Source organism: Phyllobates terribilis, unplaced genomic scaffold (genome assembly GCF_046119375.1).
Source record: "Phyllobates terribilis strain yellow unplaced genomic scaffold, ASM4611937v1 Scaffold_12__6_contigs__length_324123572, whole genome shotgun sequence".
Lineage (NCBI taxonomy): Eukaryota > Metazoa > Chordata > Amphibia > Anura > Dendrobatidae > Phyllobates > Phyllobates terribilis.
The window spans coordinates 12,079,694-12,223,872 of record NW_027362772.1 but is presented as its reverse complement, the minus strand read 5'-3'; the positions used below and the strand labels follow the sequence as shown (position 1 = coordinate 12,223,872).

The window sequence follows — 144,179 nt, the reverse complement described above, 5'->3', positions numbered from 1 at the left end:
GAGGGGGGTAGCCAACTGCACAGCTGGTTAGTAGGTGAGAGGTCTATTACACCTGGGCCTTCCTACTTTAGTCAGCAGGTTTTAGTGGGTCAGAGAGCCGCGTGAGCCTTCCCAATGTCTAGTCGCGGCTTCAGTAGGTTTATGTGGTAGATCTGGTACAGCTTCCTTCTACGCGGCTGATGGACCTTGTAGTTCACTTCACTCAGTTTTTCAACACTTTGTACGGTTCTTGCTACTTCGCCATGAACTTACGCTCGACCGTGGGTACCAACACCAACACCCGATCTCCAGGGCTGAATTGTCTCAGCCTTGCGGCCCGATTGTAGACCCTCGCCTGGGCTTCTTGTGCCTGTAGAAGGCTCTCCTTCACTATTGGCATTACCCTTTCTATCTGTTCCAGCATTTGGGCCACATGCTCGATGACATTCCGGTTGGGCGTAACCTCTGCTTCCCAGGTCTCCTTTGCGATGTCCTGAAGTCCCTGAGGGTGTCATCCATATAGCAGTTCAAATGGTGAGAACCCTGTAGAGCTATGGGTAACATCTCTAATGGAGAACAGCAGGTACGGCAGCAGGCAATCCCAGTCTCGCCCATCCTTCTCCACAACTTTCCTTAACTACGACTTTAAGGTCTTGTTGAAACGTTCTACCAGTCCGTCTGTCTGCGGGTGGTACACAGATGTTCGGAGTTGAGTAATTTGGAGGGCCTTACACAATTCTCTCATCACTTTCATCATAAACGGAATTCCTTGGTCCGTCAGGATCTCCTTAGGCAGACCTGTCCGGGAGAAAATATGTACCAGCTCTCTGGCGATACTCATGGCGGAGGAATTTCTTAATGGCACCGCTTCCGAATATCACGTTGCATAGTCCAACACAACCTGGTGGCCCCGGGTGGACTTTACCAGGGGCTCGATAAGGTCCATGGCGATCTGTCAAATGGGACCTCTATGATAGGTAGCGGGACTAGGGGGCTTCGGAAATGGGACACTGGGTCCGTTAGCTGACAGGTGGACATGACCGGCAGTAGTTCACAATCTCCCGGTGAAATCCAGTCATATAGTAAACAAGACTTGGCACTCCAAATGAGTAATTTAAATAATTTTTTTTTAATTTCAGTGCAGCACAGGTGAGAAAACAGACATTTTGGTCAGCGAGACCTTCTTCAGCATGTGCAGACTGTGTAGATAGAGGAGAGTGAATACGGACGCAGTGTCCCCAATCAAAGAGGGGAACGCCCCATGAGGAAAGTGGTGCAGGAGGCAAGGCATAGAACGCGGTGTCCACCGCTTGTCCAGGAGCTGCCATGGCATGCATGAAGTCCCGCCCTATTATCATCTGGGCCTTCCTATTACAGTCAGCTGATCTAACGGGTGAGAGAGCTTCCAGAGCCTTCCCATTACACCCTGTTGGTCTACCGGGTGAGAGAGCTACGAGAGCCTTCCCGTTACACCTTGACAACTCATTCTGACTTGCTAGAGTGTGACCTGTGGACAAGGTCCAGGCACACTGGGAGGGTATTTGCAGAAAGATGAGCTAGGTGAAGAACAAGTTGAAGCCATGGGCAACTTGTTCTGTGTGTAGTCAGGGCCCATGATGAGATCCAAAACAGCTATACAGATAGTAAAATGACTAAGAATTGGGAATGATTACTGGAAGATAGATAAAAGCAGACTTGAGCTGGCTAGGATATGGTTAGAAGTATTCAAAGCGTCTCTCAATAAGAGAACATAAATCAGGGAAAATAGACCTAGAACTGTGTATGCAATCTATGATACATGAAACTGCAGAGACCCCTGTAGTCTCTGTACTTGACATAAATCTTGCATCCTTTTTGACACTCTGCCTTATGCAGGAACTGCAGATATTGTGTACAGAATCCCCGTGGGATTAAGTGCTGTGTCATGTGGGTCCCCACGCCATGGATGCCCAAGGTGCCTCTGCCCCCATGAGGACCACGATGTCATGTACACTTTCTACCTCCTAGGATCGAAAATAACCTGCTGGTACATGATCCACCATGGGTATAGCCAAAACCATAACACATTGGCCCTGGTCCAATAGCGAGATCTTCGCTCTTGTTACCCAGCTCCCAGACCCCCTAACATTTAGAATGTGTCTCCATGATGTTGAGGAGACATATCGGGCCACATATTCAGTCTGTCATTTTACAATGACCCCTTATTATTGCTGCAGTGTTCCATTAACAGCTTTAGACCTATAGTCCGATCGCAGTAAGGACTAGTTGCTCAGAGTGGCGCAATATGCAATGGGTTGAACTGAAGGAAAAATATCCCAGGGCGCTGAAGTAGAAAGCATGTCAAAGAAAGAGTTAATTAATTAGGACCAGTGCAGCAAGAAATGGAAGAGGGAGGGGGAGACATTTCTCTGGGAAGGGACAGAGTGTTACATTCATGATAGACACTGGAGCAGCCTGTACAATATTAATGCAAGAACGCAAAACAGAAGACATACTGTCCCCCGAATGTCACTTGTGAAGGGGTAGAGGGACGAGTTACTAAATTACTAATGTCTCAGTCCTTCTGACATTGCATGATTCAGTTTCAATTGTGACCCAGGTTTTAGTTTCTCTGATGAATGTTTTAATTTGTTAGGGACAGAAGTGTTGCAAAAAAATGGTGCTTGCATAAAATTTGCTAGAAATGGCTCCAAGATGATTACCCCCTTACATGAAGGCATCCTGTGTAGTCTCTTGTCTCTGCACGTCCTATAACCCTGGACAGTACACACTCTGAACCCCATTCCCTACATACTTGGTTCAAGAACATAACTAGCCAGCTATGGACATGTTACAGACTTGATTTGGGAGAACTACCCATTCCCCGGTGACAGTAAAACTTAAACCAGGTGTCCATCCCTCTGTATAAAGCTGCATCTTTTAAGTACTGTGGAGAATGCGGTGATGTATGATAATGTGTCATCCCAGGCCTGGATGGCACAAATATTACAGGCTGTGTTTGAGAGCAGGAGGGAGGTTCCCTGGTCAGGGACCATTAGCATGCAGCACCTCCTGTCCCAGGCCAGTAGGGGGAGCAGGCTGCCCCTATAAAAGCTGGAACTGGGGCAGGGTTAGAGAGACCAGAACCCACTTCTGAAGTGTCCAGAAGGGTTCTCAGAGGAAGGGACTGGTCAGCAGCAGCTGAGGAGTCCTTGAGGCAGAGGAGAGACTGCAAGTCAGGGACAGAGGCGACGAGAGCCGGTCCTGGCTGAGAGGAGTACACAACCGGACATTGGGGTCCGAGGCTGTCAGGGTTACAAGCCCAGCAGCAGAGAACCAACCCACAAGGGATTTCAGGTCCCTTGGCCTAAGAAGCCTGGAGGCTCCGCCACACAGAGGGACCAGTACAGCAGGAGAAAGCAAAAGGTACCTAAGGCCCGAGTCGCAAGCCATACAGGCAAAGTACACGGCCAGCTCAGGGACGTGGGCTATTACACCACAAAGAGGGGGATAGTCAGAAAGAGCATAGAGAGAACGTTAGGCCTACACACTCACCCTGACCAGTGGGGCTCGCCCGAATGCTCTCAGATACCCAGGCCCATTCCTAACCGGTACTCCTGTTGGGTCAGTAATAACATCTGCAATAAAGACCCTGGACTGTTTGAAGCGGACTCTGAACTCTTACTATTGCGGCCTGTACTATCACCCCCAGCATTCACCTACACTGCCCTGAGGCTACACTCTTCCCGTGGGGAGTTATCCTACCCCTGTGCTGCACACCAACACCAGCCTCAGCAGTCTGCCTTGCAGCGGCGGTCATTCCTGACCGCAATCCACGGGTGGCGTAGTCGGTCATTCAAAACACTGATAAATAGACAGCCACAGCATTTGGTCTGACCACCCTGAGCCACGGGATCGGGTTGCCACTACTACCCCCAGCATCGCACAGAAGCCCGGTTCCGGGTGCCCCACGGCCCAGGGGGTGAGTCAGCTTTGGCGTAGTCGGCAGGATTATGACCAACCCGCCACAAACGGGTATTGCGTGCCTGAAAAGACTGTATACGTACCTTAAAAAGAGTTTCCCGCCATTCGGGGCCATGTCCCGCCAATCGGAGCCATTTCCCGCCATCAAGCACCATCTTGGGGACGCCGCGCGGGAAGAAGAGGGGCGTGGACGTCAAAAACCCGCGAGACCTGAAGCCCCGCCCTACGCTGAGACGCTGCGCAAGGTCCTGGAAGGAGATCCAGCGGACGCCGACGTCATCACCCCGCGATGCAAGGTCCTCACCCAGAGCATCGCGAGCGGAGCCGCGGCCTACAGAAGAGGATCGCCGGAAGGTAGGCTATGGTTAACTAGGGGGGAGGAAGATGTCGGATGCGGAGGGACCCTCCACCACCAGCGTAGTCGCTGCAGCTGTGATGCCGTTTTCCATGCCCTATATCCCCGGAGCCGCCTGGCTGCCACAGTATGCCGGTGAGTCGCATACCTTGGGCGACTTTAAAGAAAGGCTGCATAGCCTGTTCAAAGTTTACCCCCTGACAGAAGAACAGAAAGTAAGCATACTGATAGGGCAGTTAACTGGTGCGGCCCAGCGGGAGGTAAAGTCTTGGACAGCTGAGGAGAAAAGGACTGTAAGGGGGATTCTGACCCGTCTACGGGACACCTTTGACACCCGTACCTCAGCAGAAGTAAAAATGCGGTTCTATGGCTGTAAACAGCGAGCCCAAGATAGTATCAGAGACTATGCCCTAAATTTACAGGAAGCCTTGGGGGCAATTAAGCAAGCTGACCCTGGCAGCGTGCAGGATACCGATAAACTGTTGACTGATCAGTTCATAGAAGGTCTGCTGTCCAGCGCCCACAGAACCCAGCTGCGCCTCATGGCCCTACAGAACCCCGATTTGACTTTTGCACAGTTCAAAGATAGGGCCATCCGGGTGCTCCGAGAACCCGCACCAGGTGGCGCTGTAGTTTCCCGGTGCCCTGCCATCACTTACCACCAGGAGGCAGCGCCCTACCTCGCAGACCTTGTGGGGGCTGATGCGCAGGCCCTAAACCCATCCCTGCCTGCAAACCTGCACCATCAGGTCTAAGAACTGACAAAGAGTGTTGCTGCATTGACCAGGACCGTACAGTCGTTACAGATGGACCCGTCAGGACCAATCAAGCTGGCTTCCAGTCCGGAGGATGTCCCGTGGCGTCGATGGAGGAGGATCCCGTCGTTCAGAGGGAGGCCCGCCGATCGTTACACTGAGGATGGACAGCCAATTTGCCGCTGTTGCAGCCAGCCGGGGCACGTAGCCAGGTACTGTACTTTAAATGGGTCCGACCTGGGGCAGAGGGCCAACCCCCAGGCATAAGGTCACCAGGTCCGTCTAATTGGCGTGTTAAGTACGTAGGGGGGCGCCCGGTTTTACCCGTAGTGCTGGACGGTATCCCCATGAGTGCACTGCTGGACACCGGGTCCCAAGTGACTACCATCCCCTATGTACTTTTCAAGCAGTACTGGAGTGACACTGACATAACCCGCTATCCAGACAGTGACTTCATCGCCAGCAATGGCCAGCCCGTGCCGCAGGTGGGGTTCAGAGAGATGACCATCAAGATTGGTAAGGTTGAACTGCCGGCACAGGGAGTGATCATTGTGGACATTGACCGTCGAGAAAGTCATCCTAAAATAACCTTGGGTACTAACGTGATTGAAAATTGTCTTTCAGAAGTGATTGTAATTCTGCAGCAGGTGGTGATGAATGCGAGCTCCAGCCAACAGAGGGCCCTCCAGAAGGAGATAAGAGCCCTGATGAGACGGCAACAGGTAGAACTGTCTGGTGGTGAGATCAGTAGCGTGAGGATGAGCGACCCGTTCCCCATTGCCATGCCTCCCAAAAGTGAAATGATGATCTGGTGTCGGACTGCAATCGGGTTAAGAGGGAGAGACTACCAAGCCATGGTAGAACCCGTGTACTCAGACAGCAGGTCCACCATTTTGACAGCCCGGGGGGTGGTTGATGTCCGTCATGGAAGGGTGCCCGTCCGGATCTTAAACATCGGGGAAAGGGAAGTACACTTGCCCCGGTACGCTACACTAGCCAAATTGTTTGCCGTCGAACACAATGCTCTCAGGGTCGTGGAACCCTTGCCTCCATCTCCCCCGGTGGAAGGTAATGGCTCCCAGAAACCTAAGGAGGACTGGTGCCAGAAACTCCACGTGGGTGCTGACTCCACTCCCTTGCACCAAAAACAAGGAGTCTACCGGGTGGTTCAGGAGTACGAGAGAATCTTTAGTAAGCACTTGCTAGACTTTGGCAGGGTGAAAGGGGTAGAACACCACATACCCACGGGAAGCCACCCACCAATAAAAGAGAGATACAGACCTGTACCCCCCGCACATTATCAGAACGCAAAGGGCATGCTGAGAGAAATGAAAGAAGCCAGGGTCATTAGAGACAGCTGTAGCCCCTGGGCAGCCCCCTTGGTTCTGGTAAAAAAGAAAGACGGTACCATGAGAATGTGCGTGGACTATAGACAAATCAATCGTATCACCCATAAAGACGCGCACCCGTTACCTAGGATAGAGGAGTCTTTAGCCGCACTAAAATCGGCTAATTTCTTCTCTACTTTGGACCTTACTAGCGGGTACTGGCAGGTTCCTGTGGCAGAGGCTGACAAGGAGAAGACCGCCTTCACCACCCCGATGGGATTAAGTGAATTCAACTGTATGCCATTCGGGCTCTGCAATGCACCCGGGACCTTCCAGAGGCTGATGGAATGCTGTCTAGGGCACCGAAACTTTGAGACGGTCTTACTTTACCTGGACGACGTGATTGTCTATTCAAAGACTTACGAGGACCATCTAAAACACCTGGCAGAGGTGTTCGAAGCCCTGGCAGGCTATGGCATGAAAGTGAAACCCTCCAAGTGCCATCTGTTAAAGCCGAAGGTACAGTACCTGGGGCATGTGGTGAGTGCAGAAGGAGTAGCCCCCGACCCCGACAAGGTCACAGTAATCAAGAGCTGGAAAAGCCCCTCAAACATCAAAGAAGTGAGGCAGTTCCTTGGGTTGGTAGGCTACTACCGAAGGTTCATCCCCGGGTTCACAAAGATGGCGGCTCCAATGCAGGACCTCCTGATAGGTCAGTCTAAATCCAGAAGTCACAAGCCACCCTTCAAGTGGGACAAGCCGGAAGAGGAGTCCTTCCGCCAGTTGAAGATGGCCCTCACGGGGTATGAGATCTTGGCCTACCCCGATTATGGCCAGCCTTTTATCCTCCACACAGACGCCAGTAATGTGGGGCTAGGAGCCGTACTGTCCCAAAACCAACAGGGCAGAGAAAGGGTGATCGCGTACGCCAGCCGGAAGCTGAGGCCCACTGAAAGGAACCCGCAGAATTACAGCTCCTTCAAGCTAGAATTCTTGGCAGTGGTGTGGGCCGTCACAGAACGGTTTAAACATTACCTGGCCTCCGCAAAGTTCACTGTGTACACGGACAACAACCCATTGTCACACCTGGACAATGCAAGACTAAGTGCCCTAGAACAGCGGTGGATGGCCCGGCTATCAAATTATGACTTCACAATCAAATACTGGGCAGGCAAAACCAACGCCAACGCAGACGCCCTATCAAGAATGCCCCACCTACCCGAAGGAGAAGAAGACTCGGAAGAGCTGGAGGAAGTAGAGCTCCCTGCGTTCCACCGGTATGGGGCCACTCAGTATTCTCACCGGCTAAGAGACAAAGACCTAACCATCGTCATGTTCAACCTCTTACCCCACCACGGCTGGGCTGAAACGCAAGATAGTGACCCTGCAGTTTGCCTGGTGAAAGACCTGTTAACCCAGGCAGATGCTAGCCCTGGCCCGGATGCTCCAGAGGAAGCCAAGCAGTTATGGAAGGAGAAAAGCAGGCTATTCCTCTACGAAGGTAAGCTGTGCAGAAGACTTGTCAACCACCGGACGCACGAGCTGACCTGGCAAGTAGTGGTCTCGTGACGGGATGCAGCAATGGTCCTGGAGGCCTACCATGACAGAGCAGGACACTTCGGGTGGAAGAAACTGGAGTTCCTACTGAGAGAGCGGTTCTACTGGATCGGTATGAGAGGGGCCATCGAGAAGTGGAGCAGGGACTGCGGCCCATGTCATCTCAGAAGGAAGGACCGTACCAGCCAGAAGACACCTTTGAGGCCCATTGTCACCAGGCAGCCTCTTGAGCTGGTAGCTCTGGACCATGTAAAGTTGGCTCCAAGCCGGTCCGGCTACATCTATGCCCTCACGATTGTGGACCATTACTCCCGGTTCTTGGTGGTGGTCCCGGTTAAAGACTTGACAGCCCAAACGGCGGCCAGAGCCTTCCAACAACACTTCTGCCGTCCACACGGGTATCCGGAACAGGTCTTGACAGATCAAGGTCCAGCGTTTGAGGCGGAAGTTTTCCAGGAGTTCTGCAACCTCTACGGCTGTAGGAAGATTCGGACAACGCCTTACCACCCGCAAACCAACGGGCTGTGTGAGAAAATGAATAATATCGTCATTGATCTCCTCAAGACGTTGCCCTTGGAGGAACGCAGCCTGTGGCCGGAGAAGCTGCCAGACCTGATAGACTTGTACAACCATATCCCGGTGAATGCTACAAACTGCACCCCGGCTTACCTGATGCGAGCAAGACCAGGTAAGCTGCCTATGGACCTGGAGATGGGAGTCCTGACACCCGAGGACACCTCCCCAGATGCAGACTGGGATACGGAATGGTGGCTACAGTACAAGAAGGTACAGGAGAGTGTGGAGAGGAGTCTGGCTCAAGCGGGAGAAAAACAAGAGAGGCTCTTCAACCAACACGCCCCTGCTGGTCCCCTGGAACCTGGTGAGCAGGTCCTGAAGCGGAAGAGAAGGCTTCACAAGCTAGATGACCAGTGGGAGAGCGACCCGTACACAGTACTGCAGTCCAACCTCGACAACCCGAAGGTATGTGTAATTACCAAGGATGGAGGAGAAACCACTAGTACCGTCTCCAGAGACCACCTAAAAAGGTGCCCCGAGCAACTACAGAGTGCTGGAGAAGATCAAGATGACCTTGAACCCGCAGAGGACAAGGAAGAAATGATCAGCACAGTGCTTGGAGAGTTCCTGCGGTCCTGGACTCGGATAAACGATGCCATAGTGGTACCCGTCCTACACTTCCTTCAACTTACCCAGCAGGAGCCTACAGGAGAGCAGGAAGAACAAGAGGAACAAGCAGCCCCGGAGGCAGAAGAACACATGCCAGCAGCCCAGGAGAGTCAACCCTCTGCTGACAGTGAGCCTGCCATGCCTGCGGTAAGCCAAAGGACCCGCAGACAGCTGCCTGCCCTGCCTGTAAACCCAGCTAGTAGCTGTACCCTAAATGATAGTGGGGAAAGCCAGGTTAGACCACCACCAGACAGTGGGTTATGCAGGTCAACCCTGAGCACTAGGGGTCAAGTACCAGCTCGCTGGAAAATATAGGGTGTGTTAAGAGCCGTAAATAACCCTTGTAAATAATTGTTAAATGTTCAAACAGTAATTGCATGACCAGTAATTTTGTGTTTCAGTTTCTTTTAGTTAACCCAATGGACTAACAGGTTATGAACTTTGAGTAACCGGGACTTTTCTTGTAAAATATGTTCGGAGCTTAACCAAAGGAAGGAATAAAGACTGTCAAGGACTCGGAGCAAGGACAGACCCCCACCTGGTTAAGGCTCCCCTTGTGTTGGTGAAATGGACACCCGGTCACAGATCATACTGTGACCCTCTTCTTTTGTTGGTGATATGGACACCCGGTCACAGACCACACTGTGACCTTAAGAACTCAAATTGTGCTGGTATTTGCTGATGTTTATTGGTTGTGTGTATATACCCTGTTTGTTTTTGTCCAAAAAGGCTTAGTCCCGGAGTACTAAACTTTACTAGGGGGGAATGTGTCACCCCAGGCCTGGATGCCACAAATATTAAAGGCTGTGTTTGAGAGCAGGAGAGAGGTTCCCTGGTCATGGACCATTAGCATGCAGCACCTCCTGTCCCAGGCCAGTAGGGGGAGCAGGCAGCCCCTATAAAAGCTGGAACTGGGGCAGGGTTAGAGAGACCAGAACCCACTTCTGAAGTGTCCAGAAGGGTTCTCAGAGGAAGGGACAGGTCAGCAGCAGCTGAGGAGTCTGTGAGGCAGAGGAGAGACTGCAAGCCAGGGACAGAGGCGACGAGAGCCGGTCCTGGCTGAGAGGAGTACACAACCGGACATTGGGGTCCGGGGCTGTCTAGGGTTGCAAGCCCAGCAGCAGAGAACCAACCCGCGAGGGATTTCAGGTCCCTTGGCCTAAGAAGCCTTGAGGCTCCGCCACACAGAGGGACCAGTACAGCAGGAGAAAGCAAAAGGTACCTAAGGCCCGAGTCGCAAGCCATACAGGCAAAGTACACGGCCAGCTCAGGGACGTGGGCTATTACACCACGAAGAGGGGGATAGTCAGAAAGAGCATAGAGAGAACGGTAGGCCTACACACTCACCCTGACCAGTGGGGCTCGCCCGAATGCTCTCAGATACCCAGGCCCATTCCTAACCGGTACTCCTGTTGGGTCAGTAATAACATCTGCAATAAAGACCCTGGACTGTTTGAAGCAGACTCTGAACTCTTACTATTGCGGCCTGTACTATCACCCCCAGCATTCACCTACACTGCCCTGAGGCTACACTCTTCCCGTGGGGAGTTATCCTACCCCTGTGCTGCACATCAACACCAGCCTCAGCGGTCTGCCTTGCAGCGGCGGTCATTCCTGACCGCAATCCACGGGTGGTGTAGTCGGACATTCAAAACACTGATAAATAGACTGCCACAGCATTTGGTCTGACCACCCTGAGCCACGGGATCGGGTTGCCACTACTACCCCCAGCATCGCACAGAAGCCCGGTTCCGGGTGCCCCACGGCCCAGGGGGCAAGTCAATAACGTCCGAGAGCTCTAGAGAGGAGGTCTTATTGTCCCTATAAGCTCCCTGTTTAATATTCCCCCATACAACGATCAAACGCTGTAATGTTCTAAATCCAGCTACACTATTACCAGTAGATTTAGAAAAGGGAGGAGAATATCAGGGTGGGGAAAAGGGAGGGACTGTGAGCCAAAACCTGCCCCTGTAAACTAGCAGATGAGGAAGCTCAGTTTGACATTGACACATGAACATGACTGTCAGGCATTGATGGAGGCAGAAACATAGGGCTTGTTAGATATCACTGATGTAACCTCACTAAAACCTCTGCTGAGAATTTTGGAGATGGCTCCAGAGCTTGGTACAACGATCAAGGACGGTTCATCACTGGGTATGCAGTAGTCCACAATGGTAAGGCAGTAATACATGAACCACTCTCCTACAGCTGCTCTGTGCAGAGGCTGAGCAGAAGGCGCTCGCTGCAGTGTGCAATGTGGGAAAGTTAAAAAGATTTAGGTATTTTCGGACTCAAGATATGTTTTAAAGGATCGCACATGACTTTGGCGCCATTTGGCGGAGCCGTAATTTTCTTACCTCTGCTGGAAAACCTATGAGGTGGTAGAGAAGCTACTCACAGCACTCCCCCTTCCCCGAAGGGCAGCTATCAGTGCACACATGGGAACAAACTTGCAGTAGGGAATGCCTTGGCCAACCAGGCGGCTAAGGAAGTAGCACGACTACCTCTGACTGGAACGCTGGCCATAGGAGACACGGCCCTGCTAGGGGACTCAGTGAACGAAAGTGCGGGAAGCCCCTTTCACAGAGGAGACTGTCACAGCACCAGCTCCAGTGGCCGTTGATCGTGAACTACTGCAGGTTTTCCAGATCCAGGCCCCCCTACACGAACAGAACACATGGGCCAAAGCAGGTGCTGTACAGTCAGAGTCAGGGGTATGGCAGGTAAACACCAGGATTTGCCTCCCTTGCTTGTTCCCGATGATGGCTGCCCTGGCACATTTCCCCGGTGCACAACTCAAACAGTGTTATGTGTGCAGTGGTGCTACAAAACTGGTGAGCCCCAGGGTTTCCGAATGCGGCTACAAAGTATGTCTACTTTGTGCAGAACATAACCCCAGTAGACCTATTCGAGTCCCACAAAATACACGCCAAAACCAGATTACCCGTTTCAGAGACTGCAATAGGACTATGTACAGCTACCTAAGGTGGGTACTTATGAATACGTCCTGGTATGCATCAAACTCTTTCTTGCCTGAAGCTTGGGCCGTAACCAAAGTTAACACACAAAAAAAATAAAGTGAGGTGGTTGGCAGATATGGGGTGCCCAAACTATAGCGAGTGACAGAGGCACTCACTTCACTGGAGAACTGATGAAACAGATCATGGCCACTCTGGGGATAGAACAGGCTTTCCATGTTCCCTTTTACTCACAAAGTAGTGGGAAGGTGGAACGCCTTAATGGTACTCTGAAATTAAAAATCCAGAAGTGCATGGAGAATACACACTTGTCCTGGGTAGATTGCTTGTCCATTGCATCATATTCAGTGAGGAACTCCCCAAGGTGTAGAGAGAAGCTGTTCCCGATCAAATACTGTGCGGTAGTGTCCCTAAGACAGGGTTATACAGTGCTGGCCAAAAGTATTGGCACCCCTGCAATTCTGTCAGATAATACTCAGTTTCTTCTTGAAAATGATTGCAATCACAAATTCTTTGGTATTATTCTCTTCATTTAATTTGTCTTCAATGAAAAAAACACAAATAGAATTGTCCTAAAGCCAAATTGGATATAATTCTACACCAAACCTAAAAAAGGGGGTGGACAAAAGTATTGGCACCCTTTGAAAAATCATGTGATGCTTCTCTAATTCGTGTAATGAACAGCACCTGTAACTTACCTGTGGCACCTAACAGGTGTTGGCAATAACTAAATCACACTTGCAGCCAGTTAACATGGATTAAAGTTGACTCAACCTCTGTCCTGTGTCCTTGTGTGTACCACATTGAGCATGGAGAAAAGAAAGAAGACCAAAGAACTGTCTGAGGACTTGAGAAACCAAATTGTGAGGAAGCATGAGCAATCTCAAGGCTACAAGTCCATCTCCAAAGACCTGAATGTTCCTGTGTCTTCCGTGCGCAGTGTCATCAAGAAGTTTAAAGCCCATGGCACTGTGGCTAACCTCCCTAGATGTGGACGGAAAAGAAAAATTGACGAGAGATTTCAACGCAAGATTGTGCGGATGGTGGATAAAGAACCTTGACTAACATCCAAACAAGTTCAAGCTGCCCTGCAGTCCGAGGGTACAACAGTGTCAACCCGTACTATCCGTCGGCGTCTGAATGAAAAGGGACTGTATGGTAGGATACCCAGGAAGACCCAAGTTCTTACCCCGAGACATAAAAAAGCCAGGATGGAGTTTGCCAAAACTTACCTGAGAAAGCCTAAAACGTTTTGGAAGAATGTTCTCTGGTCAGATGAGACAAAAGTAGAGCTTTTTGGGAAAAAGCATCAACATAGAGTGTACAGGAAAAAAAAAGAGGCATTCAAAGAAAAGAACACGGTCCCTACTGTCAAACATGGCGGAGGTTCCCTGATGTTTTGGGGTTGCTTTGCTGCCTCTGGCACTGGACTGCTTGACCGTGTGCATGGCATTATGAAGTCTGAAGACTACCAACAAATTTTGCAGCATAATGTAGGGCCCAGTGTGAGAAAGCTGGTTCTCCCTCAGAGGTCATGGGTCTTCCAGCAGGACAATGACCCAAAACACACTTCCAAAAGCACTATAAAATGGTTTTAGAGAAAGCACTGGAGACTTCTAAGGTGGCCAGCAATGAGTCCAGACCTAAATCCCATAGAACACCTGTGGAGAGATCTCAAAATAGCAGTTTGGAGAAGGCACCCTTCACATATCAGGGACCTGGAGCAGTTTGCCAAAGAAGAATGGTCTACAATTCCAGAAGAGCATTGTAAGAAACTCATTGATGGTTACCGGAACCGGTTGTTCGCAGTTATTTTGGCTAAACGTTGTGCAACCAAGTATTAGGCTGAGGGTGCCAATACTTTTGTCCGGCCCTTTTTTGGAGTTTTGTGTGAAATGATCAATGATTTGATTTTTACTTCATTCTCTTTTGTGTTTTTTCCTTGCAAGCAAATTAAATGAAGATAATAATACCAAAAAATTTGTGATTGCAATCATTTTCAGGAAGAAACTGAGTATTATCTGACAGAATTGCAGGGGTGCCAATACTTTTGGCCAGCACTGTATTTCCAGCAGCAGCTGCAGCCTCCTACAGTTCCCTCACTCAATATGTCTTGGAGTTGCACAAACATTTGACTATTACCCATAACCGTGTTCTTTCCTCCATCCCAGACACCAACTGTATAAGCGGCACACACACTGGTATCAGGAGACTGGGTTGTGGTCAAGAGACATATGAGGAGACCACTGGATCCCAGATACAGTGAGCCATTTTAAGTACTACTGACCACTGCCACTTCTGTCAAGCTTCAAGGCAAAGATACTTGGATCCACGCCAGCCACTGAAAAAGGTCCTGATCCCTGGCAGCAGCAAAGATGATGACCCTGCCCCTTTGGACCATGTTGATGGCAATTGCATCCCTTGCCTTAACTCTCAATGACATACTAAAAGAGGAGGACTGGCACAACAAACTGATAAGTATCAGCAAGTCCTGCTGTGAGACTTAGTTTCTAAAGACATTCATAAAAGCTGCTAGATATGCACCCATAGCCCAATATCCTCTGATACAATGCCATATCTCGCAGTGCCCCCATCCCCATATGAGGCTTTCAACTATAGCTGTTTCCACAAAGAGACTTTTGATTTTGCCCATTATGACAGAGAAAATCTCACCAGCAGTCACTTGGTACTGGTCCAGATTGTGGGGTGGGTGGAGACTCCATGGTTACAGATAAATCATACAGGTAGCTTAAAACATTGGTATGAGCCGGACCTAGTACAAGGTAAATTTATAACACAGAGTGCTAAGAAGTTTCCAATAGGTGAAATTCCATTTAAAGAACTGAAGTTAAGCCTGCGATGCCCACTCTCCGAGGACTGGAAAAGGTGTGAGAGCAATTTCATCATTCGTGATGATAGATGTTTTCAGAAAAAACATGGATTTTTGGACAATAACGAGTTGTGGTTTACAGATTCTGCCCAAACTTGTGAACGACTTGACCAAATAATTACCCTTCTGAGTCTTAAGACATGCCGAAGGAATGAGGTTGGTTTCCAAAACAACTTAACTTGGTTATGCCAAACCTCCGATGCAAGGACTTTTGACTTATAAACACTGTGTGCAGAATTATTAGGCAAGTTGTATTTTAGAGGATTATTTTTATTATTGATCAACAACTATGTTCTCAAGCAACCCAAAAGACTCATAAATATCCAAGCTTAATATTTTGGAAGTTGGAGTGTTTTTTTTTTTAGATTTGACTATCTTAGGAGGATATCTGTTTTTGCAGGTAACTATTACTGTGCAGAATTATTAGGCAACGTAAGAAAAACCAAATATAATCCTATCTCACTTGATTATTTTCACCAGATAAACCAATATCAGTGCACAAAATTTAGAAATAAACATTTCTGACATGCAAAAACAAAAACCAAAAAAATTAGTGATGAATATAGACACCTTTCTTTATGATGACACTCAACAGCCTTCCTTCCATAGATTCTATCAGTTGCTTGATCTGTTTTCGATCAACATTGCGTGCAGCAGCCACTGTGAAGATTTCACCAATTTAAGATACACTAGGTAACTGCTCTCCTCCAAATTAAAGATGTCCGAGTGCATGCAGAGAAGCTAATTAACCAAATCTGCTAATCTGGTTGATAAACTTCACTCAGAGACTGAACCACGCAAATGGCATACTTTATTACGTAGACATGGGGTTAAATAGCATTCTCCTTCTAGGTGGGATTAGTAAAATTTATTGCTCTTTTCTGATAACTCGGCACGCTGTAATTTGTTCATCTATGTATCTCTTGTACTCAGTAACGCCTTAGGAATTCCGATGGGAGGGGTGAGTTCGTTTCTCAGCGCCATCTTTGCCAACTCGACATGAATCTCTCTGTTATCAGCCGTGCACATGCATACGTCATTCCCAGGAAATCATTTAGTTGTTCGTGTCTACAAATTAGAACAGAAGCTGTTAGTTATATATTCATTAACTATTAACATAATCCATGTGCATATACACATTTGCATACATACATGCACATAGATTATTCCATCATCGCTATATTGATTCACACTGATTAGATAATCTATTAAAAGAAGCTAATTGATTTTCTATAATATATATATTTTACCTTGACACCACCACAGCCTCCCAGACACTGTTCCGAGAGGTGTACTGTTTTCCCTCCCTGTAGATCTCACATTTTATGATGGACCACAGGTTCTCTATGGGGTTCAGATCAGGTGAACAAGGGGGCCATGTCATTATTTTTTCTTCTTTTAGACCTTTACTGGCCAGCCACGCTGTGGAGTAGTTGGATGCATGTGATGGAGCATTGTCTTGCATGAAAATCATGTTTTTCTTGAACGATACCGACTTCTTCCTGTACCACTGCTTGAAGAAGTTGTCTTCCAGAAACTGACAGTAGGTCTGGGAGTTGAGCTTCACTCCATCCTCAACCCGAAACGGTCCCACAAGTTCATCTTTGATGATACCAACCCATACCAGTACCCCACCTCCACCTTTCTTGCGTCTGAGTCGGAGTGGAGCTCTCTGCCCTTTACTTATCCAGCCTCTGGTCCATCCATCTGACCCATCAAGAATCACTATCATTTCATCAGTCCATAAAACCTTTGAAAAATCAGTCTTAAGATATTTCTTGGCCCATTCTTGACGTTTTATCTTATGTTTCTTGTTCCAAGGTGGTCGTTTTTCAGCCTTCCTTACCTTGGCCATGTCCCTGAGTATCACACACCTTGTGCTTTTTGATACTCCAGTAATGTTGCAGCTCTGAAATATGGCAAAACTGGTGGCGAATGGCATCTTGGCAGCTTCACGCTTGATTTTCCTCAATTCATGGGCAGTTATTTTGCGCCTTTTTTGGCCAACACGCTTCTTGCGACCCTGTTGGCTATTTGACATCAAAAGCTTGATTGTTCGGTGATCACGCTTCAAAAGTTTGGAATTTTCAAGACTGCTGCATCCCTCTGCAAGACATCTCACAATTTTGGACTTTTCAGAGCCCGTCAAATCTCTCTTCTGACTCATTTTGCCAAAGGAAAGGAAATTGCCTAATAATTAAGCACACCTTATATAGGGTGTTGATGTCATTAGTCAACACCCCTCCTCATTACAGAGATGCACATCACCAAATTTACTTAATTGGTGGTTGGCTCTCAAGCCTATGCAGCTTGGAGTAAGACAACATGTATAAAAAGTATCATGTGATCAAAATACTCATTTGCCTAATAATTCTGCTCACAGTGTACGTTGTCTTGGGAGACTCACTGACATCATATCCTGTATACTGCCTAAGGTTTTATATCTAGTATGTGGTCACCAGGCCTATAAATGGCTTCCCCCGGGTGCAGAAGGAACCTGTACCTTAGCACGCCTTATGCCTGCTACCTTCCTACTTCTGCATGGTGAATTAGATACAAATGCTGTCCCCAAACTTTCACTATACAAATGAGCTGCAGACAATCGCCCCAGAACGAATAGTAGACTTTATATAGCGGAAATGGGGATAGTGAATGAGAGTATATTAATTTACCCTTTCATTACATAAATGTTGGTATTACTAGTATATCTAACCGGTAGAACTGGTGTATTTGTTATGATGAAATTTGCGGACAAGCTATCTGTCAGGGATATCACAGGGCGACGACACCGGGGAGATCACGCAATATCTCGCCGTTGCCGTCACTATGTCACGGATTTCGTCCGGAATCGAGAGCACACGATCACATCCAGACTACTCACTACTTAGGTATCGGCAAGCGACCAGAGAGAGAATGGCGCTACACTTCCGGATTCCAACGCATTGTCTGTGTGGAGGATGGCTCCTTCTGAAGCCGGGCTTGCTCCAGCTGGTACTTTCGCTCCTCTCGGTCAGCTTGGGCCTGGTGCTCAGTTTGGGCCTGTCACTCAGCAGCCTCTTGGTCAGTTTGGGCCCGTTGCTCTGCTCACTCCTGGAACTTCAGGATCAGCTGCAGTCATCTGTCATGATCGTCTGCAGCGAGCTGCTCCAAGGCCATCTGCAGGTGGGGGTCCACACTACCCTGGCTGCGGGTCTGGCTAGCATTTACAAGTGGGACCCCTGCAGCAACGCCATCTGGGCCTTGGCTGGCCGCCCCATCATCAGGGCTCTGCTGTTGGACGGGTTCTGCAGCACCTTGCAACAGTTCAGCAATCAGTTGGGCCTTGGATTTGCCCATGGGGTCAATCTGTCCCAGCTCACAGAGGGCTTTAAGTACGTCCTTTGACTGCTGGTGATAGCAGGGCTCTCCACGGGTAGCCATTATTGACAAATTAAAGATAGGACAGAAAAACAAGAGAAGGGGAGGGGATGCAACTGCTACACGTACAGTAATATCCCAGATAAAAAATATTAAAACACTGAGTCTGATTTCTTAAAACTTGGCACAGAATTCTCGCAAGAACCGTGCAAGTTTTCAGTGACAGGAATAATTGCTCCATCCAGCCACTGCTGTTCTGTAATATCCCACCGCTTGCTACCAATTTGTCAGGGATATTGCAGGGCGACGACACGGGGGAAATCACGCAATATCTCGGCGTTGCCATCACTATGTCACGGATTTCGTCTGGAATCGTGAGCACACGATCCAGACCACTCACTACTTAGCTATCGGCCAGCGACCAGTGAGAGTATGGCGCTACACCTCCAGATTCCAATGCATGGAATACGTGTACCCACCCCGTAGGTCACTGTCTGCTTCACGAAAGCCCAATTATTATGATTATTTGCTGCCACCACTGTGCAAATATACAGGCCTAGGTGGACGCCTGCATTCTGGTAGCGTATGGCTTCGGGGGAGACAACGATTACAGAACAGAAGAAACAGAACTATTAAATTTTCTATTTAATCCAAAAGGGAGGCAGTGTTTAAGAAAAATATACAAGATTTTACAAAGGGGACAATACAATACATAAGCAGTAACATAAAATAAACAGGATAACAGAAGAAACTTACTATAGAGTTTGCGGGGACGAATCAGTATAGCTGGAGGAGGGGCACCCCAATCTGAGCGTTATCGAACGCGATCCGTTGCATATAGTAGCTCCCTGGCAATGAATCCTGATCCATCCTCAGTGTATTCTTTTTATGCTGAAAGCAGAGACCTGTCCACACACCCCTGGGATAACATCATGTGGGCTTGGCTCCACCCTTCATGTTTTTATTGAAAACGCTAACTTCTGCGAAAACTTATTGCTCGTTGAGCGCAGAAGTTTGAAAACGACGCCATTTTTTCCATTATGATTTTACCTTCATTTAGAGACCACACATTGCGCCGTTGCTGTCTGCTACTCTGGTGCTTTTGCGCTGCAGCTCTCTGAAGGGGTTTACGGCTATGAAAAAAATGAGCATACTGCTCGTTGGCTGGCCCTGCCACTAAAAATATGGGTCCCATTATTATCGGAATTAAGGAACTTACAATTCATATTCCGTATCGGTGCCGAAATTCCTGGAGTCTGTGTTAACCTCTTTTTTTAAGTGCTGGGAATGAAACTTCAACAGGTTTATGTAAATTTATCGCAGCCTGTGTTCCAAATTATTCTGCAAATAATATTTTCTCAGATTTTCACAAATTACCTATATGAATTGCAGTCATTGTAATTTTCCAGTCAAATAACTATTAGAGTACAATTGAAAGGTTTTTGTACAAACTGCCTATGATAACAGGATATTTTTTAAAAAATAAAAAACTCAAACTGTACTCAAAATGCATGTTCCAAATTATTATGCACAGCAGAGTTTTCAACCTTTTCATTTTAATAAAGAACAAAAAAATGGTCATTTTTGAAATTATAAGCATTAGCAGGTTATTACAAACTGAAATCAAACAGTTTTCAACTCAAAACTTTATTCTAGGTGATGTTACATTTGCACATAGGACCCCTTGTTGGAAAGGAGCTTCTGAACTCTCTCGTCCATTGAATTTGTCAGGTTTTGGATGGTTTCTGCTTTAATTGTTTTGCATGAGGACAGAATACCCTCCCAGAGCTGTTGCTTAGATGTGAACTGCCTCCCGCCATCATAGACACTCCTTTTGATGAAGCTCCAGAGGTTCTCAATGGGGTTGAGGTCAGGGGAGCATGGGGGCCACACCATAAGTTTGTCCCCTTTTATGCCCATAGCAGCCAGAGATGCAGATGTGTTATGTGCAGCATGAGACGGGGCACACTCTTGGCATTCTCTTGATGAGCTTCAAGAGGTAGTCACCGGAAATGGTTTTCACTTCGCAGGTGTGCCCTATCAGGTTTAATAAGTGGGATTTCTTGCCTTATAAATGGGGTTGGGACCATCAGTTGTGTTGTGCAGAAGTCTGGTGGATACACAGCTGATAGTTCTACTGAATAGACTGCTAGAATTTGTATTATGGGAAGAAAAAAGCAGCTAAGTAAAGAAAAACGAGTGGCCATCATTACTTTAAGAAATTAAGGTCAGTCAGTCCGAAAAATTGGGAAAACTTTGAAAGTGTCCCCAAGTGCAGTTGCAAAATCCATCAAGCGCTACAAAGAAACGCTACAAAGAGAATGCCAAGAGTGTGCAAAGCAGTCATCAAAGCAAAAGGTGGCTACTTTGAAGAACCTAGAATATAAGACATATTTTCAGTTGTTTCACACTTTTTTGTTAAGTATATAATTCCACATGTGTTAATTCATAGTTTTGATGCCTTCAGTGTGAATGTACAATTTTCATAGTCATGAAAATACAGAAAAATCTTTAAATGAGGTGTGTCCAAACTTTTGGTCTGTACTGTATATATATTTGATAATTTAATATTAGCTCTATAAGTGTTATTCATAAAAGCGACAATACAGCATTGTATGTTATATACAGCTGTCTTTCTGTTACACACACTTTCCTCTGTTTTTGTAAAGTATAGTTAATTAGACAGACCTATCTTTCAAGGACGACTGCTATTTCCAATTAAAATACTTTCTCTGTTAGGTAATGTTAGCCACCCCCGTTCTTCTGGGGGTGTAATAAAATACTTGTTGCTTGGGATCTGAGGGCAGACAAGAATTGTACAGTCAGACACAGGCTGTGTGTTATTTTCTTTCTCTGATGCATCGTATTTATTTATCTAATCAGAACCAGAAATGGCCGATTTGGAGATAATTATCTCAATCCAAATTAGCTCTTCTTGGAAGGGCTACCACGACACGCTGATATTTTGAAAAAAGTGCGCCAGAGAACCACATGTCATGTCAAAGTTCAGATGAAATACATACAAAGCTTCATACAAAACATCATTATGCAGATTCAACTTATATAACTAACAAATGTATTCAATAATTTATTATTCAGGTAATGGATTTTAAAATAAAAAAATAAATTGGATGAATTGCAGTAATGTTGCTGAAATAAACTTATGCCGATGGAATCGAACACACTCTGATCCCACATCAAACTCACTTATTAGTGCCCTATATCAGAGAGCCATCGTGCTTAGTGGAAAGGATCTCGGGTAACCTAGAACTGTGAGGTGGAAAGTGGAAGACAATTTTTATCTTTATTAGTTTATATATTTATATGCTGTATTGAAATCACCTGGACATAGAGGATAAGAGAACTTCCACTAGTGTCATCCACCTTCCAAGATGACATATTAATTTATATTATTATGTCCTATAGTGTGACAATTACCCATAGAGAATTATGAATAATTATACTGATGATATCAGCTCTCAAGATAACGTATATATACTTTTAGGCTATGTGCCCACGATGCAGAAATGCTCAGGATTTTTTCCTGAGCGTTTCTGCATCTCCCTGGCAGAAAAAACGCATGCGGATTGTACATGTGGATTGTACATGCGTTTTCCTGCCAGGGACATGCGGATATGGAGCGGTTACCCACTGACATTTCCACATGTGGATTGACAAGCGCTTACCAAGCAATTAGCATCACTTGGAAAGTGCTTGTGACAACTAGGTCACACAATATAAATCCATGCAAACAGCATGGATTTATATAGTGTGACCCGAGAGAGTGGTAAAAATAAAAAAATAAATGTATACTTACCCTCCGATGGCCCCCGGTGTCCCGCTCACTCCGTTCTCCCTTGCCGGCAACAGTGAATTGAAAGACCTGCCGACGTCAGCGTCGCGTGACCCGTCACATGACTCTGACGTCAGCGCAGGTCCTTCAATTCACTGCAAAGTGCCGGGAAGCAAGTAGGAGCGCAGCGCGGGCCGACAGAAGGTAAGTATACATTTTTTTTTTATTTTATTCTTTTTTTACATATTTTTTAATGGTACCTGGGTGTGGAGGAGACTCTTCTCTCATCTACACCCGGGTACAATCCGCACATTAGAACGCTTGGATTACGCATCTACATATACAGTGATGCGTAATCCATGTGGTCTAATGCAAGTCAATGGCGGCGAAGACGCAGCACTTCCACAAAATAATTGGTAGTGCTGCGTTTTTTTCCGCAATGATAATCCGCAGCGGAAATTTCCGCAGCATGTGCACAGCACATGCGGATTATCATTGGGGAACATTGCTGCCCTTCTACCATGCGTTTTTAATGTGTTTTTAATGCGTTTCCGCAGCTGCAAAAACGCTGCGAAAACGCATTAAAAACGCATCGTGGGCACACAGCCTTTCAGTATTTATTATTAAAACACAATTGTGTAGAACAATCACAGAGATTTTTTTATATTCAACTCCTGGTTATTTAGGGGAGTGGGTAAGGAAAGCAATGGATGCACAAATCAGTGCTGGGGCGTTGGATGTGCCGTGCATTTCCCTCTTACGGAGTCATGTAGGGAATTCTGCAATAACTAATAGATACCAAGGCGCTGAGACACGTCAGCTAACACAAGCCGCACAGTCACCCGCCAGGATTGGGCCGGAAAAAAAAACACCAGCCCTTTCGTGGATAGAAGCCGGAATGAAGGTAAATATCCTTACTATTCTGAGTGAACAGTGTGTGAACCTGAAATGATAATTAACAATCTCTGATAAGGTATTATTAGGGTTATTTTAGCATTAAGTCACAATCGATAACAAGAATTCTAATATATCTAGAGACTTATAATGATTATTTGGTAATGAAGGGGTGTCATGGATATCAAGAAATCAAAGGGAATTTCAATATTAATTTCATTCAGAGAAAACCATCCGTGACTTCATTGAGCCCATTAAGAATAAGAAAGTTCAATTTATAGATCCAGCATATTTCCTTTCTATTGAGCTCGGCTGCACGATCTGGTGTACCTTGTGGAATGTGTCCAATTGGAAAAATACGGAATTGTTTAAGTTCTCCACTATGCTTGATGGCGCAGTGTGCTGATAATCCCATCTCATTCCACTAACTCTTTGGTCTAGTACCCGCGGTTTGCAGCAGCTGTTACACGTGTTTTCATTGTTGCAATTGCAACAGAACAAGGTGAACAAACACACCCCGTTTGTTTATATCTCATCACGGGTAAAACCCTATTTGCTCCCCAGTTTCTTCGCTAAATTCATATAATGGGTGCAATTGCTTTATTCTGACCCAAAGGCCAAAATAAGAGTGAATGGCTCTATGTCTAATCAATTTTTTGGTGCCCCCTGTCTCCCTTATTGTTTGAAATAGCAATTGAACCTCTTTCAGCAGGAATTAGTAAAATGTCTGAGATAAATGGATTTAAATATGGGACCAAGGAAAAGAAGGTGGCATTGTATGCCGATGATTTACTCTTATTCCTATGGGGTGCTTGGGGGCCTCTGGAGAGCACGATGGTGACTATCTCTAGCTGACCTATTCCTTCTAAAGACCATGCTAAGGACTAGTGGGCACTCATTACGGGTGGAAGAATGGCCATTCGGCAAACAGGAAAGGGTTCTTTACATTCAGGGCAGTGAGACTGTGAAATGCCCAACCACAAGAGGTAGTAATGGCAGATACTATAACAACTTTTAAAAAAGGGCTGGATGATTTCCTCACCACATAACATTGTGGGTTATAGATAACTTATTGACAAAAAATATATAATTGGTAGAGAATGGGTGAACTTGATGGAACTAGGCCTTTTTTCAAAGTATGTAACATCCCCCATGTTTCTGTATGGCGATCTCTACCCCAGGACATTCAGAACTTATCTTAGAAAATTCACCAAAATGGGAATGAAAACCATAATTACAAAAAAGGGCAAGGTTCCACTGGACTGATTGATCTGATTATTAAAGGCAAACTCAGCAAGAGGTAAGAATGAGGACTAGTCCTTCTGCTGAACTGCAGTAAAACACCATAAAACTTGTTCCAAAGATTTGTTCATTCTTTCTGACAGTTGGGTTCAGGGTGGTAGGCACGGGAAAATGACAAGTCAATCCCCAGTTTTTTACAAAAAGCTTTCCAGAATTTGGAGACAAATTGCACTCCCCTATCAGACATAATGTTATCAGGAATTCCATGCAGTATCACAACATGACACATAAACAACTTGGAGAGTGTCGCACCATCAGGTAACCCTGACAAAGGAACAAAATGAACCTGTTTACTGAATCGGTCAACTACCACCCAAATAACAGTCTTCCCACCAGACAGAGGCAAATCCGTGATGAAATCTATGGACAGATGAGTCAGCTGTCTTTCTGGAATTGGCAATGGAGTCAATTCCCCGACCGGCCGGTTATGACAGACTTAAGTGAATGCACAAACTTCACAAGCGGATTGTCACGCTGTCTCAGTATACTGGAGGTAGGGGGCCTAAGCTGACCCTAAGCTGGGGCCCTGACTAATCCCTCAACCTGGAGGTACTGTTAAAGGTACAGAGGTCCAGGCCGCCAGCGTAACCCCTACCTCCTGCAGATCCCTGCACCTAAGTAATCTAGTCCTGAGAAGGACCCCGATCACAACCAAAGGGAACAAGAAATAATATGCCCAAACACAGTACTTAGACGAACGAGACAATACAAGGGAAAAACCAAAACCACCTTGCATACAACAACTACTCAACTACAACAGAGGGAAAACCAACGGGAAAGGAGATAAATGATAAAGCGAGGAAAGGGAAAAAACACTTCCAAATACACTTATCTCAGCAACTCCAAACACCACGATCCGCTCTGTCAGTCTGAATGAAATGCTTTCACCGACACCTCCCAAACAGACCAGCAGGTATATGAAGGAGCCTCACTACAGAAGTATTGATTGCAGCTGGGCGAGGCTGGACCTAATCTAGCCCAGAGAGAGAGAGAGAATTAACTCCCTCACTGCCGAGAAACACAAAGCACCAACAAGTCAGCTGCGAGAAGTCAGGCTGTGTACTCGTGACGATCTTCGTGGCAACACACCCGTGACAGTACCCCCCCTTCTACGAGGGGCCTCCGGACCCTCAGGGCCAGGTTTATCCGGGTGAGTTGTGTGGAAGGCCCGAACTAATCGGTCTGCGTTAATATCCGACGCAGGAACCCACATCCTCTCCTCAGGACCATACCCCTTCCAATGAACCAGGTACTGAAGGGACCGGCGATTAAAGCGTGAATCAATGACCCTCGATACCTGGAACTCCAAGTTACCATTGACAACCACTGGAGGGGGAGGTAAAGGTGACGGTACCACCGGCGCCACATACCTCTTAAGCAATGATCTGTGAAACACGTTGTGAATTTTAAACGTAGGGGGGAGGTCAAGACGGAATGCCACCGGATTAATAATAGAACTGATTCTGTACGGCCCGATGAACCTGGGACCCAGTTTCCAGGAGGGAACCTTAAGTTTAATATTCCTGGTAGACAACCATACCCGATCGTTCACACTTAGGTCCGGACCAGACACTCTCCTCCTATCAGCCATACGTTTGTATCGGTTCCCCATAGTATTCAGATTCTTCAGCACCCCTCTCCATACTGAAGCGAGTGATGAGGAAAATCGTTCCTCCTCAGGAACCCCCGAAGAGCCCCCCCTACTGAAAGTACAAAACTGGGGGTGAAAACCATATGCCCCAAAAAACGGGGACTTACCAGTGGACTCGCTCCGCCTATTATTCAGAGCAAACTCTGCCAGAGGTAAGAAAGAAGCCCAGTCCTCCTGGTTCTCTGACACAAAACACCGGAGATATGTCTCCAAGCTCTGGTTCATGCGTTCCGTCTGACCATTGGTCTGAGGATGAAAAGCCGATGAGAATGACAACTGCATCCCCCGCCGTGCACAAAACGCCTTCCAGAACTTAGACACAAACTGAGATCCCCGATCAGACACCACCTCGGAGGGTACCCCGTGAAGCCTCACAATCTCCCCAATGAACACCTGCGCAAGAGTTTTAGCATTAGGGAGAGCCGGAAGAGCGATAAAATGTGCCATCTTGCTGAACCTGTCCACTACAACGAGTATGACCGTTTTTCCCGAAGACGGAGGGAGGTCTGTAATAAAGTCCATAGACAGATGAGTCCAAGGACGCTCCGGGATCTTCAAAGGTAAAAGGGCCCCAGACGGACGGGTATGTGAGGTCTTAGAGCGCGCACAAACCCCACAGGACGCGACAAAAGTTACCACCTCCTTATGTAAGTTAGGCCACCAAAACCGACGCGAGAGGAGATCCACAGTTGCTTTACTCCCCGGGTGTCCTGCAAAAACTGAGTTATGGTGTGCCTCGATCACCTTTTGTCGCAACTGATCTGGAACAAACAGCCTCCCCGGAGGTCCAACAGGGGCGTCCCCCTGGGCCTCCAATACCTCCTCCTCAAGCTCAGAGCATACTGCCGAAACCACCACCCCCTCCTGAAGGATAGGAATCGGGTCGTCCGTATTTCCGGCCCCCGGGAAACTACGAGATAAGGCATCCGCCTTTACATTTTTTGACCCAGGACGATATGTAACGACAAAATTAAACCTGGTAAAAAACAATGACCACCTAGCTTGTCTGGGATTCAGACGTTTCGCGGACTCCAGATATAGCAGGTTCTTGTGATCGGTGATGACGGTGACCGGATGAACTGCCCCCTCCAAAAAATGGCGCCACTCCTCAAAAGCTAACTTAATGGCCAAGAGTTCCCTATTGCCGACATCGTAATTCCTCTCAGCGGACGACAATTTTTTAGAGAAAAAGGCGCACGGATGCCACTTACCAGGGGACGAACCCTGTGACAATACTGCTCCCACCCCTACCTCGGAAGCGTCTACCTCTACAATGAATGGCTGAGACGCATCAGGTTGAATGAGTATGGGTGCCGAGGCAAAACATTTTTTCAAAGAGGAGAATGCTTGACAAGCCTTGTCAGACCACCTAGAAAAATCCGTCCCCTTTTTAGTCATGTCAGTGAGAGGCTTAACCAAGGACGAGAAATTACGAATGAACTTCCGGTAATAATTAGCAAACCCCAGGAAACGTTGTAGTGCCTTAAGATTCTCTGGCCGATCCCACTCAAGAACTGCCCGCACTTTCCCAGGGTCCATACGAAAACCGGACGCTGAAACCAGAAAGCCTAAAAACTGGAGTTCCTGTACGGCGAACACACACTTCTCCCACTTGGCATACAGTTTATTATCCCGCAAGATCTGTAACACCTGCCTAACGTGCTCCTGATGAGACACCAGATCCGGCGAGTAAATTAAGATATCATCCAGATATATGACAACAAACTGTCCCACCAGGCGGCGAAAAATGTCATTAACAAAGTGTTGAAACACCGCCGGGGCATTAGTCAGACCGAATGGCATGACAAGGTTCTCATAATGCCCCTCCGGAGTGTTAAAAGCCGTCTTCCACTCATCCCCCTCCTTCATCCTAATCAGATTGTACGCCCCCCTGAGATCCAACTTAGAGAACCATTTGGCGCCCGCGATCTGATTAAAGAGATCGGGAATAAGTGGGAGCGGATACGGATCTCGGACCGTAATCCGATTAAGTTCACGGAAATCCAGGCAAGGGCGTAGGCCTCCATCTTTCTTCTTAACAAAGAAGAACCCCGCAGCCACCGGTGAAGATGAAGGTCTAATATGCCCCTTAGCCAGACTTTCTGAAATATAATCCTTCATGGCCTGCCTCTCAGGACCAGAAAGGTTATACAACCTAGCTTTAGGTAACTTGGCCTCAGGGAGCAGTTTTACAGAACAGTCATACACGCGATGAGGAGGTAGTTCCTGACACCCTTTCTCCGAGAATACATCCTCAAAGTCCGCCAGAAATGGAGGTAAGACCCAAGGAGTAACCGCACCAATGACCGTGTTCATGCAGTTTTTATTACAGAATTTACTCCATTGGCTTATCTCCCTGGTTTGCCAATTAATAACCGGGTTATGCTTAGCTAACCAAGGAAGGCCCAACACAATAGGAGTGGGAAGACCCTCCAACACGTAGCAAGACAACAGTTCTTTATGTATTGCCCCCACTTGAAGTTTTACGTCATGCACAGCTTGCAAAAAACTTCCCTGACCGAGAGGCCTGGCATCGATCGAGAATATGGGGATGGGTTTAGCCAACTCACTCAACCGCATACCTTGAACCCGGGCAAACCGAGCATCAACCAGATTAGCCCCGGCCCCACTATCCAGAAGAACAGATATCCTCTCAGTTCTCGTACCCACCACCACCTCCGCCGGTACGAGAAACTGAGACGAACCTAGGGACGAAATACCTACTCCCAGATTGCCGTCCACCACACAACCTGGGATCAACAGTTTTCCGACGACTCTTCACTCTGCAAGGGACGGGATGGACACCCCCCAATAAAATGTCCCTTTCTCCCGCAGAAGAAACACCTTCCTGCCTTATGGCGCACCACCGGTCCCCTCCCCCGAAATGATGTTCCTCCTAATTGCATAGGCTCCTCTGGACTGACCAGGGGAACCACCATATGAGGGGACCTTGTAGGAGGTGGAGTCATCACAGGGGGTAGAGTTATCCCGCACCTCTCCCGAAGCCGTCTGTCTACGCGAATAGCAAGGGCCATAGCGGCTTCCAGTGACACGGGAGAGTCATACTGAGCCAACACATCCTGTAATTTGTCGGATAAACCATGACAAAACTGGCTCCTAAGAGCCGGGTCATTCCACTGGGTGTCCGTGGCCCACCTACGGAACTCCGAACAGAATTCCTCCGCCGGACGATCTCCCTGCTGGATCCTACGTAACTTAGACTCAGCAAGGGAGATCCGATCTGGGTCATCATATACGAGTCCCAGAGCAGTGAAAAACCTATCCACTGACTGGAGAGCCGGGGAACCCGGGGGAAGAGAGAACGCCCAAGATTGTGGGTCCCCTTGTAGGAGCGAGATGACAATTCCCACCCTTTGTTCTTCACTCCCCGATGACCGAGGCCGCAGCCGAAAGTACAATTTGCATGCCTCCCGGAAAACAAAAAACTTGTCCCGCCCCCCAGTGAACCTGTCAGGGAGAGCTACTTTAGGTTCTGGTCCGGCTTGCTCCTGAGGATGCCAAACCTTGGACCTAACGTCCGCCAGCTCCATGGACAAACTCTGCAATTGCCGAGCTAGACCGGCTACTGGATCCATGGTAGCTGGAGAAAAACTAAGTTGGTCGGTGAAAATGTCACGCTGTCTCAGTATACTGGAGGTAGGGGGCCTAAGCTGACCCTAAGCTGGGGCCCTGACTAATCCCTCAACCTGGAGGTACTGTTAAAGGTACAGAGGTCCAGGCCGCCAGCGTAACCCCTACCTCCTGCAGATCCCTGCACCTAAGTAATCTAGTCCTGAGAAGGACCCCGATCACAACCAAAGGGAACAAGAAATAATATGCCCAAACACAGTACTTAGACGAACGAGACAATACAAGGGAAAAACCAAAACCACCTTGCATACAACAACTACTCAACTACAACAGAGGGAAAACCAACGGGAAAGGAGATAAATGATAAAGCGAGGAAAGGGAAAAAACACTTCCAAATACACTTATCTCAGCAACTCCAAACACCACGATCCGCTCTGTCAGTCTGAATGAAATGCTTTCACCGACACCTCCCAAACAGACCAGCAGGTATATGAAGGAGCCTCACTACAGAAGTATTGATTGCAGCTGGGCGAGGCTGGACCTAATCTAGCCCAGAGAGAGAGAGAGAATTAACTCCCTCACTGCCGAGAAACACAAAGCACCAACAAGTCAGCTGCGAGAAGTCAGGCTGTGTACTCGTGACGATCTTCGTGGCAACACACCCGTGACACGGATACGAAATCTTTAATATCATTATTCATAGACGGCCAACAAAAGAGCCTAGTAATAGCTTTCCTCCTAGCTGTAATCCCAGGATGACCACTCAAGATGGAATCATGAAACTCCTGCAACAGACGCAATCTTAGGTACACAGCTACAAGTAATTTGGACCCAGGAGTGGTGGAAGGAGCCAAAGACTGAACTTCGTGTATCTCAAATTCCAATTCTGAGGATATCACAGAAACCACAATGCCCTTAGGTAGAATGGAGGATGGAGGTTCTGGAGGAAAAACTGAACTTAAACTGCGTGATAGTGCGATAGCTTTCACATTCTTGGACCCGGCCTGAAAGTGATAGAGAAATTGAAACTAGAGAAAAATAAGGACCCTCTGGCTTATCTAGGAGTTAGCCAATTAGCTGAATAATATATGCTAAATTCTTATGGTCGGTGACCACAGTGACTTGATGAACTGCCCCCTCCAGAAAAGGTCTCCATTCCCAACAGCATAATTTCTTTCAGCAGATGAAAATTTTCTCTAGAAAAAAGTACATGGCCACAAATAGGTCAAAGTTTTGGAACCCTGAGATAAAACGGCCCCTACCCCGACCTCCACAATGAATGGTTCTTGTACAGTACAGACCAAAAGTTTGGACACACCTTCTCATTTAAAGATTTTTCTGTATTTTCATGACTATGAAAATTGTACATTCACACTGAAGGCATCAAAACTATGAATTAACACATGTGGAATTATATACTTAAAAAAGTGTGAAACAACTGAAAATATGTCTTATATTCTAGGTTCTTCAAAGTAGCCACCTTTTGCTTGAGAAAGAACTGGGTGTGCGAAACGCGCGTTGGGATGTTATTTCTTGGCACGGGACTGCACGTAGCGATATTCCTGATGAGTAAGTTCAATGACCTGGGTCGGTCCTGCCCTTAGGGAAAACATCACTCCACTTTTGTCTCCATATAGATCTCCTTTCTCTTGTGCCATATTCTTATATTTAATCTTAGGACCTTTATTACCATGGCTAATGATCTATGATTGTATTTATACGACTAAACTATGGAGAACATCACTAGCTGATATGGGAGATGTCAGCCATCATTACTTTACCTAGGCCCCTTTTTTTCTATAAATATCTACCCATAGGAATTAGAGTCCACTGGGAAACTTACTACTGTCCATATGTGCTTAATGATTTCTTTGTTTCATCCTTTTTCCTCTAACAATCTCTTTTAAATTTTGTGATCATCTAATAATGATTTTTTAACTATTATCTTTCAATAAATAATGTTATTATATATTTGCAAGTGTTTTTTGGATTTATTCCAAGTTTAGGTGTTATGATTGGGGACCCACTGCATAGTTTTGTCTATGTTGATTAAATGGGGAGATATGATATATTTATCTCTAGCTAATATGTACTATATATGCTTTTGGAGTAGTGTTTTGTACAGAGTTCTAGCAGCAGACACATCTCTACAACAACTGTTAAGAGGAGACTTTGTGCAGCAGGCCTTCATGGTAAAATAGCTGCTAGGAAACCACTGCTAAGGACAGGCAACAAGCAGAAGAGACTTGTTTGGGCTAAAGAACACAAGGAATGGACATTAGACCAGTGGAAATCTGTGCTTTGGTCTGATGAGTCCAAATTTGAGATCTTTGGTTCCAACCACCGTGTCTTTGTGCGACGCAGAAAAGGTGAACGGATGGACTCTACATGCCTGTTTCCCACCATGAAGCATGGAGGAGGAGGTGTGATGGTGTGGGGGTGCTTTGCTGGTGACACTGTTGGGGATTTATTCAAAATTGAAGGCATACTGAACCAGCATGGCTACCACAGCATCTTGCAGCGGCATGCTATTCCATCCGGTTTGCGTTTAGTTGGACCATCATTTATTTTTTAACAGGACAATGACCCCAAACACACCTCCAGGCTGTGTAAGGACTATTTGACCAAGAAGGAGAGTGATGATGTCCTACGCCAGATGACCTGGCCTCCACAGTCACCAGACCTGAACCCAATCGAGATGGTTTGGGGTGAGCTGGAGCGCAGAGTGAAGGCAAAAGGGCCAACAAGTGCTAAGCATCTCTGGGAACTCCTTCAAGATTGTTGGAAGACCATTTCCGGTGACTACCTCTTGAAAGTCATCTAGAGAATGCCAAGAGTGTGCAAAGCAGTCATCAAAGCAAAAGGTGGCTACTTTGAAGAACCTAGAATATAAGACATATTTTCAGTTGTTTCACACTTTTTTGTTAAGTATATAATTCCACATGTGTTAATTCATAGTTTTGATGCCTTCAGTGTGAATGTACAATTTTCATAGTCATGAAAATACAGAAAAATCTTTAAATGAGAAGGTGTGTCCAAACTTTTGGTCTGTACTGTAGATCGGGTTGGATTAGAACAGGAGCAGACATAAAACACTTCTATTTTTCAAAAGCCCCAATAGCATCTGGTGACCAAACCTTGAGATCTGCCCCCTTACGTGTGAGGTCAGTAATCTGAGAAAAACCCCTAATTAATTTCCTATAATAGTTGTTGATGATTTCAGGTCACTAGGTTGGACCCAATCTATTATGGCTTTCACCTTCCCAGGATCCATCGTAAACCATCAGCCGATAAAATTAACCCCGGGAATGAAACTTCCTGAACAGAAAAAAAAAGCATTTCTCAATTTTAGCAAACAATATTTTTTTCCTTCAATCTTTGAGATACTACACGGACATGTTCCTGGTGAGAATCCAAATCAGGAGAGAAAATTCTATATCATCAAGATAAATCACAAGAAATCTCCCGATGTAATCAGAGAAATATCATTCAGAAAGTCGTGAAATTCTGTTGGTGCATTGGAGAATCCAAAGGGCAGGAGAAGATTATCGAATAAAACCTCAGACGATAAAGACGCCGTTTTCTACTCATCACCCTTCACGATGGGAATCAAATTGTAATAAGGTCTAAGGTCAAGGTTAGAAAACTATTTAGCCTCTAGTCACTGCTCCGCTCCGTACACCTCGTACACATGCAGCTCCGCTCCGTACACCTCGTACACACACGGCTCCGCTCCGTACACTTCGTACCCACGCGGCTCCGTTCCGTACACCTCGTACATGCGCGGCTCTGCTCCGTACACCTCGTACACGCGCGGCTCTGCTCCGTACACCTCGTACACACGCGGCTCCGCTCCGTACACCTCGTACACACGCGGCTCCGCTTCGTACACCTCGTACACGCGCGGCTCTGCTCCGTACACCTCGTACACGCGCGGCTCTGCTCCATACACCTCGTACACATGCGTCTCCACTCCGTATGCCTCGTACATGCGCGGCTCCGCTCCGTACACCTCGCACACACGCGGCTCCGCTACAAACACCTCGTACACGCGTGGCTCTGCTCCGTACACGCGCGGCTCTGCTCCGTACGCCTCGTACATGCGCGGCTCCGCTCCGTACACCTCGTACACACGCGGCTCCGCTACGTACACCTCGTACACATGCGGCTCCGCTCCGTACGCCTCGTACACGCAGCTCCGCTCCATACGCCTCGTACACGCGTGGCTCCGCTCCGTACGCCTCATACACGCGCGGCTCCGCTCCGTACGCCTCATACACGCGCGGCTCCGTATGCCTCATACACACGGCTCCGCTCCGTACTCCTCGTACACACACAGCTCCGCTACGTACACCACGTACACATGCGGCTCCGCTCCGTACGCCTCGTATACGCGCGGCTCCGCTCCGTACGCCTCGTACACGCGTGGCTCCGCTCCGTACGCATAGTACACATGCGGCTCCGCTCTACTCATCACCCTTCACGATGGGAATCAAATTGTAATAAGGTCTAAGGTCAAGGTTAGAAAACTATTTAGCCTCTAGTCACTGCTCCGCTCCGTACACCTCGTACACATGCAGCTCCGCTCCGTACACCTCGTACACACACGGCTCCGCTCCGTACACTTCGTACCCACGCGGCTCCGTTCCGTACACCTCGTACACGCGCGGCTCTGCTCCGTACACCTCGTACACGCGCGGCTCTGCTCCGTACACCTCGTACACACGCGGCTCCGCTCCGTACACCTCGTACACACGCGGCTCCGCTTCGTACACCTCGTACACGCGCGGCTCTGCTCCGTACACCTCGTACACGCGCGGCTCTGCTCCATACACCTCGTACACATGCGTCTCCACTCCGTATGCCTCGTACATGCGCGGCTCCGCTCCGTACACCTCGCACACACGCGGCTCCGCTACAAACACCTCGTACACGCGTGGCTCTGCTCCGTACACGCGCGGCTCTGCTCCGTACGCCTCGTACATGCGCGGCTCCGCTCCGTACACCTCGTACACACGCGGCTCCGCTACGTACACCTCGTACACATGCGGCTCCGCTCCGTACGCCTCGTACACGCAGCTCCGCTCCATACGCCTCGTACACGCGTGGCTCCGCTCCGTACGCCTCATACACGCGCGGCTCCGCTCCGTACGCCTCATACACGCGCGGCTCCGTATGCCTCATACACACGGCTCCGCTCCGTACTCCTCGTACACACACAGCTCCGCTACGTACACCACGTACACATGCGGCTCCGCTCCGTACGCCTCGTATACGCGCGGCTCCGCTCCGTACGCCTCGTACACGCGTGGCTCCGCTCCGTACGCATAGTACACATGCGGCTCCGCTCCATACTCCTCATACACGCGCGGCTCCGCTCCGCACGCCTCATAGACGCGCGGCTCCGTACGCCTCATACACACGGCTCCGCTCCGTACACACACACCTCCGCTCCGTACACCTCGTACACGCGCGGCTCTGCTCCGTACACCTCGTACACGCGCGGCTCTGCTCCGTACACCTCGTACACACGGCTCCGCTCTGTACGCCACGTACACGCGCGGCTCCGCTCCGTACACACACGGCTCTGCTCCGTACACCTCGTACACACGCGGCTCTGCTCCATACGCCTCGTACACACGGCTCCGCTCCGTACGCCTCGTACACACGCGGCTCCGCTCCGTACACCTCGTACACGCGGCTCCGCTCCGTACGCCTCGTACACGCGCGGCTCCGCTCCGTAAGTCTCGTACACGCGCGGCTCCGCTCCGTACGCCTCGTACACGCGCGGCTCCGCTCCGCACGCCTCGTACACGCGCGGCTCCGTATGCCTCATACACACGGCTCCGCTCCGTACACACACAGCTCCGCTACGTACACCTCGTACACATGCGGCTCCGCTCCGTACGCCTCATACACGCGCGGCTCCGCTCCGTACGCCTCGTACACGCGTGGCTCGGCTCCGTACGCCTAGTACACGTGCGGCTCCGCTCCGTACTCCTCATACACGCGCGGCTCCGCTCCGTACGCCTCATAGACGTGCGGCTCCGTACGCCTCATACACACGGCTCCGCTCCGTACACCTCGTACACACACAGCTCCGCTCCGTACACCTCGTACACACACAGCTCCGCTCCGTACACCTCGTACACGCGCGGCTCCGCTCCGTACACCTCGTACACGCGCGGCTCCGCTCCGTACGCCTCGTACACGCGCGGCTCCGCTCCGTACACCTCGTACACGCGCGGCTCCGCTCCGTACGCCTCGTACACGCGCGGCTCCGCTCCGTACGCCTCGTACACGCGCGGCACCGCTCCGTACGCCTCGTACACGCGCGGCTCCGCTCCGTACGCCTCGTACACGCGCGGCTCCGCTCCGTATGCCTCGTACACGCGCGGCTCCACTCCGTACACACACGGCTCCGCTCCGTACACCTAGTACACGCGCGGCTCTGCTCCGTACACCTCGTACATGCGCGGCTCCGCTCCGTACACACACGGCTCTGCTCCGTACACCTTGTACACGCGCGGCTCTGCTCCGTACGCCTCGTACACACGGCTCCGTACACCTCGTACACACGCGGCTCCGCTCCGTACACCTCGCACACACACGGCTCCGCTTCGTACACCTCTTACACACGCGGCTCCGCTTCGTACACCTCGTACACACACGGCTCTGCTCCGTACACCTCGTACACGCGCGGCTCTGCTCCGTACACCTCGTACACACACGGCTCCGCTCCGTACACCTCGTACACGCGCGGCTCCGCTTCGTACACCTCTTACACACGCGGCTGCGCTCCGTATATCTCGTACACGCGCGGCTCCGCTCCGTACGCCTCGTACACGCGCGGCTCCGCTCCATACACCTCGTACACGCGCGGCTCCGCTCCGTACGCCTCATACACGCGCGCGTTCCGCTCTGTACACACACGGCTCCGCTCCGTACACCTCGTACACGCGTGGCTCCGCTCCGTACGCCTCGTACACACGCGGCTCTGCTCCGTACATCTCGTACACGTGCAGCTCCGCTCCGTACACCTCGTACACACGCGGCTACGCTCCGTACACCTCGTACATACGCGGCTCCGCTCCGTACACCTCGTACACGCATGGCTCCGCTTCGTACACCTCTTACACACGCGGCTCCGCTCCGTACGCCTCGTTCACGAGCGGCTCCGCTCCGTACGCCTCGTACACGCGCGGCTCCGCTCCGTACGCCTCGTACACGCGCGGCTCCGCTCCGTACGCCTCGTACACGCGCGGCTCCGCTCCGTACACCTCGTACACGCGCGGCTCCGCTCCGTACACCTCGTACACACGCGGCTCCGCTCCGTACACCTCATACACACGCGGCTCCGCTCCGTACACCTAATACACACGCGGCTCCGCTCCGTACACCTCGTACACGCGCGGCTCTGCTCCGTACACCTCGTACACGCGAGGCTCCGCTCCGTACACCTCGTACACGCGCGGCTCCGCTCCGTACACCTCGTACACACGCGGCTCTGCTCCGTACACCTCGTACACTCGCGGCTCCGCTCCGTACACCTCGTACACGCGCGGCTCTGCTCCGTACACCTCGTACACACGCGGCTCTGCTCCGTACACCTCGTACACTCGCGGCTCCGCTCCGTACACCTCGTACACGCGCGGCTCTGCTCCGTACACCTCGTACACACACGGCTCCTCTCCGTACACCTCGTACACACGCGTCTCCGCTCCGTACACCTCGTACACGCGCGGCTCAGCTCCGTACACCTCGTACACGCGCGGCTCCGCTCCGTACACCTCGTACACACGCGGCTCCGCTCCGTACACCTCGTACACGCGCGGCTCCGCTCCGTACACCTCGTACACGCGCGGCTACGCTCCGTACACCTCGTACACGCGCGGCTCTGCTCCGTACACCTCGTACACGCGCGGCTCTGCTCCGTACACCTCGTACACACACGGCTCTGCTCCGTACACCTCGTACACACGCGGCTCTGCTACATCCACACTGTAAACCCCTCCTGACCCCACACATAAACTTCAGCTCATCCAGCACCATGACAACCAGCACAGCAGAGTCCTGCATCCACTGAGGCCCCTGATCATGTGACCCCTGACTCCTCCCCTCCTGTGACCTCATCACAGCTCCTGTGCGCACACAACAGCCATATATGTGGTGGCGGCTCTGCAGGTGGAGGTATGTGGAGACCCCCGTTACTGGGGCAGGGGGCATTAACCCCTTCAGCACGGAGGCTCTTTTGGGGTCTTGTGTTGCCCCTTTATAAGAATCATAAGGTTTCTGTTCTGTTTCCTGTAATAGATACATACGACCCAACTATGGAGACAGGAAGGGAGGAAACGTATTGTTCTCAGAGTACAGGACCCCCACAGTGTAATGTCCCCATTATGCCCCTTATACAGGATGTATGATGCCCCCACACAGTGTAATGCCCCCATTATGCCCCCATTATGCAGGATGTATGATGCCCCCACAGTGTAATGCCCCCATTATGCCCCTTATGCAGGATGTATGATGACCCCACACAGTGTAATGCCCCCATTATGCCCCTTATGCAGGATGTATGATGCCCCCACACAGTGTAATGCCCCCATTATGCAGGATGTATGATGCCCCCACAGTGTAATGCCCCCATTATGTCCCTTATGCAGGATGTATGATGCCCCCACACAGTGTAATGCCCCCTTTATGCCCCTTATGCAGGATGTATGATGCCCCCCACACAGTGTAATGCCTCCATTATGCCCCTTATGCAGTATGTATGATGCCCGACACAGTGTAATGCCCCCATTATGCCCCTTACACAGTATGTATGATGCACCCACACAGTGTAATGCCCCCATTATGCCCCTTATACAGTATGTATGATGCCCCCACACAGTGTAATGCCCCCATTATGCCCCTTATACAGTATGTATGATGCCCCCACACATTGTAATGCCCCCATTGTGCCCCTTATACAGTATGTATGATGCCCCCACACAGTGTAATGCCCCCATTGTGCCCCTTATACAGTATGTATGATGCCCCCACACAGTGTAATGCCCCCATTGTGCCCCTTATACAGTATGTATGATGCCCCCACACAGTGTAATGCCCCCATTGTGCCCCTTATACAGTATGTGTGATGCCTGCACACAGTGTAATGCCCCCATTATGCCCCCATTATGCAGGATGTATGATGCCCCCATTATGCCCCTTATGCAGTATGTATGATGCCCCCACACAGTGTAATGCCCCCATTATGCCCCTTATGCAGTATGTATGATGCCCCCACACAGTGTAATGCCCCTTATGCAGGATGTATGATGCCCCCACACAGTGTATTGCCCCTTATGCAGGATGTATGATGCCCCCACACTGTGTAATGCCCCTTATGCAGGATGTTTGATGCCCCCACACTGTGTAATGCCCCTTATGCAGGATGTATGATGCCCCCACACAGTGTAATGCCCCTCATGCAGGATGTATGATGCCCCCACACAGTGTAATGCCCCTTATGCAGGATGTATGATGCCCCCACACAGTGTAATGCCCCCATTATGCCCCTTATGCAGGATGTATGATGCCCCCACACAGTGTAATGCCCCTTATGCAGGATGTATGATGCCCCCACACAGTGTAATTCCCCTTATGCAGGATGTATGATGCCCCCACACTGTGTAATGCCCCTTATGCAGGATGTATGATGCCCCACACAGTGTAATGCCCCCATTATTCCCCTTATGCAGGATGTATGATTCCCCCACACAGTGTAATGCCCCCATTATGCCCTTTATGCAGTATGTTTGATGCCCCCCACACAGTGTAATGCCCCCATTGTGCAGTATGTATGATGCCCCCCACACAGTGTAAAGACCCCATTATGCCCCAATGCAGTATGTATGATGCCCCCACACAGCTGGCCACATCCCAAACCACGCCCATTTACCATTTCTCCCCTGGCAGGAGGAGTAGTCAGAGGAGCGCTGGTAATGAGGGGCATTCAGCAGACGCCCGAGACTGCAGGGTGCAGACCCAAATCCAGGACTGTCCTATGTATCCGGGACAGTTGGGACTAGAGATGAGCTGATAGATTCCCGAGTCTCTGGTCCTGCATCCAGGTTGGTGGCGGCTGGACAGGAGGTCGTGAATGTTCCCATGTCCCCGGCGGCTTTTGATCACCCATGACAGCGCGACATCATCTGTGCGTCCTGCTCATCTCTAGTTTGGGACCTGAGGATTATTTTTTGTTCCTTCATTCACAGACGGAGGCGCCAGAACTTTCTCATCTTTATGTAGCTTCACTATATGACATTTTGCTTTTTTGTTTAAGGCCGTGTTCACATGTCCCAATCGTGGTATGCATGGCCCCCTCGTCCCCAATCGTGGTATGCATGACCCCCTCATCCCCAATCGTGGTATGCATGGCCCCCTCGTCCGCAATCGTGGTGTGCATGGCCCCCTCATCCCCAATCGTGGTATGCATGGCCCCCCATCACTGCACACATGAAAAAAATAAGCACTTCTTCTTACCTTCCTTTCCTCTGCTCCAGCGCTGCGTCCAATTCTGCCAGCAGCTGCTCACCTCAGCAGCTGAGCAGCGCATGACATCACTGCCATGCTCCATCCGATGCTGAGATGACCTGTGGCGATATTCACTCTCCACACTGGGTCTATAGGCGTGGAGAGGAGTGAACAGTCAATCTCCTTAATAACACGCACTGTCAGCATGGCAGCAGCTACTGCTGCGGCTCAGCGATCCTTTGTGCCTGCCACTAAAGAGAATGAATATTCACTCTTCTCCAAACCCATGGGAGTGGAGAAGAGTGAATATTCATTCTTTCTAATAGCGGGCACACAGGATCGCCTAGCCATGGCAGGAAGCCGGAGGATGATAATGACATTGTGTGCTATTCAGGAGAATTACTATTCACTTCTCTCCATTCCCATGGGCGTGGAGAAGAGTGCTCCACCGCCACAACTCCCCCTCCCCCAACACCCTCCACAGCCAGAATGTATAGAAGCTGGGAGAACAGCTGAGCCGTGACGGGATGCATGACTGAGCCCTCAAAGCGGGACAGTCTCGTGGAAAACGGGACCTTTGGGAGCTATGCCTTTGCCTGCTCCCCTACATGTATACTCTCGAGCATGTGTGTGTATATATATATATATATATATATATATATATATATATATATATATATATTGCTGTGCTCGAAAAATGTGTTTGCATCGCCATGGCTGCATGTCTCGCAGCTGTTAGACATCCGTAACACATGCAGGGATTGCCTGTTTGTTAGGCAATCCCTGCAAGTGTTGCAAATATCTAACAGCCGCGAGACATGCAGCTTCAGCGACGCAAACTTATTTTTTCAGCACACAGAAGATACTATGTTAGCACCCGAGCATGCTCGGATAACCCCTTATCCGAGCATGTTCACACATCACTAACAATTATTAGAAAATGGATGAAACACAAGATGACTGTCAATCTTCCTTGGTCTGGGACTGCATGCAGCTACTTGCATCGTGCGATAAGGATGATTCAGAGAAAGGTCAGGAATCAGCCCAGAACTACAAGGGAGGACCTAGTCAATGACCTGAAGAGAGCTGGGACCACAGTCTCAAACATTACCGTTGGTAACTAGTTATGAGCGAGCACTAAAATGTACTCGTTGTTTGAGTTGAGCAAATTGGAATGCTCGAGTGCTCGGTCCGTGTATCTAGCCCAATGTAAGTCTATGGAAAACTCAAGCATTTTTCCGGCGGCCTGCAGAGGGCCTACAAATTGCCCAGATCAATGGGAACAGTGCTCAAATGGCATGGGAAGACCCCTGGAAGCATCTCTGACTCCCAGGTCACTGCTGTCAACAATGTTGTCAGAGGTATTTTGCCACTTTTACGGACTCGCAATAAAACATACAAAAACAAAACCAAAATGGATTTTCCCTGAAAATATGTTAAGGAACATCCTTTCCAGGGTAATGACTTGTATATGAGGCAAAATAAATAACCAAAAACAAAAATACTCCTCCACACCTTGGGCTATGTTCACACGTAGCGTTTTTGATGCGTTTTTGAACTTTTTCATTGCTTTCAGCCAAGACAAATGCATTCACTAGTTCCAACGCGTAGGGACATCGCAGATCAGTCGGTGAGCTGGAAGCTGCAAACGCTGCTGAAGCATGGCAAGGGCGGCGGAAGCTGTAGCTGACTTTCTAAAATGGACACACAGGCGGCGTACTGTCACAAGCAGATCCGACAGATCCGGTTAGGTTTTGAGAAACCGCTGAACCACGAGCTTAAGCACATGGGCCAGGCATGGTACGTGTGTGAGCTTGCCTCGCCTCAGAGCCGCCATCAGGTTCTGGACATTGTCATACACGACCATGCCTGCCTGTAGGGTTAGCAGTTTCAGCTACAGATCTGCCTGCTCTTTCAGAGCTGTCCACAACTCTTCAGCGCTGTGCCGTTTGTCATCTAAGCATATTAGCTTCAGCATAGTCTGTTGCTGCTTGGCGGAGGCAGTGCTGCAGTGATTCCAGCTTGCGACTGATGTGGTCATTTCGGAGATGGAGGCTGACGAGGAGGAGGAAGAGGTGCAGGAGCTGTAGAATGTGGGGGCAACTCTGATTGACCCAGGGCCCGCAATCCTCAGCGTCGGGAGGACGTGTTCCGTCCTAAGGTCCGACTGGGTCCCGGCTTCCACTATATTAACCCAGTGTGCCATCAGCGAGATGTACCATCCCTGCCCACAAGCACTTGTCCACGTGTTCGTGGTTAGGTGGACTTTCTCAGTAACTGCGTTGTTGAGGGCACGGCTAATGTTGTGGGACACGTGCTTGTGTAATGTGGGTATGGCACACCGGGAGAAATAGTGGCAGCTGGGGGCCGAGTACCGAGGGACGGCCGCCGCCATCAGGTTGCGGAAAGATTCCGTCTCCACGAGCCTAAAAGGCAACATTTTGAGCACAAGCATTTACTAAATGTGTGAATTTAGTAGTGTGGCCTGTTGGGCATTGGCTGCGTATTTGTGCTTACGTTCCAAGGACTGGGGTAGGGACAACTGAACGCTGCGCTGGGACAAGGATGTTGACCTGCTTGCTGATGGTGCTACTTGAGAGTCTGCATTGACAAGTGCAGGGCGGGAGGCATCTTGGCATGCGCCATGGACAGGGGATTGGCGTGCATGCAGAACAACGGAAGAAGCAGTGGTGTCACCCGCAAACACTGTTGCTGGACCCTGGGGTTCGGCCCACTTAGTCGGGTGCTTTGTGGTGGTGGTCAGGCTGCTAGTTTTGCTGGCCTGGCAGATGGTGCAAATGGCCTTTTTGGGGTTACCTGCAGAGTCTTCAAAAAATAACCAGACTCGGGAAGACCTAACAGTTGTACTGGCAACTTCCGTCGTGTTGGCGTTACGAGGAACGCTTTCCCGCCTTGTGTCTGCGGCCACCACAATGCTTCTTCCTGCCTGTTGTGGTGCTGTCCTCGCTCTGTATGTCCACCTGCCAGGTTGGGTCAGTTACTATAAAATCCACCACCTCATCTTCAACTTCCGCACCCTGGTCCTCCTGACTTTCTGGCATTTGTGTCTCCGCATCATCATTATCCACCTCTTGCGACAGTATTTGCACTTTCCCACCATCGCCTTCGAGTGACAGTGGCTGCTCCAGTATTTGGGCATCGCTACACGCGTTCTCCTCTTGACTCACTTGAAGCTGGCCGGGCGAGAGGCCTGAATCTACAAATGGAAAAGTGAACAGCTGTTCTGAGTGTCCAAGTGTGGGATCAGTTGTCTCCGGGCACTCGGCATGGTGGGAGGAAGGGGGATCAGGGTGAGGAATATGCGGTCCAGACTCACGGCTACTGAGACTTGACCGTGTGGAAGACAGGGTGGTGGTGGTGGTGGCAAAGTGACTGGAAGCATTATCTGCTATCCAACCAACAAACTTTTGACATTGCTCTGGGTTCAATAGTGGGGTTCTGCGTCACCTAGTAATTGGGACAGGAAGGTCGAGCGACAAGGGGTGGGTGTTTGTTGTGGCACAATTTCAGCTTGCCCACAGCCACCTCCTCGGCCTCTGCATGCACCATGCATGCACCATCACATCCTCTTCACCGTCCCTTGCCACGCAACTTGCCCATTTTAAATGGAAGACAATATTTTCCATGTTCACGAGAAATGGCTGATTTTGGAAAGCAGTTATATGTGATACGTCTGACAGAGAACCATGATTTTAAATAGCAGGCCTGTAATTTTCTAATATTATTCTACACTGAGACCTAGTGTGAATAGCTTGACCAACACACTGCAACAGAATGAAAATGGAAGAAGTGGCTGATTTTGGAACACTCTTATAGGTGTTATGTCTGACAGAGAACCACGGTTTTAAATAGCAGGCCTGTAATTTACTAATGCTATTTTTCACAGACACCTAGTGTGAATAGCTTGACCGACACACAGCAACAGAATGGAAAAAGAGGCCAATATTTCCACGTTCAGTTCAAATTTCTGTATTTTTATCGCTCAAATATGGAAGAGATCTGGCTTTATTCTGCAGTGCTAACAAGCTAATGGAGCAGAAAAATGTTGTACTCTGGATTGCTTTTTAAGTAAATAACCAGGATTAAGATAAAAGATATCTGGGGCTATGTCTACAAATATCTGTAATTATTACAGCAGCAGCAGACAGGACGTTCAATGGACCCTCTTGTGCTGTATCATACACTGCAGTCTGCCACACACACTGCCTGCCTGCCTAGCACTGATTATATACAGCTGCATTAGTCCTCAGAAGGACTGTTAGTTCAGATGGAGATATATAATATACAGTACAGTACACACCTTCTCATTTAAAGATGTTTCTGTATTTTCATGACTATGAAAATTGTACATTCACACTGAAGGCATCAAAACTATGAATTAACACATGTGGAATTATATACTTAATAAAAAAAGTGTGAAACGACTGAAAATATGTCTTATATTCTAGGTTCTTCAAAGTAGCCACCTTTTTGCTTTGATGACTGCTTTGCACACCCTTGGCATTCTCTTGATGAACTTCAAGAGGTAGTCCACGGAAATGGTTTTCACTTCACAGGTGTGCCCTGTCAGGTTTAATAAGTGGGATTTCTTGCCTTATAAATGGGGTTGGGACCATCAGTTGCGTTGTGCAGAAGTCTGGTGGATACAAAGCTGATAGTCCTTCTGAATAGACTGTTAGAAATTGTATTATGGCAAGAAAAAAGCAGCTAAGTAAAGAAAAACGAGTGGCCATCGTTACTTTAAGAAATGAAGGTCAGTCAGTGTGAAAAATTGGGCAAACTTTAAAAGTGTCCCCAAGTGCAGTTGCAAAAACCATCACGCGCTACAAACAAACTGGCTCACATGAGGACCGCCCCAGGAAAGGAAGACCAAGAGTCACCTCTGCTTCTGAGGATAAGTTTATCCGAGTCACCAGCCTCAGAAATCGCAGGTTAACAGCAGCTCAGATTAGAGACCAGGTCAATGCTACATAGAGATCTAGCAGCAGACACATTTCTTCAACAACTTTTAAGAGGAGACTTTGTGCAGCAGGCCTTCATGGTAAAATAGCTGCTAGGAAACCACTGCTAAGGACAGGCAACAAGCAGAAGAGACTTGTTTAGGCTAAAGAACACAAGGAATGGACATTAGACCAGTGGAAATCTGTGCTTTGATCTGATGAGTCCAAATTTGAGATCTTTGGTTCCAAGCACCGTGTCTTTGTGCAACGCAGAAAAGGTGAACGGATGGACTCTACATGCCTGGTTCCCACCGTGAAGTATGGAGAAGGAGGTGTGATGGTGTGGGGGTGATTTGCTGGTGACACTGTTGGGGATTTAGTCAAAATTGAAGGCATACTGATCCAGCATGGCTACCACAGCATCTTGCAGCGGCATGCTATTCCATCCGGTTTGCGTTTAGTTGGACCATCATTTATTTTTCAACAGCACAAAGACCGCAAACACACCTCCAGGCTGTGTAAGGGCTATTGGACCAAGAAGGAGAGTGATGGGGTGCTACGCCAGATGACCTAGCCTCCACAGTCACCAGACCTGAACCCAATCGAGATGGTTTGGGGTGAGCTGGACCGCAGAGTGAAGGCAAAAGGGCCAACAAGTGCTAAGCGTCTCTGGGAACTCCTTCAAGATTGTTGGAAGACCATTTCCGGTGACTACCTTTTGAAGCTCATCAAGAGAATGCCAAGAGTGTGCAAAGCAGTCATCAAAGCAAAAGTTGGCTACTTTGAAGAATCTAGAATATAAGACATATTTTCAGTTGTTTCACACTTTTTTGTTAACTACATAATTCCACATGTGTTAACTCATATTTTGATGCCTTCAGTGTGAATGTACAGTTTTCATAGTTACGAAAATACAGAAAAATCTTTAAATGAGAATGTGTGTCCAAACTTTTGGTCTGTACTGTACATACGCACACACACACGCGCGCACACACACACTGGGTACGGAAAGTATTCAGACGCCTTTAAATTGTTCACTCTTTGTTTCATTGCAGCCATTGGGTAAATTCTAAAAAGTTCATTTTTTTTTCTCATTAAAGTACACTCTGCACCCCATCTTGACTGAAAAAAAAACAGAAATGTAGAAATTTTTGCAAATTTATTAAAAAAAGAAAAACTGAAATATCACATGATCATAAGTATTCAGACCCTTTGCTCAGTATTGAGTAGAAGCACCCTTTGGAGCTAGTACAGCCATGAATCTTCTTGGGAATGATGCAACAAGTTGTTCACACCTGGATTTGGGGATCCTCTGCCATTCTTCCTTGCAGATCCTCTCCAGTTCCATCAGGTTGGATGGTGAACGTTGGTGTGCAGCCATTTTCAGGTCTCTCCAGGGATGCTCAATTGGGTTTAGGTCAGGACTCTGGCTGGGCCAGTCAAGAATGGTCACAGAGTTGTTCTGAAGCCACTCCTTTGTTATTTTAGCTGTGTGCCTAGGGTCATTGTCTTGTTTGAAGGTGAACCTTCGGCCAAGTCTGAGGTCCAGAGCACTCTGGAAGAGGTTTTCATCCAGGATCTTTCTGTACTTGGCTGCACTCATGTTTCCTTCAATTACAACTAGTTGTCCTGCCCCTGCAGCTGAAAAACACCCCCATAGCATGATGCTGCCACCACCATGTTTCACTGTTGGGATTGTATTGGGCAGGCGATGAGTAGTGCTTGGTTTTCTCCACACATACTGCTTAGAATTATCACCAAAAAGTTCTATCTTCATCTCATCAGACCAGAGAATCTTATTTCTCATAGTCTGGGAGTCCTTCATGTGTTTTTGAGCAAACTCTATGCGGGGTTTCATATGTCTTGCACTGAGGAGAGGCTTCAGTTGGGCCACTCTGCTATAAAGGCTAGACTGGTGGAGGGCTGTAGTGATAGGTGACTTTGTGGAACTTTCTCCCATCTCCCTACAGCATCTCAGACAATTCTGTCTCTGGGCTCCTTGGGCAGTTCCTTTGAGCTCATGATTCTCATTTGGTCTGACATGCACTGTGAGCTGTGAGGTCTTATATAGACAGGTGTGTGCCTTTCCAAATCAAGTCCTATCCATTTAATTAAACACAGCTGGACTCCAATGAAGGAGTAGAACCATCTCAAGGAGGATCACAAGGAAATGGGCAGCATGTGACTTAAATATGAGTGTCTGAGCAAAGGGTCTGAATACTTATGATCATGTGATATTTTAGTTTTTCTTTTTTAATAAATTTGCAAAATTTTCTACATTTCTAATTTTTTTTTTAGTCAAGATGGGGTGCAGAGTGTACTTTAGTGAGAAAAAAAAGTGAACTTTTTAGAATTTACCAAATGGCTGCAATGAAACAGAGTGAAAAATGTAAACGGGTCTGAATACTTTTCGTACCCACTGTATGTTGTGGAATACCTATATATATAAAGAAGCAAATCTCTCCCTGACTCAGCAGTACCTCTCCCTACTCTGCCTGTCTGCCTGTTTCCAGGGAAGACTGTGACGAGCATAGCGGCGTCAGGTCTTATATAGACCTGATGACGCTGTGCGGCCAGCCAATCACTGTAATGCCCACAACCAACATGACTACGGCATTACAGTGCATGGCAGGCAATCCCTGCATGTTCATGGGCTCTCTAAAGAGCGCCAAACATGCAGGGAGGGGACCCGAGTTCTCGCCCGAGCAGTGGTGAGCACGTTCGCTCATCACTATTAGTAACACATTATGTTGCCATGTATTAAAATACTGCAGAAGCACACAAGGCCCCCTGCTCATGCCAGCACATGTCAGGGCCCTTTTGAAGTTTGCCAATGATCATCTGGATGATCCAGATGAGACATGGGAGATGGTCATGTGATCTGATGAGACCAAAATAGAACTTTTGGTATTAACTGCACTCACCGTGTTTGGAAGAAGAAGCATGAGTACAACCTCAAGAACAGGTCTTCCAGCATGACAATGATCCAAAACACACAGCCAGGACAACTAAGGAGTGGCTCCATAGGAAGCCTAGCCAGTCTCCAGACCTGACCTGAACCCAAGAGAAAATCTTTGGAGGGATGTAGCCCAGCGACAGCCCCGAAACCCGAAAGATCTGGAGAAGATCTGTATGGAGGAGGGGGCCAAAATCACTGCTGCAGTGTGTGAAAACTTGGTCAAGAACTGCAAAAAATGTCTGACCTCTGTAATTGCAAACAAAGGTTTCTGAACCGAATATTAAGTTCTGTTTTTCTATTGTATCAAATACTTTATTTCATACAATAAAATGCAAACTACTTATGTAAAACTACTACAATGTGATTTTCTAGATTTTTTTCAAGATTCCGCCTCCCACAGTTCTTTGTAGGTGGGAAAACTTGCAAAATTGGAAGAGTAAATAATACTTATTTTCCCTACTGTGTGTATGTGTATGTGTGTGTGTGTGTGTGTGTGTGTGTATTCACTGCTCAGAAAAATAAAGGGAACACTTGAACAACAGAATATAACTCCAAGTAAATCAAACTTCTTTGAAATCAAACTGTCCACTTAGGAAGCAACACTGATTGAAAATCAATTTCACATGCTGTTGTGCAAATGGAATAGGCGATAGATGGAAATTATTGGCAATTATCAAGACACACTCAATAAAGGAGTGGTTCTGCAGGTGGGGACCACAGACCACATCTCAGTACCAATGGCTGATGTTTTGGTCACTTTTGAATGTTGGTTGTGCTTTCACACTCGTGGTAGCATGAGACGGACTCTACAACCCACAGAAGTTGCTCAGGTAGTGCAGCTCCTCCAGGATGGCACATCAATGCGAGCTGTGGCAAGAAGGTTTGCTGTGTCGGTCAGCGTAGTGTCCAGAGCCTGGAGGCGCTACCAAGAGACAGGCCAGTACACCAGGAGACGTGGAGGGGACCGTAGGAGGGCAACAACCCAGCAGCAGGACCGCTACCTCCGCCTTTGTGCAAGGAGGAACAGGAAGAGTACTGCCAGAGCCCTGACTCCATGAGGGTTGTATGAGGGCCCGACATCCACAGTTGGGGGTTGTGCTCACAGCCCAACTCTGTGCAGGACTCTTGGCATTTGCCGCAGAACATCAGGATTGGCAAAGTCGCCACTGGCGCCCTGTGCTCTTCACAGATGAAAGCAGGTTCAAACTGAGCACATGTGACAAACATGACAGAGTCTGGAGACGCTGTGGAGAGCGATCTGCTGCCCACAACATCCTTCAGCATGACCGGTTTGGCAGTGGGTCAGTAATGGTGTGGGGTGGCTTTGCTTTGGAGGGCCACACAGCTCTCCATGTGCTCACCAGAGGTAGCCTGACTGCCATTAGGTACCGAGATGAGATCCTCAGACCTCTTGTGAGACCATATGCTGGTGTGGTTGGCTCTGGGTTCCTACTAATGCAGGACAATGCCAGACCTCATGTGGCTGAAGTGTGTCAGCAGTTCCTGCAAGATGAAGGCATTGAAGCTATGGACTGGCCCGTCCGTTCCCCAGACCTGAATCCGATTGAGCACATCTGGGACATCATGTCTCGCTTCATCCACCAACGTCACGTTGCACCACAGACTGTCCAGGAGTTGGCGGATGCTTTAGTCCAGGTCTGGGAGGAGATCCCACAGGAGACCATCTGCAACCTCATCAGGAGCATGCCCAGGCGTAGGGAGGTCATACAGGCACGTGGTGGCCACACACAATACTCAGCCTCATTGTGACTTGTTTTAAGGACATTACATCAAAGTTGGATCAGCCTGCATTGTGTTTTTCCACTTTAATGTTGGGGGTGACTCCAAATCCAGGCCTCCATTGGTTAATAAATGTGATTTCCATTGATGATTTTTGTGTGATTTTGTTGTCAGCACATTCAACTTTGTACAGAGCAAAGTATTCAATGAGAATATTTCATTCATTCAGATCTAGGATGTGTTATTTGAGTGTTCCCTTTATTTATTTGAGCAGTGTGTGTGTATATATCTGTATACAATGAAAGAAATAAGTATTTGATCCCTTGCTGTTTTTGTATGTTTGCCCACTGACAAAGATATGAACTATCTATAATTTTAAAGGTAGATTAATTTTAACATTGAGAGATAGAATATCCCCAAAAAAATCAAGAAAATCACAGTACCCCTGACTACGCATCAACAAAACGGTGTTGGGGTGGTGTGAGGGGCCGGGGTATGTTCTGAATAAGTTTTCTATTTTGATCCCTCTGGCTGTAGCCATTATGGGAAGGTGTCACAGCTTTTAATTGAGTATTTTCTCTTTATATATGAAATGAATATTTGTTATCAATTTAATACATGCATATTTAAAAAAAATTCTTTCCAAATCAGACAATGTGATTTTCAGGATTTGTTTTCTCATTTTGTCTCTCATAGTCAAGGTCGACCTATGATGTCAATTACAGGCCTCGCTCATCTCTGTAAGTGGGAGAACTTGCACAATTGGTGGATGACTAAATACTTTTTTTCCCCACTGTATACATATAATATAATATATAGCACGGTGGCGCAGTGGTTAGCACTGCAGCCTTGCAGCGCTGGGGTCCTGGGTTCAAATCACACCAAGGACAACGTCTGCAAGGAGTTTGTATGTTCTCCCCGTGTTTGCGTGGGTTTCCTCCGGGTTCTCCGGTTTCCTCCCACACTCCAAAGACATACTGATAGGGAATCTAGATTGTGAGCCCCGATGGGGACAGCGACGATAATGTATGTAAAGCGCTGCAGAATATGTTTGCGCTATATAAAAATAAAGATTATTATTATTATATACATATATTACCCCCACATGAATATTGCTCCACTCATGTAATTCATCACGTGTGTGTATGTGTGTATATATAGATATATAATATAATGTATGTGTGCATATAAGACAGTGTGCTTTGCTTGAGGGGGAAGGACTTTTCTCTGAACAACTGAACAAAAGCTCAGTCTGGGCAAATCAGAAGCAGATTTACAACAGTTGTGTAAAGGTGGTGTATACAACTCGTAAAACCAGTTCCCTTCTGTCCTATCAGCTGAGGTTACCAGGGTTCATCATAGCTCTTAGTCAGTGATGGGGGAAAATGGGAGAATACAATAGGCTGGTGATATCAGCCCCCCACATCGGGGGCTGGAGATGCCCCTCTTGGACTGGATGTAAAATCACAAGACACATGTGATGTCTCTCTCTTACTCCATGGACACAATGACGACCATATCTGGCTGAGTATGTACTGATCCTCTGTGACCCCTTACTTACTAGGCCCTGCTTACCCTGTGCTCCTGCATTAACCCTTTCTATATATACAATACAGACCAAAAGTTTGGACACACCTTCTCATTTAAAGATTTTTCTGTATTTTCATGACTATGAAAATTGTACATTCACACTGAAGGCATCAAAACTATGAATTAACACATGTGGAATTATAGACTTAACAAAAAAGTGTGAAACAACTGAAAATATGTCTTATATTCTAGGTTCTTCAAAGTAGCCACCTTTTGCTTTGATGATTGCTTTGCACACTCTTGGCATTCTCTTGATGAGCTTCAAGAGGTAGTCACCGGAAATGGTCTTCCAACAATCTTGAAGGAGTTCCCAGAGATGCTTAGCACTTGTTGGCCCTTTTGCCTTCACTCTGCGCTCCAGCTCATCCCAAACCATCTCGATTGGGTTCAGGTCTGGTGACTGTGGAGGCCAGGTCATCTGGTGTAGCACCCAATCACTCTCCTTCTTGGTCAAATAGCCCTTACACAGCCTGGAGGTGTGTTTGGGGTCATTGTCCTGTTGAAAAATAAATGATGGTCCAACTAAACGCAAACCGGATGCAATAGCATGCCGCTGCAAGATGCTGTGGTAGCCATGCTGGTTCAGTATGCCTTCAATTTTGAATAAATCCCCAACAGTGTCACCAGCAACTCACCATCACACCTCCTCCTCCATGCTTCACGGTGGGAACCAGGCATGTAGAGTCCATCCATTCACCTTTTCTGCGTCGCACAAAGACACAGTGGTTGGAGCCAAAGATCTCAAATTTGGACTCATCAGATCAAAGCACAGATTTCCACTGGTCTAATGTCCATTCCTTGTGTTCTTTAGCCCAAACCAGTCTCTTCTGTTTGTAACCTGTCCTTAGCAGTGGTTTCCTAGCAGCTATTTTACCATGCAGGCCTGCTGCACAAAGTCTCCTCTTAACAGTTGTTGAAGAGATGTGTCTGCTGCTAGAACTCTGTCTGGCATTGACCTGGTCTCTAATCTGAGCTGCTGTTAACTTGCAATTTCTGAGGCTGGTGACTCGGATAAACTTATCCTCAGAAGCAGAGGTGACTCTTGGTCTTCCTTTCCTGGGGCGTTCCTCATGTGAGCCAGTTTCTTTGTAGCACTTGATGGTTTTTGCAACACTTTCAAAGTTTTCCCAATTTTTCGCAATGACTGACCTTCATTTCTTAAAGCAATGATGGCCACTCGTTTTTCTTTACTTAGCTGCTTTTTTCTTGCCATAATACAAATTCTAACAGTCTATTCAGTAGGACTGTCAGCTGTGTATCCACCAGACTTCTGCACAACACAACTGATGGTCCCAACCCCATTTATAAGGCAAGAAATCCCACTTATTAAACCTGACAGGGCACATCTGTGAAGTGAAAACCATTTCCGGTGACTACCTCTTGAAGATCATCAAGAGAATGCCAAGAGTGTGCAAAGCAGTCATCAAAGCAAAAGGTGGCTACTTTGAAGAACCTAGAATATAAGACATATTTTCAGTGGTTTCACACTTTTTTGTTAAGTATATAATTCCACATGTGTTAATTCATAGTTTTGATGCCTTCAGTGTGAATGTACAATTTTCATAGTCATGAAAATACAGAAAAATCTTTAAATGAGAAGGTGTGTCCAAACTTTTGGTCTGTACTGTATATACATATAGTACAGACCAAAAGTTTGGCCACACCTTCTCATTTAAAGATTTTTTTTGTATTTTCATGACTATGAAAATTATACATTCACACTGAAGGCATCAAAACTCTGAATTAACACATGTGGAATTATATACTTAACAAAAAAGCGTGAAACAACTGAAAATATGTCTTATATTCTAGGTTCTTCAAAGTAGCCACCTTTTGCTTTGATGACTGCTTTGCACACTCTTGGCATTCTCTGTATTATCATGTAACTGTGAGTTTGAGTTATTGTTATACTCATATTGTTTTCCTATTACTGTATTAATGTTGTAGTATCACTATATGTATATATATATATATATATATTTATAGTCCCCAGCTTTGGTATAAATATATATGTATGTAATAGACTGTAGACTTGTGTGTACTGAATATTCTTTATTGATGTTACGGATCCGGATGGTGGAACCACTGTGCCGTGGTACAAGGAGGGACCAGAGGGACATGACTAGGGACCAACCGGACAGACCCTGGCTACACGGCAGCTCAGTTGACTCCATGAACCAAGGAGGGACCAAGAGGGTGGACCAGGTGCCACTCTGGGACCGACCTCGTGTGAGAGCAGGGGACTCCCACGGGACTGGCGACAGGTGTAGACTGGCACGGCAGATAGGCTCGGTAGTAAGCAGACAGACAAGCACGGCAGGTAGACAGGCTGGCGGGCACAGCTAATAGGCAGGCGGGCACGGCTGGTCGACAGGCAGACGAGCACGGCTGTTAGATGGGCTGGCGGGTACGGCTGTTAGATGGGCTGGCGGGCATGGCTGGTAGACGGGCTTGCGGGCAGCATGGGGACCTAAGAACTGACAGAAAGGTTAGGAGACCAAACTAACACGTTGCACAGGCACCTCCATGTTGGGGGAGGTGCCTTATATATTACCTGTCCTCTTAGGACGGCGCACGCGGACCCTTTAAGAGACAAGGAGCACGCGCGCTCCCTAAGCACAGTGCCCGGGGTTGTGCACTGTGCACGCAGCCAGCGTGTGAGACGAGGCGCAGGAGACACCTGGCCGGGGCTGCAGCGGTAAGGATGTCGGCGTCTCCGCCGGGCAGGAGGCAGAGATGCTAGAGCTACAATTGATACAGGGTTTGTCTCCGTATATAGCATAAGGAACAGATAACGTTAAGCATCACTAATATTTGTATATTAATTAATAGTCAAGTTTGACGTTAATAATTAATATCGTACCCCAATAGAGGTGGAGAAAGTCCCCCTGTAATAACTATAGTTTAGAGGAAACTTTCTGCACTATTTCAAATAGTAAAATAAACTAATAAGACAAAACCAGCGTATACATAAAGAACAGTAAAGGCCTGATAGAGACGCTGCTGCCCCTGGATGTACTGAGTTATATCAAGGCCTCACTAGGGGGCAGTTTTACCCTTTTCTCCCTGGTTGTAATCGGCCATTTTGACCCTTCTCTACATGGTGGGACACATGGAACTGAGAGAAAATGCTATTCTGTCTGTGTAAATGCCTTTTCTCTATCACAATATTGCTGGACTCCTCACAATAACAATTCCTTGCAATATGTCCAAAGTGACCACATTTATAACATTTACCAGAGCAATATTTCCTCTCTTTTTGTACCTGACAATTTGCAATACCTGCAATATGACCGGAGTCAGCCGTGCTGGATTACAGGCCCCTAACAGAACATACTTCATTCTGTCTGGATCTGTTATACTGTTCCATTACTAGGGAGGCAATTTTAACCGCTTCCCAACCGCCCACTGTATATAAATATCGGTTCTTGCTGGGCTCTGTGCAGCGCTGACGTTTATAAACGGACGGTGGTCCGGCAGCGCTCAGGACCCCCAGGGTCCTGCAAGCGCTGCGGGTGCGGTGCAGAGCAGTAGCTCTGACAGGGAACATCATCGGGACCTGATTGGATCAGGTGCCAATGATGTTAACCCTTTGCTATCTTCTAGATGCCGCGATCCATAGCGATATTGGCATGTAGAAGATAGTGAGAGGAGAGGGGGTCGTCCACTTACCTTTCTGACGGCCCCCGTGATGTCTGAGAGGACCTGGCGTTTTCATGCAGCCGGAGGTCACATGACCACCTCCGGGTCTGCCATGTACGGTGTCCTGCTAGGCTCAGCCAGCAGCTGAGTCCAGCAGGAGACAGACAGTGTGAAACTGTCAGCAGAGCTCTCATGCAATGCAATACATGTCTATTGCATTGCATGAGAACAGTGATTAGAAAAATAAAAATTGATGTCCTATAAAGGGACAATGTAAAAAAAAAAAAGTCCAAAAAATGTTTTCAAATTGTTAAAAAAAAAATCACAAAATAAATAAATTAAATAAATGAAATATTAAACCAATAAATCCATATATTCATGCAAAAACAAAAAAAGTACACATATTTGGTATCGCCGCGTCCGGAACAACCCTATCTATCAAACTGTCACACTAATTAACCCCTTCTGTGCACACCGTAAAAAAAAAAACAAAACAAAAAAAAAACGGAGCAAAAAACGATGTTTTTTCATCATATCGCCAAACAAAAAGTGGAATAAAATGCGATCAAAAAGCCAAATGGAAATAAAAATGGTACCGCTGAAAACGTTATCTTGTCCCGCAAAAAAAAAACCGCCATACAGCTCCATCAGCCTAAAAATAAAAAAGTTCCATAAAGCGAATCAAAAATTTTTTTTCTATAAAATAGTTTTATTGTGTAAAAGCACCAAAAATCAAAAAAACTATATAAGTGTAGTATCGCTGTACCACACGCAGAATGGCATAAAAAACCCGTCAAAAAACAATTCCTGAATTGTTGGTTTTTGTTCATTTTACCTCCCAAAAAACGGAATAGAAAGCGATCAAAAAATGTCACGTACCCAAAAATGGTACCAATAAAAATGTCAACTCGTCCCGCAAAAAACAAGCCATCACATGACTGTCAGCCGAAATATGGAAAAATTATAGCTCTCAAAATGTGGCGATGCAAAAACTAGATTTTATAAAAGTGTCTTTTCGTGTGTGACAGCTGTCAATCATAAAAACCCGATATGAATCTTGTATCGCTGTAATTGCACCGACCCGAAGAATAAAGTCGTATAATCACTTATACCGCATGAGGAATGGCGTTAAAAATAAATAAAACCAATTCTTCACCTGCTACTGATTTGTTTATTCTGCCTCCCAAAGATGGTAGTAAGGCTCTGCTCACATTTATCCTGCTCTCTACGCTGAGCACTTACAGCAGAGTTTCCGTGTAAATCTCTGAAATACGTGATTCAGACGGAACCCCTGATGGAAGATTCCCTGTAATGAAGCAGATATAGGCCACTGTGGATGCCATCTGGCCTGTGATCCCACGGTGTCAGTTTTTTTAGGCGTGCATAAGAGTGCGGTTGGCCACAGTTTTGTGTACTTCTGAAAAAAAAGGACACCACTAAACAGAGGCCAGACGGAGTCCAGAGTAACTCTGCTGCCTTATTATAGTGAATGGATCCCGCGGGGGTTTCATCTGAATTACATCACTTGGAGATTTAGATGGAAACCCCGATGTAAGTGCTCAGCCTAGAGCGGCGGATAAATGTTATGTAAAATGTTCCCAATAAAAGCTTCAACTCAGTCCTCAAAAAAAGCTAGTCCCCACTCAGGTCTGTCATCTGTTAAAAATATAAGGGACTTCCAAGTTACTGGTAGCAGAAAGGCTCTGGAAAAGCGAAATGGCCCTTGGTCCCCAAAAGAAATTCAGAAAATTTTGTGCTCCCAAATTCAAATGCCTCCCTCCCTTCTGAGCCCCACAATGTGCCTAAACTACATTTAGGGTCCACATGTTTGGCATTCCTGTAGCGATGAGAGCTTGCCTAATTTACAGGTGCATGTCTCCAGAAGCACGAGCTGGGCACCACATACTGGTCACTACAGCGTACTGATCACTTCAGCTGCAGTTTTAAATTTTCACTCAGCAACATCCATTGCTGCCTTGTTTCTGGAAAAGACCCATGGAGTCAAAATCGTCACTACACCTGTAGGTAAATTCCCAAAGGGGTATAATTTCCAAAATGGGGTCGCTTGAGGGGAGATTCTGCTCTTCTAGCACTTGGGGGCTGTGTATATGGAGTCCGTAAACTATTCTACAATAATTTGTTCTCTAAGAGTCAAATAGCGCTCCTTCCCTCCCGGATCTCGCCGTATGGCTAAGCGGTACTTTACAGCCACATATGGGGTATTGCCACGTTTAGAAGAAATTGTGTGACACATTTCAGGACCATTTTTACCCATTGCCCTGTGTGAAAATGTAAAATCTGAGGCTAAAACATTTTTTTTGTGGTAAAAATATAATTATGTTTTCTTCACTGCCCAATGGTATAAATTTAAAAATGAAAAAATTCTCACTACGTCCCTAGATGAATTCCTTGAGAGGTGTAGTTTACAGAATGGGGTCACTTGTGTGGGTTTCTGATGTTTCGTCATGTCATTGACTCTTCAAATGTGACATGGTGTCTGCAACCTATCCCAGCCAACATATCTCTCCATTCTCTTCCGAACCCTGCCGTACGCGAAAGCAGTGGTTTTCCCCCACATATGGGGCATCGGCGTACTCAGGAGAAATTGCACAACAAATTTCATGGTGCAATTTCTCTTGTTACCCGTATGATAATGCAAAATTAGGGGACGAAAAACATTTTTGTGGGAAAAATGTGAAAATTTTATTTTTATGGCTCAATATTATAAATTTCTGTGAAGCACCTGGGGGTTCAAGGTGCTCACCACACATCTAGATAAGTTCCCTAAGGGGTCTAGTTTCCAAAATGGTGTCATTTGTGGGGGGTTTCCACTGTTTAGGCACAATAGGGGCTCCCCAAATGCCACATGGTGTCTGCTAATTATTCAAACAAATGTTACATTCAAAAAGTCAAATGGCGCTCCTTCCCTTCTGAACCCTGCCGTGCGCCTACAAATTGTGTAGTCCATTTTATCCTGTTACCCTTGTGAAAATAAAAAAATTGGGTCTAAAGTAACATTTTTGTGAAAAAAAGTTAAATGTTCATTTTTTTCTTCCACATTCCAAAAATTCTTGTGAAGCACCTAAAGGGTTAATAAAATTCTTGAATGTGGTTTTGAGCACCTTGAGGGGTTTTTAGAATGGTATCACTTTTGGATATTTTCTGTCATAAAGGCCCCTCAAAGTCACTTCAAATATGATGTGGTCCCTAAAAAAAAATGCTTTTGTAAATTTTGTTGGAAAAATGAGAAATCGCTGGTCAACTTTTAACCCTTAGAACTTCCTAACAAAAAAAAATGTTGGTTCCAAAATTGTTCTGATGTAAAGTGGACATGTGGGAAATGTTATTTATTAACTATTTTGTGTGACATATCTCTCTGATTTAAGGGCATGAATATTCAAAGTTTGAAAATTGCTACATTTTTGCCAAATTTCCAATTTTTTTCACAAATAAATGCAAGTGATATCAAAGAAATTTTACCACTATCATGAATTACAAGATGTCACAAAAAACAGTCTCAGAATCAGGGGGATCCGTTGAAGCATTCCAGAGCTATTACCTCATAAAGTGACAGTGGTCAGAATTGAAAAAATTGGCCTGGTCACGAAGGTGAAAACAGGCTCTGGCACAAAAGGGGTTAACAATCTAACTTTAGCATTTTCTTATAAGTGTAGACAGCAAATGCTTATCTTTACATTTATTGATTGGATCAAAATATGAAATATATGATCCCACACTTACTCTAGATGAAACGTTCTGCCCTTTTTTAGCTATCATCCCATAACTTCATTCAATACGTCCTATGACAATTCACACACATATATATATATATATATAATATAGAGAGAGAGAGAGAGAGAGATATAATATAATATTACAGTTGTGCGCAAAAGTTTACATACCCCTGCAGAATTTTTCCTTTCTTGGCCTTGTTTCAGAGAATATGAATGATAACAAAAAAACTTTTTCTTCACTCGTGGTTATTGGTTGGGTTAAGCCATTTATTGTCAAACTACTGTGTTTTCTCTTTTTAAATCTTAATAACAAGCAAAAACATCCAAATGACCCTGATCAAAAGTTCACATACCCTGGTGATTTTGGCCTGATAACATGCACAGAATTTGACACAAATGGGTTTGAATGGCTACTAAAGGTAACATCCTCACCTGTGACCTGTTTGCTTGTAATCAGTGTGTGTGCATAAAAGCTGAGTGAGTTTCAGGGATCCAGACAGACTCTTGCATCTTTCATCCAGCCATTGACGTTTCTGGATTGAGAGTCATGAGGAAAGCAAAAGAATTGTCAACGGATTTACGGGAAAAGGAAGTTGAACCGTATAACACAGGAAAGGGATACAAAAAAATATCCAAGGAATTCATAACGCCAGTCAGCAGCGTTCAAACTGTGATTAACAAATGGAAAATCAGGGGCTCTTTAAAAACCAAACCACGGTAAGGTAGACCAACAAAAGTTTCGGCCACAACTGCCAGGAAAATTGTTCGAGATGCAAAGAAAAACCCACAAATAACATGAGTGGAGAAAAAGTCTTTTAGTTATCATTCATATTCTCTGAAGCAAGGCAAAGAAAGCAATAATTCTGCCGGGGTATGTAAACTTTTGAGCATAACTGTATATACTGTATATATCAGGGTTAACTAGCGCTTCTGGGGGACATTCCTTGGGGTGCCAACCTCTGTGACTAGACAGTAGCAGCTTTGTTTAGGTACAGGATAGGGTAAGGTAGTGACTATCAATTATTCAGCAGTGCCATTGTTTATATACATCCACAACAAGCCATTCAGCTTGTAATTTTGCTAGTTTTAAGTACATGTATGTCTTTAGTCCGGTTTTTAATTCATACATTTACTAAAGGTTTAATATTTTATTTTAGGGGATTTTCCCACAGTACTCCCCCATACACACACAATATGGTATCATCCATCCCACTGACTACTCCACAGGTAATGAATAAATACTCACTTAGCCCCATTCTTGGTTCAGGTACTAATGAATCCAGGACCTATGAGATATTTACCACACAATAGTTGGATAGACAGGGGCTTATCATTCATAGTGGCAGCCCACACAACTGCTATGGTCCCCATGAATTGATGGTGATACCATTGAATAGAATAGTGGATTAGGGAGTCGAAAGCTCCCCGATCCACCATTCAGCCTTCGCCTGTGAGCCTGAGACTCCGTGCACTGCAGGCACAATGGCGTCACTACATCCCACCTGTAGTATGGAGCCTCAGTACTATAGGCTCCCTACTACAGTTGGTTGAGTAGTTTGTGTTTTTTTTTAAATGTCAGGAATTGTGGGGGCATCATATTAAGAGAAGGGCTGTGGGGGACATCATATTAAGTGAAGGGCTGTGGGAGCCTTCATACAGTGTGGGGGCCACTATACTGTGTGGGAGCCCTCTTTCTGAGCTACATGGCCACACAGGAGAACAATTTCCTGATACTGAGGTAGATAGGGATAAGTGAGTGAGAAATACAGACCTTTGGTCTATCTTGTTGCAGACTTGAATTGATATTGTGGTGTGTGTCAGGAAGGAGACATTAGAACGTACGCTCTGAAGCAAATTAAAGATATAATGGCAGTGGGAATCTGGATTCCAGGCAGGGAGCATAGCGGACAAAAAGAGCAGGATGAGGTCCTTAGCTCTGGTCAGTAGGCCTACTTAAACTGTACAGAAATTTGCCCAGGGGGAGCAGGAGGCCTAATTGAAGGGATAAAACTTTGCTAAGGTGAGCAGCAGGATGAGGTCCTTAGCTCAGTCCAGGAGGTCAGCTTAAATGGTACAGAACATTGCCCTAGGTTGGCAGAAGGCCTAATTAAATTAGGATTAAGTTAAAGAAGGATTCCTAATCTTAGACGAACAGGATTTAAGCAAACAATTGTCTATACTAGAGAGGAAGCTACAGCGTCGCCTAACTGGGACACGAGTTCTCCTACAGAGAGCTGAAGATGCAGTGCCATAGCAAGAAGTGTGTGGCCCTCAAATGGACTTTGAGAGCACTAATAAGGAGTTGTACCCATGCACCTCAGCCAGTGAGGTTCTCAAAAATCAACTGTGAGCTGACACTAACTGTGAGAGGCCGTAGCAACACATCTTCACCTGTATACTCCCCACAGGGGATGATGGGCCTTCCAATGATGGTTTGCTGGACTGTGGTAGCTTGTAACAAAATTATACTGAGAAAAAAACACAAGATATGCAACAAACGGGCATCCCAAGTACTTAATAAATTTTTATAAATACCAAGACATAATAAGATCAGGTAACATTTACTGACATATAACCACGACATACAAAGATCATAAAAACATTTAAAACCGCCCAAGGGCCTGAAAAAACAGTCCCGGACCATAAATAAACAGCCGGGATAATACCAAACCCCTAGGACACAGGTGCTTACATGAAAACTAATGTACAGTAATGCACAATCATATGAAGGATGTATACAAGTCTGTAGATGCTTACACACACAAATAAGCTGTAATTTGCATGAAGGCCATCAACCTGTAAGAGGCCACCTGGAGAAATGGAAAAACGCCACAAGCTGTAAGCAAAACATGGGTGGGAAAAAAAACCTACAACAGATAACAAACGTAACAACAACCAGTAGAGATGTATACGTAAGACAACAAGGAATGAGACGATGAAGTGTAAGCTATGATCAAGGTGCTATCAATAAGACCACCTGCAAAGTGGCTAAGTGTAAAACCTCATAGACATATGTTTGTTACCCTAATTAGAGGATCCCTGTAAGGATGAAATCACCTGCATAGGTAACCTGGGGAGGTAAAAGCTGCCCCATGCGTATCGCTACATAAGCATGTAGCTACCTCAGGGACAACGATACGCCTGGGGCAGCTTTTACCTCATTTGGCAGACGACTTATCTCTCCCAACTCCCCCATACACACAAATATTCCTGCTTTTCTGTGGTCAGTATGAGAAAGTCGCCTCCAGACTCCTCTAGATAAGGATTATCTACAGGAAGAACAATCGGATTAGCCTCTGAAATTTTGGATGACAGATCCTTCTCTGCCCTGACATCATCTGTCGGGAGGCCCCCAAATACATTATATAGTCAACCAAACCCCCCCAAAATCAATGCTTTCATGCAACTTTAGTCTAATGTGTATGAGGGTGTTAAAAGGTAACTTATTGGATGCTGCCTCTGGCCTGGTCTAATAGACTTGTGTACATTGCAGGCCCTGACACCATTATTAGGCATTTAAGTATGGTAGTAACTAGGCAGCCCCATACTATCGAGTACTTGGGGGAGGAAGGCATTCAGCCGAACTCTGTCAAGCCTTCTTAGATGCCATGTTTGCTTTTCACAGCAGCAAGTGATTAAACTGCCAGGGTTGGTGTAGCAGCCGTACCTGTGCCATCCCTGCGGTGTATATTTAAGTTCTGGTGCCCAAAAGAGTTAATTTCTCTTTAAAAAAACAAATGTTTAACGTGTTAAAAAATAAAATATGTCTTATGCCTTTTGCATGTTTTTTTTTTTAACAAGAATTGTTAGTGCTAATCTTTTGAAACATTTTAATATCTGTTTTTTTCTGGTGTATTTCTCGTAATATAGGAGAGCCCAAGGCCAAAAATAAAGCCCATAAAACATTGTACATGGAGACTTTGGTATCAAATTATTTCTGTCTGCAGTGTTTGTGCAAACAAAAAAGCTTTTATAAAACCTCAAACTTCTGTGTGAATCAGACATGAGATCTAACGTGATAAAAGATTACAGTCCGGGGAAGACGGGAAACATTCATACAGACGGCCAGTGGTGATGTAGTCAGTGATGGACTCTGGCCAAATATGTTTTTAGAGGCGTAGTAGAAGATGAAGATGTCCTTATCATGAAGAAGTTATTTAATAATAACAATTTTTATATATAGCGTCAACATATTCCGCAGCACTTTTATTTCTCATGTCATGTGTAATGAATATCTCCTGCAGTATTGCTAATGCTGATTCCAGTATTTGTAAATGAGAGGAGAATTAGCGTTATGGACGATAAGTCTATGAGAAACATATTCCGCTGCCGACTCCGAGGAAGAAACTGCTTGTTGTCTGTGGCCTAAAATAATATAGGTTTTATTACTAGATGTAAAGAAGAAAACTAAATACTGTAAAATAATAAATCTCCTGATATGTTTCCCTTATTATCTCCAGTAATTGTATTATTACACAAGTTTTTTATGATGTTATATTGGCTCATCTTCTCGTTCAGGTCTCTACAATATCAGATTCTCTCAGTGAAGATCTTCTATGTAAGAGAATTTTCCTGATTTATCCATCAAAGATGGATATGGACAGAAACAAGATGGCGGAGAAGATATTATACCTCACCGTAGAGATCCTATTCCGGCTTACTGGAGAGGTGAGAGATTCTGATGACATCACATTACATCATTATCTATGGGAATAACAGATGGACAGAACTGGAGAGGTGAGGACTCTGGAAATGTCTGTAGTGAGATTTATTAATGTGTCTCTCCATAACCAGGATTACACAGTAGTGAAGAAGACTTCTAGTGAGCGATGTCAGGACCCTGTGTCTGAGGGCTGGGAAAGACCCCTGAGCCCAATCACGGGGCTTCCACTTCACCCCCTAATACATGAAGACATCAATGACCAGAAGATCCTAGAACTCACCTACAAGATGATTGTGCTGCTGACTGGAGAGGTGACACTGCTGGGAATGCTGGGACATTATACAGTAACGCTATGAAGGGTTCAGGGTGGATGACGGTATCATTGTATGTGTCAGGTTCCTATAAGGTGTCAGGATGTCGCTGTCTATTTCTCCATGGAGGAGTGGGAGTATTTAGAAGGACACAAAGATGTGTACAAGGACGCCATGATGGATGTTCCCCAGCCCCTCACATCACCAGGTAATAGACAGGACTAAATACACACGGCCTATAATTATCTGTATGTAAAGAATGAATTCAGTCCTATATGTGTTTCCTCCAGATCTATCCAGTAAGAGGACAACACCAGAGAGATGTCCTCATCCTCTTCTTTCACAGGACTGTAAAAAAGAAGATCCCAATGTTCCTCAGGATCATCAGGTAGATGGAGAGAAGGTGTCATGAGATCTCCCCTATGATGTGTAGATGGCCGTGAAGGTCTTGTGTTCAGTCTTGTTTTATCCACCAGTATTATATGTTTTATACTTGTGTAATGAGAACGGTGGAGATGGCAGGATTAGAGCTGATAATAGATGTGACTTCTCCATCTGTCTGTCACTTTTACAATAATTGTTTCAGGGTGAACATCTGACCCATATTAATACTACAGAGACATACGTGAGGGGTGATGAGCGGTGTAAAGAGGAGATTCCGACATATGACTACCCAGGTGAGTAGTAGCCACTAGATGCAGAGAAGTCACAGATTCTTCTCAGTCACCAGCTGTGGCTGCTTTATTGGTGGTGTAGTCTGGACGTATCACAATCTTCCGATCACCATTTTGCCTCTTGACCATAACTTTCTCCTCCACCCAAAATCGTTCAAATTACTTTGGGCATTGAAAGCCCTTTTCTTTTTTTTAAATTAGATACATTTTTATTCATTTAGAAAAAAATAATGAAATACAACTTCAGTACAACAATTTTCCATTTTCTTATTAGCAAAAAGAACCCCACCCTCAACCACCTCCTCTTTAACAGACAGCAATAATCCCTCATCGTTATATAAGATATGATCCAATATCACACAAAACATCCTATAACCATTTCAATGCATTTCGTAGTGTATTCACCTTAATCTTCCCTTCAATAGCATTAATCACACCTTCCATGGTGCCCATAGGTTGTCACTTAGTTTGGCATTTTTCCTTTTAAAATAAATTTTCTCCTCCATTCGTACCACATAGTCCACCTGCCTTATATACACTTGTCTAGAGGGAGGTTCCATTCGCACCCAATACCTTGCTATTACCTTTCTAGCTGCATATAATAGTCTGGCAATTGCCAATTTTGCGATATCATTCCCAAGTTCCTCCACATATCCCAGCAGGCAAACCATTGGATTTCTAGGAATTATACAGTGATAACGCCCTTCAATTAGGGCAGCTACTTCAGACCAATAGCTTGCAAGTTTTGGGCAACTCCACATAACATGTAGTATATCAGCCGCTTCTGACCCACATCTCGAGCAATCCGAGGTCTCCCGTACTCCTATTCTGAACAAAAAATCAGGCGACCTATACGCTCTGTGAATAAGAAGTAGTTGGGACATTCTGGCAGGTTCACTTAGAGACAGCTTGGGGATATATTCTAATATGGATTCCCATTTGTCATCCTCAATGGTACCAACATCTGCTTCCCACTTTCCCTTAGCCAAAACAGGAAAATTCAGTAGAAAGGTGTGAAGCAGATCCGCATACACCGTAAATATGACACCTGTTGTACATCCCCCCCCCCCCCAATACAAATATAATCAATAACGATATCCCTTTGAACAGATAGGTTCCTAATTTTCCCTTGTTTAATAAATGCATGTTTAACCTGTGTATACTAATAGCTGTGTCTGTCCGATAAGTGAAATTCCTCTTTCAGCGTCTCTAGGGTTTTGATTATCCATCAGTTGGTAGATATATTGTATACCCGTTGCCACCCAGCCTCTCAGCTCTCTTATTTTGTAAAATTCACATAGGTTTTCATTATCCCAAATAGGAGTATACATTGTCAGCCCCACTATGTCTCTAATCTTCTTCACCCTTGTCCACAATTTATGGACTAGGCCACAGGTCGGGTATGACTTGCCCATCCTCCCAAAAAGTCCCGTTTCTAGACCCATTACCAATGGACTTTTTTTAAGATGAAGTTCCAGAACCGCCTGAATAGTCCCCTTCACTGCCCTCTGCACCCACCCTCTAATATGCTGGGACTGTGCTGCCAAAAAATATACCCATGGGTTTGGTAGAGCGAGACCCCCCCTCATCCTTCGGCCTCTGGAGAGTCTCCAGCTTAATCCTAGGCTGCCCTCCACCCCAGACCAGATCTCTAAATATTGCATTAATGCGCTGGAACACTGGCTGAGGAATCCACACAGGGGAGTTATGTAAAACGTACAACAATTTTGGCATCAGCACCATTTTAAGAAGATTGGTGCGTCCCACCACCGAGAGGCGCATTTTCCTCCATGTTTTATCCTTTAATTTCCCCAGTATCGGGTATACATTCAACTGAAGGTACTCCTTTACTGGTAGTGTTATTGTCATTCCAAGATACTTAAATTCTCGTACCAACTTGAGTTGTGTACGCTCCACCTGTTCAACATCTAAACTATTCAGGGAGTCTATTTCCATAATATGAGATTTATCCCAGTTAATTTGTAACCCAGATAATAAACCAAATCTATTGATAATAGCTATTGCTCCATGTAATGACATCTGAGGGTCCTGTAAAAATAATAAAATATCATCTGCGTACAACGCTATCTTCTCCTCCGCCACTCCATACCGGAATCCCCTTATCACGTCTGACTGTCTCAGTACAGCAGCCAGCGGCTCTATGGCCAGGGCAAATAACAACGGGGAGAGGGGACAGCCCTGTCTAGTTCCTCTAGTCAAATCAAATTTATCTGACCGCTCCCCATTTACTCTCAATCTGGCCACCGCGCGTGTATATAATAATTTTATCCATGCCCAAAAAAACGGACCAGTTCCCATCAATTGGAGAACACGCCAGAGATAACTCCACTCCACACTATCAAAGGCTTTCCGTGTGTCTAATGAGACCACCACTCTATGCCCAGCATTATCAGCGGCCAATTGCATATTAAGGAATAGCCGCCTCAAGTTAATGGCCGTCGATCTATCCGGCATAAATCCTGATTGATCCGGGTGTACAACACCAGAAACCACCCGGCTCAATCGGTTAGACATTACTTTAGCTAAAATTTTAATATCAGCCAGTAGTAAGGATATGGGTCTATACGAATCTGGCTGTGTCCGGTCCTTATCTGCCTTGGGCAGAACCACCACCGTAGCCTCCCGCATTGACTCCAGTAATTCTCCCACCTCCAGAGCCGCCAAAAACACATCTTTTAATTTTGGCAATAGTACATCTCTAAGATGTTTATAGAATTCTGTTGGTACACCATCTGCACCTGGGGCTTTATTATTTGCCATTGAAGCCAAAGCTTCCTCCATTTCCTCTACCATCAGGGGGCCCTCCAAGCTATCCCTAGCCTCCTCACTAAGCCTAGATATCTGAGTACCCCTCAAAAATTGGTCTATATCATCTCCCGTGTTCCTTAATTTAGAGTTATATAGATCACTATAGAAGTCCCTAAACACCCTCAAGATATCTCGCGTTTCAGTGACTATGGTGCCAGTTGGATCCAAGAGACCATACACAAATCCCGGTTCCCTCTGCGCTGCCGCTATAGCAGACAACAGGTGACCAACTTTTTCACCCTCTTCATAAAAGGCAATTTTTTGGAATTCCCTCTTCTTTTCCCCATTGACCAGAAATATTTTATCCACCTTTTTTTGAGCTTCCTTCATGTTCTGTTGCGCCTCTACGGTGGGATTAACCACCAACTCCTCCTCTGCCCCCCTAAGCTCAGCCAATGCCTCTCTTTCCTCCAATCTGTTCTGACTTTTACATCTGGATATATCTCGAATCAATAAACCCCTAGCTTAGGCCTTTATTGTGTCCCACACAGTTCCTATGGCTGTACTTCCCATATTGTTCTGGAAGAATTCCTCCACCTCTCCTGCTATTTTTTGAATATCTACCGTTTCCAGCCATACCGGATGAACCTTCCACTCTTTCCGTCCACCATTCCCACACATACCGAACCTCAGCTCCACCAGCAAGGGACTATGATCAGAGAGTATCTTAGGCAAATAATCAATATGAGCGATGTTTTGGTTAACTAACCCATTTCCCAAGGCTAAGTCTATTCTAGACCTAGAACCGTGCGTCGAGGAGTAACATGAATATGTCTTCACTCCCATATGTCTCACTCTCCACAAATCTATCAGGCCCACCTCTGACACATATTTAGCAAAGGGTGTCTCCCCCTCTCCGTCAGTTCCTCCCGGTTGCCTACTAGTTTTGTCCCAAATTTTATTCATTATATTGTTAACATCTCCAATCAGCAACACAGGGGTCCCTGTCCAATACCTCGTAAGTTCTATAATCTCTTGCAGTTTTGTCCCAGTAAATAGCGGTGGGAAATAAACTTCCACCACACAATATAATTTGCCATAAAGTCTGCAGACTAGAAAAACGTACTGTCCATCTTTATCTATTTTAACCTCAACCTCCTCAAATGTAGTCCCCACGTGCACCAAGATGGAAACCCCTCTCGCATATGCAGGATAAGTAAAGTGGAATGCTTTTTGAGCCCATTTCCTCGCCAGGAGCCCAGTTTTGTCCCTCATCAGGTGTGTTTCTATGAGGCAGATAATGGAAGGCCCGTGGGCCATAATATTTTGGAGAACAGTAGCCCGTCTCTTACCGTCTGCCAAACCACGTATGTTCCAGCTTAACACCTTAACCATACCCGCCATTGTTTATCAGATTCAACTTCTGTGTATATGACCACATCATAAGATGTCCCCCATGCCGTCCGTCCCCGCCCCCTCCCCCCCCCGCATCCAACACCCCCTCCCATACCCCAAACCAAAACTCCTCTGACCGCCCCTATCTCCCCCAATCCACCTCCAAATTTTTCGTTCCGTTCTCTCTATCCGAGAGTGGGTGAATGAAATCGGCCTATTCCACCAACTATCTTCCCAAAGGTCTCTCCCGCCTTATGGAAAACATATTATATAAAACGTATATAAACTGTATGCACCACCAGTACGCCGCTCCAGTCCATGAGCAGACTTGTATCCTGTAACAAATAGTTAAATGCAACCGAAAAAGGATAGCAAAGGATAATTATAAATCACATTCACAAAAACACAATCTGCCTCTCTTCAACTGTCCTTGTGCTCTCGCACTCGTCTAGAATTCTTTTCAATCCAGTCCAATGCTTCTTCTGGAGATTGCAGAAAGTGTACTCTACCCAGTGCAACCAGTCTCAGCTTAGCCGGATACATCACAGAATACGCAAGTCCCATGTCTCTCAATTTTTTCTTTACATCTCTATAATTCATGCGCATTCTTTGCACCGTGGGTGAATAGTCTGAGTAGAACGAGATGTCTTGTCCATCAATTGTTAAATCCTTGATCTTCCTTGCCGTACGTAAGATAGTGTCTATGTCCCAACATGGCCCGGGGAGCTGCTCCTGGAGGCTGGGGTCTCAGTGGGACTCTGAGCTCGTTCTACAACAAAGACCTTTGACAGTTTATCAACTCCAGATTTTTCCAGCAGCCAGTTCTCAATAAACTCTGTAGGGTTTGATCCCTCTGCTTTTTCTGGGACCCCCACTATCCTGACATTGTTGCGTCGCGACCTGTTTTCCAAGTCATCATTTTTAGCAATGACATCTGTTAATTGCTTGTCCAGCTTTTTCTGGGCAACTTGTAAAGATATTATAGTCTCCTCAGCCGTGCTCACTCTTTCCTCTACCTCTCCTGTGCGGATGTCAGCTTTCTGCATGGCAGCTTTAATGTTAGTAATTTCTGCTTGTACACCCGTAATCTGCTTTGACAACTTTGTAAGCGCCTGTTTGCAATACGACACCACAGTGAACGCATCTTTCAGAGTGGGTTCCTCCACAGCAGGATCAGCAGCAGACTCCACATTTTTGTCCTGCAACACATCTCCAGAGCCATCAGCCTCAGTCTCCTCCACCCACAGTATTCTCCTGATCTTCCATACCATCTTCTGCCCCAGCCTCCCTTTCTGAAAGTCCAGCACTGTGTTCACCCACTTCCACCCTTGCAAACCTCTCAAGGCGTGCAGCAGCCGACATCCTCCTGGAGCACACCGCATTTTCTCTGGCCGCTTCCTCCTGAGTCTCAACGCCATCTAGGCCCCTGCCCCCTCTACCAGGGCCGGGATCTCGCTGCCTGGGGCGGGTCATCACTTCTTTCCTGCTCGTCAGAAACGCTCCCCAGGGCGGCAGGAGAGCCTCTCACAGGATCCGGCAGTGTCCGAAGGGCTCAGCGGTACATCGGGTCGGCGCACACAGCGACGGTCGGCGGGAGAGCACCGAAACACGTCTGCCTACATCCCTGGCTAGGCCCACTCCCCCACCGAAAGTCCTTTTCTATAGAACTTACAACCTTCCTAGAACCCTGATATCGTATTGGGTGAATCTACTTTATCTAACTTCTGTGCTGCTGAATGAACACATATAGTCCCAACAAGACCAGGTCCATTCTTTCTGGACAAACTTCACTTTTTTGATCGACCACATTAAATGAGCAGTGAGGGCGAAGTGTGAATTTCTGTATAATAACAACATAGTTTCCCTTATCCTAGTTTCATGGATTCACTCCACGTCATAAATTACATTATGTTTTCGATCCTAAGGAATTCGGATTACTGCACCATCTCTCCTGAAATGGGGAGCACTAATACTTTCTCTACTCTTCTGGTCAGGGCTCATCGTAGCTCCAATGGTCCACCATAAATGAGTCCATATCCGGTTTAGTATTGGAGTTCTCCCCTCATGCATACTTTGCTGTTGGGGATGTAACATGTTTTTTTTTATTCTATGTCTATTTGTTTACAGTTTTTCATTTTATTTGATAGTTTGATTGTGGTGGGATCGGCCGGCCTCACTTATGTGACTCTGTAATTCCCTGGAAGTCTTTAAAAAAAAGATCTCCATTGCTTCTTCCAAATGCCTGAGATATAAATTTAAGACACCTCAGCTCTGCGCTATTATAAAAAGTTCCCTTTGAATGTTAATTATTTCTTCTTGAAACTGATCTGACAGAAAATATTGGCCCTTACGATAGTTTAGATTGCCAAGAACCACCGAGCCTCATGCTCAATTACTCCAGAGAAGTTTCACCACTTGTTAATTATTTTTTACTGATGAAGACTGTTGAGTTTGATCATTTCAGTAGATGTGTTATTGTCTATAGTTGCAGCTTTTGACTACAGTAGTTACTGCTCAAAATACTCTGATTTAACCACTTCTTGCAGCCAGTTTTGTGTTCCTAATCAGGGTCCAGTTTTCAAATCTGATGTGTGTCACTCAAAGGATAATAGGAAACAAATGGACCTTACAAATTATTTTAAAACTTCTCTTGAATCCGACAATACCCTATATACGGTTGTACACTACTGTCTGGGCACATGGCAGGTTAAGAAGGGAAGGAGACGCATTTAGCTATTTCAATGCCGATCTTGCTGGAAAAGTTTGCAGACACAATGTATTGGGGGCACTGTTCGTGGTCACTTGGCAGCTCAAAAGATGGCTACCATGAACAGGCTTGTCACTATCTACTCCGATTTCCAGATCCCAGGGATTGCCTTGCTCATCACCCTTTAACCTCTCTACATGGGTCTGGATTTACACAGTAGAAATCCCAATAAAGTGACTTCATTTCTGAAATTATAACCCTCAATGAATTAATCTATAATAGCAGTAAATATTCCTTGAAATTAGTACGTACTGGATGTTGGAGAGTGAAAATTGCAAATATGCCATTTTATTACCAGACACATAGTGCCCAGATTTTTATCTAGTACACACACACACACCGTAAATTAACTGGGTTCTTCTCACTATAGCAATGCCAAATACATGGATGATAAATGTGGTTTGGGTACACTGCAAGGCTCAAAAGCGAGGGGGAGATTTGACTTTGGGAGAGCGGATATTGCCGGACTGGTTAATGGAAGCCATGTTGCTTTTCATGAACAATTGAGCAAAAATAATGTGGAAACCTCTGTTTTTCCCCTGACAGATGATGGAGCTAAGTGGGGACTTGTTTTGTGTGAGATGAGAAGTTTTTATTGGTGTTATTTTCGCCTACATAATATTATTTGGTGACATTTTATTCCATATTTGGGAGGCAGAATGAACAAACAGTTCAACACGCTTCACTGGTTCATGCTATGAGGTTTCCTATTAGACTGTGAACTGTCATTGTCCTGGTGATTAATTCAATATTTTTACATAACTTGCCATTTTTACGGACAGTTTAAGTAGAAATGTTCAAAAATATTCATTTCAAGAATATTTTTTTCAAAATAATAATTGGTTTATTCTTGGCAGATGACTGTACCAGAAGATCAGGGGGACAGATGACATCTTCAATTTTTAAATCAGATGAGCTTGAGATCGCACAGGATACAATTGAAGTGAATGCCATTATTCCAGATATGCCATCATCCCTTCACAGCAAAGATCTGTCTTCTGATCCATTACCGACTTCTAAGGAAAATCAAAGTCACAAAACAAGAATAAAAAAACAAATTGCTCCTAAAGAAAAAAAGCCGTTTTCACATTCAGAATATGGAAATAGTTTTCCCCTCGAAAAGTCTTTTCTTAAACATCAAAACATTCACACAGCTGAGAATAGATTTTCTTGTTCCAAGTGTGGTAAATATTTTAACCAGAAATCAGATCTTGTTTGTCACCAGAGAACTCACACAGGGGAGAGGCCATTTTCATGTTCAGAATGTGGGAAATGTTTTCCAAAGAAATCAAATTTTATCAAACATCAGAGAACTCACACAGGGGAGAAGCCATTTTTATGTTCAGAATGTGGGAAATGTTTTACAGAAAAATCTAATTTTGTTAGTCACCAGAGAATTCACACTGGGGAGAAGCCTTTTTCATGTTCAGAATGTGGGAAATGTTTTACAATGAAATCAAATTTTGTTAATCACCAGAGAATTCACACTGGGGAGAAGCCTTTTTCATGTTCAGAATGTGGGAAATGTTTTAACCGGAAATCAGATGTTGTTAAGCACCAGAGAATTCACACTGGGGAGAATCCATTTTCATGTTCAGAATGTGGAAAATTTTTTAACCAGAAATCAGATTTTGTTAGTCACCAGAGAATTCACACTGGGGAGAAGCCTTTTTCATGTTCAGAATGTGGTAAATGTTTTACACAGAAATCACATTTTGTTAGTCACCAGAAAATTCACACAGGGGAGAAGCCTTTTTCATGTTTAGAATGTGGAAAATGTTTTACAGAGAAATCATCTCTTGTTACACATCAGAGAACTCACACAGGAGAGAAGCCATTTTCATGTTCAGAATGTGGGAAATGTTTTAACCAGAAATCAAATTTTGTTACACATCAGAGAACTCACACAGGGGAGAAGCCTTTTTCATGTTTAGAATGTGGGAAATGTTTTACAGAGAAATCGGGTCTTATCAAACATCAGAGAACTCACACAGGGGAGAAGCCATTTTCATGTTTAGAATGTGGAAAACGTTTTAGACAGAAATCACCTCTTGTTACACATCAGAGAACTCATACAGGGGAGAAGCCATTTTAATGTAAAATGGTTTGTGAAGAAATCATCTCTTCTTAGTCACTAGCGCAGTCACAAAGGGGAGAAGTCTTTTTTTATGTTCTTAATGTGGGAAATGTTTTACTTGGAAAGACACACTTTTAGCAAGAAAAAAATCTTGATAATAATTGAGTGCGTCTCTTACAATGTAGGCAGCTTCCTGTGACAGAGGAGAACAATGAGACAGTGTACTTCCTGATCACTGAGAGAACTGCTATCGCTCCTCCAGTCCCACACTTTTCTAAGTGATTGGTGAGAGCAGGAGAGGAATGTACCGGGACCTGCACAGAGGCTGCATGTCCTGAGTGAGCAGCTGAAGAACCTTCCACTTGACTAACTCAAGCAACTTTCAGATCATTTAACACTGTTCTACATATTTTCAATAGTTGTCAGATTTAGTTATGAAATGAGCCATATCTTAATGATTTTGACCTCCTGAATTCAAATCTGACAAATTTTTTTAGTTGTCTTTTGTTTCTATCATATCAAAGAGTTTTCCTTTCACTAATGCATATAATTAATGCATAAAATTTTCAGTACTTTGAAACTTTATTATTTTTGCAAATGTAAAGATGCAGAATATTTTGTTATGCCAATTTTCTGATATGTATTTAGAGGAAACTTAGCAACAATTCAAAGAACTAAAACATGTTTACACACTATTGTGTATTATAAACAGTTACAGAAATTGCAATTCTAAATTTTCTCCTCATTCTGTGACAAGTCTTTTTGCTTGTCTCTTGTACTCCTGCATCGGATCATCTCTTACAATTGTCCAACAGTAATCTGCAAGCATTAATGGATTACATTTTCCTTGATATCTTTTCTCCATAGCTGCGATATCTTGGTGAAATCTCTCACCATATCTAAAATGTAAGAAGTTAATCTTTTAGGACATCTTACAGCCAAGATTCCTTTATGTTTTGAGAAGAATTAACACCAACTCTTCATAGTTACTGTATCTTCTCTTGAGTTCCCCCCAAAATTATTACCACTAATGCTAACCATGCAGCCTTTTCCTTGCCATGCAACAAACAAAGGCGTCTTTTCACCTTGAAGAAACTTACGAATTTGAGATCCAAGAAAGACTCATTCCTTTATCTTTGCTTCACTTAACCTTGGAAATTTACAAATCAGATGCATGAATGGTTTTACATTTTTATCGATTGCTTTTACAAAGTTCTTCATTAGGCCCAACTTAACAAGATTTTTTTTACCACCATTGCCTAGGTTGGTCAAAAACTTCTGGTTCAGTTTTACTCCCTTGCTGAAGTGAATGTCGGAGAGGACAGTCTGTTTTTTTGTAGAGATATTCTTTTGCACAACTATTTCACTCACACAGAAAGCAGCATTACTTTGTGGATCCACCCCGGAGGCAAGTAAAAGGACAACCACCTTAACGGCATGTGAGACTTAGGAGTTCCTGCCGAGTATCTAGCTATTTATCCGATATAGGACTTGAAGATCGCCATACATCTACCGGATAACTTTCGGAATATGGAGGCACTTTGCTTCAGGGGAAAAAAATGACCAGGAAAAGTCACAGAAAGATGGTGGAAGAAGCAGGCTCTCAGCTCCAAGATGACCCCACGGTCATCACGCTGGAGACAGATTGAATAGGGGAGAAGGCAGAGTCAGTGCCATTGAGGATCAGATAGCCGATGAGAACAGGCTTGCAGAACAGCTAATCTCAACACTGCTGAAGAAAAGAGATGACCTTGAAAAGAGATAAAGGCTCAGTAATATATGACTTATTGGTGTGCCTGAATAAAATAGTAGGCTCTTCTCCTACTGAATTCTTTAAATATTTGCTGAAATTAATAATCGGGCTAGACCTTAACCTCCCTATAGGCTCTAGAACGAGTTTATAGGGTGCCGACTTGCCCTTTTCCTCCTGGGCTTCCACCAAGACTTGTGCTGGATAAAATATTACACTACCGGGACAGAGATATTATCTTGCAGCATGCAAGGGATCAACCAGATCTAATAATTAACCCCTTCAGCCCCCAAGCCTGTTTTCACCTTCATGACAAGGCCACATTTTACAATTCTGACCACTGTCACTTTATGAGGTAATAACTCTGGAACACTTCAACAGATCCCTCTTATTCTGAGATTTTTTTTTTGTGACATACTTCATGATAGTGGTAAAATTTGTTCGATATGACTTGCATTTATTTATGAAAAAAAAACTGAAATTTGGAGAAAATTTAGAACATTTTCACATTTTTCATTTTTATGCCCTTAAATCAGAGCTATGCAACTGTCACACAATGTGTGGGAAAGTGCAACACTAAGGGAAGAGGGGGTAGAAGTCCAAAAACTAGAGAAAGGGGAAGTGGAGACCTCTAGGCAGATCTAATATCACACTGCCTACCTTATCATCCCTATATAGGTTCCACACCTATCACAGAGCAGGAACCTAAGCCCTGAATGTCCCTGGAGCTTGGCTGCTCTAGATAGGGAGGTGACATGATAAGCACTAATCAATGAGGCCCCACTGCAAATTACAGACAACAAGGTAGACAAAGGGGGTACACATTTAAACTGACAACTATCACAGGTGACTCTGGAGAAACTGAGACTATTTAACTACCAAGCAAGGGTTTGTCCATCAGCAGCAGAAGGTGGAGGTCGCTCCTGGGTCCTAAAGGAAGAAGGATAAGACTATACTACAGAGAAAAGGAAATCAAGAAGGCATCTGTAATGCCAAGCGCAGTGACCAGCTACAGCCTACTCCAGAGTGACTGTCTGTCACACCTGACACCCGTGACAGTAAAACAAAATAGTTAATAAATAACATTTATATCAGCACAATTTTGAAAACATTGAGGTTTTTTTGTTAGGAAGTTATAAAGGTTAAAAGTTGACCAGCGATTTCTCATTTTTACAACAAAATTTAGAAAACCATTTTTTAGGGACCATATCACATTTATTGTGACTTTGAGGGGTCTATATGACAGAAAATACCCAAACGTGACACCATTCTAAAAATTGTACCCCTCAAGGTGCTCAAAATCACATTCATGAAGATTATTAACCCTTTAGGTTCTTCATGGGAATTAATGGGATGTGGAAGGAATAAAATAAACTTTTTTTCACAAAAATGTTACTTTAGACACAATTTTTTTTCTTTCAGAAGGGTAACAGGAGAAAATGGACCCCAAAATTTGTTGTGCAATTTCTCCTGACCATGCCTATACTCCATATGTGGGAGAAAACCACTGTTTGGGTGCATGGCAGGACTTGGAAGAGAAAGAGTGCGATTTGACTTTTTGAATGCAGAATTTGCTGGAATAATAAGCAGACACCATGCTGCGTTTGCAGAACCTCTGATGTGCCTAAACAATGAAAACTCCCTACAAGTGACACCATTTTGGAAATTAGATCCCTCAGGTAACTTATCTAGATGCTTAGTGAGCACCTTGAACCCCCAGGTGTTTCACAGAAGGTTATACCATTGAGCCTTCAAAATAGAAAAAAAATCACATTTTTCCCACTAAAAAGTTTTTAGCCTCAATTTTTTTATTTTTACAAGAGTAATAGCAGAAAATGGACCCCAAAATTTGTTGTGCAATTTCTCCTGAGTACATATAATCCCCATATGTATGGGAAACTACTGTTTGCGCGCATGGCAGGGCTCAGAAAGGAAGGAGTGACGTTTTGGAATGCAGACTTTGATGGAATGATCTGCGGGTTTCATGTCGAGTTTGGAGAGCCCCTGTTGTTCCTAAACAGTGGAAAACCCCCACAAGTGACCCCATTTTGGAAACTACACCCCTCAGGGAATTTATGTAGATGCGTGGAAAGCACCTTGAACCTACAGGTGCTTCACATAATTTTACGTTGATCTGTGAAAATGAAAAAAATATTTTTCCCACAAAAATGATGTTTTAGCTTAAAATATTTTCATTTTCATGAAGATTACAGGAGAAAGTGGACCCCAAAATTTGTTGTGCAATTCCTCCTGAGTACTCCAATACCCTATATGTGATCCAAAACTACTTTTGAGGCACAGTGCAAAGCTCAGCAGAGAAGGAGCGCCATATTGGGAGTTCAGATTTTCCTGGACTGGTTTGAGGGTGACATGTGACATTGGCAGAGCCCCTGAGGTGCCATAATAGCAGAACCTCCCATAAGATACCCCAATTTACAAACTACACCTCTAAATTAATTCATATATGGGTTCAGTGATCATATTGACACCACAGGTGGGTCACAGAATTTTATACCATTGGGCAGAGAAGAAAAAAATAATTACATTTTTACCATCAAAAAATTTTTTAGCCCCAGATTTTGCTTTTTCACACTGGGAAATTGATAAAAATTGCACCAAAATTTATCCCACAATTTCTGCTGAATGTACCAATACCCCATATATAGCTGTAAAGTGCTGCTTAGCTACACAGCGAGACTCGGGAGGGACGGAACGCTATTTTTCCTGCTGGAGCACAGCTTTTCCTAAAATAGTATGCAAACTCCATATACAGAGCCCCTAAGTGCTAGAAGAGCAGAGTCCCCCCTCAAGTGACCCAATTTTGGAAATTATACCCCTTTGGGAATTTATCTACAGGTGTAGAGACGATTTTAACTCCATGAGTGTTTTCCAGAAACAAGCGGCAGTGGATGTTGCGAAGTGAAAATTGAAAACTGCCACTATATTGCCCACTATGTTGTAGTGAACAATATGTTGTGCCCAGTTCATGCTTCTGGATACACGCACCCATAAATTAGGCGACAATTGGATTTGAAAGCACAGAATTTGCTGGATTTCTTTTGGGGAACAAGGAGCTATTTTGCTTTTCCAGAACCTTTGTATTTCCAGTAACGTGGAAGCCCCTATATTTCCATTAGAATGAAGAAATCCCGGCACTCACATGTATTCGATCAGTTCATTTATTCCACATATAGAAAAACTACAACAAGACGTGACGTTTCAGCCCCTCACAGGCTTTTTTCAATTGAAAAAAGCCTGTGAGGGGCTGAAACGTCACGTCTTGTTGTAGTTTTTCTATATGTGGAATAAATGAACTGATCGAATACACGTGAGTGCCGGGATTTCTTCATTCTATTTGTAATCTCTCCATGTGCACCACTACTACTAACGAGGACTACTTAGTGCCGACTATTTCTTTGTACCTATATTTCCATTGACAGATGACGGACCTGAGTGGGGACCTGTTTTTTTTGCAGATTGAGTTGAAACTTTTGTTTGGAACATTTTACATAACATTTTGGATCACATTTATCCTCCGCTCTACACTGAGCATTTATATCCGGGTTTCGATTGAAATCTCCGAGTGATGTGATTCAGATGAAATCCCCGAGGGATTCATTTACTATAATGAGGGAGTAGAGTTACTCTGGACTCCGTCTGGCCTCTGTTCAGCGGTGTCTTTTTTTAGGAGAGGTGCACAAAACTGTGGCCAACTGCGCTTTTATGCACGCCTAAACAGACGAACACCGCCGAATTACAGGTCAGACAGCGTTCACAGTGCATCCATCTGCCTCATTATAGGGAATCTTCCGCTAGGGGTTCCGCATGAATCACGTATTTCAGAGATTTACACGGAAACTCCGATGTAAGCGCTCAGCGCAGACCACAGGATAAATGTGATCCGAGTTTTACTGTGATCTTTGGGAGGCAGTATCATGCTTGGTATGTAGAGAACCCAGCACATAACGACGGGAAAAGGGGAGGGAGCCCTACAACTAGGGAAGGGAGAGTGGAGACCCCTATACAGATCTAAACAACATCCTGACTTCCCTTTAGACCCTAAATAGGTTCTGCACCTATCAAGGAGCAGGAAACCTGGCCTAGCTGAACCTAAGGTTAGGCCCTAGGTAGAGAGCGGGAGGGGTGAGCACTGAGTCAGCCCCACTACCAACTAAAGTACAGACAAACAGGGGAATACACTTAGCTCCAAGATGACACAGGAGAAAGCACAGTAACAAACCACGAAGAAACTCCAAGGTAATTCTAGCCGACTACTAGAATCCCAAGCCTGAATAGGTATAACATGCTATCACCAGCAACTCTGAGCAATCTGAGTGTATTTAAGAACATAGCAAGGAAGTGCTGATTAACAGCAGAAAGGTGAGGATACCTCAGGGTCCTAAAGGAAAAGGTATAAACCCCAAGCAAGGTGAGAATCACCACTGGGCCCTAAAGCGAGAGGAATCATAAAATGATCAGGGAGATGTTTGTAAGGCCAAACACAGCGAACTTCTAGAGCACCACACCGTATGACTGTCTGTCAACCCTGACACACCCGTGACAGTACTCCCCTTCTATGAGTGGTCTCCAGACGCTCAGGACCAGGTTTATCTGAATGAGAGGCATGGAATGAATGAACCAACCTAGGGACATTCACCTCTAATGCAGAAACTCACATCCTTTCCTCTGGACCGAAACCCCTCCAGTGCACCAAGTACTAAAGGGACCAACGGTGAAGACGAGAATCCACAATCTTCGATATTTGGAACTCTAAATTGCCATCAACCATGATTGGGGGAGGCGTCAAAGGGGAGGACTCGAGAGGTTTGACATACTTCTTGAGCAGAGACCTGTGAAACACATTGTGGTTGCTAAGAGCCTGAGGTAACCCCAGACGAAACGCTGCTGGGTGTAGCATCGGCGTCTCTGCCTCCTGCTAGGCAGAGACGCCGTCCCTCTCACCTTCCTGTTCAGCGCGCGGCGTCCTCCTGCACTCCTTCCCTCGCTGCTGCCGACGCGCGCTCCTTCCCTGGCACTGTGCTTAGGGCGTGCGCGCGCTCCCACTCTCTTAACCCCTTCAGGACCCAGCCTATTTTGACCCTAAAGACCTTGGCATTTTTGTAAATTCTGACCAGTGTCCCTTTACGAAGTAAAAACTCTGGAACACTTCAACGGATCCTAGCGATTCTGAGATTGTTTTTTCGTGACATATTGGGCTTCATGTTAGTATTAAATTTAGGTCGATAATATTTGCGTTTATTTGTGAAAAAATCAAAAATATGGGAAAAAATTTGAAAATTTTGCAATTTTCAAATTTTGAATTTTTTTTCTACTAAACCAGAGAGTGATGTGACATAAAATAGTTAATAAATAACATTTCCCACATGTCTACTTTACATCAGCACAATTTTTGAAAAAAAAAAAAATGTTGGTAGGAAGTTTGAAGGGTTCAAAGTTCATCAGCAATTTATCTTTTTTCCAGCAAAATTTACAAAACCATTTTTTTAGTGACCACATCACATTTGAAGTCCCTTTGAGGGGTCTTTATGACAGAAAACACCCAAAAGTGACACCATTCCAAAAACTGCACCCCTCAAGCTACTCAAAACTACATTCAAGAAGATTATTAACCCTTCAGGTGCATCACAGGAACTAAAGCCACATGGAAGAAAAAAATGAACATTTTTATTTTTCTAACAAAAATTTTCTTTTAGCCTAATTTTTTTAATTTTCACATGGGTAACAGGATAAAATGCATCCTAAAATCTGTTGGTCAATTTCTCCTTAGTACACTGATACCTCATATGTGGTCATAAACCACTGTTTGGGCACACGGCAGGGCTCAGAAGGGAAGGAGCGCCATTTTACTTTTTGAATGGAAAATTAGCTCCAAAAGTCAAATTGCGCTCCTTCTCTTCTGAGCCCTGCCATGTGCCCAAACAGTGGTTTATGAGGTATCAGTGTACTCAGGAGAAATTGACCAATACATTTTAGGATGCATTTTATCCTGTTACCCATGTGAAAATATAAAAAATTTAGGCTAAAAGAAAATTTTTGTGAAAAAAAAAGTACTTTTTTGTTTTCACAGATCATTTTGTGAAGCACCTGGGGGTTCCAAGTGCTCACTATGCATCTAGATAGGTGCCTTGGGGTGTCTAGTTTCCAAAATGGGGTCACTTGTGGGGGAGCTCCAATGTTTGGCCACACAGCGGCTCTCCAAAAGCAACATGGTGTCCGCTAACAAATTGTCGGCTCAAATTGTTAGAAGACACCATGTTGCGTTTGGAGAGCCGCTGTGTGGCCAAACATTGGAGCTCCCCCACAAGTGACCCCATTTTGGAAACTAGACCCCCCAAGGCACCTATCTAGATGCATAGTGAGCACTTGGAACCCCCAGGTCCTTCACAAATTAATCCGTAAAAATAAAAAAGTGTTTTTTTTTCCACTTTTTCATTTTTATGAATCAATTTGTGAAGCACCTGGGGGTTTCAAGTGCTCACTATGCATCTAGATAGGTGCCTTGGGGGGTCTAGTTTCCAAAATGGGGTCACTTGTTGGGGAGCTCCAATGTTTGGGCACACAGGGACTCTCCAAACGCAACATGGTTCCAATTTGTTAGTGGACACCATTGTGTAGTGTATGTCAGGTTGGTGTGCGGTGTGGTATATTGTAGTGTATACACCACACACACACTACAACACACACACCAACCTGACATAGCCTCCTAAGCTGAGTACGCCCTAGACTGGGATGAGTGGGACGGGCGGGACATTTTGTGTGCTGTGTGCGTGTGTAAAAAAAAAAAAATCGAAACTTTATTATAGTGTGAGTGTACGTGTGTGTGTGTGCTTGGTGTAACCTTCTGCAGTCACGTGTGGGGGCTGTCAGGCGTACGGGGCTGTCAGGCGTAGGGGGCTGTCAGGCGTAGGGGGGGGCTGAAGAGATGGAGGAGCCAGCAGCTGCAGCAAGGGGGGTGATCACTGGGGCAGGAGCCGGCAGCAGCAAGGGGGGTGATCACTGGGGCAGGAGCCGGCAGCAGCAAGGGGGGTGATCACTGGGGCAGAAAGGGGAGCAGGAGCCAGCAGCAGGGGGGTGATCACTGGGTTTGCGGGGGGGGGGATGATCACTGGGATGGGGGGGTGCACACTGAGGATGGGGAGTGAACACTGGAGACAGGTGGGGGTGAACATTGGGGACAGGGGGGGTGAACACTGGGGACAGGGGGGGGTGAACACTGGGGACAGGGGGGGTGAACACTGGGGACAGGGGGGGTGATTATTGGGAGGTGGGGGGTGATATCACTGGGACTGGGGGATGGTGGGTTTGATCACAGGAGCAGGGCATTTACACTGAGCCTGCTGCTGCTGTGATCACAGTCCACCGGCTGTCAGAAGGAGAGCAGCAGCCGGTGGATGAAGACGTGGGAGAGGGAGCGGAGGTCGGGGTGCAGGTATGAAAGTGGAGGGGGGGTCGGGGGTGGAGCGGGGGGCAGGGTGGAGTGGAGGGGGGGGTCGGGGGCAATACTACCTGATGTAGATCAGCGGCGGCAGCAGGCGATCAGCGGCGGCAGAAGCGATCCACGAGGGGGCAGCTGCAGAGGGTCCACGGGGGGGGCAGCAGCAGAGGGTCCACAGGAGGCAGCAGCAGAGGGTCCACAACGGCCGGCACCCGATCCATGGACGGGCAGTTGCGGCCATCATTAAAAACTCCCTCCACATCTGATTGGGGCTAGTATCCATGTGACGCTAGCCCCCCAATCAGATCTGGGGGGATGGGGGGGGACAGAGGTGACACTCCCCCCAGCCAATGGCTGATGCTGTAAGCATCAGGCCATGCCCAGATTTAAATATTACACCAATTTTCATTGGTGAAATATTTAATTCATACCGATTGGCAGTTTCATTAAAAGTGAAAATGAAACAGCCAATCGGAGGGGTCCCAGGCACGGGGGGGTTAATCCACCCCCCGGGGGGTCGACTTCAGGATGTCCAGTTGCAGTAGCAACTGTGACACCTGAGCGACCCCGCTCGCAGGCGCTGCAGGGGTTCTTTCCCTCCATGTCACAGACGCTGTGACATGGGTCGGGAACGAACTGTTTTCCATGTCACAAACGGTGTGACACGGGTCGGGAAGGGGTTAAAGGGGCCGCGCGCGTTATCCTAAGGGGTCCCCGGCCAATTGCCGGAGGACTTCCCATATATAAGGCACCTCCTCCAAAATGGAGGTGCCCGAGCAAAGTTGTTTGCACTGTGTCTCACCTGTGCTTCAGCCCTCAGGTTCCGCTGCTAGCCTGACTCCTCGTCCTGCCTGCCAGCCTGTTACTTGCCTTGTCTGTTTGACCGCTCACCTGGGAGCGTCCACCAGATACCTGTTATCTGCCTCGTCTGTCAGATCGCTCACCTGGGAGCGTCCACCAGTTACCTGCCTGTTACCTGCCGCGTCTGTCTGACCGCTCACCTGGGAGCGTCCACCAGTGTCCTGACTGTTACCTGCCTCGTCTGTCAGACCGCTCACCTGGGAGCGTCCACCAGTTACCTGTCTGTTACCTGCCTCGTCTGTCAGACCGCTCACCTGGGAGCGTCCACCAGTTACCTGCCTGTTACCTGCCTCGTCTGTCAGACCGCTCACCTGGGAGCGTCCACCAGTTACCTGCCTGTTACCTGCCTGGTCTGTCTGCCCGCTCACCTGGGAGTGTCCACCAGTTACCTGCCTGTTACCTGCCTGGTCTGTCTGCCCGCTCACCTGGGAGCACCTGCCTGTTTCCTGCCAGCCTGCCTGGAGACCCTGCCGTCACTTGTTGTGACCATCTTCCTGGTAAAACCTATAGACTGCTACCTGCCCTGCTTTCTCGAACTGTGTCCACCTGCCAGCTACCAGAGACTTCCGCCTGCTTGCCGTGTCCATCCGCCATACCGGTCAGTCCCAGCCATCTGACCCGTGGGAGCCACCTGCTCTCTTACAAGGTCGTCCCCAGAGTAGCACCTGGTCCCTCAGCCCGGATCCTCCCTGGTCACGGTGTCGTTAGCTGCCGTACGACTAGGGTCGGTTCGGGTGGATACTTAGTCACGCCCCTCTGGGTCCCTCCTTGCACCTCGGCACAGAGGTTCAACCACCCGGCCCCGTAACACTGGGTTAATGACGGCGGTTATTTTATAGGGACCAATAAATTTAGGTCCCAGCTTTCAGGAAGTAACCTTCAACTTGACATTCCTGATAGACAACCATACAAAGTCATTCACACTTAGGTCCGGACCTGATGAGCGCTTCCTGTCAGCCATACATTTGCATCGGTCTCCCATGAGTTTCAAATTATTCTGAACCCTGCCACACAGAAGAGAGCGATGAAGCAAAACGCTCCTCCTCAGGAACTCCCGAAGCCCCTCAACCACTAATGGTAACAAACTGCGGATGAAAACCCGTATGCACCAAAGAAATGTGACCTGCTAGTAGACTCTTGGTGAGGATTGTTTATAGTGAACTCGGCCTATGGTAAGTAAGATGCCCAATCCTTCTGGTTCTCGGAGACAAAACACCTGAGGTAAGTCTCCAAATTTTGATTTATGCGTTTAGTCGGTCCATTCAACTTGGGATGGAAGGCAGAAGAAAAAGATAATTGGACCTCCAGTCGAGCACAAAAAGCTTTCCAGAATTTAGAAACTAACTGAGTCCCCCGATCTGACACCACATTGGAAGGAACCCCGTGAAGCTTCACGATCTCATTAATGAATACCTAAGCCAGAGTCTTGGCATTCGGAAGTGCCGGTTATGCGATGAAATGTACCATCTTACTGAACCTATCCACAACCACCAAAACCACAGTCTTGATTGCTGATATTGGTAGGTCAGTAATAAATTTCATGGACAAGTGTGTCCATGGCCTGCTAGGAATAGGCAGATGGGCATACGATACTTTAGATCGCAAGCAAATACTGCAAGCAGACACATATTCAACCACATCCTGATACAACCCCGGCCACCAAAAACGACGGGAAAGGATGTCCGCAGTTGCTTTACCACCTGGACGACCAGCAAGCATAGAGTCCTGATGTTCCTTAATTACTTTCCGGCGCAGATTAGATGGTCCAAATACCCTCCCCGAAGGGCAGGAGGCAGGGGCGTCCCCTGAGCCTCCCACACATTTCTCACTCCAGGTCAGGGTACAAAGCCGAACTGACTACCACCTTCTGCAAAATTGGGGTAGGGTTCTCTTGGTCACCACCACCAGGGAAGCTATGGGACAAATCATGTTGATGTTTTTAACCCCTGGATGGAAAGTGACAACAAAATTGGACCTAGTAAAAAAACAGAAACCATCTAACCTGCCTAGAGTTGAGACGTTTAGCAGACTGAGGATATGACATGTTCTTATGGTCCATGATAACATTAATAGGATGGACTGCTCCCTCCAGCCAATGTCGCCATTCTTCGAACGCCAATTTAATCGCCAAAAGCTCCCTATTACCCATGTTATAATTTCCCTCAGCAGAAGATAATTTTTTGGAAAAGACAACGCATGGATGCCATTTACCATGTGACGGACCTTGAGACAACACAGCGCCAACCCCCACCTCAGACGCATCAACTGCTACGATAAAAGATTGAAATTCATCGGGTTGACGGAGTATAAGTGCTGTGGCAAAACATCTCTTTAACGAGGAAAAAGCCTGTTGGGTGGCAATCGACATTTTAGAAAGATCAGAGATCTTTCTTGTCATATCAGTGAGTGGTTTCACAATTACCGAACAATTTTGGATAAATTTCCGGTAAAAATTAGTGAAGCTCAGAAAGCACTGTAATGCCTTCAGGTTCTCGGGACATTCCCAATCAAGTACAGCACCGATCTTCTCTGGATCCATTCGAAAAGCTGATGATGACAACAGGTATCCCAAAAACTGCACCTCCTGGACGGCGAAAACACATTTCTCTAGTTTGGCATATAGTATTTTTATCCCTTAGTATCTGTAGTTCCTGTTTAACATGCCCCTGATGCATCTCAAAATCAGATGAGTAAAACAAAATATCATCAGATAGATCACCACAAACCTCCCCACCAAGACGGAAAATATACACTGCTCAAAAAAATAAAGGGAACACTCAAATAACACATCCTAGATCTTAATGAATGAAATATTCTCATTGAATACTTTGTTCTGTACAAAGTTGAATGTGCTGACAACAAAATCACACAAAAATCATCAATGGAAATCAAATTTATTAATCAATGGAGGCCTGGATTTGAAGTCACTCCCAAAATTAAAGTGGAAAAACATACTACAGGCTGTTTCAACTTTGATGTCTTAAAACAAGTCAAAATGAGGCTCAGTATTGTGTGTGGCCTCCACGTACCGGTATGACCTCCCTACAACGCCTGGGCATGCTCCTGATAAGGTTGCGGATGGTCTCCTGTGGGATCTCCTCCCAGACCTGGACTAAAGCATCCGCCAACTCCTGGACAGTCTGTGGTGCAACGTGACATTGGTGGATGGAGCGAGACATGATGTCCCAGATGTGTTCAATTGGATTCAGGTCTGGGAAATGGGCGGGCCAGTCCATAGCTTCAATGCTTTCATCTTGCAGTAACTGCTGACACACTCCAGTCACATGAGGTCTGGCATTGTCCTGCATTAAGAGGAACCCAGGGCCAACTGCACCAGCATATGGTCTCACAAGGGGTCTGAGGATCTCATCTCGGTACCTAATGGTAGTCAGGCTACCTCTGGCGAGCACATGGAGGGCTGTGTGGCCCTCCAAAGAAATGCCACCCCACACCATTACTGACCCACTGCCAAACCGGTCATGCTGAAGGATGTTGCAGGCAGCAGATCACTGTCCACGGCGTCTCCAGACTCTGTTACGTCTGTCACATGTGCTCAGTGTGAACCTGCTTTCATCTGTGAAGAGCACAGGGAGCCAGTGGCGACTTTGCCAATCCTGGTGTTCTGTGGCAAATGCCAAGCGTCCTGCACGGTGTTGGGCTGTGAGCCAACCCACATCTGTAGACGTCGGGCCCTCATACCACCCTCATGGAGTCGGTTTCTAACCGTTTGTGCTGACACATGCACATTTGTGGCCTGCTGGAGGTCACTTTGCAGGGCTCTGGCAGTATTCCTCCTGTTCCTCCTTGCACAAAGGCGGAGGTAGCGGCCCTGCTGCTGGGTTGTTGCCCTCCTACGGCCCCCTCCGTCTCTTGGTGTACTCGCCTGTCTACTGGTAGCACCTCCAGCCTCTGGACATTACACTGACAGACACAGCAAACCTTCTTCCCACAGCTCGCATTGATGTGCCATCCTGGATGAGCTGCATTATCTGAGCAACTTCTGTGGGTTGTAGAGTCCGTCTCATGCTACCACGAGTGTAGTGTCAGAAAGCATTGGTACTGAGATGTGGTCTGTGGTCCCCACCTGCAGAACCCCTCCTTTATTGAGTGTGTCTTGATAATTGCCAATAATTTCCATCTATTGTCTATTCCATTCGCACAACAGCATGTGAAATTGATGGTCAATCAGTGTTGCTTCCTAAGTGGACAATTTGATTTCACAGAAGTTTGATTTTCTTGGAGTTATATTTTGTTGTTTAAGTGGTCCCTTTATTTTTTTGAGCAGTGTAGTTTATGAAATGCTGGAACACCGCAGGTGCATTGGTCAGACCAAAAGGCATAACCAAACTCTTGAAAAGCCCCTCAGGGGTATTGAACGCCGCTTTCTATTCATCCCCCTCTCTGATTGAAACCAGATTGTAGGCTCCCCTTAAATCCAACTTGGAGAATACCTAAGCTCCCACAACCTGGTTGAATAAATCTGGAAGAGGATCTAAACAGGGACAGAGACCGCCATCTTTCTTCTTCACGAAGAAGAACCCTGCCGCCACGGGTGAAGATGAGGGTCTAATATGTCCCTTCTCCAGACTCTCAGCAATGAAATCCTTCATGGCTTGTCTCTCAGAAAGATTATAGTCTGGACTTGGGTAGTTTAGCTCTGGGAGTCAGGTTATCAGGACAGTCATATGCACGATGAGAAGGCAAATCCTGACACTCCCTCTCCGAAAAGACATCCTCAAAACCAGACAAAAACGCAGGTAAGGTCTCTGTAGAGACTGCATAAAAGGAAATGTTTAAGCAGTTCTCATGACAGTAGTCTCCCCATTCAACAATCTCTCTGGATTGCCAATCGACAATCGGATTATGTTTCACAAGGGAAGACCAAGTACAATCGGTGTGGGAAGGCCTTCCAGGAAATAACAAGGAATTACCTCATAATGAAAGGACCCCACCTTCAGTCTTATGTACAATCTGAGTCAGAGATCTCTGTGCAAGTGGCGCTGAGTCAATGGCATAAATGGGGATGGGCTTCGTTAACATACAGCAAGTAAGCCCATAAATTCTCACAAAACCAGCATCAACCATGCTGACTCCAGCTCCACTGTCCACAAACACAGAAATTTTCTCAGTCCTGCTCTCTAGTACCACCTTTGCCACCAGGACTAACCTAAAACTGCATGTTGAAGATAAACACAACCCCGAATTATCCAACTCCACCTTACCAAGGGTTAATCGAGTTTCTTTTTGCTTAAAAATCGAGGTACAGGCCCCAATAAAATGTCCCTTTTTACCACAAAAAACAAATGCCCTTTTTCTTGCGAATCTCAGGGAAAACATACCTACGCAGAAGCACCCCCTAACTGCATGGATTCTTTCACCTCCCCCAGTACTGGTTCACCTCCAGACCGCTCCCCCTGAAAAGGGGCATTACCCTGAAAACAGTGCTCAGGAGAAGGTGGCCTCACCCACCTTTCCCGAAGGTGTCTATCCACGCATATCGCCAATGACATGGCAGCCTTCAAGGACCCCGGAGTTTTGTAAACTGCTAAGGCATTGTTTCTGTATGGCCCTGACAAAATTGGCTCTAAGAGCCGGGTCATTCCGTTTGGTATTGGTTGCCCATCTACGGAATTCGGAATTATAAGTCTCTCACTGACCGATTCCCCTGCTCAAAGCGAAGCAGTCTGGATTCAGCCAAGGAGATTCAGTCAGAATCATCATAGATGAGGGCCAGAGCCCCGAAAAACCCTGACAAGAGACAAACAGAACCTTGTGACAAACATAAAGCCCGGGATTGAGAATCTCATTGCAACAATGATATTACAATCCCCACCCGCTGCTCCTTATCTCCAGAGGAGTAAGGTCGAAGTTTAAAATACAATTTACAAGCTTCTTTAAATACAAAAAACTTGTCTCTACCTCCTGAAAACCTGTCCTGGAGGGTAATTTTGGTTTCAAGCTGGACCGGCCTATCCGCAGAGTCCCCAACATTAGTCTGCAGCCACGGACATTGCTGCTGAACCTCAGATCGAAAGTCAGTCACCTCCAGTGACAACCTCCAAAGCTGTTCTGCCAGCACTGAAGGATCCATGAATGAGAACCATGAACCTGGGGAGAAAAAAAACACACCCAAAAAACAAACGTGTCAGTTTTTTTTTTAAACGGCCGGTGATAATGTCATGATAGGTAAGGGAAGGACCAAGTGTATGATGATGGGAAAATGGGGGAAGCAAAACAACTAGGGAAAATGAGAGTGGAGACCCCTAGGCAGATCTTACAACACCCTGACTCCCCTATCGTCCCTAATCACCAAGAATCTCCAAGAAGAAACTAGCCGACTGCTGGAAGTCCAGGCCGGAACAGAGGAAAATTAGTTCACCGGTGACTCTCTAGAGACACTGTGGGTGTTTAAATATCAAGCAAGGGTGTGTCAATTAGCAGCAGAAAGAGGAGATCACTGCTGGGTCCTAGCGAGAGAAGGATAGCACTACACTACAGGGATGAAAGAATCAAAAAGGTTTTCTGCAAAGCCAAGCACAGCGACCTTCTACAGCTGGATCCAGAACAACTGAGAATAAAAGAAAAAGGGAGTTTCACCAGCTCACCTGAGCAAGACCATCCAGAGTCTTTGTCAAGACTCTTGACAAAGAAAGCAAGTCCCGCGTTCGAAAAGCGTTGACTTGGCTATAAATATGACTATGAAATCTGATTTTAAGAATTTTTTTCTACAATAAAAGAATTTTGGACTATTTATGAAGCTGGAATCCTCCCCTCTTTTGCCATCCAGAACAACTGTCTGTCAAACCTGATACACCCGTGACTCCCTCCCAGAATGTTAGACATTAATTATTCCAGCAGCCTTTACCCCCATTGTGGGGGCGAAATAATAACAAATGTGGTATTAGAGGCTTAAAATACATAGGGGCGTGATGGATTCTAAGTCTTTGTATGAAATAGAATAAAAATGATAATAAAGATGGACGGGCACATTGGGAGATGAGAGGAAATAGGATGGGGTTCATTGATAATTACTATTTCACCCTAATTACTACTAACACTGAATGACTGCGGAGGTTGGCACCCTAAGAAGTCCATAGTCTAAAGAAAAGACTTAGAATTCATCTTGTCCCTTTGAATTCTAAACCTCTAATACCAGAGGAATATCGTTTCCTAAGTGGGGTCACTGTAGTGGGAGAGGGGGTCTGCTGTTTTGGCAGCTGCACAATATTCCAGACAAATCAGCAATCCAGAAACCATATATAGTGGATACGGAAAGTATTCAGACCCCTTTAAATTTTTCACTCTTTGTTTCATTGCAGCCATTTGGTAAATTCTAAAAAGTTCATTTTTTTCTCATTAAAGTACACTCTGCACCCCATCTTGACTGAAAAAAAACAGAAATGTAGAAATGTTTGCAAATTTATTAAAAAAGAAAAACTGAAATATCACATGGTCATAAGTATTCAGACCCTTTGCTCAGACACTCATATTTAAGTCACATGCTGTCCATTTCCTTGTGATGCTCCTTGAGATGGTTTTACTCCTTCATTGGAGTCCAGCTGTGTTTAATTAAACTGATAGGACTTGATTTGGAAAGGCACACACCTGTCTATATAAGACCTCACAGTGCATGTCAGACCAAATGAGAATCATGAGCTCAAAGGAACTGCCCAAGGAGCTCAGAGACAGAATTGTGGCAAGGCACAGATCTGGCCAAGGTTACAAAAGAATTTCTGCATTACTCAAGGTTCCTAAGAGCACAGTGGCCTCTATAATCCTTAAATGGAAGAAGTTTGAGACCACCAGAAGTCTTGAGACTTTGAGACCTGGTCGTCCAGCCAAACTGAGCGATTGTGGGAGAAGAGCCTTGGTGAGAGGTAAAGAAGAACCCCAAGATCACTGTGGCTGAGCTTCAGAGATGCAGTAGGGAGATGGGAGAAAGTTCCACAAAGTCAACTATCACTGCAGCCCTCCACCAGTCGGGCCTTTATGGCAGAGTGGCCCGATGGAAGCCTCTCCTCAGTGCAAGACACATGAAAGCCCGCATAGAGTTTGCTCAAAAACACATGAAGGACTCCCAGACTACGAGAAATAAGATTCTCTGGTCTGATGAGACGAAGATAGAACTTTTTGGTGATAATTCTAAGTGGTATGTGTGGAGAAAACCAGGCACTGCTCATCACCGGCCCAATACAATCCCAACAGTGAAACATGGTGGTGGCAGCATCATGCAGGACGACTGGTTGCAATTGAAGGAAGCATGAATGCGGCCAAGTACAGAGATATCCTGGATGAAAAGCTCTTCCAGAGTGCTCTGGACCTCAGACTTGGCCGAAGGTTCACCTTCAAACAAGACAATGACCCTAAGCACACAGCTAAAATAACAAAGGAGTGGCTTCAGAACAACTCTGTGACCATTCTTGACTGGCCCAGCCAGACCCCTGACATAAACACAATTGAGCATCTCTGGAGAGACCTGAAAATGTCTGCCCACCAACGTTCACCATCCAACCTGATGGAACTGAAGAGGATCTGCAGGGAAGAATGGCAGAGGATCCCCAAATCCAGGTATGAAAAACTTGTTGCATCATTTCCAAGAAGACTCATGGCTGTACTAGCTCAAAAGGGGGCTTCTACTCAATACTGAGCAAAGGGTCTGAATACTTATGACCATGTGATATTTCAGTTTTTCTTTTTTAATAAATTTGCAAAAATTTCTACGTTTCTGTTTTTTTTCAGTCAAGATGGGGTACAGAGTGTACTTTAATGAGGAAAAATGAACTTTTTAGAATTTACCAAATGGCTGCAATGAAACAAAGAGTGAAAAACTTAAAGGGGTCTGAATGCTTTCCGACCCACTGTAGTGATTCTTCACTTCCGAGCCGTGGAAGCGAGATCTTCTGACACATTGTGGTGTCGCCTTATTGTTAAGAAACTGCTTTAAAAATTGTGTAGCACCCTATAAGCTATTCCTGCCCACAGTGCCCCCATCCAGCGAGTGTTTGAGAAAGGTTATTACACTGAAACGTCCCGATATTCACAACCAAGGATCACAATCTCATTTATCATTGCTGCGCGCTGTTTACTGCATCAATGGAGGGAACAGCTGAGATTCTCTATTACTGGGATCCAACTCCACTCGCTCCTCACACTCAGCAAATGTCTGCACTCCAGACTATATACCTGAAGTATCGTACACACGGCATCGTACACTAACTACTTCTGTTATATACGTTCTGCTCCGTACACACACGGCTCCTCTCCGTACAACTCGTACACACGGCTCCGCTCTGTACACCTCGTACACAGGCTGCTCCGCTCCGTACTCCTCGTACACCCGGGGCTCCGCTCCGTACATCTCGTACACACGCGGCTCCGCTCCGTACACCTCGTACACACGCTGCTCCGCTCCGTACTCCTCGTACACCCGGGGCTCCGCTCTGTACATCTCGTACACGCGCGGCTCCGTACGCCTCGTAGACGCGCGGCTCCGCTCCGTACGCCTCGTACATGGGCGGCTCCGCTCCGTACGCCTCGTACACGCGCGGCTCCGCTCCGTACGCCTCGTACATGCGCGGCTCCGCTCCGTACGCCTCGTACACGCGCGGCTCCGCTCCGTACGCCTCGTACACGCGCGGCTCCGCTCCGTACGCCTCGTGGCTCCACTCCGTACGCCTCGTACACGCGGGGCTGCGCTCCGTACGCCTCGTACACGCGCGGCTCCGCTCCGTACGCCTCGTACACGCGCGGCTCCGCTCCGTACACCTCTTACACGCGCGGCTCCGCTCCGTGCACCTCGTACACGCGCGGCTCCGCTCCGTACACCTCGTACACGCGCGGCTCCGTTCACCTCGTACACGCGCGGCTCCGCTCCGTACACCTCGTACACGCGCGGCTCCGCTCCGTTCACCTCGTACACGCGCGGCTCCGCTCCATACACCTCGTACACGCGCGGCTCCGCTCCGTACACCTCGTACACTCGCGGCTCCGCTCCGCACACCTCGTACACACGCGGCTCCGCTCCGTACACCTCGTACACGCGCGGCTCCGCTCCGTACACCTCGTACACGCGCAGCTCTGCTCCGTACACCTCGTACACGCGCGGCTCTGCTACATCCACACTGTAAACCCCTCCTGACCCCACACATAAACTTCAGCTCATCCAGCACCATGACAACCAGCACAGCAGAGTCCTGCATCCACTGAGGCCCCTGATCATGTGACCCCTGACTCCTCCCTCCTGTGACCTCATCACAGGTCCTGTGCGCACACAACAGCCATATATGTGGTGGCGGCTCTGCAGGTGGAGGTATGTGGAGACCCCATTACTGGGCGCAGGGGGCATTAACCCCTTCAGCACGGAGGCTCTTTGGGGGTATCTGTGTGGTGTGAACAGTGAGGTAACAGCTGAGGACAGAATGCGGCTTCGCTGGTTCCCGTCCACATTAGATCCCTTCAGACGACTGCAGGATGAAGGACAGAAGCGCAGAGAAGTCCTCACACAATGGCCGTTAATTATTTAGGGGCCAATGTGACAGAAAATACCCAGAAGTGACTCCATTCTGACACCTCCTCATTACCTCATTCAAGAAGTGTATTAACCCTTCACAGGAATTAAAGCAATGTGGAAAGAAAAGATGAAAAATTTACTTTTTCCCACAAAACTGTCACTTTAGCCCCAAAGTTTGGTTTTTCATAAAGGTAACAGGAGAAAATCTCAGCCCGAATTTGTTCTTCAGTTTCTCCTGAGTTCGCCGATGTCCCATAAGTGGTCGAAAACTGCTGTTTGTGCTTCACAGCTCGGAGGGGAAGGGACGCCATTTTGGCTATAATAATTTATGGACACCATGTCACATTTGAAGAGCCCCTGACATGGCAAAACAGCAGATACCGTCACAAGTGACCCCATTTTGGAAACCACCTCTTGAGAAATTCATCTAGGGGAGTAGTGAGTATTTTTAACCCTCAGGCGATTCACAGAATTGTATAACATTGAGCTGAGTAAATGAAATATTACCATTTTTTCCACTAAAATGTTACTTTGACCCCAAGTTTGTAATTTTCAAAAGGGATAATAGGAAAAAACAAACAGTACAATTTGTTATTTAATTTCTCCTGAATACGCCGATACCCCATAAGTGGTGGAAAACTACTTTTAAGGCCCAGTACAAGGCGCAGAAGGGAAGGAGCGCCACATTACGGTGCAGATTTTGCTGTTATGGTTTGCTGGTGCCAAGTCACATTGGCACAGGCCCTGAGGTCCCAGAACAGCAGAACCCCCCCCCCCCCCCGCTATAAGTGACCCCATTTTACAAACAACACCTCTAAATTAGTTCATCTAGGAGTGTCACAGAATTTTATACCACTGGGCAGTGAAGAAAAAATAATTACAATTTTATCACAAAAAATAGTTTTGGCCCCAATTTTACATTTTTACAAGGGGAAATGAGTAAAAGTGGCATCAAAATTTCTCACACAATTTCAGATGAATGTGACAATACCCCATCCGTGGCTGTACAGTACTGCGTACACAGCAAGACTCGGGAGGGAAGGAGCGATATTTAACTCTTTTTTTTGTAGTAAAGTTTGTGGACTCCATATAAAGAGCCCTTAAGTGCCAAAAGAGCAGAGTCCCCCCTTAAGTGATCCAATTTTGGAAATTGCACCCCTATGGGAATTTATCTACAGGTGTAGTGACGATTTTGACTCCATGTGTGTTTTCCAGAAGCAAGCAATAATGGATGTTGCTTAGTGAAAATCTGCCATTGTAGTGCCCAGTACGTTGCAATGCCCATACATTGTAGTGCCTGCACATTATGCCCAGTGCTTGCGTCTGGAGACATGCACCCGTAAATTAAGCGGGCTCTCATCGCTACAGAAATGCCAAACGTGTGGATGCTCAGCCTCTTCTCATTCATTGGGAAAGCACGCGGTGGATGCTGGGTGTGACGCGCGGGGTAACCCTGCCCACAGCCCGGCATCCTCCGCGGAGACCACGTCACTGATGTCACACCTCACTTGACGTGACATCAGCGAGGGTTCATGTGATGCCTGTGAGCAGCCGGCGGTAGCGCCGCTCACAGGCAAGAAGGACAGCAGGAGGTAATTAGAAAAACACTTATGGGCACAAGGTCAATCGATTGGGGCAATCATAAAAAGTAGTGGCCAACTCCTTTAAGCTTTGTTTATAAGATACAGTTTCCCCTCATTAATAGTGAGATCTTAGTATTATGTATTCATCCATGTACTACAGATTTGAATTACTGCAAATTATGTACTTTTCCTTGGCAAAAAATACTCTTCAAAGGTGCTAAGAGGAGTATTCTTACCCCTCTGTAAAATATGTAGCGTGACCTCTGTCAGAGCCTGTCCTATTGAACAGTATAATCAGTTATACCCTCAGTGATAAGCAACTTGTGTCACTTTACAAAAAAAAATGTAAAAAATGTTTGGTCCTATGTGATTTCTACAACTATTCAGGCTGTTTGGGCCACATGGAAGGCGAAGTAGCCAAGGAAGGCTCAAATACACAGAGAAACACTGCTGGAATCTAACACCTTGGTTGCATAAGCGAATATCATGTATTTTTTTGTTGTTTTTAAAAGATGCTGTTGAAGACAGAAAAATTGCCAGCAGAGATCTGAACGATTTGGTGCGGGTCTATTGATGAGGACTTTGCTGCACATTGTGATCTGTTGGGGAAACAATGTGTGAATGCACCCTGATACAGATCCAACTGGCAGTTACTGTTCATTAATGTCACACCAATGATAGCAATAGGGAACCCAGGACCGTGGGACGTTCCCGAGCAGCCCCAATGGGTAGAAAAGCAACAGCCAACCATGTGACCTGCCAAACCGACAACAGCCTGCAATACCTTGCATCATAAGAAGGCATCAACATAAGCCATAGAGTGGATTTTATAGACTATGAACAGAGGTCCAGATGGCAGCCTTAGAGACCAGAGCAGCAGAGATGTAATGTTTGACTGCCCTTGTGGAATAAGCCATTTCCAAAATGGGTGGAGATTTGTCCTTGGCCTTTCTGGCTTGCACAATAGCCAACTTAATCCATTTGGTAATGGTTGTTTTGGAGGCTGAAAGGCCCTTGTGTAGTCCATCAAGGATCAAGAGAAGAATATCAGAATCCTGGAAGGCTTCAACTAACAAAGATAGGCCTAGAGGCCCTGGTCAAATCAAGACGGGTGAAGAGTATGCTCCTATAGATGAACTGTAGATGGACAAGATGAGGGGGGGACAATGTCCTTTATGATGCAGAAAGTCAAGACCACTTCTGGAAAAAACGATGGCATGAGTGGCAAGACCACCTTATGGTTTTGAGCACCAGAAATGCTAGCTACTATAAAGCTAGAAGATAAAATACGAGCACTCCATAGTGAAGTCCTGGTGATAAGAAACAAGGAAAAGTAGATGGAATCTGGTCACCTGGTGGAGTTTTGCAGGGCAAGCACAACTTTGATGAGAGTAGCAGTGAAGTGGTATTACTCGTATAGACTGCTGCTCCACCTGTTAAATCCGGCAGAGTGGCTCATCAAAAGAATTACGAAGCAAAAAATGAGAAAAAAAACAAAGAGTGGAGGGCACTGTCACAATGCAGAAAAGGATGAGAGGGTGTATCAAAATAACAAACACTTATTAAAAGACAGCAACTTGTTTCAAAATTGATTTAATTTTTTTCCTCAGGCCATCATGTAATAATAATAATTTTTATTTTTATAGCGCCAACATATTCCGCAGCACTTTACAATTTTAGGGATGTGATAAATAAATGTTCATTATTTTTCTACACCTTCTCATCTTGGTTTTTATCGTGACAGCACCCGTCACATTGTTTTATTTTCTAATTTTTTTCCCTCTCAACAGCATCTATAGAAGGAACTTTGAGGAGAAGCTGCTTAAGAAGCTCTAAGGAAGACTCTTGGAAAGCAGACAGAAAAAGGCCTCAAGGTTCCACCGGTTAAATGTAAGGAGGGCGCAATGAGCCTCCTCCTGAAGGAAGGTCTTAACCTGATTGTGAAAAGCCAGAGTATAATGAATGAGAATAGAAAGGGCAGAAACCTGTCCCCTCAAATAGGAAAAGTTTAGGGTAACATAAGACCTTCATACGGTGGAGGATCTGGAAGTGGAGGGTGGCCTTAAAACGGGTGTGTAAGGAAGGTCTAGGCTTGAATGAGAGCTACCTGTAGTTAGAGAGTTGAGAGGATTTGTCACACACCCACATACATTATAATGTTCCCACAGTATTGTCATTCTCCCACACACAGTATAATATTCCCACAGTACCTCCATCCCACCACACATCATAATGTTTCCACAGGATTGCCATCCCACACACAGTATAATGTTCCTACAGTATTGTCATTCCCCCACACACAGTATAATGTTCCTACAGCATTGTCATTCCCCCACACACAGTATAATTTTCCCACAGTACCTCCATCCCCCCACGCACATCATTATATTTGCACAGGATTGCTACCCCCCACACATAGTATAATGTTCCTACAGTACCGCCATCCCCCCCACACAGTATAATGTTCCAACAGTACCGCTATCTTCCCCCCTTCTAATGTTCTCACAGTACTGCCCCCTACACACACACAACATGGTACCATCCACCCCACCGACTAACCCACAGCTAATGAATAAATACTTATCGCCATTCTTGGTGCAGATGCTAATGGACCTAGGACCTATGAGATATTTACCACAAGATAGCAGCATTGGCAGGGGCATATAATCGATAGCAGTAGCCCATGTGGCCGCTATGGTGCCTGTGAAATGAGAGGGCTCGCTGCGGCTCAGCACTGGGCACCCTCTCCTTTCACATCATCACAATTTCAGTGATATCCACATTCCCATGATGGTGATACCATTGATTTAGAATAGTGAATCCGGGAGTCGAGAGCTCCCCGATCCACCCTACAGCCTTCGCCTGTGAGTCTGAGACTCCGCACACCGCAGGCACAATGGCGTCACTACATCCCACCTGTAGTACGGAGCCTCAGTACTCACACTGCACAGACCGGAGCAGCGCTCATCAGAACTCGGTTGGGTGAGTAGTGTGTGTTTTTTTTTTTTTTTTTTTTAAATATTAGGAATTGTGAGTGCATCATATTAAGTGAAGTGCTGTGGAGGCTCTCATACTGAATGGGTGACTGGTGGGAGCCATTATACAGAGTGAGGGTCCTCATTTTCTGTAGCAGGCTGTGGTGGCCATAATTATATACAATTTTCAAGAACCATACACATAAGTAGGTGCCATCGTCCATGAGGCCAATTCCCAAATTAATGGAGACCAAAATAAAGAAAAAGGGAATCTAACAGCCCTAATTAGAATACCAAATAATGAGTATAACACTTAATTATTATAAAAGATATACCGTACATTTTATTAATACATATTTGTAAAAGTTTTTATACATCAAAAAGTGACGTACAACACAGAATACCAGGCAATTAATATAGACACGAAATGTGGCAGAACAAACCGGTCAGCAAAAAGCCATAGGAACATACAGCGGGTACGGAAAGTATTCAGACCCCTTTAAATTTTTCACTCTTTGTTTCATTGCAGCCATTTGGTAAATTCTAAAAAGTTCATTTTTTTCTCATTAAAGTACACTCTGTACCCCATCTTGAGTGGAAAAAAACAAATGTAGAAATTTTTGCAAATTTATTAACCCCTTTAATGCCCATGACGTACTAATACGCGTCTGTGCCCTGGGCTTTAAGAGCCTGACCCGTATTAGTACGTCATCGCGATCACGCATGCACACAGGCTGTGCGGGCGCGATCGCCGCCGGTTGTCAGCTGATTGTCACAGCTGACACCCGATACTATGTGCAGGGAGCGTTCCCGCACCGCTCCCGGCACATTAACCCCCGAAGTCGAACCCCCAGGTGCTTCACAAATTGATTCGTAAAAATGAAAAAGTGTTTTTTTTTTTTTACTTTTTCATTTTTACGAATCAATTTGTGAAGCACCTCGGGGTTCCAAGTGCTCACTATGCATCTAGATAGGTGCTTTGGGGGGTCTAGTTTCCAAAATGGGGTCACTTGTGGGGGAGCTCCAATGTTTAGGCACACAGGGGCTCTCCAAACGCAACATGGTGTCCGCTAATTATTCAAACAAATTTTACAATCAAAAAGTCAAATGGCGCTCCTTCCCTTCCGAGCCATGCCGTGCGCCCAAACAGTGTTTTTTCCCCACATATGGGGTATCTGCGTGCCCAGGAGAAATTGCACAACAAATTTTGGGGTCCATTTTTTCTTGTTACCCCTGCGAAAATAAAAAAAATTGGGTCTAAAGTAACATTTTTGTGAAAAAAGTTAAATGTTCATTTTTTTCTTCCACATTCCAAAAATTCCTGTGAAGCACCTGAAGGGTTAATAAAGTTCTTGAATGTGGTTTTGAGCACCTTGAGGGGTGCAGTTTTTAGAATGGTGTCACTTTTGGGTATTTTCTGTCATAAAGACCTGTCAAAGTGACTTCAAATGTGATGTGGTCCCTAAAAAATGGTTTTGTAAATTTTGTTGGAAAAATGAGAAATCGCTGGTCAACTTTTAACCCTTATAGCTCCCTAACAAAAAAAAATTTTGGTTCCAAAATTGTGCTGATGTAAAGTAGACATGTGGGAAATGTTATTTATTAAGTATTTTGTGTGACATATCTCTCTGATTTAAGGGCATAAAAATTCAAATTTTGAAAATTGCTAAATTTTCAAAATTTTTGCCAAATTTCCATTTTTTTCACAAATAAACGCAAGTGATATCGAAAAAATGTTACCACAATCATGAAGTACAATATGTCACGAAAAAACATTCTCAGAATCAGGGGGATCCGTTGAAGCGTTCCAGAGTAATTACCTCATAAAGTGACAGTGGTCAGAATTGTTAAAATTGGCCTGGTCATTAACGTGCAAACCACCCTCGGGGGTAAAGGGGTTAAAAAAGAAAAACCGAAATATGACATGTCAAAATGGTATTTAGTGGCGCTAATGGGTCTCCCTGATGTTTCCTGCTGCAAGTAAGGACACCTACCACGGGTAGTCAAGTGAATATAAAATTAATAAAATAATTTTGGATTTTAAAATAATTTTTCAAGCTGTTGTTGTAAAGTATTCTAATTTACTGAGATAATGACTTTTGTGTTTTCATTGGTTGTAAGCCATAATCATCAACATTAACAGAAATAAACACGTGAAATAGATCACTCTGTGTGTAATGACTCTATATAATATAGGAGTTTCATTTTTTATATTGAAGAACTGAAATTAACTTTTTGATGATATTCTAATTTAGTGAGATGCACCTGTATGTCCAGTAATTGTATTATTACACAGGATTTTTATGATGTTACAACTCAACTCATCTTCTTTTCATTCAGGTCTCTACAATATCAGATCCTCTCAGTGAAGATCTTCTATATAAGAGAATTTTCCTGATTTACCCATCAAAGATGGATATGGACAGAGACAAGATGGCAGAGAGGATCTTACACCTCACCCTAGAGATCCTCTTCCGGCTTACTGGAGAGGTGAGAGATTCTGATGACATCACATTACATCATTCTTATCTATAGGAATAACAGATGGACAGAACTGGAGAGGTGAGGACTCTGGAAATGTCTGTAGTGAGATTTATTAATGTGTCTCTCCATAACCAGGATTACACAGTAGTGAAGAAGACCTCTAGTGAGCGCTGTCAGGACCCTGTGTCTGACGGATGGGGAAGATCCCGAAGCCCAATTACGGTGCCTCCCCCTCAACCCCTGATACATGAGGACATCAATGACCAGAAAATCCTAGAACTCACCAACAAGATGATTGAGCTGCTGACTGGAGAGGTGACTCTGCTGGGAATACTGGGACATTATACAGTAATGCTATGAAGGGATTGGGGGAATGACGGTATCATTGTATGTGTCAGGTTCCTATAAGGTGTCAGGATGTCGCCGTCTATTTCTCCATGGAGGAGTGGGAGTATTTAGAAGAACACAAAGATCTGTACAAGGACTTCATGATGGAGGTTCCCCAGCCCCTCACATCACCAGGTAATAGACAGGACTAAATACACACGGCCTATAATTATCTGTATGGAAAGAATGAATTCAGTCCCTGTATGTGTTTCCTCCAGCTCTATCCAGTAAGAAGACAACACCAGAGAGATGTCCCCGTCCTCTTCTTCCACAGGACTGTAAACAAGAAGATCCCAATGATCATCAGGATCTTCAGGTAGATGGAAAGAAGGTGTCATGAGTAGTGATGAGCGAATATGTTCGAAAACCGATCGCAAATGTTAAATTCAGCATCAATATGGCACAATCGAATTCGTGATCGGAAACACGAGCATTTTTTCTTAAAATCGTCAAAAATCGGTAACATTCGGTGAAAATGTGCGGTAAAATTATTGCTTTGCAACTAAAGTGTTTTTAACACTTTGGCTAGAATAGTGGTGGTGTATAATGAGCGGTGGGGCGTGTTTGATGAAGGAAGGGGCTGGGAGAGCTGAGTGGAGCGCCGTGCTTGTAATCCCCCTCCTAACTTTGTGCGCAAATTGCGGCTAGCCAATGAAGGTGCAGGAAGCATCCACTCTGTCCAGACACAAGGGCTTGTGCTTTGGTTGCTGAAATCACATGTCCTTTCTATATAAAGAGCGGACATGTTGTGTCAGCGCCATTTTCTATAACAAGTCACTAATGCTGCTACTGGACGCTGCTCCTGCATACTGAGAGATTTTAGCAAGATATATGGGCAGTTGCTTGTAAGTCAGATAGTTTAGATAACTAGTGTCCTGTGTGTCTTAAGTCGACCTTCCAGCAGAGTTTTTTTTTCTTGTGCCATTACTGAGGTCCAGACAAAGACAGCAGGGCCCATGTCATAGAACTCTGCTGTGCTCTTCTATTGTGCGCCATGCATGAGTATCCCCTAAAAAATCTATTTTTTTTTTCACTTGCTAATGTGATACAGCAAGCCCTATTAGCCCACCTTGTCATTTTGTGGGGTTGAAATTCAGCTATATGCTGAGCTTCTGAGTGCAGAGTACAAAAATCTATTTTTTTAAATTTGCTAATGTGATACAGCAAGCTATAGTAGCCCACCTTGTTATTTTGTGGCGATGAAATTCAGCTGTATGCACAGTAAAAAAATCTATTTTTTCTGTTGCTAACAATAGTAAAAAAAAAAAATTTCTGTGACTAACGTGATATAGCAAGCTAGATATGAGTTCGAAATATCTTGGGGCATATATTCAATGTTATACAGGCTTCATCCACAGTAAAATAATACTTTTCTTTTGTTACGAACGTTATACAGCAGGGGATATCTCAGTTTGAAATAGATTTGAGCATATCTGCTATGTTATACTGGTGTCATCCACACTAAAAAAAATACTTTCTTCTGTTACTAACGTGATACAGTAGGTGACATCTCAGGTGCCAAGGGAGGGTGGATTACTGCGATTGAGGGGGGTTGGTGATACCAGATAAACTGTTAGTGAAGGTGCAAGAGGCGAGGAACAAATGGAGGAGGAAGAGGTGATGGGCGAGCAACAGTCAGAAGATGAAGAGGATAATCATCCCCTCTCTGTTGTTTCTGTTTGGCGGGAGGGGACAGAGGAAACAAGCATCAGAGTTACCCAGCCACCAACACAACATGGGCTTGGACCTCATGGAAGAGCCCGACATATGAGTGCCTTCTTGCTGCACTATCTGCAACATGATCCCCGTATAGTTATGATTCAAAATAGTGCTGACTACTGGGTTGCCACTCTGTTAGATCCATGTTATAAAAGTAAATTTTGCCAGATGCTTCCCGCCCTGTAAGGGACCCACGAATGCTGTAGTATCGAATCACGCTTTTATACAACCTTAAGAGAGGTTTTTCCCAAGACAGTAGTGAAGCACACAGTGTCCATCACAGCTCTACACTTCGAACCTCCAGCACGTCAATTCGTCATCGCCAAAATATTAGCAGCAGCAGTAGTGTAACTGGCAGAAGCAATTTGAGAGTCCTTTCACACATTTGTTAGACCAGCTCGTGCACCAGCACAACAGAGTACAAGTCTGACATGTGGTGAACGACTGGAGAGGATGGTGCAGGAGTATCTAGAACTCACTATTAATACCATCAGGGAGGGTTTGGACTTTTTGACATTTTGGTCTTCAAAAATGGATGAGTGGCCTGAGCTCGCTTGTCACACCTTGGAGATTTTATCATGCCTGGCAGCCAGCGTTCTCTCAGAATGTGTCTTCAGCGCTGCTGGTGGTGTCCTGACAGATAAGCGCAGCCGGCTGTCCCATGAAAGTGTAGACCGCCTACATTTCAACAAGATGAACAAGTCATGAATCTCCAAGGACTTTTGCACCCCAATCGCAGACTGTACAGACTAGGTGATGTTGTAGTTTTTAGTGTGCTGCACTGATCTTGCTTTATTGCAGTCTGTGATATCTTTAGCGTGGCTTCTGTGATTGCTGTTGCTGCAGGAGTTAACACAACTTTTTGGAAATGTGAACACTCCTGATTGTGTCTCCAGCTGCTGGGTTGGCTGTAGTGGAAGAGGTCTTGGTTCCCATTATACTACTTCTACTCTAGTGAAATTGATGCCATTTCGGTGGTGTCAGGCCCTAATGTAGGGAAATGTGACCTCTCCTGGTTGGGTCTCCATCTGCATGGTTGGCTGTAGTGGAAGAGGTGTCAGTACCCATTTTAATCATTATACTCTATTGAAATTAATTCTTTGCTACTGATATTGTTCTCCATACAGGGGTACACATTAGTGATGAGCGAACACTAAATGTGCTCAACTTAGTGGTTCAGTGTTTTCTCAAAACCTACCCAGAGCTGCTTGTGAAAGTACGCCGCGTGTGCCCATTTCAGAAAGCTACAGCTTCCGCCACCCTGGCAGTGCTTCAGCAGTGTTTGCAGCTTGCAGCTCACTGACTGGTGTTCGATGTGACCACATGTTGGAATTCAACTTTGCAGATATTGGGAAGGATTTGTTAGCAGCAGAGGGCAGTTGTTGAGTACCAGCTTCAACATGCCCGTTGGAATTCAGGTCAACCTCCGCACATAACCGCTGATGAGTGGGCATGGATGTCTGACATCTGTGGCATCCTCCAAAACTTTGAGGTTTCCACCAAGATGGTGAGATCCGATGACACCATAATTAGCGTCACCATCCCGCTTCTCTGTCTACTGAAACGCTCGCTGCTCTCAATTAAAGAGGAGGCATTGCAGGCAGAGCAAAGCCCAGCCTTGTCTCATCTCAACGTGGATTGGGTAATAATGAGGAGGAGAACATGGACTGTCGTCCTCTTGGTGAGGACAGGGAAGTCTTGGCTGTCTTGGAAGTCTTGATACCCCCCTTTCAGTCTGTGGGAAAGCTGTATGAGTTTCCCTTAATGATGACCTTCAGTAGCCTAAACCATGGCTTTGCTTATGCACGTTATTTCTCAAAACACATTGCAGATCAGGCCATTGCCCAACTCTGTAGTCATGAAATTCAAGGCATAAAGAAAGATCTTTGTGTGTGACTAAGCACCACTGAGAAGTGTGAGCTGATGTTGGACGGGCTGCCATTACTTATGGAAAAACTGCATTAGAGGACTTCCTGGGAGAAATGACAGCTGGAGTAGATACGCTTTCCCTCTTTGCCAGTCCTTTCACTGAGCTAAAGAATATGGCTGTGGTGAAATACGACTGTCACCGAGAAGCAGTGTCAGACTGAAGAACATTGGGCCCATCAGAGGATTTGATTCTGAGGGCCCACCTTTCTCCCTCACTCAAGAGCCCCGTAGAAGCTGAAAGGTTTGCGCTATGAACCCTCCTGAAGGAGAAGCCAGGGCCCACCGGAGGATTCTCCTGTTTTCTAGTGGGCCTATCCAACCCTGCCAAGAAGCAGCCCTGGCTAACAAAAGTCTGTGTGAAGGTTCCCGGACACTCTATGGCTGCTTTTCTACTGTGGACTGGCTCCAGCAATCTATCAGATTGCAGTCTATAAGATCCCTTCACTGGCTCCCAATTGCCCAGCGTATCCAGTTCAAACTACTAACACTGACCTACAAAGCCATCCGTAACCTTTCTCCTCCGTACATCTCTGAACTAATCTCCCGATGTATTCTTTTACGCAATTTCCGGTCCTCCTAAGACCTCCTTCTCTCCTCCACACTTATTTGTTCCTCATCCAATCGCCTCCAAGACTTCTCCCGAATGTTCCCCATCCTCTGGAATTCTGTGCCTCAACACATCCGATTAGCCACCACATTCGGATCCTTCAGACAGAACCTGAAAACCCATCACTTCAAGACAGCCTACAACCTGACATTAGCTCGCTGCCACCTCAACACCAGCGGAGCTACTGCACCCCCCAACCTACTGTCTCCTTCCCCGCCATTTTGTAGAATGTAAGCCCACAAGGGCAGGGTCTATAAGACTTAAGATAAAATCTGGCACCTTAGCAAAGCCAAATTCTGTTCTCCCTCTGATATCTAACAATAACAAACAGGTCATGCTGGAGAAACTTGCACCTGCTGCCACTCAGTGTCTTCAGCTCCTTTGTGAGAAACTAATGTTTGGGCAGCCACTCAGTCTACCAAATAAACTCCTGAGAAGGAGATTGTGGATGGCTTCAGTTCTGGTACTGGATGCACTGCTAATACCATGGCATGCTATAATTCACTGGAAATATTCCAGGCTGGTTGGAGACAAGCTCATTCCCACAGAAAAGTACCAGCAGCAAGCTAAGGAGATGGTAGCTTCTACCATCATGAAGGCTTTAGCTTGTCTAGTAGTCTGGTTTTTATACTAAAGATCCTGCTCATCTTTATAGATTTAAGTGAGCACACAGAGACTGTGGTTTCTGCAGCAGCGCCTCCAGGCTGGAATAGTGGCGGAGAAATTGCTGTACTATCAGGTTAAGGATGAGAGCCATGCAAGCCACGTGTGTGAGATTGCCCCGGCGTAGAGTTTCACCATTATCGCACACTGATTTCCCTTGCTCCAGGTTCAGTGAAGTCAGCCATTGCTCAAACTCGGCTTGGGGAGCTGTCCACAACTCTTCTGCTGTATGACTACGATCTACAAGGCATATTAATTTTAACACTGTCTGATTGTGGTGAGCTCTGGCTACAGAGTACGGAGGTGGGGGGGGGGATTCTGTCTGCACTGTTGGAACGTGTGTCTCATTAAGGCAGAAGTTGAGGGCACAGGTGGAGGAGACAGGAGCGCTGGAGGAAGTATTAGATACACAGTTTTGTCCCCCAGGCCTTGGGGATTCCACACCTTGCTGTCTAGTGACACCTTGGTGTCTAGTGGTCCTGTAGAATGTAAGCCCGCAAGGGCAGGGTCCTCTTCCCTCCTTACCAATCTATCATTGTTAGTTTGTTTACTGTAAGTGGTATCTGTATTTGGTATGTAACCCCTCCTTATGTACAGCACCATGGAATCAATGGTACTATATAAATAAATAATAATAATAATAGTGGTTTAGTGCTCCATCCCCTGGTGTGTAGTAGTTTAGTTTTCCAACTCGAGCTGTTTAGTAGTTTAGTTTTCCAACCCCTGTTGTATTAGTTTAGTTCTCCATGTTCTGGTGTGTATTTGTTTCGTTCTCCAACCCATCCATGCCCACCTCCAGGGGTTAACGTCTGGTGACGAGGGTTTGGATTCTGCATGGACCATACTTCTTCCGGCCCCGGATCAACTGAAATAAAATTTGGGCGTTGCTACACATGCTTTCCACCTCTTAGGTCTGTGAAGCTTTGTATCAGACATCTCATGCCTCGTAATAGAATGTGTGAACAGCTGTGCAGACTCGCCCATCTGTGGTTCCCCACAGTCAGTTGGGCAGTTGGAAAGTTGTGACGATGGGGAAAACAAGGGTAATTGGGGTGCCACCTCTGAGGATTGTACTGTATGTGATGTTAAGGTGGAGAAAGAGGAGCAGAAGCCATTTGATGCAGCGCTTGTCATCTACTAGAGCACATGTTCTTTCTGGCCCTCATCTACAAAGTGTACAGTTTTCTTGGCATCACCGACTTGGCCCTATCTTGGATCTTTTCATACCTAACTGACTGGACATTCAGTGTCTCCTACTCACACACCACCTCCTCATCTCGCAACCTATGTGTCGGTGTCCCCCAAGATTCAGTTCTAGGACCCCTGCTCTTCTCCATCTACACCTTCGACCTGGGACAGCTCGTAGAGTCTCACAGTTTTCAGTATCGCCTCTATGCTGATGACACACAGATCGACCTCTCTGGAACTGATATCACCTCACTAACCAGATTCCCACAATGTGTGTCCACTATTTCATCTTTCTTCTCTGCTAGATTTGCAAATTTTAACATAGATAAAACCGAATTCATCATCTTTCCACCATGTCATTCACCCCCCCCCCCAACTAACACATCCATCAAAGTCAATGGCTGCTCACTCTGATTTGTCCTTTAAACGTCAGATCCAAGCCCTTTTCACTTGCTTCCGACTCCAAAATATCTCTGGTATCCTCTGTTCTGGAGACCCTCTTTGTTTTAAGGAGAACTTTGGAATAGAAAGCAAAGGGTCTTCACATAGCCTAATTTGAATCTTATTGGCAATGTGCCCACGATGCAGAAATGCTCCGGATTTTTCCTGAGCGTTTCTGCATCTCCCCTGGCAGAAAAAACGCATGCGGATTGTACATGCGGATTGTACATGCGTTTTCCTGCCCGGCACATGCGGATGTGAAGCGTTCTTCACATGTATTTCCGCATGCGGGTTGATGAGCGCTTTCCAAACGATTTTAGCATCACATGGAAAGTGCTTGTCAATTTGGTCACACTGTATAAATCCATGCAAAAGGCATGAATTTATATACTGTGACCCCAAAGAATGGTTAAAAATAAAAAAATAGATATATACTTACCTTCCGATGGCCCCCGGAGTCTTGCTTCACCGTCCCGGCTGCCGGCAGATCGCGGTACACTGAAGGACCTGCCGACGTCAGCGTCACGTGACCCGTCACATGACTATGACGTCAGCGCAGGTCCTCTAGTCCATCGCGATCTGCCGCCAAGGGAGGAGGAGTGCACCGCGGGCCGCCAGAAGGTAAGTATATATTTATTTTTTATTTTATTCTTTTTTTTTTTTTTTACAGTTTCTATGGTACCCGGGTCCGGAGGAGAGTCTCTTCTCTTCTAGACCTGGGTACCATCCGCATATTGAACGCATGTATTCCACATGTGCTTATCTAGTGAACCAGAATACATGCGTTCTAATACAAGTCAATGGCGGCGAAAATGCAGCGCTTCCGCAAAATAATTGGTAGTCCTGCGTTTTTTTCCGTAATGATAATCCGCAGCGGAAATTTCCGCAGCATGTGCACAGCACATGCGGATTATCATTGGAGAACATGGCAGGCCTTCTACCATGCGTTTTTTAAGCGTTTCTGCAGCATTTTTGCCGCTGCGGAAATGCTTAAAAAACGCATCGTGGGCACACAGCCTTAAGATACTTCATCTATGAAGGGAGAGAGAATACATGCGACATGCATTGTCAGCAGGTAGAGTCTTCTGGTGTGGCAACAAAGACTCAGCACATTTATTAGCTAGACAAAAGGGAAATAAAATTGTTACATACAACTGAATAGGAAAACGAAATTAGACTATCAGTAATAAACACACTTCCCTTGGCCCAACGTAAAACCTTCTCAGGGAATTCACAGGAAACCAGTATCTTAGTCAGACATTCCACAATGTAAGTCTTAAACACTTAAGCAGACTTCAGACATAGCAAAAATATAATTGTTTTTCTAAATTAATAATGAATCTAGATATAAAAATTAACCATAACAACTCCTCCCTTTTTATTATTTTACAAAACAATTTATTCATCAGCTACTTCCCTATGCTAGAAAAGCCTGGAGGGGACGAATCCCGTTCACCGACAAATATCTTGCTTGTAAATCTCATCATATATGTTTATAGGAGAAGTGGTATTATATTTCGCAGGCCTTTGATGCTTACGTGTTTTCTTGCATAGTCTCTTAATAGCAAATATACTAATCCTGGCAACTATATACACTAGTAATATCAAAATTCCTATTTGGAGAATACCTTGTAGGATACCCATTAGCCATCCACCTATACCCTTGAACCAATTGACAGGATTAAGAAATGAGAAAGTGTCGCTCCACCAAGAATCTTTGTTGACATGATGTTCTTGGAGCCACGCATCCCTCATTTCTCTAACGATCTCTATCTTAGTCTTTACCTGGAAATTTCCAGCAGGTTCTATGTAGTGGCAACAGGTAGGACCTATTATCTAACACATCCCGTCCTCTCTAGCAGTCAAGTAATCTAGCACTATGGTGTGTTGGTTAGTAACTGCAATCAGTTGTTTCTGTACAATATTAGATGTATTGAGAACGTCAAGAATCTGGAAGATCTGGTCATCTAGATCAGGGGTCCTCAAACTACGGCCCGTGGGCCACACGCGGCCCGCGGAGGATTTTTATCCGGCCCGCCGAGCTGTGGGCAGAGGAGAGCGGTGCCAGCGCCCGCCCTTCCCCCCGCTTGCTCAGGGCCCCGGCAGCCGGATAATTACCTCTCCCGTGCCTCCGCAGATCCGCTGTCTTCCTGGTGCGCGCTCCCTGTGACGTGTCAGGTCAGAGGGTGCGGTGACGTCTTTACACCGCGCCCTCCCCTGAGCCATCACAGGGAGCGCAGAGCGGGATGAGGCTGGCGACGCTGGAGTCCTGAATTGAGCAGCTGCAGCAGGTGAGGAGGAGGGAGGTGAGTATTGCATTTTTTTTTTTTAATGTATGGAGGCATGGGACATAATATTAGGGGTGACATTCTGCATGGGGCATTATATGGGGGGGTGACATGCTGCATGGGCATTATATGGGGGGGTGACATCCTGCATGGGGCATTATATGGGGGAGTGACATGCTGCATGGGGTGTTATATGGGGGGGTGACAGCCTGAAAGGGGCATTATAACGACAGGGGAGTGATATCCTGCGTGGCGCATTATATGGGGGGGTGACATCCTGAATGGGGCATTATAACGACAGGGGAGTGACATCCTGCATGGGGCATTATATGGGGGGGGGGGGGTGACATCCTGCATGGGGCATTATAAAGACAGGGGAGTGATATCTTGCATGGGGCATTATATGGTGGGAGAAAGGGACATCCTGCATGGGGCATTATATGGGGAGTGACATCCTGCATGGGGCATTATAAGGGGGGGAACAGCCTGCATGGGGCATTATAAGGGGGAAATAGCCTGCCTATTGAGGACCTATGCTGCCTATTGGGGACATTTACCTACCCACTGAGGACCTATGCTGCCTATTGGGGACATTTACCTCCCCATTGAGGACCTATGCTGCCTATTGGGGACATTTACCTGCCTATTGGGGATATTTACCTGCCTATTGGGGACATTTACCTGCCTATTGGGGACCTATGCTGCCTATTGGGGATATTTACCTGCCTATTGGGGACATTTACCTGCCTATTGAAATACCGGTTTATCTAACTTTACTTGTTCTTCATTTTAAATATTGTATTTGTTCCTGTATTGTTTTTTTACGTCAAAATAAGATATGTGCAGTGTGCATAGGAATTTGTTCATAGTTTTTTTAAAAAAACTATATTCCGGCCCTCCAATGGTCTGAGGGATAGTGAACTGGCCCCGTATTTAAAAAGTTTGAGGACCCCTGATCTAGATAATCAGTCGCCTCTACCAACTTATCCGACATTTGCATTATGAATGGGTAAATGAATAAGACACTAAACAAATTGTTAGCTACCCCCATTTCTACAAGATGTGGTTTACCATTTGGTCTGGGCTTGTCGTCTGCACCTCATCTGTACAGTGTGTGTTGCGGGATTGCTTTAATATCTACTCTTGTGTGTGGTACTATAAAAGTAGAAGGTGTCAGAAAGGCCAGTGTGCAAACTCCTGTGAAATTGTTGGGTAACCACTTGTAAGCCTGATGTCCACATCTACAGTGGTGGCCAAAAGTATTGGCACCCCTACAATTCTGTCAGATAATACTCAGTTTCTTCCTGAAAATGATTGCAATCACAAATTCTTGGGTATTATTATCTTCATTTAATTTGTCTTCAATGAAAAAACACAAAAGAGAATGAAGCAAAAATCAAATCATTGATCATTTCACACAAAACTCCAAAAATGGGCCAGACAACAGTATTGGCACCCTCAGCCTAATACTTGGTTGCACAACCTTTAGACAAAATAACTGCGAACAACCGCTTCCGATAACCATCAATGAGTTTCTTACAATGCTCTGCTAGAATTGTAGACCATTCTTCTTTGGCAAACTGCTCCAGGTCCCTGATATTTGAAGGGTGCCTTCTCCAAACTGCCATTTTGAGATCTCTCCACAGGTGTTCTATGGAATTTAGGTCTGGACTCATTGCTGGCCACCTTGGAAGTCTTCAGTGCTTTCTCTAAAACCATTTTATAGTGCTTTTGGAGGTGTGTTTTGGGTCATAGTTCTGCTGGAAGACCCATGACCTTTGAGGGAGACCCAGCTTTCTCACACTGGGCCCGACATTATGCTGCAAAATTTGTTGGTAGTCTTCAGACTTCATAATGCCATGCACATGGTCAAGCAGTCCAGTGCCAGAGGCAGCAAAGCAGCCCCAAAACATCAGGGAACCTCCACCATGTTTGACTGTAGGGACCGTGTTCTTTTTTTTGAATGCCTCTTTTTTTTCCTGTACACTCTATGTTGATGCGTTTTCCCAAAAAGCTCGACTTTTGTCTCATCTGACCAGAGAACATTTTTCCAAAACGTTTTAGGCTTTCTCAGGTAAGTTTTGGCAAATTCCAGCCTGGCTTTTTTATGTCTCGGGGTAAGAAGTGGGGTCTTCCTGGGTATCCTACCATCCAGTCCCTTTTCATTCAGACGCCGACGGATATTACGGGTTGACACTGTTGTACCCTCGGACTGCAGGGCAGCTTGAACTTGTTTGGATATTAGTCGAGGTTCTTTATCCACCATTCGCACAATTTTGCGTTGAAATCTCTTGTCAATTTTTCTTTTCCATCCACATCTAGGGAGGTTAGCCACAGTGCCATGGGCTTTAAACTTCTTGATGACACTGCGCACGGAAGACACAGGAACATTCAGGTCTTTGGAGATGGACTTGTAGCCTTGAGATTGCTGATGCTTCCTCACAATTTGGTTTCTCAAGTCCTCAGACTGTTCTTTGGTCTTCTTTCTTTTCTCCATGCTCAATGTGGTACACACAAGGACACAGGACAGAGGTTGAGTCAACTTTAATCCATGTTAGCTGGCTGCAAGTGTGATTTAGTTATTGCCAACACCTGTTAGGTGCCACAGGTAAGTTACAGGTTCTGTTAATTACATGAATTAGGGAAGCATCACATGATTTTTCAAACAGTGCCAATACTTTTGTCCACCCCCTTTTTTAGGTTTGGTGTGGAATTATATCCAATTTGGCTTTAGGACAATTCTTTTTGTGTTTTTTCATTGAAGACAAATTAAATGAAGATAACAATGCCAAAGAATTTGTGATTGCAATCATTTTCAGGAAGAAACTGAGTATTATCTGACAGAATTGCAGGGGTGGCAATACTTTTGGCCACCACTGTATATATATAATCGTCTTATCCCGTCTGTCTGTCCTGGAAATCCCGCGTCGCTAATTGGTCCGGCAGCGGCCAATCAGCGCCGCGGGATTTCTGAAAAAAGATGGCGGCCGTTAGCGGCTCATCTGCGGGACGGAGATGCAGCCGGGAGATGACCGGCGTGAGGCGCTCATCTCCCGGCCGGTAGCAGCTGAAGGACCTCGACCGCTGGCCTCCATGCGGAAGGGAGGATCGGGGAGCGGCCCTGCGGGTCGGGATACTTCTGCTGCAAGCAGTCGCTCATCTCCCGGCTTCTCGCAGCGGAAGTAGCCGCCCCAATCACCGATTTGGCGCCACATTTAAATAGCGGCCGTGAACAATCACCGATCTTGGCGCCACATTTAAACACTGCTGTGCTGATTGGTCGCGGACGCTGCCCGCGACCAATCAGCGATTTTGGCGCCACATTTAAACTCTGCTGTGCTGATTGGTCGCGGACGCTGCCCGCGACCAATCAGCGATCTTGCCGACACATTTAAACACTGCTGTGCTGATTGGGCGCGGACGACCAATCAGCGATTTTGGCGCAAAATTTAAACAACGCTCTGGTGATTGGTCGCAGACGCCATTTGGCGGCTATATCGCAGATTGGTCATGGCCGGCGGTCGCAACTAATCAGCAGAGCGGGGTTTAAATTTGGCGCCAATAATGGTGATTGGTCACGGCCGCGACCAATCAGCAGAGCAGTGTTTAAATTTGGCGCCAATAATGCTGATTATTTGCGACCGGTAACCGCGACCAATCAGCAGAGCGTTGTTTACATTTGGCGCCATTCTCGCTGATTGGTCGCGGTCGGCTGGCGGCCGCAACCAATCAGCAGAGCGTTGTTTAAATTTGGCGCCAATCTCGCTGAATGGTCGCGGCTGGCGTCGGCGACCAATCAGCAGAGCGTTGTTTAAATTTGGCGCCAATCTCGCTGATTGGTCGCGGCTGGCGTTTGCGACCAATCAGCAGAGCGTTGTTTAAATTTGGCGCCAATCTCGCTGATTGGTCGCAGACGCCAGCCGCGACCTATCAGCGAGATTGGCGCCAAATTTAAACAACGCTCTGCTGATTGGTCGCAAACGCCAGCCGCGACCAATCAGCGAGATTGGCGCCAAATTTAAACAACGCTCTGCTGATTGGTTGCGGCCGCCAGCCGACCGCGACCAATCAGCGAGAATGGCGCCAAATGTAAACAACGCTCTGCTGATTGGTTGCGGTTACCGGTCGCAAATAATCAGCATTATTGGCGCCAAATTTAAACACTGCTCTGCTGATTGGTCGCGGCCGTGACCAATCACCATTATTGGCGCCAAATTTAAATAACGCTCTGCTGATTGGTTGCGGCCGGCGGTCGCGACCAATCAGCATTATTGGCGCCAAATTTAAACCCCGCTCTGCTGATTAGTTGCGACCGCCGGCCATGACCAATCTGCGATATAGCCGCCAAATTTTAACACCTCTTTGGTGATTGGTCACGGTTGCCGGCCTTGACCAATCAGCGATTTTGGCGCCAAATTTAAACACCGCTCTGCTGATTGCGCCCTGTCGGCCGCATACATATTCTAGAATACCCGATGCATTAGAATCGGGCCACCATCTAGTATATATATAAACTCTCTGGTGCTCCAACAACAGTGTTGTTGAACAAACTAGCAATCCATTTAGATAACAAGATGGTGCTTAATCAGTTTGTTATCCCAATTCTCTTTAAGTACTTCATGGAGAGTTAGGGCAAGGAGTACGGTTGCTATCACCATAGTCCAAACTAACAGGTTCATCATCTTTGCTGCTGCTGTGGTTCAAAATCTTTTTACAATGGCTGGCGTGGATCCAAGTGTCCTTGCCTTGAAGCTTGACCGAAGTGGCAGTGGTTAACAGCACTTGGAATGGTTCACTGTATCTGGGCTCCAGTGGTCTCCTCATAAGTCTCTTTACTACTCAGTCTCCTGGTACCAAAGTGTGAGTGCCGCTGAGGCAATTTGGGTCTGGGATAGAGGAAAGAACACGATTATGAGTAACAGTCAAATGTTTTTTGCAACTCCAGAACATATTCAGTGAGAGAACCACAGAAGGCCTGCTGCTGCTGCTGTGGGAAATACAACCCTGTCTTAAGGACACTACCAAACAGTATTTCATATGGGGACAGGTTCTCCTTCCCCCTTGGGGCGGTCCTCACTGAATACAATGCTATGGGCAAACAATCTACCCCGGACAAGTGTGTTTCTTCCACAAATCCACTTTTGGATTTTTAGTTTCAAGGTACCATTGAGGCGTTCCACTTTCCCACTACTTTGTGGATGATAGGGAACATGGAAAGCCTGTTCTATCCCAAGAGTGACCATGATTTGTTTCATTAGTTCCCCAGTAAAGTGGGTTCCTCTGTCACTTTCTATAGTTTCGGGCACCCCATATCTACAAACCACCTCACTGATCAATTTTTTAGCAGTAGTTTTTGTGTTTTCTTTAGTCACCGCCCAAGCTTCTGGCCACCCAGAGAAAAGGTTAATGCATACCAGTGTGTATTCATAATTACCCACCTTAGGTATCTGTATGTAGTCCACCTGCAGTCTCTGAAATGGGTAATCTGGTTTAGGTGTGCATTTTCGTGGAACTCGAATAGGCCTATCAGGGTTATGTTTTACACAAACTAGACATTCTTGAACATACTTTGCAGCCGTATTCGGGAACCCTGGGGCACACCAGTTTTGTAGCACCACTGCACACATAACACCCTTTCAGTTATGCACCGGAGAATGTGCAAGGGCAACCATCATGGGGAACAGGCAGTGTGGAAGGCAAATACGTTTATCTGCCATACCCCTGACACTGACTGTACGGCGCCCACTTTGACCCATGCATTATGCTCGTGGGAGAGAGCCTGGGTCTGGAAGACTTTCAGTAGTTCGAGGTCCACGGCCACTGGGACGGATGCAGGGGATGTCTCCTTATTTGAAAGGGGGCTTCATGTACTCCCTGACTCTGAGTCTCCTGGGGTTCCCGCACTTGCTATAGCCAGTATCTCTGTCAGAGGTAATCGTGCTGCTTCCTTAGCCGCTTGGTCGGCCAAGGCATTCCCTACTGAAAGGGGAGTTTGTTCCCGAGTGTGTGCTGACACTTAGACTATGGCTGCCCTTCAGGGAAGGGTGAGTGCTGTGAGTAGCTGCTCTACCGCTTGCGCATTCCTTATAGGTTTGCCAGCAGAGGTCAAGAAATTACGGCTTCGCCAAATGGCGCCAAAGTCATGTGCAACACCATAAGCATATTGCGAGTCAGAAAATACATTCATTTCTTTACCTTTTCCCAGATTACATGCTGCAGCGAGTGCTTTAAGCTCTGCCTCTTGCGCCGAGCAGCTGGAGGGGAGTGGTTCTTGTATCACTGCCTTACCATTGTGGACTACTGCATACCCGGTGATGAATCATCCTTGATCACTGTCCCAAGCTCTGGAATCATCTACAAAATACTCAGCAGAGGGGTTAGGGAGTGGTACATCAGTAATATTTGCCAAGCCCTTTATTTCAGCTTCCATCAATGCCTGACAATCATGTTCATGTGCCATATCAAACTGAGCTTCCTCATCTGCTAATTTGAAAAACAGGGGCAGGTCTTGGCTCATGGTCTCTCCCTCTTCCCCATCCTGATACTTTCCTCCCTTTTCTAAATCCACTGGAAGTAGTGTAGCTGGATTTAGAACATTACAGCGTTTGATAGTTATATGGGGAGGTGTAAGGAGTGAGACTTCATATTTTGTCAACCTTGATGCTGAGAGGTGACGGGTCTGAGCCTGTTGAAGTATTTCAGATACAGCATGAGGAACTTGAAGTGTGAGGGTGCTCCCTAACACTATGTCCTCTGTCTTTTTAACAAGTTCTGAAGCAGCTGCCACAGTTCTAACACAAGTAGGAGAACCCATAATGACTGGATCTAGGGTTACAGAGTAATACCCTAGAGGGCGCTGCCTACCACCATGTTCTTGGGTAAGGACACCAGACGCATGTCCAGCCTGTTCATGGCAGTACAAAGTAAAAAACTTGTCATAATTCAGGGGTCACTGCCTTTCTGCAGAATGACAGAAACTAGATCATCCCATGTGGCCTGATATGCCTCCTGAACACCCTGGAGGCGCATTCTAAATGTTAAGGTTTTTTTTTCGGGGATCTGGAAGCTGTGTAGCGAGGGCAATAAGTTCACTGGGGGACCAAGGCCGATATGTTTCTATTGGCCATACTTGGGGGGGATCTCGAACCTGAACATTGTCAACCACCCTAGGAGGTTGAAACTGTACATGACTAGTGGTCCTCATAGGGAACAGAGGCACCCTGGATGTTGTCCCTGGGTGTGAAGACCCACAGGACCTGCAACAATTAACCCCAGGGGGATTCTGATGACCCCAATGTCTGCAAGTCCATCCCATTGACCCAGCATAAGGCGGGGGTGCTGAATGGGGTGCAGAATTTACATCAGGTACAGATACTACCTGACTACCTGAGATTACATAGACAGTTCCATGCCTGGTTTCCTCTGATTTATGTTCACTCATTGAGAGATGTTTTGCTACTTCTAACCACATCCTAGCCTTCTCTAGTTTGTTTTTATCTTTCAACAATCCTTCCCAATTGCAGATATATTTCTCCCATTCCTTCTCTTCCAGATTTCCCCACTTTCCCATACCAGATTTCCTCAATATTATTTCACATCCCTCTACTCCTTCTTTCCTTTTCAGTCTCACCACTATCTCACATGCTGGAACTGGGGCCTCGCCCTTTAGGTTAGTCAATTCCTTACTCTTGCCAGTCCCCATAACTGCAACCACTGTGCCAGAGTTACCGCAGAACTCTCTTCAGCACACCTAGAGCCTCTCAGACTCTAAATTTGATCCCGTCTCAGTCTCCTCTGATCCTCGAAAGACGGATCTGATCCTGTCCCAGTCTCCTCTAAGCCTCGGAAGACAGATCTTTAAGGAAGTACTAACACCGATTTTCCAGCCCTGTGAGCTAGGGAGATTCTTACACCCAACCAAACAAATAACAATACCAAGTCTACTGCTCCACCTACTATTGCAATTATTTCTGCATGATCATATAATATTTCCCAGTTCAAAGGTTTTCCTTCTACACCTTGTAAAAGCACTGCGTGACAATTATGTCTACAATAAGTGTTACTTTTTATACTATATGTTTCCCAGTCTGGGTATACAGGCTAAGCAAGAGCTTCAGCTACTATGATTTTCCCTCTCTTGAGCTTACAAAATAACAGAACACAGACACTGAGGACAACGATTCTGATTCATCAAAAACGACTTAACAATACGTCAATCATTCAATGCACACTGCACAATCGCTGATATTAATCCCCCTGCTGTATTTGGGCTAAAAACTGCATTCAGTTACCCCTTTCTTGAGGGTGCCCTTATCAATTTACAGGGGAATTCAATACCCTCAGAGTACTACCTTACCGTGAATGATTCCTCTGTTATAGGCAATCACACTTCCCTGATCCTCTTACGGACCAATTTTCCTCTCCACCACATGTGAAGGAACACACCTAACGGGATCCCTTATCAAGCAGAGACCGTAGTCCCTTATTGGTCAATCAAAAATCATTCAGTCCCACTTTCAATGATCCTCATAGTTTACAATATCATACCAGACATTTATGACATAGACAAAACAAACAACATAGAAGAATCCTCCGACTCCTGAAATATACAGAAGAACTGCGGAGGTGCCTAATCCCGACACGCTGGGCAAGGTTGGTTACTCGTCACTTCATTCAATTATCATTCAACCGTCATTCAATCGTCAATTATACATCTAAAAACCACATTGAAACATATAAGACAACAAATTCAATCACTGGCAAGGGTTCAAAAAAATGATTGTCTTGTTAGGACCACCAATTACCTGTCCTGGAGCCCTCTAGGTAGCCCTGAATTATTAGTAATACAAGGGATTACATACCGCGGATGATATTCAGTAATTCCCAGAGAGATCCTTGTTGACGGGTCCAGTGGAGGTCCGGTTATGACACTCCCGGGTTTTGGCACCATGTACTGTTATGGAGACTCTCTTTGTTTTAAGGAGAACTTTGGAATAGACAGCAAAGGGTCTTCACATTGCCAGTGAGATTCAAATTAAGATACTTCATCGATGAAGGGAGAGAGACAGAATACATGCGACATGCACTGTCAGCAGGCAGAGTCTTCTGGTGTGGCAACAAAGACTCACCACATTTATTAGCTAGACAAAAAGGAAATACAATTGTTACATACAACTGAACAGGAAACCGAAATTAGACTATCAGTAATAAACACACTTCCCTTGGTCCAACGTAAAACCTTCTCAGGGAATTCACAGGAAACCAGTATCTTATGTTACGGGTCCGGGTGGTGGAACCTCTGTGCCGAGGTGCAATGAGGGACCCAGAGGGGCGTGACTAAGTATCCACCCGAACCGACCCTGGTCGTACGGCAGCTAACGACACCGTGACCAGGGAGGATCCGGGCTGAGGGACCAGGTGCTACTCTGGGGACGACCTTGTAAGAGAGCAGGTGGCTCCCATGGGTCAGATGGCTGGGACTGACCAGTATGGCGGATAGACACGGCAAGCAGGCGGAAGTCACTGGTAGCAGACAGGTGGTCACAGTTCGAGAAAGCAGGGCAAGTAGCAGTCTTTAGGTTTACCAGGAAGGTGGTCACAGCAAGTGATGGCAGGGTCTCCAGGCAGGCTGGCAGGAAACAGGCAGGTGCTCCCAGGTGAGTGGGCAGACAGACGAGGCGGGTAACTGGCAGGTAACTGGTGGGCGCTCCCAGGTGAGTGGACAGACAGACGAGGCAGGTAACAGGCGGGTGCTCCCAGGTGAGCGGGCAGACAGACGAGGCTGGTAACTGGCAGGTAACTGGTGGGCGCTCCCAGGTGAGCGGTCTGACAGACAAGGCAGGCGGATGCTCCCAGGTGAGCGGACAGATAGCCAAGGCAGTTAACAGGCTGGTAACAGGTGAGCGCTCCTGGTGAGCAGGCTGGCAGGCTCGGCAGGTAACGGGCAGATAACAGGCTGGCAGGCAGGACAAGAAGTCAGGCTAGCAGCGGGACCTGAGGGCTGAAGCACAGATCAGACACAGTGCAAAAAACTTTGCTCGGCACCTCCATTTTGGAGGAGGTGCCTTATATATGGGAAGTCCTCCGGCAATTGGCCGGGGACTCCTTAGGACGACGCGCGCGGCCCCTTTAAGAGAGGGGGAGCGCGCGCGCGCCCTAAGCACAGTGCCCGGGAAGGAGCGCGCGCCGGCAGCAGCGAGGGAAGGAGCGCTGGAGGACGCCGCGCGCTGAACAGGAAGGTGAGAGGGACGGCGTCTCTGCCTAGCAGGAGGCAGAGACGCCGATGCAACATCTTAGTTAGACATTCCACAATGTAAGTCTTAAACACTTAAGCAGACTTCAGACATAGCAAAAAAATAATTGTTTTTCTAAATTAATAATGAATCTAGATATAAAAATTAACCATAACACCTCACATTCCTCAACCATGAATCTACCTAAACACCAGTGCATTCCCTCATCATCTCCTGCCTGAAATACTGCAAACTCCTGCTCTGTGGCCTCCCTTCTACCACTTTCGCACCCCTCCAAACTATCCTAAACTGTGCTGGTCGACTAATCCACCTGTCACCCTGCTATTCCCCGGCTTCTCCCCTCTGGCAATTCTTGCACTGGCTCCCCGTTGACCAGAGACTCTAGTTGAAAAGCCAAACTTTGGCATACCAAGCCATCCAAAATGTGTCTCCTCCATGCATTTGTGACCTAGTCTCCCTGTACTTATCTGCACGCAACCTCCCATCCTTCCAAGATCTCCTTCTCTACTTCCCTCTTATCTCTTCTTGCCACAATCGCATACAAGATTTGTCTTGTGCATCTCCCCTGCTGTGTAACTCTGTACCCCAACACATCAGACTCTCGCCTACCGTGGAAACCTTGAAAAGGAAGATTGTGAGAAGCTGCCCACTTACTAAAGACTATGATACTTTTCCAGCACGGACCACCATTTTCGTCAATATTATTATTGTGTTTTATTAGCGATTTACTTGTTATGTTTTATATAGTTCTGCTTACTTGTCAGTATGTAAGATTCACTTGTAAAATGTCCAGCATTCCACTAATCTCATATTTATCTCAGTAGTCCATTGTTTCAGCAGCCAATAATCTCATTATGTGAGTGTAGATTGTAGACACAGTGGAGCCTTACAGGCAGGCTCAGATGAAGGCTTCTAGAATATTCTTCATTGTTTTAGCTAACAGTAAATGCTTAAGGGGAAGGGTGTCATCACTTCTGAGCTGGGAGGGGACTGTGACTAGTGAAGGAGAGGAGAGACATGCTTTAGTGAATAGATTGTGGAAGGACATTGAAGCAAGAGGATGGAGATTCAGGACTTGGAAGGATGGATGGATAAACATGTTACCATTGTGGGATCTGTCGTTTGGATTAACTTTCTTAAAGGATTGTTGCTTCGGGATACCTGTGTTTCCATCGTTTTATTTGCAGTATGGAGGATCGTGGACTGGGACTACATACTCTACTGGCTGGAGATACGAAATCTGTGGGCCAACCAAAACTTGGGAGACAGTGAGAGTGGCCTGATACAAAGTTAGTGGAACTACTGATTCCGGGTGGAAACTTAAGGACTGACAGAACTGTATTTTGGCCATTTACATGGAATTGCTTTATTACCATGGCTGTGATTAATAAAATATTGTTGCATCGTTAACCTGCCTAGGTGATTACTTACAACCCAGAACCTCAGATCTTTACAAAGCTGAAGACGCATTTCTTCTGGCAAGCGTACAATCTGCGGTAACCCTCGCTCCACCATACCGCTGCACGACCAGCTGTACCCTGACCTACTGTATCCTCACCCATCCCTTGTAGATTGTGCGCCCTCGCTGGCAGGGTCCTCTCTCCTCTTGTACTAGTCGGTGACTGCTTTTCACATGTAAAGCGCCACGGAATAAATGTCGCTATAATAATAAATAATAATAATTATTATACTACTTGTACTCCTTGATAGCACTTTCCTGGTGTCGACCCCTAGCTTGATGTGTTTTGGCAGCTTTTGGGCCCGTTTGAAGATGTTGTTTATGTGTTTGTTTCCCCCCCCCCATTGAATCCAATGACGTTCGGTAATGTTCGGCGAATGTCAGACGAATAAATCAGCGAATATTGCAAATTCGACAATTGTAATCCAAACCAAATATTGAAACATTCACTCATCTCTAGTCATGAGATCTCACCTATGATGTGTAGATGGCTGTGAAGGTCTTGTTTTATCCACCAGTAGTAACGCCTTTCCACTTGGCATTATATGCCCATGTTCCCTAGCGCTGCTTACTCCTGGTGTCCTGCTTCACTAGCAATCCGTCTGATGAAGGTCATGGTTTAACGACCGAAACGTTACATTTATGTGGATTGCTCTGCTTATATTCCTGTTGCACTATTAACTATACAATTAAAATTACACTTTCTGCAATTTTGAGTGCCGGATTCTATCTTTGTGTGTGTTTGTTTTATCCACCAGTATTATATGTTTTATACTTGTGTAATGAGAACGGTGGAAATGGCAGAATTAGAGCTGATCATAGATGTGACTTCTCCATCTGTCTGTGACTTTTACAATATTCTTTTCAGGGTGAAGATCTGACCCATAATCATAGTACAGAGACATATGTGAGGGGTGATGAGCGGTGTAAGGAGGAGATTCCTACATATGACTACCCAGGTGAGTAGTAACCACTAAATGCAGAGAAGTCACAGATTCTTCTCAGTCACCAGCGGTGGCTGCCTTATCGGTGGTGTAGTTCGGCCATATCACAATTGTGTGATCACCATTTTGCCTCTAGACCACAACGTTATCCTCCACCCAAAACTGTTCAAATGACTTTGGGTATTTAAAGTCCTTTTCTAGAGAACTTACAACCTGGAGGATCCACCTACCCCCTGGGATTAGATGATGCTGACCCTAACCTGCCCAAGTCTGTAAACTACAAAGCCAAATGACAGCGTACGTAGAAAGTGCTGACAAGTTAGAAAATCACTTGAAGAAAAATTTTATGATGAGCCTGTAAGAGAAAGCGGAGGGTAATGATGCTGTTGGCTTCCTAGATCCCTGATATCTTATTAGATGAATCTACCTTCTCTCTGTTCTGTGCTGCTGAATGTGCTCATATGGTCCCTACAAGACCCGGTCCAGTCTTTATGACCAAACCTCGCTTTTATGATCAATAACATTAAATGTGCAGTGAGGACCAAGCGTGAATTTCTGTACAATAACAACAGAGGTTCCCTTTATCCTGACTTTTGAATTTCTTTAAAAACCGACTAACTTCAAACAGGATAGTGATAAACTACATAAAAAACATTACACCTGTGCAGTGATATATCTCAAAGCTGTTTGTGGCTGATGGCTGTAATATACACTACTCAAAAAAATAAATGGAACACTTAAACAACAGAATATAACTCCAAATAAATCAAACTTCCGTGAAATCAAGCTGTCCACTTAGGAAGCAACACTGATTGACAATCAATTTCACATGCTGTTGTGCAAATGGAATAGACAATAGATGGAAATTATTGGCAATTATCAAGACACACTCAATAAAGGAGTGGTTCTGCAGGTGGGGACCACAGACCACATCTCAGTACCAATGCTTTCTCGCTGATGTTTTGGTCACTTTTGAATGTTGGTTGTGCTTTCACACTCGTGGTAGCATGAGACGGACTCTACAACCCATAGAAGTTGCTCAGGTAGTGCAGCTCATCCAGGATGGCACATCAATGCGAGCTGTGGCAAGAAGGTTTGCTGTGTTGGTCAGCGTAGCGTCCAGAGGCTGGAGGCGCTACCAGGAAACAGGCCAGTACACCAGGAGACGTGGAGGAGGCCGTAGGAGGGCAACAACCCAGCAGCAGGACCGCTACCTCCGCCTTTGTGCAAGGAGGAACAGGAGGAGCACTGCCAGAGCCCTGCAAAATGACCTCCAGCAGGCCACAAATGTGCATGTGTTTACACAAACAGTTAGAAACCGACTCCATGAGGGTGGTATGAGGGCCCGACGTCCACAGATGGGGGTTGTGCTCCGTGCAGGATGCTTGGCATTTGTCACAGAACACTAGGATTGGCAAAGTCGCCACTGGCGCCCTGTGCTCTTCACAGATGAAAGCAGGTTCACACTGAGCACATGTGACAGACATGACAGAGTCTGGAGACGCCGTGGAGAGCTATCTGCTGCCTGCACCATCCTTCAGCATGACCGGGTGGGCAGTGGGTCAGTAATGGTGTGGGGTGGCATTTCTTTGGAGGGCCGCACAGCCCTCCATGTGCTCGCCAGAGGTCGCCTGACTGCCATTAGGTACCAAGATGAGATCCTCAGACCCCTTGTGAGACCATATGCTGGTGTGGTTGGCCCTGGGTTCCTCCTAATGCAGGACAATGCCAGACCTCATGTGGCTGGAGTGTGTCAGCAGTTCCTGCAAGATGAAGGCATTGAAGCTATGGACTGGCCCGTCCGTTCCCCAGACCTGAATCCGATTGAGCACATCTGGGACATCATGTCTCGCTTCATCCACCAACGTCACGTTGCACCACAGACTGTCCAGGAGTTGGCGGATGCTTTAGTCCAGGTCTGGGGGAGATCCCACAGGAGACCATCTGCAACCTCATCAGGAGCATGCCCAGGCACTGTAGGGAGGTCATACAGGCACGTGGGGGCCACACACAATACTCAGCCTCATCAGGAGCATGCCCAGGCGTTGTAGGGAGGTCATACAGGCACGTGGAGGCCACACACAATACTGAGCCTCATTTTGACTTGTTTTAAGAACATCAAAGTTGGATCAGCCTGTAGTGTGTTTTTCCACTTTAATTTTGGGGTTGACTCCAAATCCAGGCCTCCATTGGTTAAGAAATTAGATTTCCATTGATGATTTTTGTGTGATTTTTGTTGTCAGCACATTCAACTTTGTACAGAACAAAGTATTCAATGAGAATATTTCATTCATTCAGATCTAGGATGTGTTATTTGAGTGTTCCCTTTCTTTTTTGAGCAGTGTACATATACAGTACAGACCAATAGTTTGGACACACCTTCTCATTTAAAGATTTTTCTGTATTTTCATGACTATGAAAATTGTACATTCACACTGAAGGCATCAAAACTATGAATTAACACATGTGGAATTATATACTTAATAAAAAAGTGTGAAACAACTGAAAATATGTCTTATATTCTAGGTTCTTCAAAGTAGCCACCTTTTGCTTTGATGACTGCTTTGCACACTCTTGGCATTCTCTTGATGAGCTTCAAGAGGTAGTCACCGGAAGTGATCTTCCAACAATCTTGAAGGAGTTCCCAGAGATGCTTAGCACTTGTTGGCCCTTTTGCCTTCACTCTGCGGTCCAGCTCTCCCCAAACCATCTCGATTGGGTTCAGGTCTGGTGACTGTGGAGGCCAGGTCATCTGGCGTAGCACCCCATCACTCTTCTTCTTCGTCAAATAGCCCTTACACAGCCTGGAGGTGTGTTTGGGGTCATTGTCCTGTTGAAAAATAAATGATGGTCCAACTAAACGCAAACCGGATGGAATAGCATGCCGCTGCAAGATGCTGTGGTAGCCATGCTGGTTCAGTATGCCTTCAATTTTGAATAAATCCCCAACAGTGTCACCAGCAAAGCACCCCCACACCATCACACCTCCTCCTCCATGCTTCACGGTGGGAACCAGGCATGTAGAGTCCATCCGTTCACCTTTTCTGCGTTGCACAAAGACACAGTGGTTGGAACCAAAGATCTCAAATTTGGACTCATCAGACCAAAGCACAGATTTCCACTGGTCTAATGTCCATTCTTTGTGTTTTTTAGCCCAAACAAGTCTCTTCTGCTTGTTGCCTGCCCTTAGCAGTGGTTTCCTAGCAGCTATTTTACCATGAAGGCCTGCTGCACAAAGTCTCCTCTTAACAGTTGTTGAAGAGATGTGTCTGCTGCTAGAACTCTGTGTGGCATTGACCTGGTCTCTAATCTGAGCTGCTGTTAACCTGCGATTTCTGAGGCTGGTGACTCGGATAAACTTATCCTCAGAAGCAGAGGTGACTCTTGGTCTTCCTTTCCTGGTGTGGTCCTCATGTGAGCCAGTTTCTTTGTAGCGCTTGATGGTTTTTGCAACTGCACTTGGGGACACTTTCAAAGTTTTCCCAATTTTTCGCACTGACTGACCTTAATTTCTTAAAGTAATGATGGCCACTCGTTTTTCTTTACTCAGCTGCTTTTTTCTTGCCATAATACAAATTCTAACAGCCTATTCAGTAGGACTATCAGCTGGGTATCCACCTGACTTCTGCACAACACAACTGATGGTCCCAACCCCATTTACAGTTATATGAAAAAGTTTGGGCACCCCTATTAATCCTAAGCTTAATGTTTTATAAAAATTGGTGTTTTTGCAACAGCTATTTCAGTTTGATATATGTAATAACTGTTGGACACAGTAATGTTTCTGCCTTTAAATGAGGTTTATTGCACTAACAGAAAATGTGCAATCTGCATTCAAACAAAATTTGACCGGTGCATAAGTATGGGCACCTCACCAGAAAAGTGACATTAATATTTAGTAGATCCTCCTTTTGCAAAAATAACAGCCTCTAGTCGCTTCCTGTAGCTTTTAATGAGTTCCTGGATCCTGGATGAAGGTATTTTTGACCATTCCTCTTTACAAAACAATTCCAGTTCAGTTAAGTTTGATGGTCGCCGAGCATGGACAGCCCTCTTCAAATGATCCCACAGATGTTCAATGATATTCAGGTCTGGGGACTGGGATGGCCATTCCAGAACATTGTAATTGGTCCTCTGCATGAATGCCTGAGTAGATTTGGAGCGGTGTTTTGGATCATTGTCTTGCTGAAAGATCCATCCCCTGCGTAACTTCAACTTTGTCACTGATTCTTGAACATTATTGTCAAGAATCTGCTGATACTGAGTGGAATCCATGCGTCCCTCAACTTTAACATGATTCCCGGTGCCAGCATTGGCCACACAGCCCCAAAGCATGATGGAACCTCCACCAAATTTTACTGTGGGTAGCAAGTGTTTTTCTTGGAATGCTGTGTTTTTTTGCCGCCATGCATAACGCCTTTTTATATGACCAAACAACTCATCCTTGGTTTCATCAGTCCACAGGACTTTCTTCCAAACAGAAATTGGCTTCTCCAAATGTGCTTTTGCATACCTCAGCCGACTCTGTTTGTGGCGTGCTTGCAGAAAAGGCTTCTTTCGCATCACTCTCCCATACAGCTTCTCCTTGTGCAAAGTGCGTTGTATAGTTGACCGATGAATAGTGACACCATCTGCAGCAAGTTGATGCTGTAGCTCTCTGGAGGTGGTCTGAGGATTGTCCTTGACTGATCTCACCATTCTTCTTCTCTGCCTTTCTGATGTTTTTCTTGGCCTGCCACTTCTGGCCTTAACAAGAACTGTCCCTGTGTTCTTCCATTTCCTTACTATGTTCCTCACAGTGGAAACTGACAGGTTAAATCTCTGAGACAGCTTTTTGTATCCTTCCCCTGAACAACTATGTTGAATAATCTTTGTTTTCAGATCATTTGACAGTTGTTTTGAGGAGCCCATGATGCCACTCTTCAGAGGAGATTCAAACAGAAGAACAACTTGCAAGTGGCCACTTTAAGTAGCTTTTCTCATGATTGCATACACCTGGCTATGAAGTTCAAAGCTCAATGAGGTTACAAAACCAAAAAAAGGACTTTAGTAAGTCAGTAAAAAGTAGGTAGGAGTATTTAAAACAAGAAAATGATAAGGGTGCCCATACTTATGCACCTGTCAAATTTTGTTTGAATGCAGATTGCACATTTTCTGTTAGTACAATAAACCTCATTTCAAGGCAGAAACATTACTGTGTCCAACAGTTATTACATATATCAAACTGAAATAGCTGTTGCAAAAACACCAATTTTTATAAAACATTAAGCTTAAGATTAATAGGGGTGCCCAAACTTTTTCATATAACTGTATAAGGCAAGAAATCCCACTTATTAAACCTGACAGGGCACACCTGTGAAGTGAAAACCATTTCTGGTGACTACCTCTTGAAGCTCATCAAGAGAATGCCAAGAGTGTGCAAAGCAGTCATCAAAGCAAAAGGTGGCTACTTTGAAGAAACTAGAATATGAGACATATTTTCAGTTGTTTCACACTTTTTTGTTAAGTATATAATTCCACATGTGTTATTTCATAGTTTTGTTACCTTCAGTGTGAATGTACAATTTCCATAGTCATGAAAATACAGAAAAATCTTTAAATGAGAAGGTGTGTCCAAACTTTTGGTCTGTACTGTACATCACGCCTGCAGGAGATGTGTTGGCATGGCTCGAGCCCTGGTTTCATGGATTCATTCCATGTTATAAGTTCCATTGTTTTCAATCTTAAATAATTCAGATTACTGAATAATCTCTCCTGAAATGGGGGCACTAATACTTTCTCTACTCTTCCGGTCAGGACTCATAGTAGCTCCAATTGTCCACCATAAATGAGTGCAACTCCAGTTAAGTGTTGGGGCTCTCCCCTCATACATATGTTGTTGTTGTTGAGTCTGTATCATTGAATAAAAAAAAATTATTTTTTGTTACAGGTCTATTCTGTTTGATAGTTTGATTGTAGTGAGATCGGCCGGCCTCAATTATGTGAGTCTGTGAGTCTCCCTGGTAGTCTTTAAAAAAAAAAAAAAAAGTTCTCCATTGCCTCTTCCAAATGCCCGAGATCTAAATTTAAGACACCTCAGCTCTGCAGTATGGTAAAAAACTTCACTTTAAATGTCTAATATTTCTTCTTGACACTCATGTGACAGAAAATATTGTCCCTTACGATAGTTTAGATGATGAAGAGCCACCGAGCCCCAGACTCTAATTACCCCAGAGAGGTTTCTCCACTAGTTACTCATTTTTTGCTGATGAAGACTGATGAGTTTGATAATTTCAGTAGATGTGTTATTGTCTATACTCACATTGGGACTACAGTAGTTAGTACCCAAAATACTCTGATTTAACCTCTTCCCGCAGACAGTTTTTTGTTCCTAATCAGGGTCCAGTTTTCAAATCTGACGTGTGTCACTTTATATGGTGATAACTTTTTAATTCTTCTCAAATGATAATAGTAAACAAATGGACCTTACAAATCATTTTAAAACTTTTCTTGAGTCTGACAATCCCCTATATACGGTTGTACACTACTGTCTGGGCACATGGCAGGTTAAGAAGGGAAGGATCGCTACTTAGCTCTTTGAATGCAGATTTTCCTGGAATAGTTTGCAGACACAATGTATTGGGGGCACTGTTCGTGGTCACCTGGCAGCTCAAAAGATGGCTACCGCAAACAGGCTTTGTACTAACTACTCCATTTACAGATTTCACAAATTACTTTGCTCATTACCCTTTAACCCCTCTACATGAATCTGGACTTACACAGAGACCCCTAGGCTTGGGCCACGGTGTTACCTGCTTTTCTGTGGAGTGAGATGGGAAGAAGAATAGTCAGGTAGCCGGATCAGAACCAGGAGGGCAGATAAAATACAAAATCAGAAGACACAAGAGTAGTCCGTAAACGGGCCGAGGACACAACCGGAAACAAATACACAAGCCGGGAGCTGATCACAGAGGACTGAACCAGAGGAGAACAAGGCTGGATCTGGCAGCTTCCGGCAATATACTTCCAGCTTTAGTAGGGTGCGGTGCTTTCCAATTGGCTGAAGCAGGGAGCAGATTACTTCAGTTGGACAGAACACACAACCATACCGCCAGACTGGATGGTACTACTGGTCCCAGTCACCCTAATCTTAGTGGCTGGACAGAGCCTGCACCACCCAGAGCTTCTGGTTCGGATGTCTCTTCTATCACTAGCGCCGCCTGCTGAATGAATAAGGTGGTGCCTGGTGACAAAAGCAGATGTCACAGGAGTCGAAGCAGGAGGAGAAGCAGACATCCCAGAGGAGATGGGACACACCTGTGCCCGCAGTGGATGTTGGAGAGTGAAAATTGCAAGTATGACATTTTATTGCTCAACACATAGTGCCCAGATTGTGCTCCAGGAGACAAACACAGCGTAAATTAAGTGGGTTCTTCTCATTATAGTAATGCCAAATACATGGATGCTAAATGTGGTTTGGGTGCACTTCAAGGCTCAGAAGCGAGGGGAGATCTGACTTTTGGAGAGCAGATATTGCTGGATTGGTTTATAGAAGCCATGTTGCTTTTCAAGAACCTTTGAGCCACTAATAATGTTTTTATTAGCCTCTGTTTTTCTGCTGACAGATGATGGACCTGAGTGGGGTTTTGTTTTTTTTGTGAAATGAGAGAAACAGAATGAACAAACAGTTGAACACCACGCTCTACTGGTTCATCCTATGAGGTTTTCTGTTAGACTGTAAACGGTCATTGTCCTGGTGAATAATTAAATTTTTTATATAACTTGCCTTTTTTACGGACAGTTTAAGTAGAATTGTTTAAAAATATAAAATTCAAGGATTTTTTATTAAAAAAAATAATAATTGGTTTTATTTTTGGCAGATGACTGTACCAGGAGTTCAGAGGGACTGCTGACATCTTCAATTTCTAAATCGGATGATCTTGAAATCCCACAGGATACAATTGAAGTGAATGCCATTACTCCAGATTTACCATCATCCCTTCACAGCAAAGATCTGTCAACTGATCCTTTGAAACAGGTCCTGTCTTCTGATTCATTACGGACTACTAAGGAAAATCAAAGTCACAAAATAAGCATTAACAAACAAATTGCTCCTAAAGCAAAGACTCCATTTTCAGGTTCAGAATATAGAATTAGTTTTCCTCTCAAAAAGTATTTTCTTAAACATCAAAAAATTCACACAGCGAAGAATAGATTTTCTTGTTCAAAGTGTGGGAAATGTATTAATCAGAAATCAGATCTTGTTAGGCATGAGAGAATTCACACCGGGGAGAAGCCATTTTCATGTTCAGAATGTGGGAAATGTTTTACAGAGAAATCAAATCTTAACAAACATCAGAGAACTCACACAGGGGAGAAGCCATTTTCATGTTCAGAATGTGGGAAATGTTTTGCAACAAAATTAAATCTTGACAAACATCAGAGAACTCACAGAGGGGAGAAGCCTTTTCCATGTTCAGAATATGGAAAATGTTTTAACCAGAAATCTGAATTTCTTAAGCACCAGAGAACCCACACAGAGGAGAAGCCTTTTTCATGTTCAGATTGTGGGAAATATTTTACAGAGAAATCAACTCTTATCGTACATCAGAGAACTCACACAGGGGAGAAGCCATTTTCATGTTCAGAATGTGGGAAATGTTTTGCAAACAAATCAAATCTTATCACACATCAGAGAACTCACACAGGAGAGAAGCCTTTTTCATGCTCTGAATGTGGGAAATGTTTTGCAAACAAATCAAATCTTATCGCACATCAGAGAACTCACACTGGAGAGAAGCCATTTTCCTGTTCAGAATGTGGGAAATATTTTGCATCAAAATCAAATCTTAACAAACATCAAAGAACTCACACAGGGGAGAAGCCTTTTCCATGTTCAGAATGTGGAAAATGTTTTAACCAGAAATCGGATTTTGATAAGCACCAGAGAACTCACACAGGGGAGAAGCCTTTTTCATGTTCAAAATGTGGGAAACGTTTTAACCGGAAAGCGCATTTTGATAGCCACCGGAGAACCCACACAGGGGAGAATGCCGCAACTACACCCAACTAGTCTCTTTACAGACTAAAAAGGCCCTAGCTGCACAACTAAAAACGCCACCACGGACCTAACTCTCTTATAAGCCGATGAGGAGTTCTCTCAACAGGTGTACAATGGGATTTAGATCCAGATTCATTGCTGGTCAGAACTCTCCAGCACTTTGTTTCCATCCATTTCTCTGTGCTTCTTGAAGTATGTGTGGGGTCAGTGTCATGCTGGAAGACCCATGACCTAGGACGCAAACCCAGCTTTCTCACACTAGGTACTACATTGTGGCCCAAAATCCTTTGCTAATCTTCAGATTTCATGATGCCTTGCACACAGTCAAGGCACCTAGTGCCAGAGGCAGCAAAACAACCCTAAAACATCTTTGAACCTCCACCATATTTGACTGTATTGGTTGTAAATTTATTGATTATGTTGCGCACCATGGACAAAGGAACATCCGGATCTTTGAAGATTGACTTATAGCCTTGAAATTATTGATATTTTTCAACAATTTTGGTTCTCAAGTCCTCAGACAGTTCTCTTCTCCTTTTTCTGTTTTCTCCATGCCTAGTGTGGCACACATACTGTATGCACACAATGCAAAGATTGAATCAACGTCTCCCTTTTTTATCTGGTTTTAGGTGTGATTTTCATATTTGTTTACCCACAATTTTGGCAAGGTGCCAACAATTTTGTCCGGTTTAGTTTATGTGGTTTTGTGTGAAATTATGTTAAATTTGCCTTTTTTTTCTGTTTTCTTGTGTTGTTCCAATACACACAAAGGAAATAAACGTGTATAATAAAACATGTAATTGCAATAATTTTCTGGGAGAATTACTTCATTTGCTGGAACAATTTCAAGGGAGCCAACACTTTTCACCATGACTTGTTTTTGTTGCCTTTTTAATTTGTTGCTGCATATCATCCTCTACGTGTTCAGCTATATTAGGAGGCTTGTAGCAAACTCCAGTTAGCAGCTTTCCATTATTGCCATGTCCATGTACATTTACCTATACTGATTCTACATCAGGGATGTAAAACTCAAAACATGCAGAGGGCCAAAATGAAAAACTTGTACAAAGTCGTGGGCCAACCAGTATACAGTATAATGGGCCCCACATACTCCTCCATACAGAATAATGGGCCCCACATAATCCTCCTACAGCATGATGGGCCCCACATAGTCCTCCATACAGTATAATGGCCCCACATAGTCCTCCATACAGTATAATGGGCCCCACATAGTCCTCCATACAGAATAATGGGCCCCACGTAATCCTCCTACAGCATGATGGGCCCCACATAGTCCTCCATACAGTATAATGGGCCCTACATAGCTTTCCATACAGTATAATGGGCCCCACATAGCTTTCCATGAAGAATAATGGCCCCACATAGGTGTGGTGGTTCTAGTGTCTCGGGTCAGATATAATCACCCAGAGTTGGGCATGTGTGCTCTACATTGTCAAAGCTCCTCCACGCCCCTACCATGTCGTCATTGAACTCGAGGTCTTAAGTTGGTTTTAACAAAAATACCCACCACTTATTTTTCTTTTCTATTCGTTTGAACGTAGTGTAACCCTCTATGTTTGTCACCCAGTCATGGATTTCATCCAGTCAGGTTTCTGTAATGCCCACCACATCGTAATCTGTGGCTGACATAAGAGTCTCTAATTCATTCATTTTGTTTTCAAGACTTCTTGCATTTGCCTGCAGACATATAATACTATTAGCACATTTATTACTGCTACTTCTCCTTACTTTCCTTTAATGTCCCAGCCCCCCTAAATCCTCATTGACACCTACTGTCTCACTGTCTATTCTACCCCCTTATTTGCACAGCTACCCTCCACCCCCCAGATCCTAGTTTGAAAGATCCTCCATCCATCTGACCAGCACAGCTGCACCCTCCCCATTGAGGTGCAGCCCGTCCCTACGGTAGAGCCTGTAGCCGACAGAACAGTTAGCCAAGTTCTTCATGAACCCAGACCCTTTCTTCCTGCCACTTAATTATCTCTTTAAGCTCCCTCTGACTTTCTAGTGACGTAGTGGAATCAGCAATATTTCTGAAAACACCACCTGTACTTCAGCTTCTCTCCTAATTCCCTGTAATTATTTTTAAAGACCTTCCACCTCCCTCTAACTCTGTCATTGGTACCAATGTGTACTATGATCACTGGGTTTTCTCCAGCCCCACCCAATAATCTGTCTATCTGATTGCATGAAGATCCCCCGAATTAACTTAGGAATTATCTTAAGGACCATAATCTTTCTACTTAATGAGATAATACAGATGGTACCTGACCCACCTGGAACCAAGAACTCGCCGTACCTCATACTCCCGATACCCTTCCAAATCCACCTCAATTATGTCTTCAGGTCCCTTCAATTTTTTTTTAAAGGAGAAGAATGGAAAGAATTATTGATTTTCCAGGCAATAGAAAGTTGCAACTTAACTGTCACAGGATTTTAATAATTTTATAAGGACCTACAAATTTAGGTGCAAACTTTCTAGATGTGATTTTTAAGCCCAGATTTTTTGAGGACAAACACACAAAATCCCCCACACTAAAGATAGGAGCCTTCCTATGTCTGCGTTTAGCAACTCTTTTGGGCCGGTCACTAGCTACCAAAAGATACCTTTCGACCTCCCTCCAGACCTTGGTTGGTTGTCCACTACTATTAACATTGCCCCCATTGATTTAAATTGTGGCAACAAGTCTTTTTGTAAATACCTTGCTTTTTCTTTATTGCCTGTGAGCGGCACTATCGCTGGCCGCTCACCAGGCATCACGTGACCCCGGCTGCAGCCGGCTCCAACATCCGCTGGTGTCACATCAAGTTCCGGCTGCAGTCGAGCGTGAGCAAGTGACGCGCTCCCCCTTGATTGATGGGCTGTGGGCGGGGGGTCACTGCCCGTCACAGCCCGACATCCACCGCGCACTTTCCCTCTCTGCTTTCGTTGGGAAAGAGCACAGTGGATGCTTGGCTGTGACGTGCAGTGTTTCTGGTGCAGAACGCACCCTTAAGACTCTTACTCATCTGTGAGAAAAGCAGACTAGTGCAATACGATAAAAAATCGGATTGCACTCAGACCAATGAATGACTGACATCTCATCTGCGATTTTTTTTTCTCAGCTGAAATCGGGCTGAGAAAAAATTGTAGCGATTTGCGACGTATCTTGGGCGAGACTCACCAATGCAAGTCAATGGGTGCGTGAAAAAAATCGCACTGCACCCGTCTCTTTGTAAGCAGCTGATGAATTCTCCGACAATTTAGAATAGAAAGAATAGCTATACACATAGAATAGATAAATAGAAAGATGTCAGTCATATATATAATTAGTACAGCGACAGTGTTGGTTACTGTTCTTGTCATTTATTGTTAAAGAATTTATTTAAAAAATTGGCGTGGGGTTCCCCGTAATTTTATAGTCTAACAGAGGGTAAGCGGACAGCTGGGGTGGATGTTTGAAGCCTGGGAAGGGGGTAATACCCACGGAGCTTCCCAGGCTACTAATATCAGCCCCCAGCTGAATACCTAGCCTTTACTAGCTATTAAAATGGGGGACCCCCCCAAATAAATGACTTGGGGTCCCCCTATTTTAACAGCTAGCAAAAGCTATGCAGGCAACTGGGGACTGATATTAATAGCCTAGGAAGGGGCTAAGATATAGTATAAAGCAAATACTAATGAAATGGATGGAAACTTTTGACTTTGCAGTAAGTAATAAAAATGCCTTAAAACATTCTGTATAAAAAGCAAACTATACCGGCGACCTGGATGGATGGATCTGCCAGCACCATACTGGAATTGCTGTGGAACTACCGGTCCCGCAGTCCTGGGTGACGAACCATTGCTACCAATGCAGCAGACATGGCCGACAATGTAACTGAATGCTTCAACTGGGGAGTGGAATGAATGTGAATAATTGTAAAACAACAGAAGCCATCGATCCAATGGACCGGCCGTCTACACTACTGCAATAGACACAGATGGAAATATATGCAAGTGCAAAGAACACAGATGGAAATATATACAACTGCAAAGAACACAGATGGAAATATATACTACTGCAAAGAACACAGATGGAAATATATACAACTGCAAAGAACACAGATGGAAATATATACAACTGGAAAGAGCACAGATGAAAATATATACAACTGGAAAGAACACAGATGGAAATATATACTACTGCAAAGAACACAGATGGAAATATATACTACTGGAAAGAGCACAGATGGAAATATATACAACTGGAAAGAACACAGATGGAAATATATACTACTGGAAAGAACACAGATGGAAATATATACAACTGGAAAGAACACAGATGGAAATATATACTACTGGAAAGAACACAGATGGAAATATATACAACTGGAAAGAGCACAGATGGAAATATATACAACTGGAAAGAACACAGATGGAAATATATACAACTGGAAAGAACACAGATGGAAATATATACAACTGGAAAGAGCACAGATGGAAATATATACAACTGGAAAGAACACAGATGGAAATATATACAACTGGAAAGAGCACAGATGGAAATATATACTACTGGAAAGAACACAGATGGAAATATATACAACTGCAAAGAACACAGATGGAAATATATACTACTGCAAAGAACACAGATGGAAATATATACAACTGCAAAGAACACAGATGGAAATATATACAACTGGAAAGAGCACAGATGAAAATATATACAACTGGAAAGAACACAGATGGAAATATATACTACTGCAAAGAACACAGATGGAAATATATACTACTGGAAAGAGCACAGATGGAAATATATACAACTGGAAAGAACACAGATGGAAATATATACAACTGGAAAGAGCACAGATGGAAATATATACAACTGGAAAGAACACAGATGGAAATATATACAACTGCAAAGAGCACAGATGGAAATATATACTACTGCAAAGAGCACAGATGGAAATATATACAAGTGCAAAGAACACAGATGGAAATATATACAACTGGAAAGAGCACAGATGGAAATATATACAACTGCAAAGAACACAGATGGAAATATATACAACTGGAAAGAGCACAGATGGAAATATATACAACTGCAAAGAGCACAGATGGAAATATATTCAACTGCAAAGAGCACAGATGGAAATATATTCAACTGCAAAGAGCACAGATGGAAATATATACAACTGCAAAGAACACAGATGGAAATATATACAACTGCAAAGAGCACAGATGGAAATATATACAACTGGAAAGAGCACAGATGGAAATATATACAACTGCAAAGAACACAGATGGAAATATATACAACTGCAAAGAGCACAGATGGAAATATATTCAACTGCAAAGAGCACAGATGGAAATATATACAAGTGCAAAGAACACAGATGGAAATATATACAACTGGAAAGAGCACAGATGGAAATATATACAACTGCAAAGAGCACAGATGAAAATATATACAACTGGAAAGAACACAGATGGAAATATATACAACTGGAAAGAGCACAGATGGAAATATATACAACTGCAAAGAGCACAGATGAAAATATATACAACTGGAAAGAGCACAGATGGAAATATATACAACTGCAAAGAGCACAGATGGAAATATATACAACTGCAAAGAGCACAGATGGAAATATGTACAACTGGAAAGAGCACAGATGGAAATATATACTACTGCAAAGAGCACAGATGGAAATATATACAACTGCAAAGAGCACAGATGGAAATATGTACAACTGGAAAGAGCACAGATGGAAATATATACAACTGCAAAGAGCACAGATGGAAATATATACAACTGAAAAGAGCACAGATGGAAATATATACAACTGGAAAGAACACAGATGGGAATATATACTCCTGCAAAGAACACAGATGGAAATATATACAACTGCAAAGAGCACAGATGGAAATATATACAACTGCAAAGAGCACAGATGGAAATATATACTACTGCAAAGAGCACAGATGAAAATATATACTACTGCAAAGAACACAGATGGAAATATATACAACTGCAAAGAACACAGATGGAAATATATACAACTGCAAAGAGCACAGATGGAAATATATACAACTGCAAAGAACACAGATGGGAATATATACTCCTGCAAAGAACACAGATGGAAATATATACAACTGCAAAGAACACAGATGGAAATATATTCAACTGCAAAGAGCACAGATGGAAATATATACAACTGCAAAGAACACAGATGGGAATATATACTCCTGCAAAGAACACAGATGGAAATATATACAACTGCAAAGAGCACAGATGGAAATATATACTACTGCAAAGAGCACAGATGAAAATATATACTACTGCAAAGAACACAGATGGAAATATATACAACTGCAAAGAACACAGATGGAAATATATACTACTGCAAAGAACACAGATGGAAATATATACAACTGCAAAGAGCACAGATGGAAATATATACAACTGCAAAGAGCACAGATGAAAATATATACTACTGCAAAGAGCACAGATGAAAATATATACTACTGCAAAGAACACAGATGGAAATATATACAAGTGCAAAGAACACAGATGGAAATATATACTACTGCAAAGAACACAGATGGAAATATATACAACTGCAAAGAACACAGATGGAAATATATACTACTGCAAAGAGCACATATGAAAATATATACTACTGCAAAGAACACAGATGGAAATATATACAAGTGCAAAGAACACAGATGGAAATATATACTACTGCAAAGAACACAGATGGAAATATATACTACTGCAAAGAACACAGATGGAAATATATACAACTGGAAAGAGCACAGATGGAAATATATACAACTGGAAAGAACACAGATGGAAATATATACAACTGGAAAGAACACAGATGGAAATATATACAACTGGAAAGAGCACAGATGGAAATATATACAACTGGAAAGAGCACAGATGGAAATATATACAACTGCAAAGAGCACAGATGGAAATATATTCAACTGCAAAGAGCACAGATGGAAATATATACAACTGCAAAGAACACAGATGGAAATATATACAACTGCAAAGAGCACAGATGGAAATATATTCAACTGCAAAGAGCACAGATGGAAATATATACAACTGCAAAGAACACAGATGGGAATATATACAACTGGAAAGAGCACAGATGGAAATATATACAACTGCAAAGAGCACAGATGGAAATATATACAACTGCAAAGAACACAGATGGAAATATATACTACTGCAAAGAGCACAGATGGAAATATATACAACTGCAAAGAACACAGATGGAAATATATACAACTGCAAAGAGCACAGATGGAAACATATACAACTGCAAAGAACACAGATGGAAATATATACAAGTGCAAAGAACACAGATGGAAATATATACTACTGCAAAGAGCACAGATGGAAATGTATACAAGTGCAAAGAACACAGATGGAAATATATACTACTGCAAAGAGCACAGATGGAAATATATACAACTGCAAAGAGCACAGATGGAAATATATACAACTGCAAAGAACACAGATGGAAATATATACAAGTGCAAAGAACACAGATGGAAATATATACTACTGCAAAGAGCACAGATGGAAATATATACAAGTGCAAAAAACACAGATGGAAATATATACTACTGCAAAGAGCACAGATGGAAATATATACAACTGCAAAGAGCACAGATGAAAATATATACTACTGCAAAGAGCACGGATGGAAATATATACAACTGCAAAGAACACAGATGGAAATATATACAACTGCAAAGAACAGAGATGGAAATATATACAACTGCAAAGAACACAGATGGAAATATATACAACTGCAAAGAACACAGATGGAAATATATACAACTGCAAAGAGCACAGATGGAAGTATATTCAACTGCAAAGAGCACAGATGGAAATATATACTACTGCAAAGAGCACAGATGGAAATATATACAAGTGCAAAGAACACAGATGGAAATATATACAACTGGAAAGAGCACAGATGGAAATATATACAACTGCAAAGAACACAGATGGAAATATATACAAGTGGAAAGAGCACAGATGGAAATATATACAACTGCAAAGAGCACAGATGGAAATCTATTCAACTGCAAAGAGCACAGATGGAAATATATTCAACTGCAAAGAGCACAGATGGAAATATATACAACTGCAAAGAACACAGATGGAAATATATACAACTGCAAAGAGCACAGATGGAAATATATACAACTGGAAAGAGCACAGATGGAAATATATACAACTGCAAAGAACACAGATGGAAATATATACAACTGCAAAGAGCACAGATGGAAATATATTCAACTGCAAAGAGCACAGATGGAAATATATACAAGTGCAAAGAACACAGATGGAAATATATACAACTGGAAAGAGCACAGATGGAAATATATACAACTGCAAAGAGCACAGATGAAAATATATACAACTGGAAAGAACACAGATGGAAATATATACAACTGGAAAGAGCACAGATGGAAATATATACAACTGCAAAGAGCACAGATGAAAATATATACAACTGGAAAGAGCACAGATGGAAATATATACAACTGCAAAGAGCACAGATGGAAATATATACTACTGCAAAGAGCACAGATGGAAATATATACAACTGCAAAGAGCACAGATGGAAATATGTACAACTGGAAAGAGCACAGATGGAAATATATACAACTGCAAAGAGCACAGATGGAAATATATACAACTGGAAAGAGCACAGATGGAAAAATATACAACTGGAAAGAACACAGATGGAAATATATTCAACTGCAAAGAGCACAGATGGAAATATATACAACTGCAAAGAACACAGATGGGAATATATACTCCTGCAAAGAACACAGATGGAAATATATACAACTGCAAAGAGCACAGATGGAAATATATACAACTGCAAAGAGCACAGATGGAAATATATACTACTGCAAAGAGCACAGATGAAAATATATACTACTGCAAAGAACACAGATGGAAATATATACAACTGCAAAGAACACAGATGGAAATATATACTACTGCAAAGAACACAGATGGAAATATATACAACTGCAAAGAGCACAGATGGAAATATATACAACTGCAAAGAGCACAGATGAAAATATATACTACTGCAAAGAGCACAGATGAAAATATATACTACTGCAAAGAACACAGATGGAAATATATACAAGTGCAAAGACCACAGATGGAAATATATACTACTGCAAAGAACACAGATGGAAATATATACAAGTGCAAAGAACACAGATGCAAATATATACTACTGCAAAGAGCACAGATGAAAATATATACTACTGCAAAGAACACAGATGGAAATATATACAAGTGCAAAGAACACAGATGGAAATATATACTACTGCAAAGAACACAGATGGAAATATATACTAGTGCAAAGAGCACAGATGAAAATATATACTACTGCAAAGAACACAGATGGAAATATATACAAGTGCAAAGAACACAGATGGAAATATATACTACTGCAAAGAACACAGATGGAAATATATACAACTGCAAAGAACACAGATGGAAATATATACAACTGCAAAGAACACAGATGGAAATATATACTACTGCAAAGAACACAGATGGAAATATATACAACTGGAAAGAGCACAGATGGAAATATATACAACTGGAAAGAGCACAGATGGAAATATATACAACTGGAAAGAACACAGATGGAAATATATACAACTGGAAAGAACACAGATGGAAATATATACAACTGGAAAGAGCACAGATGGAAATATATACAACTGGAAAGAGCACAGATGGAAATATATACAACTGCAAAGAGCACAGATGGAAATATATTCAACTGCAAAGAGCACAGATGGAAATATATACAACTGCAAAGAACACAGATGGAAATATATACAACTGCAAAGAGCACAGATGGAAATATATTCAACTGCAAAGAGCACAGATGGAAATATATACAACTGCAAAGAACACAGATGGGAATATAGACAACTGGAAAGAGCACAGATGGAAATATATACAACTGCAAAGAGCACACATGGAAATATATACAACTGCAAAGAACACAGATGGAAATATATACTACTGCAAAGAGCACAGATGGAAATATATACAACTGCAAAGAACACAGATGGAAATATATACAACTGCAAAGAGCACAGATGGAAACATATACAACTGCAAAGAACACAGATGGAAATATATACAAGTGCAAAGAACACAGATGGAAATATATACTACTGCAAAGAGCACAGATGGAAATGTATACAAGTGCAAAGAACACAGATGGAAATATATACTACTGCAAAGAGCACAGATGGAAATATATACAACTGCAAAGAGCACAGATGGAAATATATACAAGTGCAAAGAACACAGATGGAAATATATACAAGTGCAAAGAACACAGATGGAAATATATACTACTGCAAAGAGCACAGATGGAAATATATACAAGTGCAAAAAACACAGATGGAAATATATACTACTGCAAAGAGCACAGATGGAAATATATACAACTGCAAAGAGCACAGATGAAAATATATACTACTGCAAAGAGCACGGATGGAAATATATACAACTGCAAAGAACACAGATGGAAATATATACAACTGCAAAGAACACAGATGGAAATATATACAACTGCAAAGAACACAGATGGAAATATATACAACTGCAAAGAACACAGATGGAAATATATACAACTGCAAAGAGCACAGATGGAAGTATATTCAACTGCAAAGAGCACAGATGGAAATATATACAACTGCAAAGAGCACAGATGGAAATATATACTACTGCAAAGAGCACAGATGGAAATATATACAAGTGCAAAGAACACAGATGGAAATATATACAACTGGAAAGAGCACAGATGGAAATATATACAACTGCAAAGAACACAGATGGAAATATATACAAGTGGAAAGAGCACAGATGGAAATATATACAACTGCAAAGAGCACAGATGGAAATCTATTCAACTGCAAAGAGCACAGATGGAAATATATTCAACTGCAAAGAGCACAGATGGAAATATATACAACTGCAAAGAACACAGATGGAAATATATACAACTGCAAAGAGCACAGATGGAAATATATACAACTGGAAAGAGCACAGATGGAAATATATACAACTGCAAAGAACACAGATGGAAATATATACAACTGCAAAGAGCACAGATGGAAATATATTCAACTGCAAAGAGCACAGATGGAAATATATACAAGTGCAAAGAACACAGATGGAAATATATACAACTGGAAAGAGCACAGATGGAAATATATACAACTGCAAAGAGCACAGATGAAAATATATACAACTGGAAAGAACACAGATGGAAATATATACAACTGGAAAGAGCACAGATGAAAATATATACAACTGCAAAGAGCACAGATGAAAATATATACAACTGGAAAGAGCACAGATGGAAACATATACAACTGCAAAGAGCACAGATGGAAATATATACTACTGCAAAGAGCACAGATGGAAATATATACAACTGCAAAGAGCACAGATGGAAATATGTACAACTGGAAAGAGCACAGATGGAAATATATACAACTGGAAAGAGCACAGATGGAAATATATACAACTGGAAAGAGCACAGATGGAAATATATACAACTGGAAAGAACACAGATGGAAATATATTCAACTGCAAAGAGCACAGATGGAAATATATACAACTGCAAAGAACAAAGATGGGAATATATACTCCTGCAAAGAACACAGATGGAAATATATACAACTGCAAAGAGCACAGATGGAAATATATACAACTGCAAAGAGCACAGATGGAAATATATACTACTGCAAAGAGCACAGATGAAAATATATACTACTGCAAAGAACACAGATGGAAATATATACAACTGCAAAGACCACAGATGGAAATATATACTACTGCAAAGAACACAGATGGAAATATATACAACTGCAAAGAGCACAGATGGAAATATATACAACTGCAAAGAGCACAGATGAAAATATATACTACTGCAAAGAGCACAGATGAAAATATATACTACTGCAAAGAACACAGATGGAAATATATACAAGTGCAAAGAACACAGATGGAAATATATACTACTGCAAAGAACACAGATGGAAATATATACAAGTGCAAAGAACACAGATGCAAATATATACTACTGCAAAGAGCACAGATGAAAATATATACTACTGCAAAGAACACAGATGGAAATATATACAAGTGCAAAGAACACAGATGGAAATATATACTACTGCAAAGAACACAGATG

The 144,179-nt window shown here is 45.1% G+C and overlaps 1 protein-coding gene and 1 pseudogene across 1 annotated transcript; both read left to right on the top strand.

Moving 5' to 3' along the window:
* Nucleotides 1–53,164: 53,164 nt before the first annotated feature.
* Nucleotides 53,165–132,715, top strand: LOC141171909 (uncharacterized; annotated as a pseudogene).
* On the top strand, nucleotides 93,696–121,815 carry LOC141171908 (gastrula zinc finger protein XlCGF66.1-like). Its single transcript, XM_073655557.1, has 6 exons — nucleotides 93,696–93,754; nucleotides 100,854–101,003; nucleotides 101,133–101,312; nucleotides 101,396–101,519; nucleotides 101,603–101,700; nucleotides 121,660–121,815. The coding sequence occupies exons 2-6, from the start codon at nucleotides 100,926–100,928 to the stop codon at nucleotides 121,753–121,755; spliced, it is 576 nt and encodes a 191-aa protein (XP_073511658.1). The 5' UTR covers nucleotides 93,696–93,754; nucleotides 100,854–100,925; the 3' UTR covers nucleotides 121,756–121,815.
* Nucleotides 132,716–144,179: the final 11,464 nt, after the last annotated feature.

Excerpts from the sequence above, each read along its gene's own strand:
- LOC141171908 (XM_073655557.1), top strand. The coding sequence starts at position 100,926 with ATGGATATGGACAGAGACAAGATGGCAGAGAGGATCTTACACCTCACC. Across the intron at positions 101,004-101,132 it reads TCTTCCGGCTTACTGGAGAG|GATTACACAGTAGTGAAGAA; the intron begins GTGAGAGATTCT and ends CTCCATAACCAG. Across the intron at positions 101,520-101,602 it reads CCAGCCCCTCACATCACCAG|CTCTATCCAGTAAGAAGACA; the intron begins GTAATAGACAGG and ends TGTTTCCTCCAG.